Source organism: Heteronotia binoei, chromosome 1, assembly GCF_032191835.1.
Source record: "Heteronotia binoei isolate CCM8104 ecotype False Entrance Well chromosome 1, APGP_CSIRO_Hbin_v1, whole genome shotgun sequence".
Lineage (NCBI taxonomy): Eukaryota > Metazoa > Chordata > Lepidosauria > Squamata > Gekkonidae > Heteronotia > Heteronotia binoei.
Window position 1 is genome coordinate 107,521,288 of NC_083223.1, and position 144,179 is coordinate 107,665,466.

General features: G+C 42.4%; 1 protein-coding gene across 1 annotated transcript; it reads right to left on the reverse strand.

The window, feature by feature from the left end:
• Positions 1-4,005: 4,005 nt before the first annotated feature.
• On the reverse strand, positions 4,006-93,992 carry MAN1A1 (mannosidase alpha class 1A member 1). The gene is made up of 12 exons (XM_060238690.1): positions 92,963-93,992; positions 79,159-79,255; positions 68,258-68,373; positions 45,064-45,144; positions 39,271-39,365; positions 24,170-24,293; positions 21,519-21,612; positions 19,095-19,210; positions 18,592-18,811; positions 15,297-15,469; positions 13,315-13,430; positions 4,006-4,699 (listed from the first exon to the last, which is right to left on the reverse strand). Exons 1-12 carry the CDS (start codon positions 93,578-93,580, stop codon positions 4,579-4,581), a joined length of 1,971 nt encoding a protein of 656 aa, XP_060094673.1. The 5' UTR covers positions 93,581-93,992; the 3' UTR covers positions 4,006-4,578.
• Positions 93,993-144,179: the final 50,187 nt, after the last annotated feature.

The window sequence follows — 144,179 nt, forward strand, 5'->3', positions numbered from 1 at the left end:
ATGTTTTGATTTTGGATTTTATGTGAAATCAGGAACACTTAGTCCTTTACACTGAATATAGCAAGAGACAGATTCTGCATATGTACCCAGTATAGCGAGGATATACAGAATCCCTCCCTCAAAAGAAAAAAAATGAATAAAAATAGCTCCAATTTTTATTCAGGATACCACGTATCACTTAGAATACTTAATGCTTATCCGTGTAGATGATGGGCTGAATCAGGGAAAAGAATCGCTGCTGCATGGAGCCATCAGGAAATACTGGCAGGAAGGTTACCATGCTTTTGTGGTAGAAACAGTCTGGAAGAGAGATAAATCATGAAATCATTATACCCATAGGGTATAATGGAGAATCAATCCATGGGTATCTGGGGCTGGGGGTTGTTTTTTGAGGTAGAGGCCCCAAATTTTCCACATAGCAACTAGTGCCTCTCCTCAAAACACCTCCCCCCTCAAATTTCAAAAAGATTGGATGGCAGGTCCAATTCTATGAGCCCTAAAGAAGGTGTTCCCATCCTCCATTATTTCCAAATGGAGGGAAGGCATTTAAAAAGTGTGTGGTCCCTTTAAATGTGATGGCCAGTACTCCTTATGTTGTCAAGCTTGTCACAACCTTGCTAAGGCTCCACCCCCAAAATCTCCTGGCTCCACCTCCAAAGTCCTCAGATATTTCTTGAATTGGACCTGGTAACCCTAACAGAATGTAAGAGTAGTGCTTCATGAAAAAGCTTAGGAAATGGACATGAACAATGTCTGCTTATTGTATTAAACCTGTTACATAGATTGTCAATACTCTAAAATTAAGATGCTGTGGTACTTGCAACTTCTCAACCAACAGCAATGCACAATGATTAACCCCAATGTAATTTCTTATATGTACTTTTGCAACATGAATGAGTGCATTTTTGGAATTATCAGTTAGGAAACAATTCTTCTTAGTGGACGGGAATACCTGGGCAGCGGTATACATTTACAATGCTATCCATCCTGCAACTCTATTGCAAATCTGTCTGCAGAAACTACCTGGATTTACTTTAAAATTTGAGGCCAGAGCAGAAAAGGCCCTGGCCAAGGACAGCTGGATGTCTCTCAGGCCAGGGACCACCACCAGATGTTGGTTGCCAGAATGTAAGGCTCTCTTGGGGGTATACTGGGAGAGCAGGTCCCAAAGGTACATGGGCCCCTGGCCATTAAGGGCCTTGAAGGTTAGCACCAAGAACTTGGAACATGATCCAGAATACTCCACCAGAAGTCAATGCAGCTCCTACAGCATGAGAGAGATGTGAGCTGAGAGAAAGTAATGGTTAAATAGGATTTAGGAGGGTTGCCATGTTGGACTGAAGCCACAGAGCAAAATCTGAGTCCAGTGGCACCTTTAAAACCAACAAGTTTTTTTCAAGGTATATGCTTTTGTGTGCATGCACACTTCTTCAGATACACTGAAATCAACGTTACTAGTCCATACATATAGGTAGAGGATGAGCAGCAGTTAACATACAACATAATGAAAATGTTTAATCTGCTTCATTAGGTCCACCCTCCCCCACAGAATTAAATCCAAACAAATGGTGACCATATAAACTTAAGCTTGTTATTCCTGTTGGTCCTTCTAGCTGTTAAACATCTTCAAAATGGCTGCACACACATGAAAGCTTTTACATTGAATAAAACTTCGTTGGTCTTAAAAGATGCCACTGAACTTGAATTTTGTTCTGTTAATTAGGAGCCATTCATGGGAATAAATGAAGTTAATCTGAAATATGATTTTCCACCCACATCTAGAAATTTGGAAAACTGGAAACCAAGTTTTCCCTGATGTCCCCCAAAGGAGAAATTAAGTATTTTGCTGAAGTATTAAGAATTATTTTTCACCTCAGAAGGAACAGTAAAAAAGTGCTTAGACCAACATTTACCATGTTATTGGGGGGTTTTCTGCCCATCATGTTTTCAAACTGCTTTGTAATAAAAAGTTTCTAGGAAAGGACATAAGTGTAAAACATGAAGCAAATGCACACCAAAACCTAACATCTGAAGGATTTGCATTTCCCCCCTCCAGTTTGACTAATTCTAATCAGTAAAGAATATTAACAGCAATTCAGAATCTGATGTTGTGAGTCAGACTTAGTTACAGAAAAATGTTTGAATTTTCAAAACTCCATTAGTAACTTCATTATATTGATTTTTGTGATAAATACATATGACTCCCAGTGTACCTACACCATACTCAGTTTGAATATTCCTTTAATACACATACCTCTGCTGTGCTAGCCAAGTAATACGTACTAATCATGGTCCAGAGATACATGCATGACAGCTTCCCATATACTAAATATGCTTCTTGTGTTGCTCTCTCCTGTTCTGCTTTTTAGATTTCATATTTGGGGTAGATGTACACTATGTGATTTGGTAAGGAGAGATACAAAAAAGAAAGTGGATGAAATTATGGAGGAAGGGAAGTTATTGCCTATGTGCACTCATTCAGATTGCAAAATCATGTTTCCAGCCAATAAACTCAATCCTGTTTTAAGAGCACCAGCATAATACCATGGCCATCAGTCTTCACAAGTGGATCCAAGAGGTTGTCACAGCACTGCAGAATGAAGAATGTGATATGCAAAAGCTACCATATTCTGATGTAACACAGCAAAGATATTCATCTGCACAATAAATAGATGCAGGTTATGTATGATCAGTTTTATGTATTGTTCCAAGAATATTTCAACCTAGATACTACCTATATTGACTCAAACCTCATAGTGTAAATAAGATTGCAACAAGTAGTATTGATAGGTAGACCTGTTCTTTTTTTCTTTCCAGGAGACTAGCAACACAATAGATGGTGCTGTGTGTACTGATGAAGGAGATAACATGTCATCTTTTAGGACTTGCTGACCAGAGTTTCGTTTCAGATGCAACTAAACAACATGCTACTTTAATACATCTCCCTCCAAAACCACATGGTTTCTTTGATATATCCAATAGTTCTGGAAAATTTACTTTTTTAGCAACAGTCTGTTTCCATTCCGCCTTGTATCAGGGAAGTTAGCTGTTAAGCAGTAAATCACTGTATGTCTAATACTGTTCATTCAAGTCATTTTGCTCCCAGAAGGCATCCTAGTGGTGAAGAGGAAAAAGGACCTCTGCCTTCCAGACTCAACATCAGGAAGAACTTTCTGACCGTTAGAATGATTCCTCAGTGGAACAGGCTTCCTCAGGAGTTGGTGAGCTCTCCTTCCTTGGAGGTTTTTAAACAGTAGCTAGATGGCCATCTGACAGAAAGATCCTGTGAATTTACGGGGGAGGTGTTTGTGAGTTTCCTACATTGTGCAGGGGGTTGGACTAGATGATCCTAGAGGTCCCTTCCAACTCTATGATTCTATGATTCCCTCACTTTAACCTTGAGCAGTCTGGTAAACAGATTTACTATCAAAATAAAGCTTTATCATTGCTGTTATTCTGATTAGTAAGGACACACAAAATAGATTTTTTAAAATACAAAGCAAAGCATTTAAAACAGTAACTTCGTGTTCAGTAAATAAAATGAACACAAATATCTGAAGCATGGTATCTTTGACATGTTAAGCTCTTCCCATTTTCACAGCATTATTTCTGGTATCTTTCAAGTGTCTCAGTGCTAAATGGAATGTTTTAAATGGCAACAGTCTTAAGGAACTAGCCTCTTCCAATCTCTAAACAGGATAAAGGCACAAATGCACAGAGGATTTAATGCACAAACCCATATCACAATATGGAATCAAAGATTTAACAGTGAAGTGATTTGTGCCTTCTGATGCATACTCAGTAGAACTCCATTTGCACTGAGGAAGCTGCAGGTTCACTGCATTTATAGATAAGGGCATGTCCAGAAGTCAATTTCCATGGTTTTGTTTTGGTGGGTTACAGGAACTTAAAAAGTGAGTATCAAGTTTGTCTTTTGGTAGTGTGCAGTTATGATCTACATGGAAGTTGAAAGTGGGCTCCAAAACACAGGCTTTGCAAAGTCCATTTCAATACAAGCTGCAGTTTAATACAATAGTGACTGCAGATGAGTTGAAAATATTTCTTCTGAAGTTTTCCTGAACAGTACACCTTCTTAAGTATTCGAATTACCAATTAACAATAGACCCGCATAAGAAGAAGCTGTCACAGTTAGGAGATTTGTCTCTAGTGATCAGACAAACCACATTAAAAAAAAAGAATAAAAGAAAAAAGCTCTTCATACTTCATTTCTTTATGGCTTTTTGCAACACAGCAAAGTATTACAGCTTAAAGCAGACATCTCCTCACAGAGGAGGAAAGAATTTTGCAGTCAAAAATAAATCTGGAAAGAAGTAACATGCTAACCTCTCTATTCTATTTGGCCTGATGCACACTGCAGCCTAACAAAATACAGAGATGACAAATCACTTAACCCTTCCAACAGAACATAAATAAGATTAATTATAACTAATGGGTATTTAGGTCCCCTGATAAAAAGTATATGGGTAAACATCAGACTGCAAAAAACTGATTCAGAACTTAAAAAGTTACCCAGATTTTAATAAATCTATAACATGGCCCCAGTCATGATTATTTTATTTATTTTTTTCCTTTTTCTTCTTCTTCCCTGGAGATAACTGGCAAAGGGTGTGCTTCAGTGTTAAAGACCCAGTGTTCAAATGGAAGGAGATCATCTTCAGAGAATAACAAGTATAAGTACCTAGGAAAGCAAAAAATAAAAACAAACAAAAAACTTAGTATACTAAAAATAATCTTAGAGCTGGAAAGTTCATAGTTATAGTAGGAGACAGATCAAAATGGGTAGCCATGTTAGTTTGTCTATAACAGTAGACAACATTTGTGGCAGGGTATGAACTTTCATGAGTTCAAAGAAGTCAACAGTGACTCACAAAAACTCATACCCTGCCATGGATTTTGCTAGTCTTTAAAGTGTTACTGGACTCCTTTTCTATTATTATAGGAGAGTCATTTGTACATACTATAATCAAAACTACATAATTAATCTACATCAATAATTTATATGTACTTTAAAAAGACAAAGAAAACATCTTTGTTATGTTCCCATCTATACTTGAAAAGAAACAAAACTAAAAAACCTAAAAATAGTGAAGGAAATGAGCACACAGCATCAAAATAACAGATTAAGAAGATGGAAAACCAAAAGGGACTTTGTTTAATGAAGAAAGGAATATATCTGAAAAGCTTTGATTCTCAAAGTCCAAACATTTCTATTGCTAAACAATCCTCTTCCTTCTACATCTGGGGTCCTTGAAAGGGTTGCCCAAGTTCCTTCTTTTCTCTGCTACAGAAGGCTGGTGGGTGATGTGGAGCCAGTCATACACACTCTCCCCATTTACTTTTATCTCCCATGAAAACCACTTATTTTCCCTCTCCATTTCCCAGTCAATAAGAGGTCACATTTTATTATTGCACAATTGCTAAGCTTTGTAAAGGGCATTTGATAAAGGGAACTCCAGTCTCATCAAGCATGCAGATATTGATGAGTGCTTGTCATGATCCAGATGGGGATGCCACCCAATGCTGCCATCACCCTGGAATTAGGGTTCCTTGGGAAGAAGAAGACTGCATATTTATACCCCACCCTTCTCTCTGAATCAGAGACTGAGCAGCTTACAATCTCCTTTATCTTCTCCCTCCACAACAGACATGCTGTGAGGTGGGTGGGGCTGAGAGGGCTCTCACAGCAGCTGCCCTTTCAAGGACAACCTCTGCCAGAGCTATGGCTGACCCAAAGCCATTCCAGCAGCTGCAAGTGCAGGAGTGGGGAAACAAACCCAGTTCTCCCAGATAAGAGTCCATGCCCTTAACCACTACATTAAACTGGCTCTCTGGAAGGCCCAGAGTACCCTCCCAATCCCTTCACATCCCTTGCTTTGGCCAAGAAAATAGGCGTATAGACCAGGCAGAGTAACAAACAACAACAAAAAGGACAGGTTTCTTACCTGTAACTGGTGATCTTCGAGTGGTCATCTGTGCAATCACACATATGGGTAATCCGCAGGATTGGCCCCGACCTCGGAGAGTTCAAAGCAATCTTGATCGTAGATCTGGCGCGCCTCCCGCTTGTCCTGGGAGGAGTCAGCTACTGCGCATGCCTGGAGAAGGGGGAGGTGCTTAGCCACTCAGTTTCTTCCCGCCGCCGGGTAGGTGGAAATAACTGTGCTAACTAACTTCCAGCAGCGGGGAAGGCTGGGTGGGTCTGTGTGATTGCACAGATGACCACTCGAAGATCACCAGTTACAGGTAAGAAACCTGTCCATCTTCTTCGTGGTCTCTGTGCATTCACACATATGGGTGATTAGCGAGCCATTTCTTCGGAGGTGGGTGCTGGATCTGTAAGAAAATGTAGGATTAGAGTGTAACATAATGATAGTGTTACTCACGGTGGTTAGTCGAAGATCGATCGTAGCACCGCTTGTCCGAAGGAGGCGTCTCGCCGGGCACGAACGTCGAGGGCGTAGTGCGAGGCGAAGGTAGATGTAGAGGACCAGACGGCTGCGGCGCAGATGTCCTCTATAGGTATGCCTTTCATGAAGGCGGACGAGGTGGCCACGGCTCTGGTTGAGTGGGCTCGTATATGTTGAGGGATTGGTTGTTTTGCCAGCTGGTAGCAGAGTTCGATGGCAGCAACAATCCATTTGGAGAGTCTCTGGGTAGATATTCTGCTGCCCTGATTATGGGTAGCGTAAGTGATAAAGAGTCTGGGGTCTTTACGGATTTGGCGGGTTCTATCTATGTAGAAGGCTAGGGCTCTCCGTGCATCCAAGTTGTGGAGTGCCCTTTGTCCCGCGTCCGCGGGGTGCTGGAAGAAGGCTGGTATAATGGACTGTCTTCCCAGATGGAAGGGAGAGACGACCTTGGGAAGAAAGGTCGGGTCAGGTCGGAGGACCACCGTACTGTTATGAAATGTCGTATACGGTGGGTCTGCTCTGAATGCGCAGATGTCACTGGCCCTCTTACCTGTGGTGAGGGCCGTAAGTAATGCCGTCTTCCATGACAGCAGGTGCAGTGGAATGGAAGCCATGGGTTCGAAGGGCGGTTTCATGAGTTGGCTCAGGACTAGAGATAGGCTCCAGGTGGGTAGAACTTGTTTGATTGGTGGGTGAAGGCGAATGATGCCCTTGAGGAAGGCTCTAGTCGCATGGTGAGAAAAAACCGTTGTGCCATCGATGCGGGGGTGGAAAGCAGAGATGGCTGCCAGATGTACCTTCAGGGAGGAATACGACAGACCCGCTTTAGAGAGCGTTAAGGTGTAAGTTAGTACCTGAGGTATGGTGGCATAGTTGGGGTCGAAGTTGTGTTGTGAGGCATAGTGTGAGAAGCGTTTCCACTTAAGTAGATAGGATTTCCTAGTAGATGGTTTTCTGGAATTCACTAGGACGTGACGGACCTCTGGGGGGAAATCTAGAAATTGATTCTCCAGGCTGTTAGCTTGAGTGACGCCGGGTTGTGGTGAAGGACCCTGCCGTCCTGTTGGGAGAGGAGATCCCGTGTTTGAGGGAGCTGGACGAAGGTATTGTTGGACAGGAGCAGCACGGTCGTAAACCAGGGTTGGCGCGGCCACCATGGAGTTATGAGGATGCAGTTTGTGTGGTCTACCTGAATCTTCTGTAGAACTCTGGTGATAAGTGGGATGGGGGGAAAGAGGTAGTGCAGTGTTCCGTTCCAAGTTTGTAGGAAGGCATCCCCCCTGGAGAGGTGGGATGGGGGACCTCTCATGTAGAAGCGGGTGCATTGGGCATTTGATGGTGAAGCAAATACATCTATCTTCGGTTGTCCGAAGACGTTGAAGATCTGTCGGATGTATCGACTGTTGATGGACCACTCGTGGTTGTTGGTCGAGTGGCGACTCAGGGCGTCTGCCTGGGTGTTGTCGGTCCCTGGTAGGTGCACGGCCGTGAGGAAGATGCCCTGGCTTATGCTCCAATGCCACAGTGCGAGGGCTCTCCTGCAGAGTCTGACGGAGGCGGTGCCGCCCTGCCTGTTGATGTAAAAGACTGTGGCGATGTTGTCGGAGGTGACCTGGACGTGCTGGTTCTTTAGCGACGGGAGGAAAGACCGCAGGGCCTTGTGCACTGCGATGAGCTCCAGGCAATTTATGTGGAGAGAGCGTTCGTAGTCTGTCCATTGGCCCTGCACCGTGAGGTCCTCTAAGTGGGCTCCCCATCCCCACTTGGATGCATCTGTGGTTACGATCACCGAGGGCGGTGTCTGTTTGAATGGCATGCCCTTGAAGAGGTGATGTTGCTTGGTCCACCATTTGAGGGATGGCACAATGTGCGGTGGGAGGGTGAGTAGTGTGGATTGATGTTGTGTGTGGGGGCGAAAAGTCCTTACGAACCACATTTGAAGGGGGCGCATGTGCAGCTTCGCAAACCGCAGAACTGCTGTGGTTGCTGCCATGAGGCCTAGCATTCTTTGGAAGGTGAGCGCTGTTTGGGAGCGCTGGGCGATGATAGTGTTGGCCATTGACAGTATGGCGAGTGCTCTGTCCTGAGGTAGAGAAGCCGTTTGCGAGAGCGTGGAGATGTCCGCCCCTATGAACTGAATCCTCTGGGTAGGGATTAGTTTGGATTTTGAGAGGTTGACTCGGAGGCCTAGGGTGGCCAGGGTGGAGAGGGTGGTCGAGACGTCCAGTTGTAGTTGCTCCCTGGAATGGGCGACGATCAGCCAGTCGTCTATGTACGGGAAGATTGATATCTGTTGCTGGCGTAATGTGGCTGCTACTACTGCCATGCACTTGGTGAAGACCCTTGGTGCTGTGGAGAGGCCGAAGGGGAGGGAGCAGAACTGGAAGTGCTGCCTCCCTACGGCGAACCTTAGGAATCTTCTGTGATGATGATTGATTGTTATGTGGAAGTAGGCATCCTGGAGGTCTATGGACGCCATCCATGCTCGTTCTGGGATGAGCGGAAGGATTGCCTGAAGCGTGACCATACGGAATTTCTTGTAGATTATGTGTAGGTTGAGTTTGCGGAGGTCGAGGATGGGTCGGAGTCCTCCGTCCCTTTTTGGTACCAGGAAGTACCGGGAGTAGAAGCCGGTGCGATGGTATTGGGGTGGGACTGGTTCTATCGCGCCCTTGTCCAGCAGAGACGCAATTTCTGTCTGCAGGGGTGCGGACGGGGGTGTGGTGAGGAATCGGTGGTGCCTTGGAGTGGATGTAAACTCTATCAGGTAGCCTCTTTGAATGATGGTGAGGACCCAGGCGTCTGATGTTATGGTCCTCCAGGCAGTGTAGAACGGTTGTAGTCGTGTTGATGGGTTTGGCTGATGAAGGGGGACTGGACGGCTCGGGGCAGGGAGGTCAGAGAGATGGTTTGGATGTGGTTGGAGGTTTCTTGGTTGTTTGGCGTCTGTGCTGAAAGGAAGGCTTGGACTGTGGTGGTTTGCGCTTCCATGAATCCTGTTGTCGTGGGGATCTGGCCCCTTTGTATTGGCTGGACCTCCAGTTCCTTTGTCGGTTGGATTGTGTCAGAGGTTGGGAAACTCCCAGACGTTTCGCCCTCTTCCTGCCATCGTCTACTGACGTGAGGATGTCATCTGTAGATGAGCTGAACAGGCCGAGGCCATCAAAGGGCAGATCTTCCACCTTGTATTTGATGTCTGGTTGGAGGGAGGAGGATCTGAGCCACGCGTGTCTACGGAGTGCTATGGCTGAGGCCAAGGTTTTGGAAGAACACTGTGCAGCGTGCCGTGCAGTGTTGATTTGCTGTTTGCTCACTCTGGCGATCTCTTGCAGGGTAGTGGCGGCTGACTTCTGGGACGCCTCGGGTAGGGATGGTACCAGTGCGCCGAGGGAAGTGGTCAGGTTGTGGGTGTATGCGGAAAAGCATGCCATGTAGTTGAGGATTTTGGTTGTGGCTGTAGTGAGGGCGTAGATCTTTCTCCCGATCGTGTCGAGTTTCTTGCCCTCTCGTTCTGGTGGTACCGGGTGCCTAGTCTGCTTCGATTTCGAAGACGAATGCACGATGATCGAGTTCGGAGCCGGGTGAGTGAATAGGAACTTGGATTCAGGTGCATGTATCTTGTAGAGGGCTTCGACCTTCTTGGATGTCGGCGGTACTGATGCCGGTTTGTCCCATGCTTCTCTGAGTGTTTCTAGGAGGACGGGGAGCATGGGAAGAGATGAGCTGGATGGAAGATCCGCATGCACCAGATCGAATACGACGTCCGAGACTCTGGGGGCGTCCGTATTGAGCTTCAGGTTCAGCGAACTTGCCATGTTTGCCACGAGGTCGAGGTAGGATTTCGGGCCCTCGGACGGCGATAGGTCTGCTGGCTTGGCTATGTCGGATTCTGGGGATTGTAGGTCCGAACCCGAAGAGTGGTCGGAGTCGGAGAGTTCCTCCTCGGATCCGTCGTCGGTTCCCTGGTGCAGGTCGGGCTGGGGCGTTGTCTTGGGAGCCGTGTGTAAGGACTCGAGTGGCGGCGGGAGTTTCGGTTCGGCGCCGAGATTCGTAAGGTCGTCATGGTGAAGCGGTTCGACCGATGCGGAATGGAGTCTGTGTGAGCGATCTCGGTCGCGAGGAGACTCTTGGTAGCTGTGGTAATGTCGATCGTAGGATGGTGATCGTCGGTGCCGTCTTCGGTTCCGTGGGGATGGAGACCTGGATCTCGATGGAGAGTAGTAGTAGTGTCTCCCCCTGCGGTGGCTGCGGGAGCGACGGCGGCTGCGGGACCTGGTGCGGCGGCGACTGCGGGACCTGGTGCGGCGGCGGCTGCGAGACCTGGTGTGACGGCGACTGCGCGACCTGGTGTGCCGGCGACTGCGGGATCTGGTGCGTCTGCGACTGCGAGACCGCGGTCTGGTCGGGAGGACTCTCGGGGTCGAGGGTTCTCTGGTGAGCGCATGGGCGTCTACAGGGTGCGAGAGATCTATGAATTTAGATGGGTCGAGGATCCCAACGGATGCGGTAGAGTGCGTATCCAGCAGTTGGTCTGGTGGGGAATTCGGAATGGACGGTGACTTGGATGAAATGCGGATGATTTCCAATGGAGTGATTGATGGTGTTGCTGTCGACTTCGATGTCGGAGTCTTCGGCAGCGATCCGGAGGCAGTGGCGCTCGGGTTCGGGGTCTTCGGCTTGGTGGTCGGGTTCGAGACCGAGTCGAGAGGTCGGGTCTTGTGCTTCTTGGAGCTCACGCTACCCGTCGGGTCCGAGTGGGCGGAATCGGAACGGCGGCGCTTCTTGGGGTCGTCCGACTTCTTGGAGTGCTTGCCGGTCTTAGGCTTACTGGGACTCTGTGCCACGGAAGCTGCCGACTGCGTCTCTCCCACGAGGTGTGGGGAAGATGGCGCGGGTTGTTTTTGTCCGCCATGCGGCATGGCCGGTCGGAGTGTGGTTTCCATGAGGTGGCTCCTGAGTCTCGCGGCGCGGTTCTTGCGGGCCTGTTTGCCAAATTGGCTGCAGTGCACGCAGGAGTCTGGACGGTGGGCCTCTCCAAGGCAGAACAAGCACAGAGAGTGACCGTCGGATGAGGGGATTTTGGATGAGCAGCTGGTGCAGCGTTTAAAGATTATCTTGTCCCTTCCTTCCATCCGCCCGGGGAGGGGGGGGGGGGGAGGGGAAAAGTCCCGAAGAGATAGTAAGAAAAGGCCTTTTTTTTTTTTTTTTTTATACGATACCAGGTAGAAGTAGAAGATGAAGAGTTGAGGTTGAAGAGAAGGTAGTTGTAGAGATTGCAATGAAGAAGTTGGAGATCAACGAGGAAGGTGCGATCCGGTCGGCGGTAAGGAAGAAACTGAGTGGCTAAGCACCTCCCCCTTCTCCAGGCATGCGCAGTAGCTGACTCCTCCCAGGACAAGCGGGAGGCGCGCCAGATCTACGATCAAGATTGCTTTGAACTCTCCGAGGTCGGGGCCAATCCTGCGGATTACCCATATGTGTGAATGCACAGAGACCACGAAGAAGATGGTTTACTTTAGACAGGGATATCAATTAAGGGCAAGTGAACAGATAAGATGCTTAAAACTATATAGTAATGTGGGTGAAGGAAACTAAACATACACTCCCTAACGTGACTAAACTTAACTATTCCAGTCTGTTAGGCCGCAGGCCTCGGCTTGCTCACTTTCTCCCTCAGAGTGAGGGTCTTCTTCCTAAACAGCAGCCGTCCTGCCTGCTTGACCTCTCAGGAGGAAAGAACAGCATCTGTCTCCTGAGAGAGCTTTTAAACAATTCTCCTCAGAGCCTACTTGGAAGCCGATTGGCTGAAACCAGTGCCAAGCATTCTGGGGATTGTAGGCTGTCTCTTCCTACTGAGACACAGCCCTCACAGGCTCTCCAGGCCCACTAGGCCTCTGTCACACAGCACAGATCATGACACTGCTGTTCAGTGTTTAATGGTTAAAAAAATAGCTTTTCATCATGCTGCCCACAGCTGGCACATGGGAGTAGGCCAAGTAGGTGGTTGCCTAGGGCACCACCTGGGCTATGGGACATTAGGCACCCCCTCTCCCTATGCAGTATGTGTGTGCTCCTTGGAGCCTGCCTTCCCCAATGGAAAGCAGGTTCGATGGAGCCCACATGCCGCCCAGCTGCTTTCGCTAGGTATAAGCTTTTGTGTGCCTGAACACTTCTTCAGCGAGGAAGGGGAGGGAAAGAAAGAGAGAGAGACTTGTAGCCCTTTTAAGAAGACCACCACCACCACTGCTTTATTCCAGGTGTAAGCTTTTGTGTGCCTGCACACTTCTTTGGGGGGGGGAGGAGGAAGGGAAAGAAAGCCAGAGAGTGCATGCTGTAGAAGCAGAGAGAAGTCCCATGACATTTGGAGAGATCCCATCCAAATAGTAATAAGAGCCAGCCCTGTTTAGCTTTCAAGATCAGACAAGACTGTGCTAGCTTGAACACTCCAGGTCAGGGAGTTATGCAATAATTACAAAAGTTGATGCAATTTACCCTTAACTAAACATTATAATCCACTGGAAAAGTGCAGAACACTAAAAAATAGATATAGGAAAGGTGAAAATGGTATAACAAGCGATTACTAAATTTATGCTGTAGCTACACTTGCTTTATTTATTTATGCTATTTGTAGTCCACATTTCTTGATGGCACCCAAGGCAGATTATACAGAAGAAGTCAATACAATCAACAGGATGAGACATCTAATAGACAATGTCATAAGATTAAAGTTATTATTTAAATTTAGGCAAAAAGAATTTGAACTTCCCGAACTGAAGTAAAGCCTAAAAGGTCCAAAAGTATACAAGTTCATACATCCTTAATAATAATCCTTAATAATTAGGACAATGTTATATAGACTGCGGCTCTTAAAAATTCAACTTACTTGAGTGTTTCTGAAAGGAAGAAACTCTGCTGCACATCATCATGGCTTTGATGGGTGCTGTAAACATCTCTGACACCACTATAGCCACCATCTACTCTGCAATATTTTTCCAATGCCTAAGTCACAAGGGAAAGAAAAAGATAAAATATGCATTTCTTGTTGGTAAAACACTTACTACATATCTTTAGTATTTTACAATCTATTGTTCTACTTTAAAATATGCACAAATCTGGCCTCCCAATAATATATATCATCTTATGTTTCTGTATAAACTTTCCAACCCTTCTTGGATTTAAAACAAAGGTCAAAAGTCCCTTTTGTATCTTGGACATCAAACAGGAGGGGGTATGATCAAACTTCACCAGGTAAAAGTGGAGGCCATTGTCAAATGGTCAGTTCCAGGAGTAAAGAAACAGGTTTTAAGTTTTTTAGGAGCGTGTGGGTTCCATTGTAGGTTCATACTGGGATTTAGTGAGTTAGCTGCCCCACTCACAGTGAATCTTATTTAAAACCTATTATGGCTGCCAGTCTAAAGAATTACATCCCACTGCAATCAATGGGACAAAGGGAATAATAACTATCTTAAATCTATTAATTTCAGTCTCTATGACAAGTGAAGATATTTTTATACTATTCATAAAATATAAAAAGTCCTAAAAAGGCACAAGAGGATTTAAAATGATAGCAGCATGTGGGATTTGATCATTTTTTTCAAAAATGGAGCTAATTTGCAGAAGCCTTGGCTACAACCTATATTCTTAAATTTGTCTATTATAAGACAAAAGCATTTTAACTTCATTCATATGTCATCTAAGTTAAATAAATGATGCCATATCTTATATTTCAACCTCCTTGACTACAAAAATTAAGTTAAACCTTCCAAAATATCTTGGGGGTTTATCCCTCCTTACCAGGCATGTATGATGTATTAATAAAAATGATATTTCAAAGCTTTCACTGAAATAATTTCAATGAAGAGTAAATGATAAGCCAATGGATGGTAGTTGCAGGCAGATTTCTTTGTAGAAATGCACCTAACACAAAAGTGATTTGGGTTTTTATTTACTTTTATGTTCTGGGTTTTTAATGAAGAAGCGTTGGTTTTATACCCCACCTTTCACTACCCAAAGAAGTCTCAGAGTGGCTTACAACTGCTTTCCTTTCCTTTCTCTACAACAGACACCAGGTGAGGTAGGTGGGGCTGAGAGAGCTCTGAGAAAACTGTGACTGACCAAAGGTTTTATGTGGAAGAGTGGGGAATCAAGCCTGGTTCTCCACATAAAATGCTGCTATACCCCAACAAGCTCTCATGTTTTGTTACTTACACTAATTACTATATTTTTAGGATTTATTCTTGTTTTATATTGTGAGCTGCCTCAAGCAGGTCTCTAAAAATTTCTAAATAAACTCCAAACTTTCCAATGGAAGAAGCAATTCCAGATCAGCTGGCAAGGGGAATCAGAAAAGTAAGCAGAGCTTCCTCTCCTCTGCTAAGTAATCATTGAACAATCCAGCAATCAAGTTTTGAATTTATATTTGCACTGATGGAAACTGTTTTTGGCTGTAATTTCCATCTCATCTGGATGAAACAGTCAAAGGGATCTTTCCTGCTATATTAGAGGAGGAAGAATGGGTCCCAGTTTCATAGATTATTAAAAGGCAACATACATATTAGAAATAGAAAAAAAATCACCCAAACTGAATAGAAAATACAGACAAAAATGTGTTATTTTCCTTTTCAATAAACAAGGACATTCTATAACCAGAAGCTGACTGTTACATGATCAGCTTAATGTGTTAAGACTGAAGGAGATGCATGCTTATACTTAGCAGCTATCATCTTAAGTAGTGTGCTATTTTTTTTTTTTTTTGCTATTGGCTCTGGAACCTGCCAAACAAGCTGCCTAAAGGCAATTTTGAAATATAACTTTGTCAAGACTAAGACTTAAAGACACCCACCCTCTGCAAAAAATCCACTTTACCTCTACAGCTTCCCAACCCCATTGCCGATATTTTGGGTCATGGGTGAATCTCCACATATACATGTAGGTTTCTATAACTTCAGGTCGCAAGATGTAGTATTTCTCATTCTGCCTCGTAGCAATTGCCTCAACTCCGCCATCAAATCTAAAAGCTTCTGGTCCAAGCTTCATGCCTAGACACAATAATCAATATCAAACAGGATCAATACCAGTGTGAAAGATTTCTAAGTCTTCAGCATGCAGAACATGCTGAAATCTTTGTGTTAGTTTATTATTAAACTTCAGGAATATTTTTTGCAATTTCTCAACTCTTAATATATATCTGCTGCGAATGTACAAAGTTCTAGGCCTCAATGGAGAAAGTATCAGTATTTTGAAAAACATAGCAAGATGTATCCATAATTTACTGACATTCCTGAGAGGAAATAATTCAGAATGAAAACAAAGTGTTCCCATAGTAAACATTAATATGGCAAATTGTGGCCAATACACATGGCAAATTGTTGTATTAGTGATATACTGCATTTGCTGGTTCAGTATTTCTCCTGAAGCATCAACTATCTGTCTTTAACAGGCCTTGTCTTTAACATAAAAAATATATATTTGAAAAAATGTTCACTGAAAAGAAGAAGAGTTGGTTTTATACTCCACACTTCACTACCCAAAGTAGTCTCAGAGCAGCTTACAATAATCTTCCCTTCCTCTCTCCACAATGGACACCCTATGAGGAAGGTGGGACTGGAAGAGCTCAGAGAACTGTGACTGATGCAAGGTTATCCAGTTGGCTTTATGTGGAGGAGTGGGGAATCAAACCTGGTTTCCATATTAGTGGCTGCCATTCTTATCCACTACACCAAACTGGGGACATCTGAAACCATTATTTTGCTGAATACATAAAATTAATTGGTTGAACAGAAGTATCAGTCCTAAAATTTGCTGACTGGTTCTGCATATAGCAAGCCTATGAGCCAATGTTTATTTACATTATTTCTTAACTGCTTCTGCACATATGTCCCTTTAGTTTTTGTTTTTTTTTAAGTTGAGAAGATTTATATGGTGACTCTCCAGAGACATCTTCCAGATGCCTCAGGACTAAAATACAACTAAACCAATCCATTATAACAAGGCAGGCCATAGAGGCAAACACTGATCATCCTAAAGTGATATCCATAGAACAGTCCTCAGGCTAGAAGCAGACTGTAGACTAGCAAGAGAGAGAAAAATCTAACCCCCTCAGTTAAAAGGCAGGGTAAAAGAAATATTTTGGACTTTGAGCCTAAAGGAAAATAAGGTAGGTGCCAGGTGAACCGCAAGGGGAAGGGCATTTCAAAGGCAAGGTCATCACTGAAGCAGCTTCATCTGAGGTCACCTCCCTTCCTTTGGAAAGCAGGGGCAGAGACAGTAGAACTTGAGAAGAGAATCTTAGATGACAGGCTGTAAGTACATATCTCTTTCAATGGTGAGTGATCCTACAACTCTCTCCACAAAGTTAACATCCCAGCACTTCAGCTGTCTGGAAAGAACTTCTGTGTCATCAATTCTGATCTCCCAATCTATGCACAATGTCTGTTTGAAATACTAGGCAACTTACTATTAAATTGTAGTAATTTTGGCCTGTATTACCTTTCCCTTCTGACTGACAGATGTTGCATATCCCTACAATTAACAGGCAGAAGACAGTTTATTAAAGTGTTGCTTATTGCATATTTAAAGCGGCCCCATGGCGCAGAGTGGTAAAGCAGCAGTACTGCAGTACTGTGGTCTGAACTCTCTGCTCATGACCTGAGTTCGATTCCAGTGGAAGCTGGATTCAGGTAGCCAGCCCAAGGTTGACTCAGCCTTCCATCCTTCCGAGGTCGGTAAAATGAGTACCCAGCTTGCTGCGGGGAAGTGTAAAAGACTGGGGAAGGCAATGGCAAACCACCCCGTAAAAAGTCTGCTGTGAAAACATTGTGAAAGCAATGTCACCCCAGAGTCGGAAACGACTGGTGGCACAGGGGACCTTTACTTTTCCTTTTGCATATTTATTCTGCCCCTCCTCCAAGCATCTCAGGGCAGCATATATGGTCCTCTCCATTGTATCTTTATAATGTCCTGAGGGTACACTCAGGGGAGAAAGGGTGACTGGCCTAAGATCATGAAGTTAAATTTATAGCACGGGGTGGGGTGGGGGGATGAACCTAGATCTCTAATACTAACCATTACAATGCCTCTAGAATCTGAAGGTATTATTCCAACCCTACTCAGGCACCAGTAATAGTCATTAGTCAATGCATTTAAAATCTGCAAACAGGAATAAAGAGATACTGTTAAAGGGGTATGCTGCACCTTTAAAATCTCCCTACTGTGAAAATAAACACTTCTAAAGAAATATATCTGACAGTTTAAATTAGTTTCAGAATGCTGCCTACACTCTCCATGGGTCTTGTTTTAACAGGGGTATCAACAGGAGTGCATGCAAGTACATGTAGGCTTTCAAATAATTTTGGTGTGGGAGTTCTCTCTAGCTTTTCACACATGTCTGTCAAAGCATTACAAGTACAACATTTCTGTTGGAGCTGCTACAAATCTTGCCATTAAAATGTTGAATTGCTAGTTATGACAACAGATTTCAGACTGTTATATAGCAGTTCTACTAGAGTTACAGTAATATATGTTTCTTAGGGTATTTTGTTAAAATCATGTAAGCCTTTTTGCTCACCTGTTTGTATTCTCAGTTGTTTGTTTCTTGTATGGATTTTCCATACTGTTTATGTTATATACCCAATTGATGGAATAAATAATATTAAATCGGGAAAGGGGGGCACAAGGAAACAAAAAATAGATTGAAAAATGAAGACTTGTATGTTTGAATAGCACAAGGAAAGAGCATACAAAAGATGGGATTTTTTAATTCAAAACAGTAGGGCTGTGAGATTTGATAGCATTGCCAAACTCTATTATAGCAGCTTCAGGCTGCTTCAGCAGGGTGGCTTACTCTGCAAAGGCATGAAAACAGTGCCAGCTAGTGAGAAGGCTAAACATATTTTTCTATTTTCACAACACTCCTACAATTTCCCCCCAAGAACACAAAGCATGCTCCTTCAGAGTCCTTTTTCCTTTTGAAGGAGTTCTGAACTCTCTCCACTCCAAAACATTGAAGTTAGGAATTACATGATCTGCTTTGAATTCATCACAAGTTCATTGTATCAGGTGAACATCCCCCCCGCAAAAGCAAGGCACTATTCATTAGAGAAGTAGGCTAGTTTGAAAGGATATTCTGGAATATAACTACTCAAAAGTTTATAATGCTTACTTGTGCGATCATAAGACTCATGACATGTGCGGGCAATTTCAGCACCAAGTTCAATGTGGCGTTCAATTTTATCAGCAGGAGCACCGTCGGCACCCAGAACAAACATCCCTCCTGCGAAACAAGTCAGGTGGCCCATTTTGTGTTCAAGTAGGCCACCTTTCCACTCAGCAATGTACATCAAACCAGTGCTGGATTTCCGGATCAAATGGGTCTCTATGGACTGGAAAAGTTAAAACATAATTGTAACACTTGCATATGAACCTGTTTTAAAAACATTTATAGGAGAATATAAAATATATTCTATGGTTGAGAGACTATTCTCTAATTCTTAAACCTTCTCAAACAGCCTCAATCATAATTTTTCTAGCTGTAGTTTATAACTTTTCAAATAAATTAGCTTCTTAAAATAATTTCCTGTTATGGAAACAAAAGAATAGACACCTTTTAAAACTGGTTTGTTGGATTCATTAGGTAATGATCATAAACAGATTTATCTCATTTACCTTAACAGCATCATAATACATTTGCTTGCCTTCTTCATCAGTCTTATCTGACATCAGCCATGCCTTAAGCAAATATTCATAGAAACTGTCTCCAAGCCCTCCAACTGAGACATGATCTGAAATGTAACAGAAAAGGATCAATTGTAATTCCACTTTCAGTTTAAACACAGACAACTTCTTGTGATGCAAGTAGATTGTTATATAATTTCTTATAACAATTCTGTGAAAGAGACTGAAGCTTCAGAAGAATTTGGTTAACTTGGTGCTATCATAAACCACCCACTCATCTCCTCTGGCCTCTCAGACCAAGAGGAACCAGTCTAGGTTTTCCTGGAGATCCAAACTGCAATATATGGAAAAAACCCCCTCTAGTCCCAGTAGCTGCTTTTGGACAATGAGTTCCATTCTTGGAGCCACATTGAGCTTCCCATTTTTAACCCTTTCTTGCAATCAGGGGTGGCTGCTTGAGACCAATATGAGTACTGATGCTGAGGGACTGGCAGAATCCTTCCTGCTAAAATTAGTTTTGTCCAAACCCTCAAAGTCTTGAATCAATTACTTTTAGGACCAGGAATTGGAAACCATCCATCCTAGCCCTGTGACAGCATGCCCAGATGGCTGGAGCCAGTTCTGGAGCTTGTCTTGGCTTTCACCCCTTTTTCAAACTAAAGCTTTTGCTTTCCCCTACTCGGAGTAATTCAGACTTTTTAATGCCCTCTTCAGAAAATACAGCAGTGGTTTATTCAGGGTATTTTTCATACACAAGACACTTCAAAGTACAGTGCTTTGTGGGTATGAAGGAACTCCCAACTGAAGTATTTTCTACCCCAATTTTATTGAAACAATTTAATTTGAATCAACATTCTATGAGATGCATTTCATGGGCCAAACCATAATGTCAGATGGACAGTACAGTTAACTGGTGAGAGTCAACCAAGCCTGATCCCACGCACTCTGGTAGCTTTGCAAGTTTACTGGGCCTTTAGGCAAAAAGGATACTACTCGTGTACAAATTATCAGCAACACAGACTGGATCTATGAGACAGATTTAACTGTCTGTACTCTGTACTATTACAGTTGAAAACTCTGAAATGACACAGATATCAAATTTTTAACATTGAATAATATTCAGATTAACTACTATATCAGTTCACAAAAAGGTATTCTATTAACCCAACAGACAAGAAATCTAGGAATGTATGATATGGTAACAAGTCTTTGTGAACACATTCGACTCCCAGTGCCATTAGAGGTACTGTTTATAGATGGACCTGTTATACAGTTACCTCTTAAAAGAGGGAAAAACCTCTTGGATTACAAATAAGCACTTTGATTTCCTCTTTTTTTAAAAACTTGCTTTTCCAGGTTGAAACCAAGTGAGCACAAAATCTCCTTTCCTTTAAAGGTCTCACCCTTCCAATATGCTTTTTTCAGCAACCTGTGACCTGGTATTTAGTTCTCTTAAATGTTAACTTTGCTGTCCCTTTTCAAAGAAACACACTGATGGCAAGATAGGATTATGAAGGACTAATAAAATGGAACACTTAAAAAATAAAAGAAATACCTCATTAATTACATGAGTGTTTGCAATACATAAAGGAAAGAGGCTTTCTAGAAAGAATGCGAGTACTCCGTGATGGAAGGCTGATCTCTGAATAGTAGCATTTAAATGACCTTTACAGTTTCCTAAATGAATTACCTCAGAAACTCTTGACATTTGCAGACTAAATAGCACAAGCAGAGTCTCATCAATAATAACTCCTGCTATTATATCCATTATTGCTAGAGACAAATCTAATTGACCCACGTCGTTGCAAATCACTTTCAATTTACTGCCAACGTAACAAAGACTAAAGAAATGTACAGAACAATAACAGTCCAGCAGTGACCTTCAGGAAATATAGTGCTGCTTATTTAAAGCTAAAATCCTATGCATATTTCCTTGGATACAAATGCCACCGAAGCCACAAGGATGTCCTTTGGAGTAAAAATGCTTAAGATTGCACTCAAGCAGTAATAAAATACATTTGCCCAATTACAGTTTATATTTGTGCATCACTTTTCCTTTTAACATATAATATATTAATTACAGGAAAAAGTCAACATATGGCCAATACTGCAATCAAAGGCCTTCCTGGAAAAAAATCTGTCTTGCATCTTTTACAAAATTGTAAAATAAAAGAAGATACAGCTACCATTTCAATGATACAGTCTGTTCCAAAAAGATCAAACAGCTGTAGAAAAAAGTCTTTATTGAGCTACAGCTGGGTCAATCTCTTTTCAATAAGCGAATCAAAATCACGCCCAGGGAAGCAAGATGGTACAGGCTGACATAGGAAGAGACAGTTCTTTAATAAGCGTACTCTTCTTTGAAATAATCAAGCATTTATTAATAAGAAAGATCAACTGAACTAAAGTACTTACGTTGTCCCCACTGGCCACTACTAGGATTTAAGTAGTTTGGATAAAGGCCTTCTGGCTTATCCAGCTGACTTAAAACTTTCCGAATGTTCATCACCTATACCAAACAGATTCAATCTCTGTTGAAAATATTTAATTACAAAAGCAAGGTTTTTCAAGTTTAAAGAAAAACAAATAATTTCAAGATACTTATAAATGGAATATAATTGCAGATACTTCTTGAAGGGAAGGGCGTTCTTTTGATGTTTTAGTCTGATGCTTTTAAAATGTACTTTAAAAAAATTAGGAAACATAAGCCACCCTGAGCCATAAAGAAAGCCAGAGTACAAATAAAATACATTTTCACACTGACTTTTAAAAAACCACCACTCTATACAAGGACGGATATTACCCAAAACACTCTTGTGGTACCTTCCTATAAAGTTTGTTTTACATAAGACAGAGTTTGGGATAGGGATGGGCATGAAACTAATAATGAACCAAATCTGTCATGAACTGGGCCTAATTCATGGTTTGCAAATGACAGTTTGGGCCATCTCACTCCCATGAACCTCACACAAAACTCCCAGGTGGCTTTGGGAAGTTTGTGTGGTTTATGTCAGCAGACACACTGGTACTGTGGCCTGGAGAAGGTATTTAAAGAGACCACAATCTCTTTAGAAGCCTTCTCCAAGCTGCACTGCAACTCAGTGAGTAAACTGGCAGTTAAATGCTTAGGAATCCCTTTAAATGGCTTTTGCAAGCTAAGCTGTCACAGCAGTGGCACAACTCGTAAGTGAACTCAGAAGTCACCTTTTGAGTTCACTTGTGAGTCATGTTGCAGTGGCTTGCAAAAACCATTTAAAGAGAATGCAGCTTTTGCAAGTCACACCACATCACAAACTATGTACTGGTTCATTAAACAGAAAGGTAAGTGGAGGTTCATTGTTTGTGGTTTGTGAAACTCCACAAACCTCAATTTTTGTGATTCATGCCTATCCCTAGTTTGGATTCTATCTATCATAACCATAGGTGGTAAGAAAAATATATGGCTATATATATTTATGCCTCAGATCCTATGTTTTCCAGTATATACAATATATTATGGAATGGAAACGAATCTGCTAGACACTTGTACAAATCTGTACTAACAGAAGACATTTTAAAAAATGAAACAATATTTAATTACATAAGATTACAATTGATCAATAAAAACAAGTACATTTATCAAAGTATAAACAGAAGACACCATTGAATTGTAGCAGCTACAGTGGTAGCATGGTATGTGTGGGACAGGGCCAATAACTGAAACCATTACCAAATGGATACAAAAGTTAATATAGATGAGATCTACAATTAAATTTTGTCACTAGGTTGCACTTGTACTACACACAACCAAAATTCATTTACTCTTGTAGCAGATGTGTGGTGCTTGGACTAGAGGGGAAAGAGCCACTATTTCTAGGCAAGGTAGTTGTCTTTCACCAAAGCCCTGCTCACTGTTCTCCCTGTGGATGACAACTAGGGACATGGAATTTTTAGTGGTGACACCTTGCCCTTGGAATGTCCCCTCCCACAGAAGGTCATCGGGAACATATCATGTTGCTGCTGAGGTGTTAGGCCAAAATATTTTTTTTACTCAGATTTTAATTTTTTAAAGCTGCTTTATTGTCTGAGGTCAGGTTTTTTTGAATATTTTTAGGATGTTTAATGTTCCTTTTATGTCAATGGCCTGTTTTGTTCTTCCCTCTTGGGAAGAAAAGGGGGATAAAAATATGCTAAATACATAAAATGGATGCACAGATCAGCTGTTTAGCTCAACTGGAAGCCATGCAGCTTATAACCTGAATTTAAACTGTGAAATTCACTCAGCAAAAGAAAAACAGTGGCATTCAGCCAAAATTAAACAAATACTGGGTATATAATTTACAAAGTAGCCCAGCAAAGAACAGCAAAAGAAAATTCCCTAGGATAACTAAAGCAGAACTTGTCCGAAGCTCACTGGGAAACCTGTAACTCTATTACTTGTGTCCAGTTGGTAGGAGACATGCTCCTTGTATGGAGGCACAAGCTGTTTTGGCAGCATCCCACTGCTGTTGAGCAAATACAGGACATGTATCCAGCTCCCCACACAAGAAGCTTCACATGTTTTAAAATCTTTGCCCCTTAAGTGAAATCAGGGTGCATTTTGAATGTTGGATGGGCAGGGAGCAAATCATGAAGTTTGAACTTTACTTAGGAGTCTAAGGGCAGAAACAGAAGGATTATTTAAAAAAAACCTTCATTAAGCACAGGTCTACTAAAGTTTGTGGCTTACACACTAGAAAGGCTGCTCTGACTGTCTAAGAATATGAAGGAAATGGGTGCAGGGGAACAGGAAAGTCAAGAAAAAAGCCCAGCAATTATCATAATGAATCCATGGCATCCGCACACATGGTTCATGGCAAAGTAAATGAAGTCTCTATCATATGGTATCCTTTATACAAATAAACATATGTACAATTAAGAACAGTGCTAGGAAATCACTTCCACTTTGCAGGTTATATATTTTGAGAGGATCAAAACAAGTTAAAATTAACAGAAACTGGCAATATTTCAAGCACTCTGCAATCACTTGTCACATTTCTAAAAGTGTCTTGTTAATGTTTCATGAAAAAGCAAGTTTTAAATCTAACCTTTTCAGCAAATACTGGATTTCCAGATAAGTGGCTTAGATGCATGAACTCCAAATGCAGAGTTCCAAATTCTGCCAAAATGCTGCTTCCTCCTGAAGCCCAGGGCCAGTTTCGACCAATGCCACTGAAAATGAAGAAAAGTAAAATCTATGAGGCATAAAACTATTCCGATATCATGAACTGTGGAACAGCTTGACAAGAAAATAGTAAACCTCCCAAAACTAATCAACCTACACTAGGGGGTATAATCAACTATTATTATAGATCAGTCTAGTAGTCATTATTTAAGAGCATTGTTACAAATGGAAGCCAGACAAAATGGCATTAGCTTAAAAGTAGGCCAAAATCCTCACAGTTGCATCACAACACTATTTTCCCATGATCAGTGATATCTCTCTCTCTCTCTCGGCTTGGCTTCGCGAACGAAGATTTAAGAAGGGTGCAATAGTCCACGTTTGCTGCAGGCTCGCTGGTGGCTGACAAGACCAATGTGGGACAGGCAGGTCCGGCCACAGCGGCTGCAGGGAAAAGTCTGATTTAGGGTTGGTCCTGTAGCAGTGCGATTCTTCCTCAATCTCCTTTTGTCCTCAAGACCAGCTATGCGTGTGTTCTCAAAGGAAGAGACAGCCTGGTGGATGGTGTGCCTCCATGCTTTGCGATCAGAGGCTAGGTCAGACCACTGGTGATGGTTGATGTGACAGGTGCTAAGGGATTTCTTCAAGGAGTCCTTGTACCTCTTCTTTGGTGCCCCTCTATTTCGATGGCCGGTGGAGAGTTCGCCATACAGGGCAATCTTGGGAAGGCGGTGGTTTTCCATCCTAGAAATATGCCCTGCCCAGCGCAGCTGCGTCTTCAACAGCAGTGCCTCGATGCTGGTAACCTCTGCCCGCTTGAGGACTTCAGTGTTGGTCACAAAGTCACTCCAGTGGATGTTGAGGATGGTGCGAAGGCAGCGCTGATGAAAGCGCTCAAGGAGTCGCAGGTGATGACGGTATAAAACCCACGATTCGGAGCCATAGATGAGGGTTGTCATCACAACCGCTTTGTAAACATTGATCTTTGTGCCTTTTTTCAGATGCTTGTTGCTCCACACTCTTTTGTGCAGTCGGCCAAATGCACGGTTTGCCTTTGCCAGCCTGTTGTCAATCTCCTTGTCGATCTTGGCATCTGAGGAGATGATGCACCCCAGGTAGCTGAACTGCTGGACTGTCTTCAGAACTGATTCACCCACAGTGATGCAGGGAGGGTGATAATCTTCCTGGGGTGCAGGCTGGTGGAGAACTTCTGTCTTCTTCAGACTAACTTCTAGGCCGAATAGCTTGGCAGCCTCTGCAAAGCAGGACGTCATATGCTGCAGAGCTGATACCGAGTGGGAGACGAGTGCAGCATCGTCAGCAAACAGTAGCTCTCGGATGAGTTTTTCCATTGTCTTGGAGTGTGCCTTTAGTCGCCTCAGGTTGAACAGGCTGCCATCGGTGCGATAGCGGATGTAGACACCATCGTCCTCATCTAGATCTACTGCGGCTCTTTGAAGCATCATGCTAAAGAAGATCGTAAACAGAGTTGGCGCGAGAACGCAGCCTTGCTTTACACCTGTGCCTATTGGGAAGGGCTCCGAGAGGTCGTTGCAGTGTCTGACTTGGCCTCGCTGGTCTTCGTGTAGCTGGATGATCATGCTGAGGAACCTTGGGGGACATCCTAAACGTTCCAAGATTTGCCACAGGCCTTTCCTGCTAACGGTATCGAAAGCTTTGGTAAGGTCGACAAAAGTCACATACAGACCCTTGTTCTGTTCCCTGCATTTCGCTTGGAGCTGCCTGAGAACAAATACCATGTCGGTGGTGCTCCTGTTAGCTCTGAAGCCGCACTGGCTCTCTGGGAGGAGTTCTTCTGCAATGGGGGGCACCAGTCTGTTCAGGAGTATTCTGGCAAGGATTTTGCCTGCGATGGAGAGCAGGGTTATCCCCCGGTAGTTGGAGCAGTCTGACTTTTCCCCTTTGTTCTTGTATAGGGTGATGATGATTGCATCGCGAAAGTCCTGTGGTAATTTGCCTTGTTCCCAGCAGGTGACAAGTACTTTGTGAAGTGAGCTATGTAGTACTGTGCCCCCATGCTTCCAGATCTCTGGTGGAATTCCATCAACTCCTGCTGCCTTGCCACTTTTCAGTTGCTTGATGGCTTTAACAGTCTCTTCTAGGGTGGGGATCTCATCCAACTCTGTTTTCACCGGTTGAAGTGGGGTGAGGTGGATTGCTGAATCTTGAACTACGCGGTTGGCACTGAAGAGAACCTGAAAATACTCCGACCACCGGTTCAGTATGGATGCCTTGTCTGTGAGGAGCACTTGGCCGTCTGCACTATGCAAGGGACTCTGAGCCTGATATGATGGACCATATACTGCCTTCAGGGCTTCGTAGAACCCTCTTAAATCACCAGTGTCTGCACACAGCTGGGTTCTCTCTGCAAGCTTGGTCCACCACTCGTTCTGAATGTCTCGAAGCTTGTGCTGGAGGTTGCTACATGCAGCGCGAAAGGTTGCTTTTTTCCCAGGACAGGAGGGCTGAGCAAGATGTGCTTGGTAGGCAGATCTCTTTTTTGCCAGTAATTCTTGGATCTCTTGATTGTTCTCATCAAACCAGTCCTTGTTCTTCCTTGTGGAGAACCCGAGGACTTCTTCAGAGATCTGCAGGACGGTAGTTTTTAGGTGTTCCCAGAGTGCTTCTGGAGAAGGGTCTGTGGGGCAACTGAGGTCCTCAATTCTTGACTGGAGTTTTGCCTGGAAGGCAGCTTTAACTTCGGCTGACTGGAGGCTGCCAACCTGAAACTTCCTCCGAGGGATACCTCCTCTCCTGGGTGTGGGTTTAAAGTGAAGACGGAGATTGCAGCGTACAAGACGATGATCCGTATGACATTCTGCGCTGGGCATTACTCGGGTGTGTAAGACATCTCGAAGGTCTCTCTGGCGCACCAGAATGTAGTCGATAAGGTGCCAATGCTTGGACCGTGGGTGCATCCAGGTTGTCTTCAGACTGTTCTTCTGCTGGAAGATAGTGTTGGTGATGGTGAGCTGGTGCTCCATGCAGAATTCTAGCAGGAGGCGCCCGTTGTCATTGCAGTTGCCAATGCCGTGTTTGCCAAGTACTCCTTTCCAGGCTTCCGAGTCTTTACCTACTCTGGCATTGAAGTCGCCAAGGATGATCACCTTGTCCTCTGTAGGGGTCTTCCGTACGAGGTTGCGTAGATCAGCATAGAACTTGTTCTTTTCTGCAGGATCTGCTTGAAGGGTTGGGGCATACACACTGAAGAGTGTTGCATGCTGCTTGTTTTGAAGTGGGAGGCGCATGGACATGATGCGATCTGAGTGACCTGTTGGAAGGTTTTCGAGTTTGGAGGCAATGGAGTTCCTGACCATGAAGCCAACGCCAGAAAGGCGGCTCTCAGCCTTTGACTTACCCGACCAGTAGAGGGTATAGCCAGCACCGTGTTCTTGAAGACTACCTTCCTCAGGAAAACGGACCTCACTGAGAGCTGCTATGTCGATATTCAACCTGAGAAGTTCGTGGGCAACTAGAGCAGAGCGTCGTTCAGGGCGACCACTGCCTACTGTGTCAAGCATGGTTCTGATGTTCCAACACGCAAGCTTTAGTCTTTGCACACTTTGTGAGGCAGGTGCATGCCTTTTCTTTGTTGTTACTTTTCGACCGCAAGTAAGGATGCCCGTTGACCGCGGCTAGCCAACTGGGGTGGGGGAGACGAGCTTTGTTTAGGCCACCTTTTCTAGGCCCCTCTCCGTGTGGAGCAAGCAGTGCTGTCCCTAGATAAGGCTGCTTGGTCGTTCAGGGTGCTGCCGAAAGATGCTTTCGTCTCCGGGTTAGCATCAGGCGACCAATATCCTGAACCGCCTACATGCAGGATCGGGACTGCGGCTTCCAGTGGCACCTTCCACCTGCCGTTTCGCCCCTTGCCTATCGCTGCAGGACTTGATGCGTTGTGGGTTGTGTGTGTGGATATGCCCTTCAGGCCTGCGCAGAGGAATTTTTTAGGTGAAGCGCAGTGTGCGCGGTACTGGCTCCACCCTTTCACCTGGGGGTCATCTGCCATGGCCCAGTAAGCCGGGACGCCGGCAGTGAGTCCTCCAGGTGGTAGGTGTTACATTAACGAGCTCTATCTGCCCGGGTTTGATGTTAGAGTTTTCCTTCTCTTAGGCTGGCGAGGTTGGTGGGCCCAGCCTGCCCATCCGGTTATACCGCCGGACAATTCGGTCGCACCATGACGTAGCAAACTCTGTGAAAACGGGGGGGACCAGCGAGAAGGTGTTGCTACGGATGCAGTAATGCAGGAGAGGCCATTGCAGTGACCATCTGCCAGGCATAGCCAGACAGTGACCACGCGGCGTTCACTACACCGGGAGAGGAGAGGCTATGTATTGCGCATGCACTTTCCCTGGGGGGGTAGGATTCCCAGAGGGAGCCCACCCCCCACCACCCCCGATCAGTGATATAGCCTTTAGTGAAATACCGTCATTTAAATAGAAGGGTTAAATTGTCATTGAAACAAAGAAAGACAACAGTTAGAATGCTATAAATTCCAATTATTAAATTCCATATGAAGATACCTGATTGCATTTTTTATTCTGCTGATCTAGTTTATGACCCTTGTAAGAATCTAAAGATTTTTTTTACAGTATTCTGATCAAGTTTACAGGTGTGTTTTCTGACAGCATAAACCATATCTTAATCAGAAATGGTAAGAAACTGCATGGATTCAGCATTCATTCTGTGGTGTGGGGCTTATAGTAACATGTCCATACGCTGTAACATCTGTCCATAGGTTGATAGAAGTGAACATGTTTGTTGCTTAAAGAATAATTTTTCCTTCACAGCCCCCCATTAACTACTGAAGTCTACTAACCAAACTGTCTTCTATGAACTGTTGCTTTTTTTGTAATATCACCTGGACTGCCTTCTAATTGTGGAAGTTAACCCTGGTTCTTCAATCACAGAAACACCACACCTCCTACTTCAAATTATACACATAACTTTTTATAAAAATATTTTCTTGTTTGTGTTTATTGTTAAATACTCATCATTCATCAATTTTCACATGCTTCTTTAAGTTGTTTTGCATCTTACTCAGGGGAAAAAACCCAAAACAGCAGTGTGCTGCTTTTAGGCATTTCATTAATTGAACAGCATTGACTTTGGAAGAATATAGCTGATCTGTGTGGGGAAAAATAGCTGATTCAAAAAGCACAGAAAGAAGCTGCTATTTGATTGGAAATTATGAGGAATATGTTTCAAACATACTGTGTGCAAAAATACAGTTCTATTTAAAATACCAGTATTTCTAACCTCTTGTTTGTAAATCTAACACATTCAGCAGGGAGAAGAGGCAAACAATTAGGAAATTTCCCCCTATAGTTCAACAGCACTAGCTCCAAGGCTAGATGAGCAGCCCACCTATTCATTTATTTTTATTTATTTATTAAAACATTTATATCTCACCTTCCCTTAGAGAAGGGAACAATAATAGTTAAACACTTTCAGTTTAAAACAAAAAAATTAAATTAAAAACTCAAGTCTCCCCCTCCCCATTAAAAGAGGTCTGCCAATACAGACTCCCTCAAAATCCCTGGCAACCAGGTGGGCCTTACACCACTTCCTGAAGACCTCCAAGAAGAGGGTTCTCCTTCACCCCTTCAGGGGGCCATGACAGAAAAGGCCTGAGCCATGATGGAAAAAGCCTGAGCCCTGATCAATGCCAGACAGGCCACCCTAAGTGATGGGGTAGCTGACAGACAGCTGCCTGATGACTGTAGTGGGGACATATGGAAAGAGATGGTCCTTCAAATACGGACCTAATTCAGTGGTCAAGTGCTACAGCACTATTACTGAATTCACTGAGTTCCAATCCAGTTCCAATACTCCACCCAGTACTAAGCCTTCTAACTTTAAAAAACTTATATAATCCCAAATGAAAATATATGTTTATGTGTAAATGTGTGCACAGGTACTAGGGGTCAAGGCATAGAATCATAGAGTTGGAAGAGAGCTCCGGGGTCACAAATATCCCTACTCCAAAATTCACAGGATCCGCATTGCTGTCAGATGACCATCCAGCCTCTGTTTAAAAACCTCCAAAGGAGAGCCCTCCACCTCCTGAGGAAGCCTGTTCCACTGAGGAACCACTCTGTCAGGAAGTTCTTCCTAATGTTGAGTTGGAAACTCTTTTGATTTAATTTCAGCCTGTTGGTTCTAGTCCTACCTTCTGGGGCCACAGAAAACAATTCTGCACCATCCTCTATATGACAGCCCTTCAAATACTTGAAGATGGTGATCATATCACCTCTCAGCTGCTAGGCAAATTGCCCTAAAAATAGGGTTTTGGGGAATTTAGAGTGGTGGGCAATCAGCCTTTCAGCGAGATCAAAAACCTGTTTATACAGAAGGCATCTTCTTTGGAAGTTACCCAATAATGAGACACTATGATCTAATAATTGAGGGGTTTTATTATAAAATAGAGGCAAACATACAAGGGTATAAGATCACGCAACAAACATACAGTCCTAATCAAGATAGGGTTGAAATAGGCAGGAGTAAACACAAGGGTGAACAAGCAGGGTAATAATTACCTATTGTAGTCTTCGAGGAAGGCTCCAATGGCAACAAAAAAGGAGATAGGGGATGGACCCTCAACTGATCAGGAATCAGGGGCATATCTAATAAGCAGGGTATGGAGTACTGTCAGATGCACACGTGTGGGATGTAGGGTTAGAGCTTATAAGGTCTTCCTTAAATCCTTAGAGGGTAGGAGGGCAGAGGATTATGACACAGGGTCAGATGGGGCATGATGCGGGGTCACATGGTATATTATCTCAGGAAAAGGGGAGGCTCCAGAATGACAGTTAGGGCAAGGCGTGGGTGGAGGTGATTAATCAAACTATCCAAACTTATCTAAAGGTGACAATAGAGGGTCAAATTGGTACCTAAGGTGACACCCGATTTATACAAAGGACTCCGGCTCTGGGTGAAGCTGGTCTACCTCTTCTTATTCTTCTGGCTAGCACTGTCCATTGTCTACAGTTCCGTTTGACAAAGACTTGGGTGTTCTGGCAGGATCCACACCTAAACTAAGCTTGATTGCCTTATGTAAATGTAACAGCCGTTGAGTATGTGAGCCTCTCGCTTCTCTGTCATGGAGTCTGGCACTGCAGGAAGATGGTCACTGATGTTAGCCTACCAACATGGCTTTTCTGGACAAGGCTGGAAACCGCTTGCCCGGACAGTTCCTGGCAGCGTGACTTCTTCCATTGCAACGGCCGAGATGGTGCACGCACGGAGCAGCTGGAAAGTCATCTATACTTCTGGCTAGCACTCTTCTAGAGATATAGAGTGCTGGTGTAATGATGAGGCTGTTAGTATTCACATAAGTCTTTTATAAAATGGTAGATAAAAAAACCACGTTTCACAGCAGATGTGTGTGAGTTGGATCTCCAGGCACCCTGGCAACCAAACGGGTGATTATGATGTCCGTATATAACTGAAATTAGGGGTCTCTTGCTCACACAGCCTCCTCCTCTCCAGGCTAAACATGCCCAGCTCCTTCAACCTTTCTTCATAGGACTTGGCCTCCAGACCCCTCACCATCTTTGTTGACCTTCTCTGAACCTGTTCCAGCTTGTCTATATCCTTCTTAAAATGCAGTGCCCAAAACTGAACATAATACTCCAGGTAAGGTCTTACCAGAGTAGAGTAAAGCGATACCATCACTTCACGTAATCTGGACACTATACATACACATCTCTTTATCTTAGTCTCCTCCTCCAGAAAGACTATATGCAATTCCCTTATGAGCATGTTTACTTCTACTTTTAGAATGGGATGCACAGCTCAAATATCACATGAATGAGATGCATAGCTGATTATGTTTCATGGCTTGTTTGCTAACAGTCAGGAAACTTTTTTGTTGTCAAGTCACAGCTGACATGGCAAGCACATGGCTTTTCAAAGTAAGAGGCATTCACAGATGGTTTGCCATTGCCTACCTTTGCATCAAAACCCTGGATGTACTTGGTGGTCTCCCATCCAAATACTAACAAGGCTCAACCCTACTTAGTTTGCAAGATTTGATGAGACTGGGCTAGCCTGTGCTATTGAGGTCAGGGCACTGAAAATGTTACATGGTTGTAATTAAAACACAAAATTTCCTTCCTTCAAGGCATTTGCCAATCATTTTCAGAATGAAGAGTTACATAAAAATGAAACTTCTCTTAAAAACTCTAACCCACAATATAAGGAGTATTACTTAGCAGAGAGGGACTTTTTTTTTTTTTGGAACATAGGACGAACTGTTAGACAAACCCTTTGCCACCAGTGAAATATAAGTTTATTCTAGTGAGTGAGAAACAGTAATCTGAAGTTTCCAAGTACTTCAAGTGTGGACCATATGTTGCAGTGTATTTTTCCACAACTTTGAAGAACAAATATGCAGTTCGTCTTCTACATATGGCTATACATACAGAGGATTGAAAGTGCCACTTGGGACCTAGATAGCTAACCTGGGCCAAGGGAAATATCTTGTTCAAATATTAAGAAATGGAGAATCTGAAGACTTTTTTTCTGTATACACAGACAAAAAACAAGGATGTGCAGGAAGTAAATTCTCCCCAACTCCCCTCACACTTTCTGTGAATGCAACGTAAATTACAACAGGCTCTAATCCATTGACTAGTTAACCTCTTATAATACCAGATCTGTTGCTGCTTGAATGGATTCATTCTTGGGAAAGTCTGAGGGAGCCTAATTAGATATAGCAGAGATCCAATAGTGGCTCCTTGAGTTAATGTCCTCCACCCCCACTTTTTGCCCAATATCAAGCATATTGATTCTGCATTTCAATGTTAGTACAAAAACTGGATAAAGAAAGATAATTTAATACAGCTACCAGTGCCTTTTAGAATACCATATAAGACCAGCCCATTGCTTAGCAACCAATTTAAGCACTAAATGCAACTTTCTGCTAGCCTCATAAATATACATCACCAGCTTTTAACAACGACTTATGGGGCATTAGCAAGTAAAAGCAAACAATTCACATTTCCAGTTGCTTTTTGCACTAGGGGTTTAATTAGTCACTGTTCCTTGAGTTTAAACACAGGAGGAAGGAATATGATACAAGGAAAGTGAAAGAGAGGATACGTGCTATTGCAATGAAAATAAGGTACCTTATGAAAAAACAAAGAGTACTAATCCGAAACCTGTGAATATGAGCCTACTATTCTATAGTCCATATGAGATTAAATGAAGGAAAAAAATATTTGATCAAAATCCCCTACTGTAGCAACTTGCATACTTTAATATAAATACATTCAATATCAGCACCAAAATCACATACACATCAAATTCAGGGAGGAGGGATGTTCTCTAAATGGTAATGTATTAACCAGAATTACATTCACTAAATATACTACAAGACAATTATCTCTAAACTATCAGATAAGTTACTTGGCATCTTCCCTTTTTAAACATCACCACTGAAGTGTTGCAATATGAAACACAGATTTGTTTCCTGAACATATTCCAGTATCTAGACTTTGATCCAGACAGAAATGCTTTTAGTTACCACTTCCTCCTCCCTATGCCATTCCACCCAGTCATTCCATAGGGTCAAGGAACCCTTGCAGTTGTCATGGTATGTACCATGGAGCAGAAACTGATGTCTTTCACAAGTGGAAAAGTCCTATTTGTGCAGGAGACAGGATGGAAATCAACCCCCTGTGTTCAAGGAACAGAAGAATGGCCAAAAGGCAAGTTAAACCACAAGTCTCTGCTTGCTCATACAACAAGCAATACTAATGCTCAATTTTGATTATCAGTTTTATTGTATCAAGCAACATTACTATGTATCCAGAGAACAACCAGCATCATTTGGGCACATTTGTTTCTATAGCATATGTATGACACATCTGCACATAAAACCCAGAAATCTGCCGTATAATATTTACTGTAGTAATTGAAACAATTCCAAGGTCAGCTAACCCCAATACAAGTACAAAAGGACACCTCAATACTTATACTCAAAAACACACACACTATTAATTTCAAACTGGATAAGAATAATCTCAGAAATACTTGGATCTGAGGCAACACTGCCTACCTCAAACAGATTACGCAGGCTCGGCTTTCAGACCTCAGTTTTATAATTTTACCAACATATTGCTGCTACACCACAAAACCTAATCCTAACTTCTTATAGTTTCTCATGTTTTATTAACGTTATGATATTAATATTATGACATTAGCAAATGGAGGTATTTCTGGTTGATGCCACCCCAGCAAAATAAACTTCTAACCCAGATACAGCACACCCATTTTTGAAAGAAATGCATAACTAATTTAAAAAAGCAGGACCTGGGGTTACTTTATATAAGAGGCAATGAAGCCTCTCTCAAGATATGAACAAGAGCTTCTAGGAGCAGTGGTAGCTGAACCACTAAAGGTTTTAATTTTTTTTTAACAAAACCTTTGTCTCTTAGCACAGCTGCTACTGCACCCAACAGCGCTTCTTAATGCCTACTCCTTTCTCTTCAGTCATAAATCAGAGCGATGATAACTTCAGAATGCTGTGTCCTAAGTCTCATTTTTAGGGGAAGGGACAGAGCTTTCCAATGCTAGACCTCTGAATACAGGTGGGAAGAATGGATGTGGTATGAACAAGGGCTATTTTTATTTTATTTTAGTAAATTTCTATTCCTCCCATTCCCCGTAGGGCTCAGGGTGGAGTACAACATAAAATAAAACAATAAAATACAATAAAAACATTTTATAAACAGACAACTCAACAGCACTCAGATTACCATGACATCACACAATGCCCAACCTAGCCATCTCACATCATGATATTTCATAGGGATGGCAGTTTTTATTCCAATTCCTAGCACAGATGACAGTGCTGGCCGGGGAGGCCAACCAGATCAAGAATAGATGCCCACAGCCTCAGCTAAAAGCCTGGCAGAAGAGCTCCGTTTTACAGGCCCTATGGAAGGCTAATAAGCCAGGTAGGGCCAGGATCTCAACAGGAAGCTGATTTCACCAGGTTGGGGCCAGGACTGAAAAAGCCCTGGCCCTAGTTGAGGCAAGGCGGGCGTCTCTTGGGCCGGGGATGGTCAACAGGTGTTGGGAGGCTGAATGTAACGACCTCCTGGGAATATATGGAAAGAGACACAGGTATGTTGGTTCCAGGCCGCGTAAGGCTTTAAATGTTAGCACTAAAACCTTGAAGTGGATCCGGTACTCAATAGGCAGTCAGTGCAGACTGCAGTGCACCGGCCGAATGCCCACCCGTAAAGGTGGTGCAGTCAGCAGGCAAGCCGCTGCATTCTGCACCCGCTGCAGATTCCGGATCAGTCTCAAGGGTAAGCCAGTGTAGAGTTACAGTAGTCTAGTCTGGAAGTGACCATTGCATGGATCACTGTAGCCAGGTCCTGGGGGGATAGATATGGTGCTAGCTGCCTGATCTGCTGAAGGTAACAAAAGGCAGACCTGGCAACCATCGTGATCTGGGCCTCCATGGAAAGGGAGGCATCCAAGGTCACTCCCATACTTCTCACCTGTTGGGCTAGCACCAATGTGGTATCGTCCAAAGCTGGGAGCTCGATACCCATACCCACCCCACCCCCACTCAGGTACAGGAGCTCCATCTTAGCTGGATTCAGCTTCAACTGGCTGTGTTGTAACCACCCAGCCACAGATCCCAATGCCTCGGACAACTGGTCAGGGGCAGCGACTGGCCGGGCACTCATCAACAGATTGAGCTGAGTGTCATCAGCGTACTGGTGGCAACCCAGCCCAAAACCTCAGGCAATCTGGGCAAGGGGGCACATATATATGTTAAATAATATTGGCGAGAGAATGGCTCCCTGCGGCACTCCATATATAAGCGGATGCCGCAAGAAAGTCTGCTCACCAAGCACCACCCTTTGTCCCCGTCCCTGGAGAAAGGAGGAAAACCATTGTAAGGCCACCCCCCGAACTTTGGCGACGCGGTGGGTCATAAGGTCGTAATCGACCATGTCAAATGCTGCTGACAGATCAAGAAGCATCAGCAGCACTGACCCGCATTGATCCAGATGCCGTCTTAAGTCATCTGTGAGAGCGACTAGGACAGTCTCCGTCCCATGGCCCGGGCGAAAACTGGACTGGAATGATGTCTCATCCAGGAAAACCTGTAACTGCTCCACCACCACTTTCTCAACTACCTTACCCAGAAACGGTAAATTCAAAACTGGGCGGTAGTTGGCCAAGACCCCAGGGTCTAATGATGGTTTTTTCAAAAGCGGACGAACCACTGCCTCCTTCAATTTCTCTGGGAAGGTCCCTGTTGAAAGGGACAAGTTGACAATATCACCCAGAGAATCCCTGATACCATCCCACCTGGCTTTCACTAGTCAGGATTGACAGGGATCCAGGGGGCAAGTGGTAGGCTTCACTGCAGCTATGGGGAACAGCATTAGCCAAGCTAACAGACCACAAGAGATGGAAGTGTTTACATTTGTTGAAAGTACTAAAAGTTGTGGCAGCCCAATGGCCAGAATTTGTTGGAGTTTGGGATTAAAACACATTATTTAATAACACTGTACAATTTTATATTTAAATGTTCTCCAAGCACCCTAAAATTCCCCAATCCTGTATTTTCCACTTTGCAACATTTTAAGATATACTAGTGATACTTTCATATCTGGTTATTAGCAACCTGTGAAGGTTAATTTTTTAAATAATATCAATACAATCTGATCCACCTGTGTTACAAAATCTTTCCATAGCACCAAATGTTTAGTTTTAAATTGTTTATATATATTTTTATAGTTTAAAATTGTAATTTGTTTTTACTATAACTGTTAGCCACCCAGAGTCCGCTTGCGGAGTGGGCGACATATAAATCCAAAGTAAATAAATAAAAAAAATTATTTTAATTACTCTGAGCTTCTTTTCATGACCTAAATATGGATTTTGAAAAATGTTCCTGATGATATACACACCTTAGGGTTTTTGGCTGACATCCAGCAATTTTCCTTCATGCATAAGCTACAAGAACATTATATAAAAGTGTTTAGCCTTTCTCTATACTTGCATTTATGATTATTACTTGTAACTGACATCTCATTCTTCTATTATGTATAATGACCATCATTAAACCTGGCACGACAGTGTATTTATCATCATTAAACAAGCAGCAAGTCTGCAGAATACAACTTCTTGACCTATTTTGTTACAAAATGCCTTTGATAGAAGTATGTTAATTTATTCTAACAGATTTCTGGTTAGGTAGTGATTAAAGCATAGACTATATTCAACCACACCATTTGCCTTCTGCATTTTCAGAACCCACAGTCATCCTAAGAAAATAACTGTTTATAGTCTTCATACTCATTTAAAGGCTCTCTGAATATTAGAAAAAGAATGCAAATGTTAATAGGGTTGCCAGCCCCCTGGGAACACCCTGGTTTTAGGGGCTTCTCCCTGCTGTGAACCAGCTGGCAGGTGGGGGAAGCCCCTAAACTGGGATGTCACTGCATAATGTCCCTGATGCAATTACACCCCCCCAAAGATGTCATACAGTCAGGGTTGTTGTAGGGGGACTCTCTGGTATTTGGGTAAACTCTATGGTTTTAAACTAATTTTACCATTATTAAAAAACAAACAAACACAGAGCATCTCCCATGCAACATCTCCCACCCACCCCTGGAAGACCCCCGCCCCCCCAATCCCTCCACATTATTGACAAGGGGACCTGGCAACTCTTTATTAAAAAGCACTGAAGATGAATCCAAAGTGTAAGGAAGGGTATCAGCACTGGCAATGTTTGCTGAATAGCAAGAAGGACTTAATGTAACTGAACTTTGTATGGGAATTCCAGGGTCAATAGCATACTACATTAAAACAGTTGTCCTGTCAAGAGCAGGAGAGCGTACACATCTTGAAAACCTGACTAAGGATCCACATCTAGCTGAGTTTTGAGGAGAAGTCAGCAGGAAAACCCCCCCAAATATTTAAATTACACTTAGTATAGCTAACATCTTCTTCCATTTCTAAAACAGACTTTTATAAAGTCTTCCTCTGTATTAGCAGAAGAGTAATAAATCTGGTTTGGTCCATTTCATATGAATAATAAGTTATAAGCACTTGTGCAGCTGTGTTGCAATGCCGTCCTAAGCAGTATGCAGTATTACACCATTCTAAGTCTACTGATGTCAATGGGTATTGTCAAGTCTACTGCAATGAATACACATAAGTCTTGGAGTACCTTAAAAAGTAATGATTTTATTCAATTTTGTTAGTCTTTACTCTGCAGCAAGATTCTTCTCTTAAATGCTATTATCTTTTGATTTTAATCTTTACTTTATCTGCACGAATTTGTGGATTCATTTGTGTGTGTGCATATTCTTAAACCGTCACTATGTTTACTATTTGCCAGAGAGGAATGAAACCAGAACAGAAACTCAAGAAAATCAGAATTAGGAAATCAGATTTTCAAAAATACTGACCTAATCTAGAGTATTGTTATGGTGAATTTTACTATCTTCAAGTAAATTCTGAAAACAACAGATCTGAAATTAGTGAACTTTCATTATGAATTTTTTAAAAAACCTCATTTGGCAGAAGTGTCTACAGTTGTAATAAAAAATACAAGAAAAGGGGAAAATTAAGAATTCATTGCCTACTCCATAGCAAGAGTTTATCCCAAGAAACCTACAACAGACCTGGTAAGACAATAGCATAACTACACAGATCAATATATAAAGCATAACGTTGTTTCACAGTTATTACAAAATTTTATTTAGCATATTTCTATGCCACTTTTCTCCTCGAGCACATGATTCATTACAGGTATAGAATGTTTTAAAAATGAGAGAATATAAGGAAAATGCTGATTTGCAGTTTCTAGATTTTTAACTTTATACTTTTATTGTGTGTGTGTGTGTGTATATATATATATATATGTGTGTTCTTGGTATTTTTAGTACTGTTTTGTAGGTATGTCTATATATACCAGAAATAATTTTTTTAAAATTAGAGAATATTTTAAAAAGTGTTCATTTTTACCTCTTGATATTTAACAATGCCCAAGGAATTCCTGTAGGAGTATTAAAGGCTGGAAGCAACTTCTTTCCTAGTTCCACTGCTTTCTTTCGAAATACCTGTAAAATTAAAACAAAAAACATGTAAGATACAATATGCCACAATGAACTATGGTATGGCAAACCATGAGAGGGCATGAGATGGGATAATGAAAAAGAGTGCATAATCTTGCAGCATGTTTATTCTTCAAACTATGTTTCAGATGACTACTAATATGATATGTGAATTGAGCCACAGTCCTCAACTTATTGTTTTTAAAATATCAGAGAACAGGGTGGATTGTTAATATCAAAAATTAGAAGCTGAAGAAAAATACCAGAACATAAAAGGAAAGATGTCTGGCTAGACAAAGTATGACACTGGCTTTAAGAACCCTCCTTCAAGGGCCTTTCTTGAGCTGCACTCGGGACTGACTGCATCCCCTGCCCTGTCTTTGGTACACCACTGATTATCAGTCATTTCATTTCTTCACTATTTTCTGCCAGTAATGTGGTGTTACCTGCATCTCAACTTGCCAGTATTCCTCCCACCAATTTTCACTCCACCTTGATCTAAATCCAATCCATCTTTCCTTATGACGTGATCTGCGTATATATTAGATTTTTAAAAATCTTTGTCTGACCTCTTTGCCAATTGGAAACCATTTAATTTCTTCATATTCTGACCTAACAGTGACCTCTTCTCCAAAGTAGATGTTGTGCATGACTTCAGATGCTGTGGCATTTCTTTTAAAACCAACTTATGTTCTTCACATAGTCTTTGAACTCTTCAAGAATGTTGTTTAGATAGTATTTTGGCACTATGAATATTGGCACTATGAATATGCTGGTATTTTTCTTCAGCTTCTAATTTTCGATATTAACAGTTCATGGTCCGTACCACAATCAATTCCTGGTCTTGTTTTAGCAGATAGACTACAGCAGGGGTGGCCAAACTGCGGCTCAGGAGCTATATGATTCTTTCACGCATATTGTGCAGCTCCTGGAAGTTGAGGAGGAACTTAATGCAGGCTTATTTTCAAGTAAGCATGCTTAGCATTGGAACCTCAGCCAGCCTCTGAGCACTGTCCCATAGGTAAATAACTATGTCTGCCATGTGTGAAGCAAGGAAAGAAGGGAAAATAGGCAGGCTTGTAAGCTCTTCTTCTCTACCACAGAGGTCACCTGAAGACCTAGAGTGGGCAAAGAGAGAGCAAGAGCTGAGAGTGTCACTGGAAGGAGGGACTTAATTAAAGTGGGTGGTGCAGGGTTCCCCTTTATTTTCACAGCTCTTGTAGGAGCTGTATACTAACCTTGGTGTCAAGGCAAAGAGAGATAATGATGGACAGTGATTTATGTGGTATATGTCTGTTTCCTCCTTCCACCAGTGCCAAAAACTAATTCCCCAACCCTTCCCTATTCTTGTCTTATGGAAACTGTTATTTCCAGTTTTTTTTTTTTTTTAATAAAGTTCAAATTTCATTTAAATCAAGTTATTCTACAAGCAAAATTGTCATTTAATTTTTTAAAAAATCCGAGTAAGATTTTTAAAACCCATAGGGAATTGGGAAAATGGCTTTTTTGGGGGTGGGGGTGGGGGATTTAATATCTCTACATTTCAATTCCCTTGCAACTGTTTTTAAATATTTAAAATGGGAGATATACATTCACAAATTTCCCCAAGTTAATCTGCCCTAACTGCAGGAAAGAACAGCTGCAGTGATTTGGGGGCACTGATACAAACACAAACGCTCCCAAGTAAACATGTACCATCTCAAAAAGTAAAGCAATTCCATTAATTGCCCGTGCACATAAAAGGTGGGGGGGGGGGGCGGCGAAATCCATCCTTTTAAGCCTTTTATGATTTATATACATAACAAAATATATGTATATATATATATTGAGCCACAACAAAATGCTTTCTTTACTCCTGGACTACTTCTTTAAGCCCACCTCCATAAGTCAAATTTTCCTATAGGGTTGAGTCAAGAAACAGCACCTTGAATCTTTGAGCACAGAAACAGTCTATCAGAGGATACAAATCTCTGGCTGCTGGCACAAGCCAAGCTATTAAGATATCTTTCAGATTTTGCTATAGTATAGGTATGGGATAGGGAGATGAAAGTAAAGAACAGGTTGCTGTATGTTATCAAGGCACTGCCACTTGCTGATAAATGCTTGTATGGGCAGAGTGTGGATGTTATTAGAAGCAACACTATGGGTAATAATGGAATTATTGTCAGGAGCTCTGTAAGCATGACAGTCATTGCTGTACAAGACTTCCGGGTTATGTCTTCTTGAACTCAGTGGGGGTCCACAGAGCTTGTCTCTAGTGGCCCCCCTGAATCAGGCGGTTGGAGAGGTGCCACAGATGTGGCATCTCCAAGGAGACCCTGAAGGGGTTTCCTTTTGGCATGGGGCTTTACAAGAAGCCAGGGGCATAGCGGCGGTTGTTCCTGTCCTTCTTGTATGCTCCGAAGCTCCACCGCCATGATTGCCATTATGGCAGTAAGAGGTGAACACCTGACTGCTTGCTCTCTTTTCTCTTAACAAACTTCTGATGCATTGCTTTCCTATCTCAAGCACGGCAATTCTACTTGGCAAGTAAGTTTGTTTTCAGTACCACAGGCTAATGGGTCGTTTTACATAACAAATGGGACAGTTCAAAGGAAGGGAAAGGCGCAGATTCCCCCCCCCCCCACTTTCCCGTGAATGAGGCTTCGAAAAGACAAAGAACAACTTTGAGCAGTGGCAACAATTTGAATTAGACTAAATATAGATACTCAAATTGACCCGGATTATAACTGAATATGTGTTAATGAGACTATTATCTGGTTATAATATGGCCTGAACAAAAACAAAATATATTTTAGAGAGATTTGTCTTTGCTGCCTGAGTGCAACTGAAATGGCAACAATCAAAACACATGGCTGGAGGAGATTTGGAGAGACAGACTAACTGGGTCTCTGAGTTACTTTTCAACATGGATTAATAGACTGAGTTATTTGGTAGAGAAAAATGGCATTACCAAGCAAAATGTTTTATAAAAAAGATATAATGGTCACCATAACTTCTCTAAAGCAAGATCTTGGTTCATTAACAGAGTTGATAAAAAAGCAAATGGGAGCTTTTATGTTGAAAGCGAGCGAAATCTCAAATCTACATGAGCAGAGTGTTAAAGAGATCTCGGTGATGCCTGTGGAACTGGAAATGGAGAGTAATCTGTTGGGAAACGAACAGAAGAAAACCAAAATGGAACCTTATTGCGCAGTTAAAAAGAAGGACCGGAAATCGAGACTGAAGTTTTTTTTGAGAGGAACAAGTGGCATGGGATCCTTACTGTTTTTACAGCGAGGGATGACTGCACTAAGGAGAGAGAAGGTACATCTCTGCAAAAAAATCAAGACGTGGAAAACTTTCAGGAAGAAGGGTCTTTGAACTGTTTCTCTCTCTGTGGCTAATTGGATATGGAATTCTCAACAAGAAATGACATGCGATTTTAAAAGGCCAAGTGAGATTTTTGGGTCATATTTAGTTGTTCCTCCTAGAGCAATATGGATATAAGAGTTAAAGGATTGAAAAGTTTTGAAAAGAATTTTATATAAATAGTTAACTTGGATTAAGTTTTAAGAAGGCAGACAACACAATTATTCTGTAACCTGGTAGATCTGCTCTTAATATAGTTGTTTGGAGAAATTGTTTATTCTGAGACAGATAAATTACTATGTTTTTTTCTGCTTATTACTTTTCTCTCTCTCTACATTTTATGATATTTTAAATCTGATTTCTTTTTCTTTCCCTTTGAAATAAGCAAGTTAGAAAGATTAAGATATTTGTTTCTTATGCTCATTTTAATGACAACATTGTTAAAATAACAAGTTAGTCTGTATTTTTGATATGGTTAAGCTTAGCCAGTTAGTTCTGACTTCTCTGACTTTTTTATACTTTTATGTGCTGAAGAATAGTTTAGACTTGTATTTTAAGAAATAGTTTAGTAAAAAGTGTATAATGAAAGGTAAAAATGGTAAAATATAAGGGGAAAATTTAATACTTGCAGGTAGAAAGAATTGGGTATTTCATTTGGAGGTAGAAATGTAACTGATATATTTGCATTTTTCTTTGTTTCTCGTCTCCCACTCTGTATCCACCCCTCCCCCTCTTTAATGCTTCTGTATCTACGCTTATGCTTTTTCTTTTTATAGTTAAAATCAATAAAAAATTATAAAAACTGACAGTCAATGCTGTACAAGTTCTTTACCATCCTATTTGTTCTTTTTATTACTGCTAGGGGAGCATAGGATCTAGACACTGCACCAGTGTAAATTCAGATTGACTATTTTAGGGATGACCACTGAACTACTCTGCACATTGTAAGAATTGCTTCTTAACTATATGACACAGTAACATTTTTAGACATAATGGCCTGTATCCAACTGCTTAGCCCCAAAGATTCAATTACTCTTGTCTTTAGAAGAGTGGGCAGCAATTCCTCTCAATTTTGCTGCAAATAGCCTGGCCTGTTCTGAGGGCTTGCTGATCTCCAGGAACAAAATCTCAGAGAACTGTAGTGAGAAGGGGAAGTAGGAGAGTTCCACTCTGTAAAGACTACAAATAGTTGGATATATCACACAGGCTTTCGGTAGTTCCAATCCTGCCAGCAGGATGCAGGAAGGGAACACGGTTCACATATGCAATCTCTCCCCTCTCATGTGCAAATTTCTTCCTCCCTTTCCCACAGTTTGCTGTTTAACCATGTGTATTATTATATAATATTCATATATGCATAGGGAGGGAGGGAGGACTGAACACAAATGGAAGAGGTCTAGGTGAGGAGTGCTCCCAGATCTGTGTTAATAACAAATGATGTTAAGATATAATGGCAAAAACAAACGGAAGTGGGAGACTTTTCAAGGAGGTAGGAAGGAAGTATGTAAAGTGTGTATCCCCACAAGCTGCTCTTTTAACCCTATCAGGTTACACATGTCTGCTGCAGCAGAATACAACACCCACACTACCCTCCTCACGGCAATCCAGTGATGACTGTGTTGAAGGAAAGTGTTGTAAAATCACAGCAGACTTATGACTTGGAGACTCTGTAGGGTTTCCAAGCCAGAGATATTGCCTGCCTCTGCATAGCAACTTGGCCTTCATTGATGGTCTCCCATGCATGTACTAAGGAGGGCTAACCCTGCTTACCTTTCAAGATCAGATAAGATCAGGCTAGCCTGGGTCATCCAGGTCAGGGTAATCCTATGTTAGCCAAATCAAAGGTTCAATAGTATTCCCTCACTCCAGAGAACTACACCATTTCAGGATGCAGGTGGCAAGATGTCGGAATGTTGGGCGAGGTCAAAAAATTCACATACAAGGAAAACTGGCATGTCATAGAGATGTTTTTAGTTGAACTTTAGTTGTTTTTAGTTGAGTTGGGAAAACTATACCATATGTTTTCTTAATGTATTCCAGTGGGAAAATTAATCTGTAGTTGTGTTGACTTTTGAATCCTGTTGGCTTAAGTGTTAGGTTTCAGATTTCTATTTTTTCAAACAGATGTCCCAGTCAGTATTATACATAAATTATAGTCATCTTTCTTTCAGTCCACCTTTATAGAAAGAGACATATACGCAATTGTAACTAATGCCAGGGGACCAGATATTCCTCAAACCAATGTCAAGATGATGTTACTGAACTACATCTGTTCACTTGAGCAGAACTTTGTACTTAAACTACTAATTGGAAGGACAATCCCATAACTGGATAATTGGAATGATAATCCTACCTCTTCTCCTGAAAGACAGTATGCTGAGAGCAGCCCACCAACAAAACGGATGTTTACTTCAAAAACAGAGACTTCTGCATTCTAGGAATAAAAATAAAATATTTTAAATCACAAATTCAGTTAGTATGAAAACATAAAATGATTTAAACAGTATCTGATTGCTTCTACAACCTTTAGCTTTATTTTTGGTCCAATGTACTAATATTAAAGACGGTACTAAAGTTCTCTCTCATGACTTAGCAACTTGGTTCAGTATCATAGTAAACAAGCTAGTCATCATTAAACTTTACTTCAAGGTGCAAGATCATACAATTTTGGTAAAATCCAAGAAACTTGGGGGAATTCCTGGAACAGTCTCCAAAAGGGCAGTCTTTTAAAGACTCCTTTTTTGAAAAAATGCAGATCTATGGATCACGCTGACAGATTAGAACTTGCTATTTACCATATTTAAATACTTCCTTTGATAGCTGCTTAAATTTATCCTATTCCCCTTGAATGTACATCGCATAAAACCACTTCATTCTACATTTTGTTTCTAAGATTTCTGAAATGAACCTGCATCTTCCCTTTCTTCAGTCACCTCAATGTGTCTATTAGAATAAATCTTTCCTACATCATGTGTTATGAAGCTACAACATAATGGTTCCTTTTCAACACATCAAAGAGATTCTGATACATCAAGGAACTAGGAAGCTGGTTATGATGATCTCACCCTCTTCCCTCCCTCACACACAGGATTTTCCTTTTTATCCCTTTTTCTTGCTGAGCAACAGCTATATCTGCTTTATTCTTATTTGTTCTTATATGACTGTCCCACCCAGTCAATTGAAAATATGTACATATTGATGCCGGCCCAGCTCAGGGTACTGAAGGAAGAGACAAAATCACCTTTTTATATTCAACTTCTGAGATGGCACACAAAAGGAGAAAGGGTCAGGTTGAATCAGGGGAAGTATGTATGAGGTGAACTGATAATAAAACTGAGGTAACTTTGTAATCATACTAACACCAGAAAATTTGTTGCCAACAAGTAAGTGTTTGTTATTCAAAAAGGTCTTTTAAAACTTTGAAGAGAGAGGCTTTCTTTTTATTTTCTGCTTAAACACTCAAGTATTGGTTTCTGAGTTTCACTGACTAGAAGGCAGGAACATACAACGAACTTCACTTCTTCTGTATACACAGAGCAGAGATCACTTCTCTTTTAAGAGCGATCTCCATTTTCACTAAGCAAGGATTACTTCTCTCCATTACAAGCAATTTCCTTTTTTGGCTTGAATGAGGAACCTTTCTGATTCTCTCATTCCTTTTGCCTCGTTTGCATTCCACACTCAGTGGGTAACTGTCTCTTCTTCAACTGTCAGTTCCCAACTGTCATGCCTTAACTCTCTCAACAGAATTCTGTTTGAACAGCCTGTCACTCAGAGGTTCTCACACGCTGTTAGGCATTAACCCTTGATGACTCATCACACCTGTGAAGGGAGGGTGATTAGGGAACTCCTTCCCCGCACAGCAGTGGCTCATTACCAGAGCCAAATGAGCATCTTTTTGCCTTCCTTCCCAACAGTGGTGTAGGGAGGGGGGCGGGTCGCCCCAGGTCTGGGGGGCCCCTGCATTGCCAAGGGGGGTCCCAAACAATGGCAAAGGCTGCTTCCTCCGCCTGCTGCTGCTGCTCTCTCTCTCTCAGCCCAAGCTCCCTGTCATCACCCGGCTCGGCTTGTCTCCGGGCGTGTGTGTGTATATGTGCGATTTCTCTGAAACCAGCAGACAGGGGGGAAGGCAGTGCCTTAGCAGCTGGGACTGGCGCGTGTGCCGGTCACATGTGTGTGCACGGTGAGGGGCGTGGGTCGTTTTCCAGGCGCCGCGGGTTAGCGCGGGTGCCCAACTCGGAGGAGCTGCTGCTGGCGGCTCGGGAGCTGCGAGGCCCAGCCGCCCAGCTGAAGCGAGGGGGGCCCGCAGGCTCGGGGCGGCAGCGGCTCGTCCGGCCCTACCTCAGCTGCTCGAGCTCCGCCACGGCCCCAAAGCCAGCCCGGCCGAAATTCACCCCCGGCGTTGGAAAGGCAGGCAAGCTCCTCGCCGCCGCCTGTCCTTTTCCCTCCCCAGAGATGCGGCTGCAGTAGCGTCGGCGGCAAAGGCTGCTTCCTCCGTCTGCTGCTGCTGCTCTCTCTCTCAGCCCAAGCTCCCTGTCATCGCCCGGCTCGGCTTGTCTCTGGGCGGGTGTGTATGTGCGATTTCCTGCACCGGTGGTGGAAGAATAATCACACACTGATACTGCTGCTGGGGACTGAAGACGGAAACCATTTCGGGGGCGGGGGGGGTAAGAGTAGGAAAGGCACGCGCGCTCACACACAAACACACACACCACCCCTCTCCCTCCTTCTCTCCCTTCCAGCCCTCCCATCAGCAATCGCTAGGAATTTGAATGAAGAGTAGTCCTCCTCCTCCTCTGCTGCTGCTGCCGCCGCCTCCTCTTCCTCCTCCTCCTTAGCTACTAGATCTCTGCCGGGATGCAAAACTCGAACTTGGAGGATCGCTTCTAAAGAAGCAGGTAGGTGCCTCCTTGCGGAACAGCCTTCAAGGATTCTTAGGATTACTGGCATGGCTCATCTTTCTCTTTGTGCTGCTTTTTTTTTTTTGTACAGCAGCCAGGTTTTTTGGAGGGGGGGCGGAGAGGAGAGCAGCTTCTCTTTCTTTACTGCCGATCACCCCCTGACACCACTTCCTGTTTCCCCCCCCACAAGTGGTGGCCATTTTGGGGAAGTTACATCACTTCCTGTTTCCAGCAGGGCTCCCTCGCAAGTGGTGGCCATCTTGCGGAAGTGACATCACCGGAAGTAACATCATATCCTGTTTCTGGCGGCGTGCACACACATAGGGGGGCCCACATAAATCTTGGGCCCCAGGCCCCCAAAGCCCTAGCTATGCCCCTGCTTCCCAACACTGAATATAAGATAAATGTGCCCCCTAACACAGTATAAAGAGTCTTTGAGGCTGGCTATATTAGGATTGTGAAAACTGTGTGTCATCCGTTCCCAATCTATCACCCTAGTTTAGAACTGTTTAGGAGGACTATCATTTCTTAAAGTTTATAACATCCTGGATTTGGAGAAAAGGAGGAAATACTGCAGAATCTCCAAACTCCAATAAAATAAACTATCAAAGACCCAATCAGGCCTGTTTCACTACCTGAGTTTATCATCCTCCTCTAGTGTGTGCACACATGAAAGCTTATTTATTTATAGTTAGGCTTATATACCGCCCTTCCCACCAAGTGGCTCAGGGCGGCTTACAACATTTTAATTCACATAATTCAGCTTAAAAACATTTACATAACAAAGTTAAAACCATAATTAATAAGACATAAAAATAAGAATAAAAAGCAGCGGTCCATAAATGCATTTTTAGTTTCATCCAGAAGATATTCTCATTGTCAGTTAGTTGTTATAGGCCTGCCGGAAGAGGACTGTCTTACAGGCCCTGCGGAACTGCCCTAGGTCCCGCAGGGCCCGCACCTCTTCCGGCAGCTGGTTACCGAGAAGGCCCGATCCCTGGTGGATTTCAGGCGGGCCTCCTTTGGCCCGGGGATTACTAACAGGTTTTGTGAACCCGATCGTAGTACTCTCTGGGGAACGTGTGGGGAGAGACGGTCCCTAAGGTAGGCAGGTCCTAGGCCATATAGGGCTTTAAAGGTAATGACCAACACCTTGTACTGGACTCGGAATGTTATTGGCAGCCAGTGCAGACCCCGAAGCCCCGACCGAATGTGCTCCCATCTTGGGAGCCCTAATAGCAGCCGAGCAGCGGCATTCTGCACCAACTGCAATTTCCGGGTCCGACACAAGGGTAGCCCCATGTAGAGGGCATTACAGTAGTCCAACCTCGAGGTGACCGTAGCATGAATCACTGTTGCTAGGTCGTCGCGTTCCAGGAAGGGGGCCAACTGCTTCGCCCGCCTAAGATGAAAGAATGCGGACTTGGCAGTGGCTGCTATCTGAGCCTCCATTGTCAGTGAAGGCTCCAATAGTACCCCCAAACTTTTGACCCTGCTCGCCGCTATCAACGGCGCGCCATCAAAAACTGGCAGGGGGATTTCCCTTCCCGGGCCACAACGACCCAAGCAAAGGACCTCTGTCTTCGCCGGATTCAGCTTCAGCCCGCTCAGCCTAAGCCGCCTAGCCACTGCCTGTAACGCCCGGTCCAGATTTTCTGGGGCGCAGGCAGGCCGTCCGTCCATGAGCAGATAGAGCTGGGTGTCATCAGCATACTGATGACAACCCAGCCCATACCTTCGGGCAATCTGGGCAAGGGGGCGCATATAGATGTTAAATAACATCGGGGAAAGTACCGCCCCTTGAGGCACTCCGCAATCAAGCGTGTGTCTCTGGGACAGCTCTTCCCCAATCGCCACCCTTTGTCCCCGACCGTCAAGGAAAGAGGAAAGCCATTGCAAGGCCAGCCCCTGAATCCCCGCGTCGGCAAGGCGGCACGCCAGAAGCCGATGGTCGACCGTATCGAACGCTGCCGATAGGTCTAACAACATCAGCACCGCTGAGCCACCTTGATCCAGATGCCGCTGAAGGTCATCCACCAGGGCGACCAGCACCGTCTCCGTCCCATGGCCCAGGCGGAAGCCAGACTGGCAGGGGTCAAGGACAGAAGCATCCTCCAGGAAACTCTGTAGCTGCAACGCCACTGCCCTCTCAATAAGTTTACCCAAAAAGGGCAAATTCGAGACCGGCCGATAGTGTGCCAATTCGGCCAGATCTAACGTTGTTTTTTTCAAGAGGGGGCGGACCTCAAGGCTTATGCGCCTTGAATAAATCTGGTCAATGCCTGACAGATAGCAACTTAATGGTCACAGGTCTGTTAAGCGGTATATCCAGCCCAGTTGCACTTAGCTACCTAACACTAGGAAGTCACATTGATGTGACTTCAGTTTTCAGTGTTTTTTTAAAAAGTAACCACAATTTGCAGTGGGACAACAAATGGGGGAAGACATCAAGCTCATCCACATCAAGTTAATGAAACACTTCCATGTTTCCCATAACCACCTATGGCATCTGAACCACAATTACGGTTGTACACTTCCCTACAAATGTACAGAAAAATACAAACCATGTTTTATTACAAATGTGGAAGTTCTTTGTTAAGGGGAGAAAGTTCAAGAAAGTCAAGTTAATTCCCAAAGTAACTAAAACATGGTTTGCTACTGATTATTTATAACTAGAAATCCATCAGTTTCCTCCTGATATAGTTCAGCTGTGTTCAAAAGGAGAAGAAACAGTTAAACAGTTCAATACGGTCCTGGGGAAAAATGGTAGAGCTAGTTTTCTGTTTTATTTGTATCTTCAAACTTTAAGATAATATTCCGCATCTGATGCTCTCAGGATACAAACAAAGGATGGGGATCAAAGAACTGAACCATTCTCAAGCAGCAATACTACTAAAGTGCATTTGCGTAACACTCAATTATTCTCCCCCCCTCCCAACGGCACAAAACATCAATCCTTTTTCTCTAACATGTACTTCATATTTCAGCTACAGATCCCTTGCATGAGTCTTACTTCATGGATTTCAGTAACCAACCTGCAGATTACTTTCTTTCTTTCTTTTTTAAAATAAATTTTTCTTTATTACTGTATTCTATAATCCACATATTACAAACAATCCACCCAATAGACACACCCACCACCACCACATTTAAAGGAACACAAAGATAACTTGCTAACAATTATTTCTTATTCTATCTACTCAAATCTTAAGTTTTCCACCCAATCATACACCGGTTTCCATGTATCTCTGCATTCCTTCATATTTCCATCTTTCAACCTCGTGGTAAGAAAATCCATTTCCACGGTCTCCAATAGTTTAACTATAAATTCATTTCGGTTTGGTACGTTGTAGGTCTTCCAATATCTGGCATATAGTATTCTGGCAATAGTTAACACATGGAGTAGTATTTTTTCCTCCGATTTTGACACATCAATTTTTCAAACATTTAATAAAAACAATTCGGGTAGATGGGGAATTTGCTTTCTTAATATCTTTTGTATCCATATGGACACTTGAGTCCAGTATTTTTTGGCCCTATCGCAGAGCCACCACATGTGGAACAAGGAACCTTTTGTTTTATTACACTTCCAGCATTTGTTGGAAGCCAGAGGGTAAGCTCTAGCGAGTTTATCTGGGGTATAATACCAATGATAAATCAACTTATATAGGTTTTCTTTAAATAAAGCCGATTTCGTCAATTTCAAATTTTCTCTCCAAATTTTCTCCCACTCAGTAATTTCTATGCTATAACCAAAATCTTCCATCCAACACACCCAGGCTTCTTTTACCACTTCATCCTGCAATTTATATTCTAATAACCAGTTATATATTCTAGAAACCAATTTCTGGTCTGATTCTAAAATAATTGCGTCAAATTCATTTAGCTTATTTGAAAAGCCTTTTTCCTTATTCAACTTAAACCTGGAACTTATTTGCACCTTTAACCACCAATCTAGCTTTGAGTATTCCTTGGTTTTAATTCACCTTTCAAATCTAGTAAGCAATTATACGTATAGTTACCCTCCCAAGAGTAAAGATTCGGGTGTACTGCCGCTTCAACCGGTGATAGCCACTTGGGTGTGTACTTATATATCAGCGTTTTTATCTCCCACCAGATTTTAAAAAGTGGTCTCCTTATCTCATGTCTGAGAAATTTACTATCCTTAGCTGGAGGGCTATACCAAGCATAAGAATGCCACCCTCTTGATAAGTCTGCGCCTTCCAAAGTCAACACTTTTTTATTTTTTAATAGTATCCACACTCTCACCCAAGTCAAGGCACATGCCTTATGATACAACTGCCAGTTTGGAAGCGCAAATCCACCTCTTAGTTTAGCATCTTGCAGAACTTTTAATTTGATTCTTGGTTTTTTATTCTGCCAAATGAATTTTGTCACTAATTTATTTAATTGTTGGAAGAAAGTCTGGGGAACTGAGATTGGGATCATTTGGAACAAAAATAAAACCCTAGGTAGGATATTCATTTTAACCGAGGCAATTCTTCCTAATAGTGAAATTTGCATGTCACACCACCTTGTTAAATCATCTTTTATCTCTTTTAATATTTTTTCGTAATTATCTCTTAATAGATAGATAGATAAATTTATTGTCATTGTTCTCAAAAAAGGAAAATGAGAGCAACGAAATGAGGTGCTCTTGCACAAACATACCAACACATCAACACTAAAGAAAAGACATATACATAAACCATTTAAATACATCTAAAACAAATAACCATTCATAACCCTACATTTAGCCTACATCTAAAACAAATAACCATTCATAGCCCTGCATTTAGCCTAACCACAGCACTTGGATAGAAGCTGCCCTTAAATCTATTTGTCTTTTATCTATAACGTTTTCAGATCTGCAGTTAAGAAAATACCAAGATATCTAACCTTCTTTTCATAGAGGAATCCTGATTTCATTACCAATTCATCAATCTGGTCTTTCGTCATATTTTTGGTGATAAATTTAGTTTTCTGATAGTTTACTTTGAATCCCGCCACTTCTCTGTATTGTTTTAATCTTCTTTTAAGATTTACAATCAAATTATTGGGGTCCTCTAATGTGATCAATACATCGTCTGCAAAGGCTTGTATTTTATAAGTTTCTTTTTTCACTTTAACTCCCTTAATCTTGTGATCTTCCCTTATCACGTTTAAGAAAGGTTCTAGTGATAAAACGAAGAGTAAGGGAGAAAGCGGGCAGCCTTGCCTCGTACCTTGCTCAATTCTTATCTGACTCGATATCGATCCATTAATATTAATTTTGGCTTTTTGATTAGTATATATGGTCTCTATTGCTCTCACAAATCCATCTCCACATCCAATTGCCTTTAAAATCTTGAAGATAAATTTCCAGTTCACATTGTCAAATGCTTTTTCAGCAGCCAAAGTAAACGCAGCAAATTGTTTATCTGGGTGTTCCTTATAATATTCTAATACATTCAAAATCATTCTTAAATTTTGTCTCATTGTTCTCAATTTTCTTCCGGGAATAAAACCTGTTTGGTCTTCTTCTATGATATGTGGTATGATTTTTTTCAATCTATTGGACAGAATGTTAGCATAAATTTTATAGTCCATATTTAATAAGGAAATTGGTCTATAATTTCTTATGAATCTGAACCTTCCTTATGGATTAACGATATTAATGCTTCTTCCCATGACGCAGGGATCCTGGATTTTTCTGCTATTTCATCCACCACTCTTTTATATGGTTCCATCAGTAATTCGTCAAAACAATTATAAAATTCGATAGGCAGTCCGTCTAGGCCCGGAGCTTTATTCTTTTTCTGCTTCTTCATTGCCTCAGCTATCTCAAACATGGAAATTGGTTCTTCTAGTGATTTCTTCTGCTCTTCTGACATCTGTTTCATTTTACTTTGTTCTAGATATTCTCTTTGCAGATGTTCCGATAGTTCTTCTCCTTTATAAAGCCTTTGAAAGAAATTCTTAACTATTCCTTCCATTTTTCCCTTCTGTGACACCACCATCTGATTTTCATCTTTCAGAGATCCAATTATTTTCTTCTCTCTCTGTTTTCTCAATTTGTATGCTAACCATCTGCTCATCTTGTTTGCATTTTCATAGTAATTTTGCTTAGACCACTTTAATTTCTTTTCCAATTCTTCTGATAATAGCAAGTTAATTTGATGTTGTATCTTCCGAATCTTCATTTTAATTTCTTCTGAGTTTCTTTCCTTCTGGATTTTTTCTTGTTTATCTAATTTCTCCACTAATTCATTATACTTATGCAATCTTTCCTTTTTCCTTCTGGCAGAGTAACTATAATAATAATAATAATAATAATAATAACTTTTAATTTCTATCCCGCCCTCCCCGCCAAAGCAGGCTCAGGGCGGCTTACAACATAAAATACATTATACATCAGATTACATAAATTGCAAATAAAATCCAAGTTAAGACAAATTACAAGTTAAAATTTACAAATTACAATGGTGCTAAAACATTCGATCTTCAATAATTCCATAAAATTCAGTAACCAAGAGCACTTTTTTAGAGGCATTTCCTAGTTTATCATTGGTTGAAGGCTAGTTTATAGAGGTGGGTCTTACAGGCCCTGCGGAACTGTTCCAAACTCCGCAGGGCCCGCACCTCTACCGGGAGTTGATTCCACAGCAGTGGAGCAGCAATAGAGAAGGCCCTATCTCGGGTGGCCTTCAATCTGGCCTCCCTTGGCCCAGGGACGGTCAGCTGGTTTTTTCCAGCCGACCGCAATGCTCTTGCGGTTTTTTCCAGCCGACCGCAACTAATAGCGATTCCTCTAAAAAATGCTTTAAAAGCGTCCCATATTACTTGTACTGATGAATCTTCTTTCCGATTGAGATAAAAAAACATCTTTATCTTCTCTTTCGCCTCTTTTAAAAACTCTTGCTCTTTCAAAATTTGAGTATTCAATGTCCAACGTAGCCTGGTTGCCGCTTTATGTAGAATAATTTGTACTGGACTATGATCAGAATAAGTTCTTGGTAGAATATCAGCTTGTTTTAATAATGTGGCTAAAGACGTTGACAACCAACACATGTCTAGCCTGGACCAGGAATTATATACATGTGAAAAATAGGTAAAGTCTGTCGTTGTAGGATTTTTTGTTCTCCATGCGTCCACCAGACTTAACTCTTCTATCATCCTAAAAAAGGATTTCGGTAAGACACCTCTTTTTTTTTTACCTTCTTATTCACCGATTTCCTGTCTTCGTGTGCATCATAAACTGCATTGAAGTCCCCCAAAATACAGTAGTTCGCCGTTTCAAATTCCAGCAATTTCTTATGCAACATGTCAAAAAAAATTTCTTGAGCGTTGTTTGGAGCATATACATTTCCTATTACTGTTTTTCTACCGTCAATCTCTATTTCTACCAAGACAAGCCTGCCACGTTCCTCACTATAGAGTAATTTTGATTTAATGTGCTCTTTAATGTAGATAGCGACTCTTCTCTTTTTCTTCACGTCTGAGGAAAAATATAGTTGCTCCAAATTTTTATTTTGCAAATATTTCGAATCAGTGTTCTTAATATGAGTTTCTTGAATGCAAATGATGTCAGATTGTGTTTTCTTGAGTTGGAGAAAGGTTCTTCTTCTTTTTGGTTCATTAAGTCCATTAATGTTTATCGAGGTAATTTTTAAACCTGAGCTACTCATTTTCCTTCACTCTATAACTATCTGGTATTTTTTTTTCCCCCTTGGAAACTTGAGATCTAGTCCTTACTCTATCTTCCTTTTCTCTTGTCGCTTCATCTTCTCCTATTCTAATCAAGTCTTCTTCTTCATTGTTGTCTTCTGGTCCAGATTTCTGACTCTCTTGTTGTACGTGCCTACTCCAAAAGTCTTGCACTTTATCAAGTGATGTTAAGTTATATCTTTTGCTTTGATAAGTAAAAAAAATCCCCTCCAGGACTAGCCACTTGAATAAAATGGATTGCTCCATTAGCCAGGTCGTTAGCTTCTTGTATCCAGTTCTCCTGCGCTTAACACTCCAAGGAATCTCCTTCAGCACTTTTATTTTATGTCCTTTCCATATCAGTTCCTCCTCTCTCGTAATCTTCAGAATTCTCTCACACTTTGATACTCTCATGAATTTAATATGTACTTCCCGAGGCAAATTGAATTTTTTCGTATAGGTAGATGTCACTCTTTTGACCCAATCTATTTCAACTTCCATTTCTTTCGCTGTGTGTTCCTCATTTAAAGTTAATATTTCTATAACTTTTTTATGAATATCTTCCCCTTTTTCTTCCGGTATATTTTGGAATCTTAGAATGTATACTGCTTTGTCCCATTCTATCCTAGTTATTCTATCTTCTAATTGTGAGGTTTGCATTTTAGATTCTTTCATATTGGAGGCAGCCACTTTCCCTTGTTCTTCCACTACTTCCACTTTTGCAGCTAGTTTATATATTTGTTGCGTATTGGCCAACAGTTGTTGAAAATTTTCCACTTTGTCATTTGTTTTTCTTATTTCTTCTTTCAACTCCATCTTTAATTCATCTAGTGCTTCTTGGTTTTGTTTAAAGCCAGCAACCATAATATTTTGTAGCTTGTCTATTGCATCTTGGTTTATAGTTGCAGTAACAGATTTCCCTAAACCTGGGGATGTGCCCTGGGCTATCTTTTTAGCTTTGGCGTCCATCCTCTAGGGAGGTTAAAGAAGCTTACTTCTAACCTTATACTCTATATTAAAACTCAGTTTTGTTTCCTCTGTACTTTAGACTTCTCACCACAATGCTTACACAATATTTCTGTTATTACAGTTCAGGTTATGCCTCTAAATACCTCCTAAATCCCTCCTACTAGAATATTTCAACAATCAAAAGCAGATCAATAGAAAGTAGATGCTTATATCACTAACAGTCAGCTTTACACCTCTAATCATTAATTGGAACAGCAATGCATTAGCAGTTATCACAGATAGTAATTCGCCCCTTTAAGACTCACAGTCCTTACTTTGCCAGGCCCCTCCTTCTTCTTCCCATCATGCTCACAAACATGTTATACAATTATAGCCACCTCCATGTTTTCTTAAGAAATAGCCAGTCTAAATTTAAATGTCTCATATCATATATTCAATAGACCAAACCTTTTTACACAAAGTTTTTTCCTAAAGTGATGTTTCCAAGCCCTTCTTCAAGGAGGAGACAGCCGCAGCAAAGTCAAAAAAGAAAAGAAAAAGAAAGCCCTGCCGCTAAAAACTATCTCCTCCTCCTCTTTGACTTCACTCCGTTCGCTCTTCTGACACTGCCGTCTTGCACTTTCCTCTCCTCCACCTCTTTTCTTCACACTCCTCCTTTCTCCTATCTTACTTCCCCATTTATACTCAGTTCAGTTCAGTTCTTATTCTTTCAGACTTAGTCAGTAATAGCTCCCCCCCTCCTTCCAATTCTTCTTCTTCTCACCCCCGCCTCCAAACCTCCAAGCACTTCCTTGCGTTCCTTCAGCCACTTTCCAGCCTCTCCTTTCTTAATGTCTCTCCGTCTCGCGCCGTCTTCCACCTTCTCAGCCGTCTCTTTAGCGCCAACAAGCAAACCTTCTGTTTTAATCTCCCGTCACTCCAACTCGCCCAGTAAATTCCGCACCGCCATGCATCTTGACTCCTTCCTCCCCTTCCTCTTCGCCATTCCTTCCGTTCTCTCCGCCAGTCTCACCGCTATTCTTTCCGTTCGCCCCGACCATCTCACCAGCACTCCTCTGCACCGACGTCTCCACCGATCAGCTGTAAGTTTCCTTTTAGTTCTTATCAAAATATGGTTATTCTATGGTTGATAGTAGTCGCTTGTATCTTCTGTGTCCCTTTTTCCAGCAGCCCAGTTAGTGCTATAAGCACTTGCAGCCTCGGCTCAGAGATTCAGCAGAGCCTGGGGAAAGAAGCCTCCGCCGCTCCCCCGTGCCTCTGCTCGCTCTCCCAGCTTTGGGGTGTCTTCCGGCACCCCTCTAAAGGGTACCCGCAAACGTGGGCCCCCTCTAGGATCTGCAAACTCGAAGTGCCTCCTTCAGCTATAGGAGTCCGCTCCCTTCACTGCGCCATCTTTCCGGAAACTGCAGATTACTTTCTATAGGCAGCTGTTTAACTAGTTTCTATCCTTTATTTGTAGCATACAGGATCTCAGAGTTCCCTTGGCAAGCAGTGTGCCAATCAACACTATTCAATTCAGCTTATATTTGTTTTTACTTACCATGCAATGTAAGTACTAACTGCTTTACTAACTACTACTAACTTTGCATTTTGTATGTAATATATTTAAGCCTCCCACTGAGAATGCTGAATGAAAATCTCTGAAGAGTAGTCTGTGGATCAAATCAGCTAAAAATTGCAGACCCTACTACCACTGCTCTACGGTGGCATGTCTCTAATTCTAGACCAGTATAGGGGCATGTGCTTCAATCACTAACATTCTGAAAAATCCATTCAGCCATCACTTTGCAGGAAAGAGCCCTTTGGATTTATCATGCTGTCTCTAAAATACAGCAGGCAACATGAGTTGTTAGCCTTTAGTAAGTTATGATTAATCACATTTCTGTTAAATTAATGGTTGTTCAGTGGAGCCTAGCTTTAGGTACAGTAGAAAAACCTTTACATACAACTAGTTGTTTTGCTAGATGGAATGTCTCACTGTATTTAAAAAGAGATTAAAAATATTATCTTTCTCAAGAGCTGCAAAAGGTGCAGCTAGTAGTAATATATATTGTAATGAGTTAATCTATGAAATTTAGGGTTGCCAAGTCCAATTGAAGAAATATCTGGGGATGGGGACTTTGAGGGTGGAGCCAGGGGCAAGGATGTGACAAGCATGACTGAACTCCAAAGGGAGTTCTAGCCATCACATTAAAAGGGATTACACACCTTTTAAATGCATTCCCTCCACTGGAAATAATGAAGGATAGGGGCACCTTTTTGGGGGGGCTCATAGAATTGGACTCTTTGGTCCACTTTTTTTGAAACTTAGGGGGTGTTTTGAAGAGAGGCACTGGATGCTATGCAGAAAATTTGCTGCCTCTACCTAAAAAAAATAGCCCCTCCCCAGAGCCCCAGATAGCTGCAGATCAATTCTCCATAGGGAATAATGGAGTTCCCAGCAGATATTTCCCTCCCTCCCCACCCCCCACTTTCTGATGAACAGACACTTAAATATTCTCTTTTCAACTTTGTTAGTCTGAGCAAACTATTAGCACCAAGCATGCACAGTTTGATTTAATACAGTTGATGAACAGTTTAATACTCACTGCCATCCGAGAAACAAAACAATTTATTGTATATACAAAATGAAGACATCCACCCCCCACATCTATTGATTGGAATTAGCGAGGGAGTTAAATTGATTGCTACTGGAATTAATTGATATCAAATATATATAAGGAATTGGGGGGGGGGGTTCTTGGGTTGATTAGAATTAGGGTCTAGTTAGACGGAGTGAGGAGAGAGCGATTAGATACCAGCCTTGATAGTGGCTTATAGCAGCTGCTGCCAGCGAGGAATGGCCGGCTCAGGGATTCCAGTGCTCCTGGGGAGGGGGAGGTATGGCGGTGGGAGCAGATATTATAAGGGAGGAGGACAGAGACAAGTTGGTGCTCAGCCCCCCTCCAATCTGCGGCCCATCCCAAGGGTGACAGGTAGTAGGGCCAGGTGTAACCCGCCTCCGTCATTGGTGTTATGCAACGCCAGGTCCATTAATAAAGAAGAAGATGAAGATATTGGATTTATATCCCACCCTCCACTCCGAAGAGTCTCAGAGCGGCTCACAATCTCCTTTACCTTCCTCCCCCACAACAGACACCCTGTGAGGTGGGTGGGGCTGGAGAGGGCTCTCACAGCAGCTGCCCTTTCAAGGACAACCTCTGCCAGAGCTATGGCTGACTCAAGGCCATTCTAGCAGGTGCAAGTGGAGGAGTGGGGAATCAAACCCGGTTCTCCCAGATAAGAGTCCGCACACTTAACCACTACACCAAACTGACCTCAATTCTCCGAGAGTTTATGCTCGAGCAGAATATGGACCTGGCTTGCGTGACTGAGACCTGGATCCGGGAGGCAGATACAGTAGCCCTCTCGCAAACAGCTCCCCCAGGTTACTCAGTCTTCCACCAATCGCGGACTAGCGGGCGGGGGGGAGGAGTGGCATTATTTGCACGGGAGGCTTACTCCTTCAGGGCGCTCCCGGCCCCAAAGATTGAGGGCATTGAATGTGCCGGTCTGGCGTGGGGGGATGGAGAGGGGTTGGCGATTTGGCTGGTGTACCGTACGCCTAACGCACCAGCCAACGCCTTACCGTCCCTGCTCGAGGCGGTGACAGGCTGGGCGTTGGAGCACCCAAGGCTGATAATCCTGGGTGACTTCAACGTCCATGCTGATGACCCGTCCTCCAGTCAGGCGGCGGACCTAGTGTCTTCCATGGCGACACTGGGACTCTCTCAATTTGTTGCAACCCCCACCCACCAGGCCGGACACATGTTAGACCTGATCTTTGCGGCTGGGATTGTAGTGAGCGACATAACTGCAGAGGCAGTGCCATGGTCGGATCACTTCGCCCTCAAGGCCCGTGTAGATATGCCTCCCCAAACCTGTTTAGGCGAAGAGCCGATTATGGCTCGCCCGCGGAGCCAAATGGACCCGGAACGGTTCCAGATGGCTCTGTGGGACCCCTGGCCCTCTGGCGACTCCCTCGATGGCCTGATTAGAGACCTGGAATAGCCGGCTCTCTAGGGCCATCGAGAAGATCGCACCTCGGCGCCCTCTGCGGCCTCGGACTAAGCTGGTTCCGTGGTATACCCCGGAATTACGCCAGCTGAAACAAGGCCTTAGACGGCTAGAGAGGCAATGGCGGCGTACTCGTGACGAGGCGACTAGAACATCTTACAGGAAGTTTATGAAGTCCTATGAGATGGCAATCAAGGCCGCAAAGAAAACATACTTTGCGGCTAAGATTGCATCTGCAAATTCGCGCCCAGCCCAATTATTTAGAATAATTCGGAACCTGACTACATTGCCTCAAGGCAACTTAAAAGCTAAGGAATTGGAGATTGGCTGTGAGGCTTTTGCGAAATTTTTTGCGGATAAGGTCCAATCGCTCCGCCATGACTGCCCTGCCAATTTGGAGGCAGTAAGTGAACTCGAAGCCCAATGCGTGTCTTCTGATTTAACTCTGGATTGCTTCGACCCGCTCAGCTTGGAGGAGGTCGACAGAATTCTTGGTACTGCACGATCCACGACTTGTGACCTGGACCCATGCCCCTCCTGGCTAATTAAGGCCTGCCAGGAGGAATTAAGATATCCTATACGGGATATTATAAATTGATCCTTTTCAGAGGGTGTTTTTCCAACACCCCTGAAAGAGGCATTGGTCCGCCCTCTCTTGAAAAAACCGTCATCAGACCCGGCCGAATTGGCGCACTACCGGCCGGTCTCAAATTTGCCCTTTTTGGGCAAAATTATCGAGAGGGCTGTGGCGGTGCAGTTACAGGAATTTCTGGAGGACGCTTCCATCTTAGACCCATGCCAGTCCGGCTTCCGCCCGGGCCATGGGACGGAAACAGTCCTGGTCGCCCTCATGGATGACCTCCGATGACAACTGGATCGAGGCGGCTTGGCGGTATTGCTGTTGCTAGACCTATCGGCTGCGTTCGATATGGTCGACCATCGGCTGCTGACCCGCCGCCTCGCCGACGCAGGAATTCGGGGGCTAGCCTTACAGTGGCTCTCCTCCTTTCTTGATGGTCGGGGACAAAGGGTGGCAATTGGGGGGGAGCTGTCTCAGAGGCACCCACTTCATTGTGGTGTGCCCCAGGGAGCAGTTCTCTCCCCGATGTTGTTTAACATCTTTATGCGCCCCCTTGCCCAGATATGCAGATGATACCCAGCTCTATCTATTGATGGACGGCCGGGCTGGTGATGTCCCTATAAATTTGGACCGGGCATTACAAGCCGTGGCTGACTGGCTCAGGCTGAGCGGGCTGAAGTTGAATCCGGCGAAGACTGAGGTCCTTTGCGTGGGCCGCGGCGGACCGGGAGGGGAGATTACCCTACCGGCTTTTGATGGTGCGCCACTGGTACCAGTGCGCAAAGTCAAAAGCCTGGGAGTGCTACTGGAATCCTCTCTATCAATGGAGGCCCAGATAGCCGCCACTGCTAGATCCGCCTTCTTCCATCTCAAGAGGGCGAGGCAGCTGGCTCCCTTCTTGGAGCGCAGCGACTAGCAACTGTGATCCACGCAACGGTCACTTCGAGACTAGACTACTGCAATGCCCTCTACATGGGGCTGCCCTTATACCGAACACGGAGACTTCAGGTAGTCCAGAACGCGGCGGCCAGGCTGCTGGAGGGACTACCACGGTGGGAACCTGTGCGGCCTGGGCTGCGGGATCTGCATTGGCTGCCGGTTGTGTACCGTGTTTGCTATAAAGTGCTGGTTATTACCTTTAAAGCCCTATATGGCCGAGGACCTGCCTACCTAAGGGACCGCCTCTCCCCATATGTGCCCCAGAGAGCACTGAGATCTAGCTCTCAGAACTTACTAACAATCCCTGGGCCAAGAGATGCTAGGTTGAAGGCTACTAGGGAGCAGGCCTTCTCAGTGATGGCCCCTTGTTGGTGGAACCACCTTCCAGAGATGGTGCGAGCCCTGCGGGACCTGAACCAATTCCGCAGGGCTTGCAAAACATTTCTTTTCCAGCTTGCTTTCGAGATAGAACCTGATTAATCTGACATGTGGACATCTAGCCATCTTGTGGATATTATGATTACAGAATTTAGCACCCATTTTATACATTTTATCTATTTTAAAATAATTTATTATGCAATTGATATATTTAAAATTGTTTACATTGTTTTATATGAATCATGGGATCTCCATGTCTGTTAGCCGCCCTGAGCCCGCTTCGGCGGGGGAGGGCGGGATATAAAAATAAAGTTATTATTATTATTATTATTATTATTATATAAATACAGGTCTATATCAGCATTGTGAACACATTTTCTGTCAGTAACTTGCAATAGATGGGGATGGTTCTCCTTGTAGCTCTCAATGAATGCCTTACATTCATAGCTGCATATAAGGTGGCAACAGAGCTTCCACTCCAAAGGTTTTCCCTCAGTCTTCCCAGACCTTCCCCAAGCATTAAAAAAATAGGGAAAGCATTATACTGTAACTTTATATTGCAACTATGTATTAGTTCCTGGCTTCCAAGACAGAAGGCAAAAGAAGAAGGGGACGGCAAAATATGAGATGGCTGGACAGAGTTACTGATGTAACTAACATGAATTTAAGGGACTTCGGAGAATGGTGGAAAACGGGGGGATCTGGCGTGACTTGGTCCATGGGGTCGCAAAGCGTTCGACTCAACTGTGCAACTGAGCAACAAAGCTCTTCTGATTATGAAGCTTTGAAGAGAAAACTGTGCAGCCAGCATCTTTTGACTGTATAACTCTACCATGAAAAGGTCTGGAAATTAAAAAAAAAGAAAGGCAGGAAATAGTATACTATTGTAACAGGATGTTACAGTGCTATACTGTATCTACTCAAATACAAGACAAAGGTTTTTCCCAGATGTGCCAACAATGAAATTTCCATACTAGTTAACAGTTATGTCATATGATTTTATGTATCTTACATTTTTAGAGTGAGTTGACTTACATTCAGGGTCACCTTCAAATACAGTTATCATTACTGATTAAAAACAAAACAAAACCCAAGTCCTCTGGTGACACAGAAAATGGCTGCCACTGGGACTGAGGTAAAGAAATGGCACTGATGTGAGAGGGGTCTAAAGACATGCACTTTCTCATCCACAGTGTGCAAATGTACTTCAACAGATCTTTCAAAAAGACTGCATCAAACCAGATTTTGGAAAGATCATGAAACAGAAGAACACAAGCAGGATCATTGGCTGGGACTGCTCTTGAAAACTGTGTTATTATTCAAAATTGTTTTTAGTTTTATTCTGTAATGCAAAAGAGTACAAGTGGTTTCTGCTGAAATATAAAAAGAGAACAGCCCTTAGCCAAGAACATCTAATGTACACAGAGATTAGTTTTGCAGGGGTTTCTACTCTATGTTCCAGAACATTGCAATAATTTTTTTGTACCACAACATCAAATTTTGAATTTTTCAGCACATGAATGGTTAGGTTTGAAGGATTTTGTATCTGATCACACAACCACCACCTTATTCACTTGGAGTTTGTTCAGAGGCGGGTGCCTGAGCTGTAAAACTGTTTTATCCCCTGAGAAAGTAGTATTTCTTGACTTGTTTTGATCTGTGCCCAAACATAGTACTGATATTAGGAAGTCTGGTACAATAACTAGGGATGGGCACGAACTGGGAAAATGGAGGTATGTCTTGGTTTGTGGGGCCACACAAACCATGAGTCTTCACAAGCCTCCTTGGTTACCAAAATTGTTCATTTTGTGAGGTTTGTGATATGGTGTGGGGGGAAGCCTCCTTCCTTTCTGCTGGGGCAGATTCCTCCTTCCTTTACGCTGGCACTGGCTCCCCAAGGCCAGTAGAATGGAAGGGGAGGAAGAATTTGCAAAAAATTTTTTTAAAGGAACATTACCTTTAAATGGCTTTTGCAAGCTCTTTCCCCTTTCCATTCTGCTGGCCTTTGAAACATTCGATTTAAATGGCTTTTGCAAGTTGCACAGCACACAAGTGAAGTCCAAGTAGCGAGTTCTGGGTAAACTCATCATCTGGATTTCACTTGCACACTGTGCAGCTTGCAAAACCCATTTAAAGGGACGTTTCCTTTCTCCTGGGGGTGGCTCCCTGAGTCCAGCAGAATGGAAGGGGTGGAAGGTCTGAAATCTCCCCCCCCCTTCTTTCTGCTGGTGGCAGTTCCCCAAGTGCAGTAGAATGGAAGAGGGGGGAGGTCTTGTAAAAGCCATTTAAAGGGAATATTCCCTTTGAAAACCTACCTATGCACAAGTGAAGTCCAAGCAGTGAGTTCACCAGGAAGTAGATGAACTCATTTTTGGACATTGCTTGTGCACAAACTGCCCACACAAACCTCAGTGAAAAACATGGAGATTCATTGGCAGGTCATTGCAGGCAGGATTCTGCCCACATCTGGTCCTGAATACAAGCCTCACTCCCATACTTTGCTGTTGGTTTAGTTCCCATGCCTTTGCTCATCCTTGCTTAATTACTGATCTCCCTTCTACTCCTAGGGTGTTTTCGCACTCACCTTCAGCCGGCGCCGCGACCCTCTTGACGACGGAGGATCTGTGCTGATTTCCCACACGAAGCGCTGGAGCAACCAGAAGAGCCGCCAATTTCCGGCGCGAAGCCCGCTCAAGCGTTTTCCTGCTTCTTGGCGATTTACGTTTGAGCGGGCTTCGCGCCGGAAATTGGCGGCTCTTCTGGTTGCTCCAGCGCTTCGTGTGGGAAATCAGCACAGATCCTCCGTCGTCAAGAGGGTCGCGGCGCCGGCTGAAGGTGAGTGCGAAAACACCCCTAGACTTTTGTTCTCAGCATGGATCCCTAGCTTCATAGTTGGTTGTGGTTCTGTACAATTTCTTCTGTTTCACAAATTTCCACTCCAGATTGGCTTTCTTTTTTTCCTGCCCCAGATCTCATCACATCAGACTCTTCTCTTCAGGACAGAAACGTTTCCCTTTTATTTCTTCTTAGGGAAACCCCTCCTCCATTTGTATGATTAGGCAACAACCAAGGGCACCACTGATAAAATTATGCTACTTTATTGCAGTGTTTTATATGTTTGTTTTCTCTTGCATTTCATAATCTACCTTTGTATCTCAGAATAAAATTAAGATTTGCTTGTATGATATTCTTTCTGCCTGGTCTTGTTAAGTGTACTGTGCTAAAAAGGAATCTGTGTATACAACAGACTGTGATGTCTCAAAAAATCTGCCCTGGGACATGTGTTATTTTACACAGGCAGACGATGCTGTGCATGTGAAGCAGAGGTCCTTCGGTGGCTATTAGCCACAAGGTATAGATGGAACTCTCTATCTGGGGCAGTGATACTCTGTATTCTTGGTGCTTGGGGGGCAACAATGGGAGGGCTACTAGTGTCCTGGTCCCACTAGTGGACCTCCTGATAGCACCTGGTTTTTTGGTCATTGTGTGACAAAGTATTGGACTAGATTTTGTTGGCCTGATCCAACATGGCTTCTCTTATGTTCAGTTTTACTTCTAATAAGACAACCAACTGCAATGGTTCAAGTGGAAGAGGGAAATCCCATACCTTCCCACCTAAGTCACACCCTTCCTATTGTTCTAGCTCTGTTTGCCTGTTCTCCCTCTGCTCCCCACCTGCCTATCAAAGCCAGAACTTCAGTAATTTAGCCTACTTATAACCTTACATTTTTCTGTTCACGAAGGCTGTAACTATTTTTTGTGTTCTTGATGTACTATTTCTAGCTCAATTATAAGATTTTTGAGAAGTACAGACAAGGGCTTGGATACAGTGACACACAAGTGAAAACAAATAGACTTAGCATAGTTCTGCTTATGCGAGATCTTATCCAACTCTCAGCACATTAATCTCGATCTATTATAGTGTCCAGAAACTGAATGCACATGTGGAAATCCAAACAGGGATGCAAGCGGTTACTACAGTCTTTTACTTGTGCTGGCTCCAACCCAAGAACAGCACACAGTACTATCAATGCAGCGGCAGTCTCTCAAATTGCAATACTAGAGATATGAAGGCTGGGGGAGGGGAAAATGTCCTCCTCTCCAAGGATTTTTTCCAACTGGGAGCAGTGAAAATCCTGTGAAATCTTCTCTTTTGAGTGAAAACTTTCCTTTTCTTACATAACATTTCACTAATTCCAAATGTACAGCATAAAACAGCCTGAGAATTTTCTCAGTTCTTCCAATGGAGAAACTGAAGTTTTAGGGAACACTGAATAAAATGACAGATAAATTTTTTCATGATTTTTTATTTAAGTATAAATAATTTGGCAATAATTATTATCTTTAAGAATAATAGTAGCATGGATAAGAGTCCAGTGTTTTCACTGTTATAAAGTTTTAACTTAATGTCCAAACAGGCTGGCTGTCCTATGACTTTATGAGAGAGTCTCCATCCAAATACACTTCACATAATTTTCTACCGTCAACTTTTATTTTTCCTACCTCTTCAATGGCAACTCACTCAGGTATTGTGCATACTTGCAATTTTTCTTATAGAAAATGGAAACATTTATACTGTTAAATTCCATAATATATCAAATAATAAATTTTATATATTGTTATAAACAGTGCATTTTATGTTGTTCAATCACTAAACGTAATACAGTTTTGATAGGAAAGTATGTATTACATATTTCAATTTCCCCCTCAAATGGTGGAGCAAGTGCCCCCCTCCACGGCTTCAAACACTCTGGAATTTCTCTCTCTCTGTGCAATACTGCATTTTTTCTTTTCTGTTGATGGAGTATACCCCACTGACAATACTTTGAAATCATAATGGAATATCTCTTCTGAAAGTTTTGAATGAGCTCTTTCATTATGAAAAACTTTTACTATTATTTCTAGATGGTTATGTTTTGCTGACTCAGTGATAAGCAACATACTCAAGACTGTTCATTAAATGCTAGTCCCAATATATATCCAGGGACACATGGTCTTCTTACCATCCACTTATAGCTCCTTGCTATTTATTAAGCAATTACTGAGGCTTCTCTTTCAATTTACTATTAGCTTAATATCGGACATTGATTTGGACTTAGTTCTTACCCCTTTTACTTTAAACTAAATGCTGACAATGCAATCCTAAACAACCTTATGTCCAAGTCAGTAATACTTAAGCAATTTATTCCAAGCATTGTATTGCAGCTGTATTCTTCTTAGGTATCATAAAATCAAGAAGTTTTGCCAAACAGGCTTCTGGATGTTTATTATAGCTCTAATTCAAGAGTTATAATTAACACAAACAATATCTTGACATAAAAACTGTTACACAAGCCGTCAGTGCAGGAAGCAGATAAACAAAGGGTGAAGCAAAATATAATTCTGCGTCAGAAAGGGATTTCCTGCAGCCTGAATTGCTACAAGCTGGAAATAATGTAGTAAAACTTCCTTTAAATTTTAGAAGAATAGAAGAAACTGAGTAACTGCTGCTGTGGTCTAGCACTCTCCCCCCCCACCCAACAATGGACATCAGCTTAAAAATTCACAAACATTCTGCAGAGGAATCCCATAAAAAAGCAGTACAACTGAAGCATGGTATTTTTGGAATATAGCTTCAAGATCAAAGATAATTCTGAGGACATTTCTATGACTTGTAGTATGTCTACCTAGAAGGTTCCTAAGCAAGGACACAGTTTTCCTCTGACCAATGGAAATTATTTTTAAAGAAAGGGTCTAAGATGGATTTTCAAGCAATCACTTGTTTTTCCTTCAAATGCAATGAAAACTACCTGTTTTATCATGCCAGTAGTTAAGAAAAAGTGGCACCTCAAAACCTAATTAAGGATGTAATGTTTAAAGAAGTCTGACATACAAAAAATACAGAAAAAAAACATGAAGGCTAACTGTTTGCTTAGAAGAAATTCTCATTTATGTCTACTCCCCTCATAAAACTTCTGATAAATCAAGATTTAAAAAACATTCCTTAGGTTACTCATGACGACATCTATATATATTTCTTAGAACAAACTAATACTCACAACATTGAAATCTAGATTTTTCTCCACCCATTCTTTGGCTTCTTTAAATTCATCTTTCATCTCCATGATATATAGTGTATCCAAAGCATCTACAATTGTTGCTCCTTGAATATTACCTGAAAAGAGAGACAGCAATTTAATTAGTGATGATTTCTAGATCAACAACTAATTACCAAATTATACAAGGCATCTCACTAAAGACTCCTGAGTAAACTTAGCAGTCATAGGATAAGAGAACAGGTTCTCTTATGGATTAAAAATTGGTTCAATGACAGGAAGCAAAGAGCAGGAATGCATGCACAATTCTCACAATGGAGGAAAGGAAGCAGTAAGGTTCTCCAGGAATTGGGTGAGTGGGCAACAATGTGGCAAATGTAAATTCAATGTCTGCAAGTGTAAGGTTGTGCACACTGGGACAAAAAAAATTTCCACTACAAGTGTAGGCTAATAGGGTCTGAACGTACTGAGACTGAGGAAGGGAGGAGATCTTGGAGTGGTAGTGGATAGCTCAGTGGAGGTGTCAACTTAAGTGTTCTGCATCAGTGAAAAAGGCAAACTCTGTGTTAGGGATTATTAGGAAAGGGACTGAACATAAAATGGCTGATATGATAATCCTCCTATACAGATCTATGGTCTAGCCTCATTTGGAATATTGCATACAGTTCTAGTAACCCTATCTCAAAAAGGGCATCACAGAGCTGGAGAAAATACAAAAGAGGGCAACCAAGATCAGGGTTTGGAGCACCTTCCCTATGAAGGCAGGCTGAAGACTCTGGGTCTGGGACCTTTCTGTTTAGAGAAGAGACAATTAAGGGGGAGCATGATAGAGATTAATAAAATTATGCATGGGATAGAAAGAGTTGACAAAAATATTTTTTTATCCCTCTCTCAAAATACTAGAACTCAGAGACATCAACTGAAGCTGATGGGCAGTAGATTCAAAATGGGTGTGAAAAAAGGTAATGCTTATTTACAAAAATAGTGATTAAAATGTGGAATTCACTCCAGAGGATGTAGCAGTGACCACAGGGATAGATAGCTTTAAAAGGGAATTAGATTCATGGAGTATAGATCTATGTAATCTTTGTATTTTATATTTTGTTGTGAGCCACCCTGAGCCTGCTTCGGCGGGGAGGGCAGGGTATAAATTAAATATTATTATTATTATCAGTGGCCACCAGCCATAGTGACTGAAGGGACCTTCACATTCAGAGGCAGTTAACCTCTGAATCTCAGTGCCAGGCCTAGGGATTGGCACAAGCTGGAAAAACATGTCATTCTGTGACTAAACTGGTTCATAGGACTGCAGTCTCTTTAAATAAAGTTTGCAAAAGGCCTCAAAACAGCTGAGTAATGGAGAGCAACCTGCTCCCTGCCACTCAGCTGTTTTTGTGGGGAACAGAAAGCAGGAGTTTAATGGGACTCTGGGTCCCTTTAAACCCATGCTTTCTGCTGTATCCATGAACCACCGTGAACAGCTTTAACAGTTCATGGAAATTCATGACAACTTCAGCTTGGGAACCACAAATAAGGGAAAACTCATGATGAATTTTGCTTCATGGTTTGGTTTTTGCCTATCTCCAGCCAGGTGACACCAGGGGAAGGTCTCAGCCTCTATGCCCTGTTATTGGACCTCTAGAGGAACTAGTGGGTCACTGTGTGAGATAGGATGCTGGACTAGATGGACCACTGGTGTGATCCAACAGGGCTCATTTTATGATCTTTCACAACCAAGAATGCTAGTTACTTTTATGCTTCTCAAGAGAATTTACTTTTAAGTTATTGTAATTTTGAAGGTGAATTTACATTCACTATTACATTAGATTTTGGGATTTTTAAAATATTTTCCAATTTGCTAAAAATATGCCTGTCAAGCAGTACTGGAAATCCAATACAATCTTTTGTTATGCCATAATTACACTGATTTGTTACAATGACTTTCACTTCTTTAAGCATGAAAATCTAAAGCCAAGGAAATATTTAATGAAAAAATGCTGATAATTTCTATATTAACATGTTATGCTTATGCAAAGATTTTGCAATCCACCATAGTGATAAAACTACAAGTATTTTTTTTAAATGTTCAGTAATTAGGGTTACTAACCAGCAGGTGGGACCTGGAGTTCTCCTGGAATTACAACTGATCTCCATACAGAGATCAGTTCCCTGGAGAAAATGGCAGTTTTTGAGGGTGGCTTCTATTGTACCACATTTCTACTAAGCTCCCTCCCTGAACTCCACACCCAAATGTCCAGGCATTTCCCAACCCAGAATTGGCAACTGATCCCAGCTCTTTAAAATTCTCCCATAAGTGATCATAAGTTAATGGTTAAGGTGTGCCTGGCGTTGGTTCACAATTGAGTTCTCCTAGTCATAAACAATCCCAAATACTAACTTTAACCAACACATGAACCTTAGAAACACATTCACAGACTCCCCCCCCCCCAAAAAAAAAAATTTTGCAGAAAATTTCTAATCTGGTATCACTTAAATTATTCTTGTGCGTTGAAGTTAAGTCACATTAATCAATATAATTGACCTTTCTTTTCCATTTTTGAAGTTCTACCACAAATAATGGATTTGTGTGACATGCCATAGCCAAAAATACCATTACCTGTGAACTATCTGAATAAGTGACGCAGCTTGCTTTATGAGAGATTTCAGCACACTGAATTTAGATAAGTAAAAAACTGGAAGGACCTGAAGTGCTCAGTTTTCAGCTGGGAAGCAAATAAAGTATCAGCTGATAGCTCTAAATCATTGGCAACTCTTAAATTGTTAAAATAAAGAAAGAAATATTAAGACTAGCTCAGTGCACATTGAGCACATGTTCTTTTGAAGGAGTGCTATCTTGCTAGGAGAAACTGGTACAGTATGTTGGGCTAGAGATGCCAGGCTCCTAAAATTAATGTATTGCTTTCCAGTCCAAATCACAGCATTTTTCTGGCTGCCAACAAAGGATACAAACCATTAAAGACCATACGCTACCAACATTTTTACAGTCTTCAAAAATTAATGAACTTTGATAAAATGACTAGAACAGTCTCCACTCGGATGGACCAAGTGTTAGACTACTGGCATTGTCTTGGGTTCCAGAAATGAACACTATTGCTGCTAATCAGAAATTTACATGGGGTATATAAAGGTAGAAAACAGGAAAATTCATAGAATCATAGAGTTTGAAGGGACCTTAAGGGTCATCTAGTCCAACCTCGTGTACAATGCAGAAGATTCACAAATACCCCTACCCCACCCTGGTGACCCCTATTCCATGCCCAGCAAACAGCAAAAAATCCCCCCCCCTTCAGAATCCTTGGCCAAACTGGCCTGGAGAAAAAATTGCTGACCCCAAAATGGTGATCAGCATTTCCCTGGGCATGTAAGAGCGAGTCATGAGAACTAAGCACTGATGCAACCCATCCTGCCCTCCCCCTCAGGATCTGCCCAAGTTAACAGAATCAGCATTGCTTTCAGATCGCCATCTAGCCTCTGTTCAAAATCTACCAAAGAAGGAGAGCACAACACCTCCTGAGGAAGTCTGTTCCACTGAGGAACTGCTCTGTCAGGAAGTTCTTCCTAATGTTTAGCCGGAAACCTTTTTGATTTACTTTCAACCCACTGGTTCTGGTCCAACTTTCTGGGGCATCAGAAAACAACTCCACACCACACCATCCTCTATATGACACTTCTTCAAATACTTAAGGATGGTGATCATATCATATCTCAGTCATTTACTCTTCAGGCTAAACGTACCCAGCTCCTTCAACTTTTCCTCATAGTACTTGGTGTTCAAACCTCTGACCATCTTCGTTGCCCTCCTCTGGACATGTTCCAGCTTGTCTATACCCTTCTTAAACTGTGGTGCCCAAAACTGAACATGCCCAAGACCTACCCCTCCAAGAAGAGAACTGCCCTCCAACTTTGGTGAGGATTAGCTTGGGGGGAGATGGAGTAGCAGCCCCCCCCCGCCACAAAGTGCTATCTGGGGAAATCATAGTCACAGGTCCAGGAGTGTATAGAACAGAACCTCTGCAAGCCAGAGACATCAAATTTCCAGCAGACCTCCCCAATATGCCCCTGTACATGCCCCCATACAGCAGAATGGGAGCTCTCTTACTGACAGCCAGTGCTTCTAAGTGTTTCTAAGGTTGCAGAAGTCCACCCCCCCCCCCCATGTAGTGATAATCATAATTGTTCTGTGCCAGTATATCTGCTGAGGATGCTGCCAATATGCATCACAACAAACTGAGCCTCCTAAAACCACATGGAAGGTCACGGAGGTTCAACTCACAAACCGGGTGCCTATCCCTAACTCAGAGACACAACTTCCAGCCAGAGAAGTTATAGGACCTGTTCCAGCAGGTTCAGAGGACAGCTTTAAGATTTCAACCACTGTGAACTTGCACCAAGGGAAAGCCTGAACATGTTGCTTTCTGGCTGGAGTTTCACAGGTCATCTTCACAAATCCCCTGGAAATCATCAAAATTCGTTTTCAAGTAGCAGGAGAAATCACAGGGCCCAGGGTTAGTGTTCTCAGTATTCTAAAGGACTTGGATCTTTGGTATGTACAAGGGGGCTTCTGAGCTATTCCCTCTTCTGCAATCAATTTCCCTGCTTATTTTCATTTAAAACTGCTGCTTGCAGATGAAAATAGCCACATGGGAGGGCTCAGTCTCGTTACAGCTTGTGCTACTGAAGGTGTGCCTATGGCTTCCTTGGTGACCCCTATTGATGTCATCAAGACAAGATTGCAAATGGCAGCTTGTGTGGATCAGACCACATACAGCAGCATGATGGACTGTTTTGGGAAGATTCTTAGAGAAGAAGGCCCCACAGCTTTTTTGAAGGGAGCAGGAGCATGAGAGTTCTGATCTTCCCCCCAGTTTGACATTACTATGCTAACACTGGAAGTTCTGCAATGATGGTGCTACCTTAATTTGGAAGAATCAAACCTCCCAGTTCAGAACCTGCACCCATTTCAAACCGTCCTCCTGTTAATCCTAACCATACAGGCAGCTATCAACTTGCTATGACTATTTTTGCTAGTACAGAGAACAAATTTAGCCTCTCTCTTCCAAAGTTTCAATTGGCAGGTGTTACTTCAAAACAACCCAAAGCAGCAGTTGAATCCTGAGCTGACCTTTTGAGCCGAACCCAAATGGTGCAGTGAACATATACAGGTAGTACTTTTTTTCTCCTCTGGTCAGTTGCATGATATAGCTGGACAGTAAGTCTGATATCAAATCACTCCTTTCTATAGGAAATATGACTATTTTGCACACAAGAAGATAGATTCAAGCTTTTAAGTTCTAGTAACAACTGTGAGCTCTTCTAATGAATTATCCAGGAGGATTGAAATCTTTCAGATAATACTGGCTATCAAACATCCGCTTTTAAAGAAAGAGTTAAGACAGCCAAACAGAAAGAACAATGCAGCACAAAGGCAGTTCCAATCAGGCACATGCAAATAACAATTTGATTGCTATTGACTATTCACACTAAGGAAACAAAGAGCAGTTCTCCAAGAGTTCTCTCATCTCCACTTATATCACAGGGTATCTGTTGTGAAGAGAGGAAGGGAAGGAGATTGTAAGCCACTCTAAGGCCGCGGTCAGACGTACATTTCTATCCGACACAGCAGCGCATGCTCATCGGATTAAAAGTGCACGTCCATACGACAACATCTGGGAGTAGTCGGTGAGTTGTGGGTATCTCGTCATGCTGCGACTTACTGTCGGACTTTTTTGATAGCGGATAAAATCCAGTTCTAAATGCTTGACGACGGGTCAAAAACGGATTTCCCCTGTCTGATCATGCCAGCGTTAGCGAGTCGTCTCAACTTGCATCCCAGATCAGCGCCATTTTTTTTAAATCTTAGCGATACAAAGGATCAGCAAAAGGCGGAAGGGCTCCTGGGTGCTTTAAGCACCACAAAAGATGAATTCCGAGCAACTGCAAATGTTTCTTTTTAATTTTGTGGGGTTGAATTTTGTGACACGATCATTGTTTAGTCCGTAGGCTGAGCCAATCAGTGGCGTTTATGCACATGCGCAAAGGCCGGGCCATCTGATCAGCCAACGACGGGACAGGCACTCGGCAAGGTGGAGGACGGGACAGGCACTCGGCAAAACCAGGAACGCCTTGCTGACGGATTTGATGGTGCGTCTGACCGCGGCCTGAGTCTCTGCTCTGAGACCATCTTCTCCTCCAGCAAACCTTAATACTTCTATAGTAACATCTGAATAAAGAGCACCAGCCAATCAAGCTAAAAAAATCTTATATTTGTTGAACAACTGCAACCAGAGAATGAAGTAATAAAGTGTAGTGTAGTGATTCAGTGTTTTGGGCAAATATCTGGAAGACCCAGGTTTGAATCCTGAATTGTGCCATGGAAGCTTGCTGGGTGATCTTGGGCCAGTCGCATTATCTCAGCCTAACCTACCTCACAGGGCTGTTGTGGGGATAAAGTGGAAGCGGCTCTACAAAAACAGATATTAAAAAAACAGAACTAATTTACCCAAAAGAAAGGCAACCCTACATGTAAGATAATCCCCCTAGAAAGCTTTGTTTCTTGAAATAACTAACTTATGCCATCAAAAAAAAAAAGGAGTTGTCTTTTGGACACATCTGAAAATACTCTGGTCTCATTTTTAATAAATTATTTTAACCTGTACATCTCTTGAATCATTTTATATCACATTGTTTTCCAAAACAAACTTGAAGTCCTCCAAGAGAAACATGTAAGTTGGCATCACCGGAGGACCAAACAGGGTAATCTGATTTAAAATGAACATAGCACTAATTGGATAAAGTTATTTCATTTACCAATAAATCTTGGAACTTGTTAGGTTGCCAGGAGAAACTGTTATTGGATTTAAAGGAGTTTATCATATTACATCAGCAGAAACCATAAATACAAAAACTACAGTTTATAGTTCTGCAAAGACAACTTAGCTACTAAAGATGCCTACTTCATCATATCTCTGTGGTGGACATGAGGCTGTCCAACTCCCTGAAAGGAAAAATATCCACTTTGCTGCTTCATCCCTGAACCCACTGGAGTGCTTTCAGAAAGGAGACAGAATTTTGGAGGAAAGCACAGCAAGAGGTAGCTCAGGTCTGTCTCAGGGAAAGTTGGATCTATGCAGTGATATACGGTAGTTCTGGGTTTGTCTTAGCAAAAGAGCAGACAATTTGAAGGGTAGCCCTGCCTGGTAGCATGGCAGAGTGGTTTAACTCTACTTCTGGTAGTGAACAGAGAATCCAGTTGTTAGGCCTGTGTCAGATAATGAGCAGACCTTGTACTATTTAGTCTATCTGGAAAGGGCAGGCTGGTGTGGGTGGAATCTTGTGTGTGAGATGATCCAATAGAGTGGCTAGTCAATAAAAACCTATTTGTACCTATAAAGAGCAAAAGAGAATTTAAATTGCACTCTGAAGCCATAACTAGCTTAAATTTACGCAGCTCAGCCAGGCTTCTCCTTTAACTATCTGGAAACCTGCATTGTTGATCTGATCTGTAAATTAACAAATCTTTGTTATATAGCATGCATTTTTGTCTCATTGATCTCCATGTTCTTCTTGCTCACCACAAAACTTGCCATCCTAAGAACATCTTGTAACTGAGGGAAAGGTTTATATCTCAAACGAACCTGGTTCCCCAAAATCATAAGAGGCTCTGTGGGCCCTCTCAGTTTAAAGAAAGGGCCTGTCACAATCTCCAAGAAGGTCACACAGAACGGTGATGTTTAGCTTCTTCAGGACACCCTGAGGTTCCAAAGTGTACGTACATTTTGCTCTCCAGAGCCTGTAAACCTGTGCACTGAACTCATTCTGGCAAACATGTATTGTGGGGTTAGTCATTCAGCCTCCATACCTGCTACTACTTACTTGGGAACTCTCTCCAGCTTTCTAGAAGGGGAAAAAATACTGGCAGCAAGCCTCATGCATTTGTCTGACTATGCAGGAAGTAAGTAGAGGAAAGGGAATGACAAGCAACCAAGATGCTTATTGTACAGTTTAGGGGATACTGGCAGGAATGAAGCAAGCAGGCAGTCGGTAAGAGCTGTGGCACTGCGACCTAGAGTTGAGCTAAGTGCAACAAATCCTTAACAGGACCCTCTCATCCTACCTCAGAGCAGTTACTAATTTTCTATGATTTTGCCCAAAATTGCAATTACATGCAGATTCTTTTCGTCAAATGAAAATTTATGCTATTCTGTAGCACACCACAACATTCATAGGAACAGGCATCATCATAGCTTAGCAAGTTAGACAGCCTAAACAGATCTGAATATTTTGCTGATATATCTATTGAGGTTTGTGGATGTGAGGATAAAACATTTAGTAGGGTGGTATGTCATACAGCATTTCCTGAGCCATTTGATGCTTGGCAAACGTTAAAACATTTGTGTTAGAATGAAAACCAAGTAGACCATGGTTCACCTGTGAGCTCCACAGAAAAATGTAAATTGTTGTTTAACACAGAGGTTACACTTAGGCCATAAAAGTGATTATGCTACTTATTTGCTATGATAATTATGAAAGCAAAACATTTACTCATCAGTTTGCACATGCTGCCAGAATAAGTGTATGGAAAGGAAAACAGCTCTGAAGCATTGTAATAGCTTAAGCTAATTCAGTTCATATTGTCGAAGGTTAATCATGTCCAACTGCTACTACACCCTACAGATGGTACAGTGTTCTGTGTTATCACATAGCAGATCTGTACTCACCAATAAAATAAGGCAGCAGAAAACAGATTCTTTCAATTACATAAAGAGTCAGTTGAAACATGGTTTGGCACCATGCTCCTCTCCAAGAGTTCCATGATGAAATCTGTGTTTAGTTTGCAATTTCTACTGCCAACATTGAGTACTTATTAACATAGGCCAAAGTCAAAGAGTGCAAGGCCCCAGAGAAAAGGTGAAATTTCTTTTCCAACCTTAACATTTCAGACTGTCGTTTTTTTAAAAAAGCCTGAGCTGCTAATGAGAAAGTCAACCATCTTGATTTCTCTTTGAGTAGTGGTATTTAACAGTTCAACTAAAAAACAAATCAAAGAGATTTCAGGTGACAAAGTTCTGCAAAGGTTCAGTTTCATGTTTTCTGTCATTATGCACATACAGAGAACACTACGTTTTGATCCTTCTCTGCAGGAGCCTGCAAGGCTTTCAACTGAAGTTTTTTTGAACAGAATTTGCAGAAGGTTTTATATCGTCTCACACAGGACATGGGTGGAGATTGAGAACAAGCACCTTAAGAGTACATCATCATTCAAATCACCACTAATGTGCTGAAGAAGTGCTGCATACAGCTCACCCTTGCCATGTTCAGATTTGTAATTTGCTATCCTATCCCCGTAGGGAGGAGGAAGAAGTATGAAATAGTGACATGGAAGAATGGTTTAGAATCCATGGTCTGATCACATGACACATCTAGTCTGTTTTTATTCCTACTGTATCTGTGACATCATCACCACATTTTGCAGGAAATTTGGCTGTTCTGCTTCTACAAGGCAGCAGAATCCTGCCTCCCAGTGTTTGTGGATTTTGCCTTTTATGATGACCCCAAGAACATATCCTCCTGAGAATGGCAAGGGTCTACTGCGTATAATTTTACATAGACCCACTAGGGTGCAGGAAGAAGTATGAAATAGTGACATGGAAGCATGGTTTAGAATTAGGATCAATAATCTACCTGTAAAACAGGGATAAAACAATGTTACAGAAAACAGATTTCTCCCTGATAATAGCCCCATATCACTCCTGTGCCCATAAAATTGGCATATGGTCCTATCACTACAGTGAAAATTTTCCTGCCCTCCACCCCCGCCCCAACAAGGAAGTTCAGCATGGTAGACTGCATATCTATAGACGCAATCTACAGAACAAGGCACAGAGCTTCTGTTCTTCTAATGAAGAATTCCAAACATGGAATTCAACATGCAACAACAAAAAACACACCTGGGTTTCTTTAATAAATTCAACATTCTGAGTGGCCAGAGAAAAGAAGATAGCAGAGCCTATGAAAAGTGTCAGAAGGAAAAGACAACTCACTATTTTTACAAATGTCCACTGTTCTCACTGGGACCCAAAGCAAATTACTTAAAGACAACCAGTAAGCAGTTACAAAATATGGTAACATTATTGAATACATCAAGTAAGACAAAAGAAAGCAGTTGGGGTTGAAACTGTAGAACAGGGGAAAGAAACAGGCAAAGAAACAGGATGCAAGCAAAACTTTTTTAAGGCGACAGGACAATAAGTGTAGGAAAACATTTACCCCTAATAGAAGTAACCTCACGAACTTAAGCATGTTACAATACAGATTTTTTTTTAAAATTATCCAGAATTGGCCTATCATTTATGGACCACCAGATACTAAGAATACCCCTATCAGAAGCCATCTTCCATTTGAAACAATATGGTGATCACTGAAAATAAGAGAACTGAAGAATTTCAGTCTTAAAGAGTTTGTCAAAGCTAGAGGGCACTCTGTACTTATCTTTGCTAAACAGATTTGCTGTACCAGTAGTACAATATGTTTTTAGAGTTTTACCAATTTTTCACTGAATTCTACACTCAAAATAATAAGTTATTTTAGGTGAAATAAATGTTTTACTTTATGCTACTCTGAGGACCCTACAGACCCAATTAGTGGGATAAAATCAATACAATATAATAACATATCACTGGTGTTAAAGGCATGGTAGCCAATATAACTGGGGAGCAGAACTGCAATAAGGCAATGGTGCTGCTTTCTTTACATTCAACAATCAACAATTTAAAGAAAGCACATGTCAAAGCAGCTGGTAAGAGCACACATGCTTCAACATAATCTCCAATTTCAAATCAGTGGATCAGCTCATGTCATTAAGTACAAAAACACATACTACTCACCAAATAAATTGCTTGAATGTCCTTGTTTTGATATGGGTTTCAGTTCATTTAATCCCCATGCGTAACGTTTATAATTATCCCAGGCATGTTTCATCATCTGGTGGGAAATGAAAGTAGGATTATAATGTTGATTTAACAAGAAGCTGCTGCAGTAAATAGTACCAAAAATTGAACTGTACAACACTAAAGATCAATATGTTTAATTCAATGGGTAACTCATATCACATTATTGTCATAATACTTTAACATTAAACATTATAACATCAACATATCGCTGCAATGATCCTTCAGTTATAGAGCTGAAACTATTTTTTTCAATTTCATTACTTGTTGTTAATTAGGAACTTGTAACCCACACCCATCAATTCTCATTAAGAAGTTTAGCATATGGAATATTATTCCAATTAAGAACTTTCTACTAAGACAACATGAAACTGAAGCTAAAATACTGTGGTCAATCAACATATTTATTACGATCATAGATCAGAATAAAACAGAAAGGTATCAATTGAGGGAAATAATATAAACTAGATAAAAATTCAATTTTACAAGTGCTGACCAGCTTAAACTCTAGATTTAGTCCACACATTCAAGCAAATTGTAGTGTGCCATGCTTAAGGCTCTATGATCATATCTTTTAGCTAGAACAACCAGGAACTATTACCCTGCGTTGCCCCCCTTCCTCTGAAGTCCCCCCCCCACTACATTCAGGGCAAATGTTCCAACAGAAGAGGTAGAAAGAATTTAAAACAATAACAACGCTTATTCATTGGATAGATGTGATCTATAGTACCTTGACCAAGGCTTAAATCCATCAGAAATTTCCAAAGACATAAGGAGTTGTCAACTACAGAACATGACTTTCTTGTCTGCTCACTCCTGCTGCAGCCCAAAATGCCTCCAAAATTAATGCACTTTTTATGCCCCTTTTTAAATGCCTCCAAAACAGCATTACATGGGGACAGGTGATTTCCCCCCCCCCCCACCAGCATTGAGGGATTCAGATGCCTGCAATGATAGATGAACTGGCAACGTGCCTTCCACTGCATCCAACCCCAAGTAAATATTTGACAGCAATACCTATACAAAATTGTAATGCTAGCATCTGCTATATACTTTCCTAATTACAAACTAGATCAGGAGTATCAAACTCATTTTGTTTTGAGGGCCAAATCTGACATAAATAAGACCTTGTTGGGATAGGCCATATTGGGCTAGGCGTGTTCCTATTTAAGATTAGGTAGCAGAGATATAAACTTTATAATGTAAGAAAAAGCCCCCTACTTTTCATATCACCAGTATGGTTGCCAGGGTGCCTGGAGTTTTGACTCGCACACATCTGCTCTAAGAAGTGGACTTTGCCCATGGTTTCTAAGGCTTATGTGGATATTATAAGCCTCAGCTTTGCAGCAGCATTCTACATCTCTGGATGGGTGTTAGCCAGAACTACAGACGAGCTTCCGGCTGCACCTTGCGTGCCCAGTCTTGGCTGCTGCAGTGGAAGAAGCCATGCCACCATGAACTGTACAGGCAAACAGTTTCCAGCCTGTTTCCATGAACCAAAGGCTAACACCACCAGAATCCATCTTGTTTTCCTGACTCCATTACAGCAAAGCAAGAGACTCACATATCCAACATCTGCTTCAACTTCAGCATAAGGCAATCAAGCTTATCTTAGGCATGGATCCTGCCAGACCGCCTAAGCCTTTGTCTAACGAACTCAAGACAAAGACTGGTGCCAAGAGAAGACTGCAGAAGAGGAAGACCATCTTCAGCCAGAGCCAAGTTCCTTTGTGTAAACCGGGTGTTACCTTACGTAGCAATTTGGCCATCTATTGTCACCTTTTTAGATAAGTTTAATAGTCTTAAGCACACCTCCACCCAGTAATTTCCCCCATTCTTTTCCCCAACAGTCATCCTGGGGCCTCCCCCTTGGCCCATTGCTACCTGGACAGCCAATCAGGTAACTAAGGCCAAGTCCACTCATTGGCTAGCTATGAGCGTCCAATCAGGGGTTGCCAATTAACTGGCTATTGGCTAATGCACTAGTCCAGCCCTTATGGTCACTGCAGAGCCTCCCCTTTTCTGAGGTCATGTACCAGCTGACCACCTGTCATCCACCCCTGTACCTCCCATCCCCTGAGGGTCCAAGGTAGTCTATTTAACCTCTGACCCAGCTCCACTCATGTGTGCATCTGGCAGTACCCTAGTTCCGCTGTCTAGATCCATCCCTGACTCCTGAACAGTTTTGGGTCCATTTCCCCCGTCCTCTTACGTTGCCATTGGAGCCTTCCCGGAAGACTACGATCGGTAATTATCACCCTGTTTGTCTACCCATGTGTTGTCTCTATATAAGAACATAAGAGAAATCATGCTAAATCAGGCCAATGGCCCATCCAGTCCAACACTGTGTCACAAAGTGGCAAAAAAAATTTATATATACACACTCTCTCTATTTTTCCTAGGACTGTATGTATGTTTCATGAGCCCATTGCCTTGTATGTATGTCTATATTTTTCTGGAATAAATTTTAATTGTTTTACTTAATTAGAGCCCTTGATAAATTTAAGCATTAATTTCTGGACGTGGAATCCTGTATACATAGATAAAAGATCCTATTAAGCCAGGTGCCCACCTGACAATTCTCCAACCTTAGTTTTGAGGGCATTTTGGCTTACAATAAAGAACAAAGACAAACACAATTACATTTAAAAAAAAAAACTTAAAACATGCTTAAAACATTAGCACTTGTTGGTCTTAAAGGTGCATTTTTTGTATCTCTCCCATGCGATCTGGGAACTGGGCAAAGAAAGCTCTGGCTCTTTCATTCCTTCCCCAGAGGACAAGGAGGGGGAGGAGCCTTAGCCAATAGAAGGAAGAGAGGCTTGGCTCAATAGCTCTGCTGTGCAACTGACAGTCTGGCAAAGCAAGCTCTCCCTCCCTCCCTTCCTCCCCAAGGAAGGAGCCTCATCCAATGGAGAAAATAGAGGTTTTGCTCTGTAGCTCCTGTGCAATTGAGCAAAGCTTGCAAAGCAAGCTGTGATGCAGAAGAAAGCAAGAGAGAGGGAGAAGGAACCAGATAACAGCCAGTGGCTTGGGGGTCTGATAGGAGCTCTCTGGGGGCCGGATATGGCCTCCAGGCCACATGTTTGACACCCCTGGACTAGATATTATGCTATTATCTTAGCATGACAACCATGTTTAGTTTTAAAAAAATTATGAAGTGAAGTAAGGAAGGTCTATGTTCATTGTCTTGCTTCAAAATGCTTCTAAAACCTTCATGTTCTTTGACAGCTTTTGACTCCTCCTTTATGTGGCCATCTCAGGGCCAAGCTGCATATTCAGCCTGCCTACCAAATTGAGGCTGTAACCAACTAATCACATCTGTAGTCTTCTTCTTCCCAAACCAATTAATTCCCTGATGCCTCTTCTAACTCAGCTGTCAGCATACCATCTGAAATAAGCTGTTTCATGATACATGCATCATAGAAAACAGATTAAAAGCTATCTCCCCAAATTAATGCTACATACTTAACTATACTTTGAACACTGCATCATTTTTAAGTTTCAGGTAAAGTATGACAACAAAACATACAAAAATTATTTTAAGCCAGGATGGTAAGCACTATGTATGTTTTATCCTTTGTTATATGTTCATCCAGCTCTGGGGAAGAAACCTGGACAGATCCATTGGGACTCTCTCTGTTGGACAGAAATACTGGCTTCTTGAATCTTTAGCACTCTTGCTATTTTAGAATTTAACAAAATGTATGTGTGAAAAATCTGACTGAAGAACTACTTACAAGGCAAGTTCTGATTTGCAAACACCAGTCTTCTATTACAATTCCCTGAAACATACCAAAAACTGGACCACATATGGGTTGGACATCCCCAAGTTAATAGAATTCCTGATCCGTTTAGAATGCCAGCTGTTAGCAGTTATATGCCAAGTTCACACCTGTCAAACAGGAAACTGACTGAGACCAGCTCTTCACATATGCTAATAGACAAGTACCTGAAGGATCTAAATTAAAAATTTTTGAGGGGGTGACTGATTATGGCTGCAGTCTACAGATCGATCAAAAATACTTTGCAATTGAGAAAATACAGAAGAGATGTTCAAGGTGAATAAATGTATATTCAACTAATCTTGCTTAACTGGTCTGAGGGATGAAACAGGTGCTCCAGCTGAGATACCCCTCTTTTCATTTTATTATGAACAAAGCCAGAAGCAAAACCAAGTAACCAGAACTTTTACTATGCCTGTACTGAGGACTGATGGTGTATCGGTTAGGGTTGTCAAACTCGTATCTTGGAAGACTCACCCCATTTGGTAATGGAAACTTGCTGGTTGACCTTGGACCAATTGTATACTCAGCCCAACCTACCTCACAGGGCTGTTGTAAGGATAAAATGGAGGAGAGAACAACGTAAGCTGCTATGAATCCTCACTGGGGAGAAAGGTGGGGTATAAATGAAAGTCCTTTTGACTGCCACAGGGACTGCCATCAGACATGCACACAGGGTGGTCATATATGGCTCTTTCAGTCATATTGTGTGGCTCTCAAAGCCTCCCACCACTCCATTGTCAGGCTTGGAGAATGCATTTAAAGCTGCTTTCTTTCCACCTCTCCCTCCCCATCTATTTGCCTCCCTCCCCCCTCCCTGGCCTGCAGCTCTCAAACATCTGACATTCATGTCCTTCAGCTCTCAAACATCTGGTTGTTTATTTTATGTGGCTCTTACATTAAGCAAATTTGGCCACCCCTGCACTAGGAATACCATGATTCCTTGGTACACGAGGGCCTAATTTGATGGAGACCAATTCAAAGGTGGGTGGAGTGGCAAAGGCCACCTCTCATGCAGCACAGTCCAGATCCTAACTAGGCCCATGAACACCTGGGGAGCATGTAAATCCTACAGCATACCTCTTTCAAGTCCTTTGATACATCTAAGGATATCCTCACTGTTTGACCAATTTCTTTAAACTGCTATAAAACACCTTGGGAACTAGTTAACTGAAAAACCTGGATTTGGAGGGGGGGGGGGGAGACACCAGTATAAACTAATATACATATGAAAAGCAATACAACCTATCTCCCCCACCTCACCAAACACAGAGACATTCACTGAGATCTTACAGGCTATAAAATTGGTTTGAATACTTTGATTTCCCTACTGAAAAAAAATGCCAGTTTACAGGCCATCGCAGTAATATAAAATGCACCTGTTTCATGCAGAGATCAGAGTCCACTGCTTTCTCAACAGCTAAAATGCAAAGGTAATTTTAGCCCCCAGATACCACCATGACAACAAGAAGGGCTGATCTATAATCATAAAGATACAGTACAACAGCAACTTCTTTAAAATTTCCTAATATTTGGGAAAGTATTCCAATTTATCTGACACCATATCAAAATGACTACTAAAGATACAGATTAAGCAACTGGCTTCCATCATGATTGAAACATATTTTACATAACACATATTTTAGAAAGAAGCAATTGTAATTGAAATCATTTCATGAAGATATATAGGCTGTTTTACACCAAAGAATGAACAATAATGTATGTATTCACTGGAGTCCACTAACACAGCAAAAGGCCCCCAAGTCCTGTTTGTGAGATAAAAGTATCAGAACTAAGAGGCTCCAAATATTGCCTTATAATTAAGGCTATGTCACTTGCTTACAGCCTTTACCTCTTGAGATCTCTTAGAATAATACAACTCTGGCCACTAGGGAAAAAAAGAACCAACACTCCTTTTCTGGGAATTCTTTGCCAACCTTCCTTGAGAACACTTCAGAGGATACCAGATTGTTAGTGCCAAAGTGTTATGGCCCAGTATTATTTTACTAACAAAGACAGGTCTGGAGACGCATTATGCTACTGCTGGAAACTAATCTGACTGACTGCCTTTGAACTGTGCATTAGACACCCTATGCTTTAAAAAAGACAGGGGATTATTAGTGGAATAATAGCATATACCATATATATAATGATCACTATGGCATATTATGATTACTACCAATTCATAGCTTGCATACTATTACACTTTACCCTTGATAGTCCCCAAAACTGATATCTCTCTGTAAGCATTGGGGGTAGGAAGGAATACCTAGTTTGACAGTATTGTGGAATTCAGCCTACTTGGCCAATTCAAACTTCTAATGCCAATGCCATTAAACAGTAAGAACATCCGTTGACAGACAGCAACAGCCTACAAAAATCAACACCTCTAAAAACAGCTTATGCAATTAGCCATTTGGAAAAAGGGTTTTCCAGTCAACTGGATAGACTGCCTTTCCATATAAAGACAAAGGTTGGTTTTAACATCCCACTTTTCCTCTACCCTAAAATGTCTCAAAGCAGCTTACAAATATCTTCCAATTTTGTGTAGTGGTTATGAGTTGCAGACTCTAATCTTGAGAACTGGGTTTGATTCCCCACTCCTCCACATAAAGGCAGATGGGTGACCTTGGCTCAGTCACAGTTCTGTCAGAACTTTCTCAGCCCCACCTACCTCACAGGGTGTCTGTTGTAGGGAGAGGAAGGGAAGGAGATTGTAAGCCACTCTGAGACTCCTAGAGGAGCACTGTAAATCCAGCTCCTCCTCTTCTTCCACTTTTCCCACATCAGGTCCCTTTGTGAAGGAAGTGGGGTAAGAGAGTTCTGACAGAATTGTGATTGGTCCGAAACTTCATGTAGAAAAGTGGGAAATCAAACTGTTCTCCAGAGTCTGCAGCACTTAACTACACCATGCTGTCTGTCTATGGATCTAATGAGTTTCAGTACTACCTATAGCAATATCCTCTGCATTCTTTATAAATGTTAGGAGCCTGTAAAAAGAGCCTTTCTATCATACTAACGTAAAAAAAAAGGTAAAGGAAATCCCCTGTGAAAGCACCAGTTGTTTCCAACTCTGGGGTGACATTGCTTTCACAATGTTTTCACGGCAGACTTTTTATGGGGATGTATGCCATTGTCTTCCCCAGGCATCTACACTTTCCCCCCAGCAAGCTGGGTACTCATTTTACTGACCTCAGAAGGATGGAAGGCTGAGTCAATCTTGAGCTGGCTACCTGAACCCAGCTTCCGCCAGGATCGAACTAAAGTCGTGAGCAGAGCTTAGGACTGCAGTATTGCTGCTTTACTACTCTGCGCCATGGGGCACTTATCATACTAACTTACTAGTCAGTAAACATTGTGTAATCAGTCAAGAAATGAAATATTTCAGCATTATCTGTATTCTGAAGACCTGTATTTTCTACTGTCTATAACAAGGGTGTCAAACAGCTGTCTCACAGTCCAGAACCAGCCCGCCAAGCTCTTTTCTCCCCACTCCCGTCTTCACCCTCTGAAACTCCGAAGCTGCCAAAGTTCCCAGCTCCTTCTTCCTTATCCTTTGCAGGCTGAAGCAGGAAGCAATTCTAGGCTTGCAAAGCTGCAAAGAAAATGCGGAATTTTCCGTTAAGGTGTCTCTGCTCAGATAGTTTATCTGGAAAATTCCACATTTTCTTTGCAGCTTTGTCTGTGCTGCAACGTATTTTAATGGTGTGGAGCTCAGTTTCATATTTCAGCATTTATATGGCCAGTTAGAAGCTGTTCCTTACTGGAGTTGTATGACCTTGCAAATAAAGGATTGAAGCTTTGAGCCAGCATGCGTCTGCTGAATGGACCTTAGAACTGATGCCTAGTGAGTACTCTAACCTGGGAACCCACAGCCAAAGTAAGATATTACACTGAAGAACCACTGTCAATCGGCGTACACCTGGAGGCAGAGGAAGAAGCTTGCAATGCCCAGCCATTTCATGTTTTCCTAAGACCTGAGCATTTTATATTTTTGGTTTCTATTTTTAGTTTCTGCTGTGATCCTTACGCTTTTTCTTAATGTTTTATTTTTAAAATTGCATTGCCAAATACCACTATTCCCCCACCTTTCTATTTTAAACAAAATACTGCAAGAGTTTTAAGCGTGTTTGTATTTCATGTAAAAAATAACTGCGTTTCTATGTCAGATCCAGAAATGAGTTTGACACCCCTGGTCTATAAAGTGGAGTGGAGGCTGGTCAATACAAGAAATTAATACACAAGGAGGATTATAGTTCATGCACTTCCAATAAAAATAGCCATAAGAAAACTTTCTGAACAGTCAAATTCATTTGATAGGGATCCAAGGTTAACAGTTCTACATTTTTATATATCACATAAGAAGGTGCACTTAAGCATCAGACCTACTTGTTCAGATGAATCATATAAAGCACATAGAAGTTATACATCTGCTACTGCAACCGTGTACTTATTTTAATAAAAAGGACTGTGCACAGTTGTGCTACAAAATATGATCAGACCCCTTTCAGGTAATGCTTACCTGCAAGTCTATATTGCAACGTCACTAAATTCAGCAAAGCTTGTCGTTGAGTCAGAACTGCATATGAATAGTTATTGCATAGGCTTGAGAATGATACAGGTTTCACATTGCAATCCATTAACTATAAATTCTGAATTTAACATTATTCATGTTATTAATACTGAAATTACTTGGTTTTTAATCTTGAAGGGAGTGCATTTCTCAGAGCTGCAGATGGGTGGTGAACAAGAACCACATAAGCAAGCCTAAAGCTTTCTTTCATGCAAGAGAAATAACAAAACAATATTTTAATAATTATTCAGCAGTTATCCCTGCTGAGGCAGCTGTGTCAGAGTGTTTTAAAGAACATGTCCGTATATGAATTTTAGTCGGCAAAAACACTAATTCATTAACTACTGTTAATTTCTTAATGCAATATTTGATTCTGAAATCATTTAGTCAGAAGGCTGCCAGGTTCAATACAGGATAGAAATCTTTAATAATTCTGGATTCTGAAATCACTGGATACTGAAGCCAGACTGAGAACAAAGTGAATTAAATACTGCAGCCTTAGTCTGAAAAGAAAAAAAAACCCTGAAGAGCCTCTCATGTTAGGTGTTACAGCCCGTTTACTAAACAGTTATATTCCTGGACTGTCACGCAGCTAAAAGCAAAGTGTCAGAATTATAATATTGTTCCTAAATTATTTTAAACTTGAAAACCATCTTTGTTGGAGCAGCCTAGTAAAGTGGTAATTCAGTCACCTTCCCCTGCTTTATAACAAGTAACTATAGGATCTATTCTGCTCTGCATACATGCACCTAGGAAAAATACCCCCTGAACAATTCAAGTCTACAAAGTACTCCTGTTCCCACTATGAAACTTTTTGTTTCTATTATATTTACTCCTATAACCTGAAGTTTAGTGTTTTAATTCCCAGTAGAAAAAGAGAACAGTTTGTTGAGAAATGATGCATCAAAAATAGTAAGTTTTAGCATGCAAGTTTAAAAGATGTATTATATATGGTAAGTAATTTGAATCAAATTATACTGCAAAATTAGGCAACATTACTTGGGGCAGAAAGACACAGTGAATACTTGATCCAGTTGTAGTAAGATATCCAAACTTTAAAGATGGAGTAAATCTACTGAGGCAGTTATGCCACTAGGAAACCAAGTATTGAGAAAGCATCATTGTTGAACTGTGGCCCCTGCTCAGAGTTTGACAAATGTAGATCGGGTTTTCTTTGGAACACAATTTCTTTTTCCCCCTCAGCTTTCTTCAAAGCTTACATGACAGCCCACCTATTACTAGAGGACAGAGTTCTCTAAAACAATCACAGGTTCACATACTTATGTAAATCTCACAAAATTCCAAGACTGATTTCCAAGTAAACACAGAAGAGTCACACTCTTTAGTCAGCTATATAAAAATGATTTATAATCATTATGCTATATGTTGATAAGTTGTAGTTTCAGGCGCTTAAATTGTACATTTAAAAGAAAACACACAAAAAAGCATTCTGTAGCAATGTTGTTCAAGAGAAAACAGAAAGGCACTTCACAAGTTATCTGTATTGCAAGAAACTTTATATTTTATGACTAAGCTGAAATTCAAAGCAAGCAATGCTTTACAAATTAGAAGTTGTTATAAAAGGTACAGGCCTATAATTTAGTATCCTTGTAAAGGTAAAGAGATGCAGGAAACATTAAATGTAAGATACATACAAGAGCAAGGAATAAGAGTCCAAGAGAAGTACCATCACTGTAGACATATAGGGAAAAAGGAGAGAAAAGCCTATTAACAATGGTATTCTAAAAATAAAAGATAGTTTGAAATTTGCCTCTGTTAGTATTTTTTGACTAATAATGAGATTTTATTATCAACACAAACAGCTTACAAAGAATAGTAAAACTTTAAAAGTGGTACATCGTAAAATACATATAATCAACACACATGCATTAGTAGATGAAAATAACAACATCACACAAATTAAGTCAGAGATGAGAGCAGAAAATGAATGGACAACATGTGAAGATGAACCTTCTATCTGGAAACAGGAAACCTGAGACAATATCTTAAAATTCTAAGAGAGCTATAATCCATACTAAAGCAACCATGTCACTTCTGATTGATCATACATAGCACTGGGCTGTAGTCTGCAATTATAGCACAAGGTTCCACGGAAAGGATTTAGATACATGCAAGATTTTACTTACATACTTTAAATCTCAGTAAACTCACCAGGCCTTATCTCATATGAAGCTGCATTTACTGAATCAGACTCTTAGTTCGTCAAGCCCAGTACTGTCTACTCTGATACAATAGCTTTCCAAGGTCTTTTGTTTAGTTCCAACCTTAGTAATAGGCTGTAAGGTAGTTGTTGTACTGTATATCTTTCATCATCATACCATACCATCATACCATCTGAAAGAGCAGTTTTTACTGACTTCAAAGCCACCATTTTAAAGATGCTTAAGGTTTAGTAAGCCTGTCCTTTACAAAGTGCAAATAACTTGGTAAACAAAAACAGATGGCCTCCAGTAAAATAATACCACTTGAACACATGCACTGGACTGAGGGTTGAATTTATGCTGGCCTGTTAATCAGAAATACACTCAACTGCAAATTAAAGTTTTCTTCCTAATTCCATAGCCTGCGGAAACCTCTAGGGTAGAAAGAATAACCTGGAAGACACTGGAAATTCAAGAAGTGCAAGGTAATGGATTCCTCAACATGGGACTCACTATATCACCTATAAGTCGTAGAAAACTGCACATTCACAAACATGCACAAAAGATGACCAAAAGAGCTAGAGATGACATGACCAGAAAGAAGCTGACATAAATAGGTGAGCTGCTGTCAGTGAGCAAACGCCTGGGAGAACCTCCTATCAGTCATTTGATAGACTTAACTCAAGAATGTGTTACTTCTGTTACAATTCATAGTCAACACGCTATGGATACTGTATAATTTTATGACTATTGCTTTATCCATCACCCCCCTTTTCTTCAACATCAATGATACAAACACAGTCAACATCAAGGCTTGCAGAGTATCTAATTGTATAAATAATACTGTTTTTCTGAAAGCGATGATTAGGTATAAAAAACAAATTATTACAGCAGCCTCTCAATACACAGGACATAAACTCAGAACACTGGGTAGCACATTCCTGAGTGCTTAGGCTTCCAGTCATCTGCATACAAAATTGTATGTTGATCAAAGGATGAAATACTAAATATTAGAAAAAGTACAACAGGTATGATGGTTTGTACCATTGTCATCAGGGAGATAGGCTCAATCCTTTAGCTTTCAGTCCATTTCACTAACAATTTGTAATAAGGCAAAAGAACCGTTTTGTCCTCATCACACAAGAATGAAGAACAGATAAAACACTACACATTTGTGAAATCATACTCTGGTAATTACAAGCCTGAAGTGTCACCTAAATAGCCACTGATAACAGTAGCAGCTTTGCTCTTAAACGTAATTAGAAGAGTTTCTGAGAGAATCATACCTGTAATATTGGTAACCTAGTGTGGAGATCCAAACAGCTTGTTCTAACCATATTCTAACAAAACAGAACTTTAAAATCTGATCAGGAATACATATTACTAGGGTGCTTTCCATGCTTTCAAGAGGGAAGCTCTTTTGGTCTGCAACAGAAGAGCACCATTCAAGTCCAAAAACACCTTAAAGAAAAACAAGATTTCCAGGATATAAAGCTTATGTACATCAAAGCTCCAGTCTTCAGATATCTGACAACGGGAGCTTTGACTCTTGAAAGCTTATACCCCGGAAATCTTGTTGGTCTTTAATGTGTTGCTGGACTCAAACCCTGACAGGGGTGGGCAGAACAGGTCACTATACTGTATGTAGCTATCAGAATATTCTAATCAGAACTAATGCTACTACTATGAAATCTGGAAATCTCTTCTTTAGAATCAGAGCAAAGCACTCTGCAATGAATGTCCCTGAGTCACACAAACTTTATACAGATCACACTGAACACCAACATTTCACCAGCAATCAGTTCTATATAAAGCAGACAGATGTCTATATTGTAGATTTTCATCCTAGTCATGTGTCCTACTAACTCATTTTTTAAAAAGTTCTTGTAAGAAAAATGTACTGCTTAACAGCACAAAGGGAGTATTTTGATATGTCAGTTCACTAGTTGCAACAAACAGCACATAGCAAACAAAGCAAAAATCTTTCTCATTCAGGTGAATGTTGTGGACCACTTCACTTGCTATATGAAGAAATTTATGCAGCAATCAAGTTGCAACAATTCTACAGAGAAGACTCCCCCCATTACTGTATGTGTTACGCTCTACATGCTCATTTTAAGTTTCTACACAGATGGGCTTCACATAAAGGAATTATGCACCAAAAAGTTCCTTCTCTATACTTAAAAGTTTTTAAAAGTTTATTAAGACGCCACAAAAACAAGTCCATTCTCTTCTCAACAAAGCATAACATTTAAACAAATGGTATAAGGTCATCCCACCATCAAAATTCAGTTACAGCCATCAAGTCGCTTCCTGTTTTCTTCACCATGGAGAAATAGTGTTAATGTTTTTTTTTTTAAAAACTTTCAAGAATTCTGGGAAAGAATTATCAGAATAATGGGATACACTTAACAGGGGACCACCGCCCTAATGAAAGCTAAGAGGTTCAGCAATTATGAAACTATTTTATGACTACTGTTTCAAAACAAAGAAATACAATTGCTAACTTTACAAGTCCAGTCGTTCAACTTGAAAAGTTAGTAGTAGTGCTGTTTCACTTAGTTAAACAACAGGTTTCAATATGGTTTGGTGCCAGTATGCTTTCAGCATCAGACTCCATAGAAGAATTTCCTGGGAGGTGGGGATAAAAAGTGTACAAATATCTTCTGGCATATGACGAAGAAAGATTTTGCTGGCAAAAAATTTAAAAGTCTATTTTCCCAACCTTGCAGTGACTGCTTCTGTGAGTATTTCACGAGAGCAGGAAACCCTCCTTCCCCTTATCTTTCCCTGAATCGTGACTCTCAAAAACAAACAAACAAAAAACCGTAGGGAGGCAGAACTTCCGTCATTTATCTTCACACTTCAGTTTTGCAGAAAGCTCTAGGGCAGAGGTGGATCGTTCCGCTTTTCTAAAAAAACAGCCCAGTGCTACAGAGACCTTGGCTGTCAGAAGTGCAAAGCCATGTGCATAGTGACACGTGTCGTTATCTCTTCCTTTTTAAGTTTCCGCTCCTTGCCAACCACGACCCTAACTATATAGAGCCACTCCCAAGAAAAGCAGCGGCGAAAGAACTGCAGAAAAGAATACGGGTTCGTGAAGGTCACTGCTAAGCAAAGCAGGAGGAGTTGGGCAGGTGATACAAGTGAAGAAACAAAACGGGGAGGGAAGAAAAGACATTAAAGTGACCGGGCGGCCTAAGAAAGTGAAAATCACCAACCTCTTTGATCTTCGCTCGTTGCTGCCGTACTAGCGGGTCTGCTGGTTCCTTTCCCGCGGCTCCGACGGGCTTGCGGAAAGGCAGGTCAGGCAACTCAGCAGCCCCCGCCTCCCTCCTGCCCGGTCTGTTCTGGAGAAAGTTGCTTTTGTCCTGGTTTATGTCCCTGCGGATCTCGTCGGGCAGCTTCTGGAGGGTCTCCTTGGCCTCCCGCAGAGCCCGCTCGTGGTCCTCGCGGATCCTGGCCAAGTTCTCCGCCGCCTCCCCTTCAGCAGCACCTCCATAGCTGCTGCTGCTGCTGCCCGCTATGGGCGGCTGCGGCGCCCGCACTTCCCCCCCGGCAGGCGGCGGAGGCTGTTGCTGGAGGCTGTTGGAGTGGAATAAAACACCGGTGAGCAGCTTGGAGGAATCCGGCAGGAAGAAGATGGCCCCGAAACAGAGCGTGATAAAGGCGCTAAAGACCAGCAGCAGCACGAACTTCTCCGTCAGCCGGAAGGCTCCGCTGGGGCCGGACACCTTCCGCACCCCCGCACCGACCAGGGTGCCCCCGCTTAAAGAGGCGCCTGAAACGCCAGGCCCGGCGGGGCTGTTGAAGAGCGGCAACAGGCTGCCTGCCGGCATGGCTCAGCGCCCCCTGCGGGGCCTCGCCGGCCACGGGGCAGCAGCGGGGCGGCCCAGCCACACCTTTGCCTAGCAGCCGCCACAGCCACACTCCGGGCCGGCGGCGGTGCCAGCCCGCGTTTCCCGTGCCCGGCCAGCGGCGGTCCAAACTTTTTTCTTCGGCAGCGGCAGCAGCCAAGTTTCGCGACCGGCCAGCCTCGGGAGCGCTGGAGGGAGGCGGCTGCCAGCCGTGAGCGCAGAATAGGGGCACCAGCTCCGTCAGCTGCTGCCCATGTTGACGTCTCAGCAGAGAGGAAGAGCGGGAGACGCCGCTACCGCCGCCGATGCATAGGAAAGCCCGTAGGTGCGCTGGGTCTCGCTTCAACCAAGCCGCCGCTCTTCTCTCGCGCGCACGACGCCTCCCTGGAGCACGCAGCGCGGAACTAGAGCAGCTCGGAGGCTCTGGAGAGTAGAAAAACGAAGGGGAGGCCCCGCTTGACGGAGAAGTAGCGGACTGGACCAATCACGCAGTAGGCGGGGCTGGGAGGAGAAGGGGCGGGGCGGGGCATGCTAAGAAGAGCCGGGGGAGGGACGGCAGGGTTTTCACCGTTGGCAAGAACGGAAAGGCGAGGGAGGAGTTGTTGGGTGTGTGGTCGGGTAGAGGAAGCGCTCTCGGGACTGCTGTGCTCTTAGGAGCCAAGTTTTAAGGGTTTTAGGGTTTGTTCGTTCGAAATCACATCTGTTGTACGATGCTCAGTTACTGCAGTCCAAGCTAGCTGAAAACGCTGGCTGTTTACACTGTAATTTCTGTATTGGCTTGCACCGTTAAGTGTGTTTAAACCTATGTATGGGGATATATTTTAGTAATTTCCTCCCATCCTTGGGACTTTTTGCTGTTTATACTTAGTAAAATTATTGGTGTGGATTGAATACTTATAAAACTCATATTTCAGCCTTCATCTTCAATGCTGGTTGAAAGGTTTTTTATGCCCTAGGAAACTGTCTTGGCCACACACCTATATTCCTTTAATAGTTTAAAAAGTATAGAATAACCTCTCCCCAATTTGAAATGAGCAACATAAAAATAACAATAGGCACCTTATCAAGTTTTTTCAAACTTTTTTTGAGATTGCACTAGGATATTAATCTGCATAAATGTGCTGAATGTTGTTTTATGTGGTTTTGGCTTGTAGAGTGGGCAATAAGTTGAGAGAAAGCTGTTTTGTGTTCTGTAGAGATGGTGGCCAGTCCAACCAATCTCTCTTGCATAATGATACAAAAAATTGTGTAAGCTTTTGATTTCTCCAGAACATTAGAAGCCCAAACAGAGGCAGCTGTGTTGAAACACTCTTTCCCTTTCCTGTCCCTTCTTACTGTTTGCCAGTACCAGGGAAGGAAGTCTTAGTCCCATGCCTGTGTCTTTCTCTTGCTTCTACCTCATAAAAGAAAAATCGGATAGAAGGATTAACTTGATAAAGAAGCGTTAGGTCTAACTGTTTATACAGGTTGCCAACAGCTGGGGGTGGGTGGGATGCTGTGCCTTTTTAATAGTAAAGAGTCCAGTAGCACCTTTAAGACTAACAAATTTTATTGCAGCATGAACGTTTGGAAAAACACAGCTTTCTTCATCATATGCATGGAGGGTACATAGAAACTGACCATAAATATATAAGTGATTAGGGGAGGGGGATGCAGGAAATAAGTGCCATGTAAATGCAGAGCAGTTGCAAAAGTCATGCATAACAAAAGGGAGAGTGCACAATCCAGGCTGGGTGCACACTTCCTTCTATTGATGGCAGGGGCGGATTAACTATTAAGCAGACTAAGCATGTGCTTAGGGCACCAGGGCCAAAGGGGGAACCACAAAGTTGGGGAAAGGGTGAAAAGAAAAAAAAAATGAAGATTTGTAAAAAAAAAAAAAGCCAAAACTAGTGCAAATTGATCATGGTGCACCCTAGGGTTATCTTCTATTTTTTGTTAGCAAGGTGCAGTGTCATAGGCTGTATTTAAAAATAAAATGCATGCGTTTAAAAGTAAAATGATGGAGCCAAATTCAGTTGTCATGACAGTCATTTCAATGACCCTCTCTGCCCCTTTTTAATTTCAGCCCCATGTAAACGTCAAAGATGAAGTGTGTTCAGTTGAATGGTGCACAAACGCGAAAACATGCAAAAGAGAATGAGCAAAAGAATCTGTCTGTTGTAGCCAAGACTGGAAAGCTGACATTTCTTCTTACACACTGCAGAGAAGGATGATCCAGATCAAAACCAGTGTCACTCTTCAGAGACAGGAAGTGAATCAAATCTATCTCCTTCATCAGAAACAGGCAGTGTTGGTGCAAGCCCAGATTTTCATGATGTCATTGCACATGATGAAGTGCCACAACTTGGACCTACTTCTACAACAAGATGTGAAATGCTTTTGAACTGTCCAAGGAGTTTAAAGAACTGTCCAAGGATGGAATGAACAAAGCTAAGGACCCAGGGTTGTGGGATGAATTTTATGGTGATGATGTTACTTATTGGGTTGCTTGTGGACCCAGTGAATGTCAGCACCACAATGTGCCATTTGACAAATCGTGTTGCAATTTCATCAGTGGGTAGCCAAAGAGATACTGTTCACAGAAGATATTTTTTGGAGTAGCTATTGTATCCTTCAAAAGGATCAGTTTACTGTTTTGTTTGTAAACTATTTGTAAATATTTTGCTAGAAATGAGGGATTCAGTGACTGGCGAAACACTGCTGTAATTGACAACCATGAAAAAAGTACAACTCACCGAGATGCTATGTTGGCATTTTTAATTCGGAAACAAGGGTTAGACTTGACACAGCCACTGGAAAAACAAATTGAAGAGGAGTTCAATTACTGGGAGAATGTGCTTTGGCGTGTTGTAGCAGTCATTTGCACACTGGCTGAACAAGGATTGGCACTTGAGGAAACGTGGAAAAATTTGGGTCTCTCAAAAATGGGAGTTATTTGGAGCTACTCAAATTGATAATCTGTCTGTTGTAGCCAAGACAGGAAAGCTGACATTTCTTCTTACAAACTGGGTTTGACCCATTCTTGGCTGCTCACGTAGCACCGTATGGCAATGCTGGAAAAGGCAACCCTTCGTACCTGTCCAAAATGATATGCAAGAAACTTATTGAGTTAATGGCAAAGAAAGTGTACTCCATCATCACTGACAAAATTAATGTTTCTGGGTACTTCAATCTGTCTGTGGAACCAACACCTGATCTTTCACATTTTGACCAACTGAGCATGGTGCTCAGATACTTGCAAGATGGACAGCCAGTTGAACGATTTATCACATTTTTGGAATTACAAAACCACACTGGTGAAGCTATGGCACCGCAGGTGTTGAAGTACTTATGTGATGATTGTAAATTGGATTTTGCTAAATGCAGAGGGCAGTCATACGACGATGCTGTCAACATGTCTGGATGTTACAATGGTACGCAGCAAAAACTTTTGGATGCAAATCAGTTTGCCATTTATGTACCCTCTGCAGCTCATTCACTAAATTTAGTTGGACGAAGTGCTGTGGATTGCTGTCAAGTTGTAGTAGATTTCTTTTCCGCTGTACAGCTGCTCTACACATTCTTTTCAGCCTCAACTGCTCAGTGGAGAATTCGCAAAGATTGCATTGGAAATGAAAAAGTGTTGAAATCACTTTCAGACAGAAGATGGGAAGCACATGCTGTGGCAACTGCAGCAATTATCAACTCTTTCTTCAAGATTCTGGAAGCTTTGGAAGATTTATCAGATGACCAGTTGCAAAAAGGTGACACTAGAAGTGAGGCAAAGAATATTGCAAACAAGATGCAAGAACTGGAATTTGTGTTCATGCTGAATTTTTGTAATGAAACTTTAGAAAAGTTTCATAGCCATGTTCTTCAAAGTGAAAATGTGATCTTCCAAACAAGTGCAGATTTGTATTCATCATTGGCAGACCAGTTGCACACATCAAGAGATGAGTTTGAAAAATTCAAATCACTTGCAAAGGACATGCTCCCTGATGTAGAATGCAAAGCAACTCAAACGCGTAAGTGTATAAGAAAGATAATGCCCAGCGATGGAAATGCACTAGTGCCAGAGACAAATTCCGTATCTCCACTTTTTATGTTATCGTTGAAAAGTTAGAAAAAAAAAGCCTTTGATAATTTGAGTTGGGACTTTATGTTTGTAGTAATGGAAAAAATAAATTTAGGGGAACATTTTATAAAGATGACGAAAGCAATATATACGGAACAATATGCAAAACTGTGTATAAATGCAGATCTTACAAAAGAGTTGAAGGTAAGCAAAGGTACAAGACAAGGATGTCCGTTATCACCATTGTTGTTTATAATGACTCTTGAAATTTTATTACAACAAATACAAAATGACCAAATAGATCACCATTGTTGTTTATAATGACTCTTGAAATTTTATTACAACAAATACAAAATGACAATGAAATAGAAGGATTAAAAATCAGAGGATTCTCTTATAAATATAAAGCTTTTGCAGATGATATTGTGTTCATAATAGAGAATCCGATTCAAGTGTCATCGTTGCTGTTAGCTAAGATAAAAGAATATGGAGAGCTAGCAGGACTATATATAAATAAAGAGAAATTGAAATTTTTATGTAAAAATATGCAACCAAATAGACTTAAGGAATTGCAAACGGTGACGGGTTGTGAGGTCACGACCAAAGTCAAGTATCTTGGAGTGGAAATAACTATGAAGAATATTGACCTGTTCAAAAATAATTATGAAAAATTATGGTGTAAGATGGACAAAGATTTGATGAAATGGAATAAACTTAACTTGTCCTTATTGGGCAGGATAGCTGCAATTAAGATGAATATTTTGCCAAGAATAATGTATTTGTTCCAAACTATCCCGATTGTGAAGGAAATCAAACAATTTAACAAATGGCAAAGGAAAATTTCTGATTTTGTATGGGCTGGGAAAAAAACCAAGGATTAAGATGAAGATTTTAATAGATGCTAAAGAGAGAGGTGGTTTTCAGCTACCGTACTTAAGACTGTATCATGATGCGGATTGTTTGACATGGATCAAAGATTGGATAATGCTGTTAGATAAAAAAACCTTTATGGTTAGAAGCTCATGGGAATAAATTCGGCTGGCACACATATCTGTGTTATGGGAAGAATAAGATGGACGGTTTTTTCTCTCACCACTATATCAGAAATAGTTTATTAAACACTTGGATAAAATATAAGAAATATGGCGACGAGAGAAAACCGCTTTGGATAGTGCCAGCGGAAGTAATAAAAATAACAGCTGAATCTGATGAAGAAAGAGCGCTGTCATATAATCAACTGCTCAAGATTCAAGGAGACAAAATTGAATTAAAATTTGCAGAAGAGTTAAATAATAAATATGACTGGTTTCAAATGCAACAAATTAAAAGCTTGATGGAAAATGATATTAAAATGGATGGAATTAGACGCGAGCAAACAGAACTGGAAAGGGTCCTGCTTGGAGATAATGAAAAATTAATATCGAAAGTATACAAATTATTACGGAAATGGTCTACAGAAGAAGTAGTAGTAAAGTCTCAAATGGTCAAATGGGCAATCAATGTGAATAGAGAAATACAAATGGATACGTGGGAGCACCTTTGGAAGAACTCGATGAAGATCTCAACTTGTCAGAGTATCAAAGAGAACTGTTTTAAGATGATGTACAGGTGGTATATGACTCCGAAAAAGCTGGCTAGGATGAGTAAGAAAATGCCGGATAGATGTTGGAAATATAGAAAACACGAAGGTTCTTTCTTTCACATGTGGTGGACTTGTGAAAAAGCGAAGGAGTATTGGAAGATGATACAACAAGAAATCTCCAAAATTTTGGGTTATGACTTCAAGAAAACTGCAGAGACTTTTTTACTTGGATTACAACTAGAAAATTTTCCAAAGGAAGATAGGACTTTAATTTGGTATTTGCTCTCAGCTGCTAGGACATTGTATGCGCAGCTTTGGAAACAAGGAACAATACCAGAGAAATGGGATTGGATTGTGAAAGTTTTATCGCGGTGTGAGATGGACAAACTAACTAAAACTTTAAGAGACTATGACTTAGACTTATTCAAAAAGGAGTGGAAGAAATTCAAAGGATATATGGAGAAAGAGTGGAACGTAAAAAGACATTGGACAATTTTTTAGTATTAATCAAAAGTATTATATTTTGATAGATTAGTGGTACCTTTAGAATTAAATGCAAATTTATAACTTCGGGGAAGTCAATATTGGAGGGAGGGGGGGTGAAATATCATATGGTTTAGTATAAGAAAAAAAAGATAATTAAATATTGTAACCATGTGTTATTAATAAAGTGTTAAAACACAAGAAAGATAATGCCCAGTGATGGAAATGCACTAGAGGTCATTCTCAGTGCCAGAGACAAATTCCGTATCTCCACTTTTTATGTAATTGTTGAAAAGTTAGAAATGGAAATAAGGAGGAGACAAAAGGTGTACACTGAAATAGCAGACAGATTCTCTTGACTGACAGATGTTCCTAATGCTACCCAACAAGGTGCTAATTCCCAATTATCAGAAAGTGCAAGGTACTCAAAGACTTGTCAGACACTCATTGATGCTTATTCAGATGACATGGACAACACTTTGTCTACAGAGCTTCAGCAGTTCCATTCATATATTCTTCATAAGTTTAAAACAACCAAGAAAACATCTTTCACTCACATGGAACTTTGCGACACAATTACAGAAGACAAACTAGAGAGTGCCTTTCCAAATGTTGAAATTGCCTTAAGAATATTTTTAACATTAATGGTCACCAACTGCACAACAGAGAGGTCTTTCTCACAACTGAAATGTGTAAAAAAACCCAAATAGATCAGATATGCTTCAACAAAGACTCGACTCACTGTGTATATTAACAATTGAAGCAGACATTCTGAGAAGTATTAATTTTGAGGATGTTATCAGTGATTTTGCGAAAATGAAATGTAGAAAAATGCCTTTCAGGTCATGAATATTGGAACTTTGATACATTTAACTTGTGAAATATTAAAATAGATGTATTGCATTTTTGTAGAACTTTATGTAGCCCAAGTTTGGCTTAGTTTGTACAGTATATTGTGTTATCATATGAATAAATTTTTGTATTGCTGCAACCTGCATTGTATATCTGGTCAGACATGTCAACAACTAAAATGGACTGGGTCAGTGTGGAAAGGAGGGGGCCACCAAAATTGGTCAGTGCTTAGGGCACCAGTGAGCCTTCATCTGCCCCTGATTGATAGAATACCTGAAAGGGAAAGGCAGTTATTTCTGGTAATGAGATATTTCTGGTAATGCTCCCTGATGTAGAATACAAAGCAACTAAAACGCGTAAGTGTATAAGAAAGATAATGCCCAACGATGGAAATGCACCAGAGGTCATTCTCAGTGCCAGAGACAAATTCCATTCCTATTCAGATCCAAGTCTGACTGAGTCAGATTTTCTTATTTTGAATAGTAGATTGGAATAGTGATTGCAATGCAATGAATAGTAGAATGTAATATAATTTGGAATGGTAGATTGGAATGTACAACACTTCACCCACCTTAAAAAAAAAAGGATGCTATTAGTTACCTCCATGCTTGAGAGGAGATGAATGGAGTATGACAACAGGTCTCAGTTAAATACTCTCAGCATTCCACAATTAAGAAAGGCACACATTTCCACATCGATCTCCAATTTTTATATATTTATTTGTTTCACTATGTTTTTCCCCAGAACTAAATTCAAACAAATGGTGAGCATATAAACTAAGATTGTTGCTCCTGTTTGGTCTTTGCATCTTCATTATGTTTTATGCTAGTTTGCTGCACACCGTCTGACTTAGGGACGTCAACCAAAAAAAAAAAAATTCGGTAATATCTGGATTTGGAAATATTTTGAAATAAAATTTTCGTTATTCTGGATATTACTGATTAGGCTATTCGGATATATCTGAATATATTCGGATATATATGGTATTCGGCTCCCATTATACCCTATGGGCCATTGAAGTCAATAGCAAAATAGGGTATATTGGAAGCTGCCTGGAGGGGAGGAGGTTTGAGCGAGAGCCCCCAAATTTGCAGGGGACCTTCAGGGGATTCTCCCCTACAAAATCCCCAAGCCCCAAAAAGATTGGGCTAGGGGGTACCATTCCAGGGGCACCCAAAGAGGGTGCCCCATCCCACCATTATACCCTATGGGCCATTGAACTCAATGGCAACATAGGGTATAATCAAAGGTTGCTGGGGGGCAGGCGGGTTGGGGGAGAGCCCCCAAAACTACAGGGAACCTGCAGGGGACTCTCACTTACAAAACCCCCAAGTTTCAAAAAGATTGGGCCAGGGGGTTCCGGTCTGTGGGCTCCCCCAAAGGCCCATTTTGCCGGGGAAAGCCCTATTAGCCACTTCCTCCACTATAATTGTTGTGGGGAAAGTGGCTCTGTCCAGAAGAGGGTTTGAGGGAGAGCCCCCAAAACTGCAGGGAACCTGCAGGGAACTCTCCCACAAGCAACCCCCATGGCCCAAAAAGTCTACACATATCTGGGGGCACCCCCAAAGGTACACTGCTCCCAATGATGAGAAAAAAACAATTAGCCACTTCTCCCACTGTAATTATCGTGGGAAAAGTGGCTTTGGGAGCAGGGGGTTTTGGGGAGAGCCCCCAAAACTGCTGTGCAGCTTCAGGGCACTGTCCCACACAAAACCCACAAGGCCAAAAAAAATTTGGACCAGGGGGTCCAATTCCTGGGGCACCCTAAGCCAAACCTAACTTCAAATCAGAGAGTCTCTATAGGACCCCAGTGCACTACATTCATCTATCTACTCTGTATGCACCCTGGCACCAACATAAACCCAGCTGTCAACATCAGTGCCACACAAAACACAATCTAGTCAAGGTCTGCTCTGCAGACTAGGCTGCAGCAAACCCAGATGCCAGCTCTCCAGCCCTGCCCCAAACATCGCAGGGAGAGCTGGCCAAGCACAACAAGCATGCTGGTTCCGGGTCTCTCATCCAGATGACAGCGTCCCTGCCACAGAACACACAATCTGCAGATGCCAGCTTTCCAGCCCTGCCCCAAACAACACAACTCTCAAACAACAGGAGCAGTGTACCACACCTAGGTCCACATCTGTATTTGACACAAAGCAAGATGAAACATTCAGACTTACCTTGAGCAATGAACGGTTGGCTGGTCTAGGCTCTTTGGCGTTACCCAGGGTGCATCATGAGGAGGCGAGCCAGAGTTGCACACCAAATGAGGGAGATGTATGGCAGGGCCTCAGAGAGGGAGGGAACCATTCCCTATCTCTCAGCAGCAACACACACCAGCCATCACTTTCCCACTAGGGGAACTTTAGCCAAGGTGTGGCTGTCCTCCTCATCACAGCCCCACCCCGTCTTTCACCTCCAATGAAGAAGAAACAGAAGGAAAAGAAGAAATAGAGGACAAGAAACAAGACATTGGATTTCCCTCCTGCCCTTCACTCTGAGTCTCAGAGCGGCTTACACAACAAGTCGCACAGTCTTCCTTATGTCTTCTCCCCCCCCCACCCCACAGCAAATGCCCTGGGTTGTCCTGAGAGAGCTCTCACAGAAGGCACCCTTAAAAAAAAAAAAAACCTCAGAGAGCCATGGCTGATACAAGGCTACTCCAGCAGCTGTTCTGCCAGCAGAGGAGTGGGGAATCACACCAGTTCAAAAAAAGATAACAATCCATACACTTAACCATTATGGCACTCTGACTGGAGCTGCTGGTTTTTCTTAGCCCTTTCAAAAATTTTATTGGCTATGATGACTTGGGGATTGGGAAAATTTTCTTTTACAGCTCTGCGCTGACTTCATGCAGCATTCTTTTTGAATCAGGCAGGCAGCATGATGGGAGAAATGTTGGGGCTGGGCCATTTTCCTGCCAATCAATTGACCAATTACTGGGCTCTGGGCTGGGACTCCTTCTGGGCTCTCTCTACTTTTATTTTAGAGAGGAGCGTTTCCCTGACTTCTCAGACCAGACTGAGAGTGGATTCAGGCACAACCAGGTGCTCACTTCGTACACCCTCAGAGTCCACGTCTGGGCAGCTGAACAATGGCATATTGACTTTTAAGAAGACCAGCATTGCCACTGTGTCGGGACTGAGGCTTGCACAATGCGGACTGACAATGTCGCCCACATGGGAAAAAATGCGCTCGCTCTCAACGCTTGTCGGTGGGCACAAGAGGTTGAGCTGGCTTTCCTCTGAAATGACCCTGCTCTCATTGATCAGGGCATTTAGGTCTGCTCTCAGCTCCACCAAGTGCTCCAGCATGGCACAGATGGAGTTCCAGTGAGTGCTTACATCCCCCATCAAGTGGTGATCTGGCAAGCTGATCAGCGCTCGTTTCTCCTCCAGCAAACGAGCATCTGTATTGCTGTGGGAGAAGTGATTTACCATGTGTCAGCATTTCTGGAGCAGAAGCCAACACTCGTGAGTTGCCGTGATGTAATCATCCCTTTCGGATGACTGACCCAAGGCATCCATCACCATGTTGTGGATCAGGTGGGAATGTGTGTAATGCCCACATGCTCGGTCATCATGATCATGTTCATGCCATCATCTGTCACCATGAAGCCTGCAGTGACCCCACTGCCTACCCATTCCTCTATCAACCTAGTGATGATGGCACTGATGTTGTCCCCCATGTGCGGCCTGTCGATTGGTTCGGCATGCAGCAAGGCCTTGCGATAGCCGGCCTGGGGGCCCTGACCCTGCCTGTCGCTTCCACCACCCCCACCCACCTCCTTGGCTTGCCACCAGTGTGCAGTCAGGGACAGATACCCTCCATGCGAATTGTGTGGAGTCTACAAATCTGAGGTGAACAGTTGCCCTGGCAGCATGGGACAAATGCTCCCTCACCACAGACTTCATTGCCCTGAAAAATTTTGGCACAATGCTCCCGCTCATCGTGGTGCAGCAGGGAACCTTGTACCAGGGGGCAAATTTATGGAGCATCCCCCGCAAGCCATTACTATCCACTAAAAAGAAGGGATGTCCCTCGGCGATCATCTTGGCAATATGCCAAGTGATCTCTGCACTAAGGCGCTTCCTCACCGCCCTTGTTGGCATGCTAAAGCCACCCCCACCAAGCATCTCGGTCACAGTTGCCTGGCACTCCCTCCTTACCACGGAACTCCCTGGGAGAGCTCTGGAGGTGAATGCAGCAGGAGGATCCAACTCCATGCTGGGTGGCGTGACCAGCTTGGGCACCCCACCGGCAGCCTGTCTCTCCCCTCGAAGAAGCTCTGCCGCATGGTGCTTCTTCAAGTGGTTCCGCATCCCCGCAGTCAAGAGATGGGCAAGATCCCTCCCATGACTGATGCGGTCCCTACAAAGCTGGCACTGCGTAAACTGGGGATTCTCCGTGATCTGGAAGCGCTTCCAGACATCGGAGGAGAATGGGTGCCCATGCTTACGGGAAGGTGGGGTCACTGGAGCTGCCTCCTGTGAGGGGCTCGGGGAAGACACACTGTGCCTTGGGGTGGCAGGAGGAGATGGCCATTGGGGAGGAGAGTGTGGAGATGGTGGCACCTGGGTGTGCCTCTCCATCTCTTCCTCCTCCACCTCCTTTGGTGGCATCTCCTCTTGTCCATCCCCAGAAGGCCTGCTGGAGTCCAGAGGAACCGGAGAAGTGGGTTGGTCGGAGGCCACGGTCTCCTCCAGCTCCGCCATAACCTTCCACGTCCTTGGAGTGATGCTGCGAGACAGAAAACTGTCACTCAGCCCCAGCCCCAAAGGCGACCGCTCTTGCTCCCCCTCCTCCTGCTGCTGAGGCTGAGCAACAACAGCTGGAGGAGCCAGTGGCTGAGCAGCAGACCTCTGCCCAGTCCCAGCACCTACAGGCACCTCTGCTGGGGCAACCTCTGAGACCGCCACGGGGAAGAGGCGAGGCCTCTTCTTCGTACCACTGAACCCCGAGGATGGAGTGGTGAAAGGGCCCTCTGGAGCAGTCCCATGCACAGGTGTGGAGGTCCTCCCTCTTCCCTGCACCCCTGTAGTTTTCTCCTTCGCTTTGCCCCCAGGGCCCCTCTTAGTTCCCTTCCTGCCACTCATCTCTCCCCTTGGCCAAGCTCTGTCTAGACTGATAGTGTTTGGGGTGTTTAGATCACCTATCTAGGATGGAAAACCACCGCCTTCCCAAGATTGCTCTGTATGGCGAACTCTCCACCGGCCATCGAAATAGAGGGGCACCAAAGAAGAGGTACAAGGACTCCTTGAAGAAATCCCTTGGCACCTGTCGCATCAACCATCACCAGTGGTCTGACCTAGCCTCAGATCGCAAAGCATGGAGGCACACCATCCACCAGGCTGTCTCTTCCTTTGAGAACGCACGCATAGCTGGTCTTGAGGACAAAAGGAGATTGAGGAAGAATCGCACTGCTGCAGCACCAACCCCAGATCAGACTTTTCCCTGCAGCCGCTGTGGCCGGACCTGCCTGTCCCGCATTGGTCTTGTCAGCCACCAGCGAGCCTGCAGCAAACGTGGACTATTGCACCCTTCTTGAATCTTCGTTCGCGAAGCCGGGCCGAGAGAGAGAGAGAGAGAGAGATCACCTAAACTGCTACACTATGCAACCTTACCAATTAGAACTTGACTCCTTTTTAATTACCCTCCTCCCACCAAATTTTCTTTTTTTAAAAAGGTCTCTAACCTATCCTGCTAAAAATTTACTTTTTTGTGTTTGATGATAGTGGTGGTTTAAACTAGGGAAACCTGACAGTACCTGGCTGAATGTTTTAAAAGGCTTCCTCGAGATGGACAAGTAAACCTTTTTAGTGGGACTTTAAAGCTTCCCCTAACTGAATCTACTGGGACAAACCTGATTTCCGTTTAAACAAGAAATGCAGGTGTCCCCTAAATAAAGATAAACCTGGTGTAACCCTGACTAAATCAAATAGGCTGGAACTGATCTTCAGTCACTGAAGGCAAAGTGCACAGTTTTTCTATGTGTTTTTTTTTTTTAGTACAACCCCCCCTTGCCTAGGTTAGCTGCCTTTATGGTAAAACCTTTGCTCTTTTTAGATTCCTGACACTTCCTATTAAATCACCAAACTGCAGCCCTACACTAAGTTAGGTGAAAGGAAAAAAACGTATCAGACAGTCCCTTCTAACACTAGCTTAACAGATATGGATCCTATTTAAATGCCCTGCCAAAAAAATCAAACACTCCAAGAGCACCAGACCAGAAAACCAAAAAAACAGCAGGCAAACCAAGCACCCCCCCCCCAAAAAAAAAACCCCTCAGGCCACAGACAAGTAGACTTTGCCGAAGGATCATCAGACCAGGCTACTGGCTAGCAAGCAGCAGAGCACAGCAGAGACCAGGAAGGGTCACCAGCCCTCCCCCCCCAACCCACCCACAAGCCCAAACTAGCATGCCAACCAGACCAGGTAGGCCAAGTTGGCTCTGAGGCCACAGGAGAAATAGACTGAGAATAAGCCAAGGGGCTGACCAGACCAGGCTACTGGCTAGCAAGCAACAGAGCGCAGCAGGGACCAGAAAGGGTCACCAGCCCTCCCTGCCAACCCACCCACAAGCCCAAACTAGCATGCCAACCAGACTAGGTAGGCCAAGTTGGCACTGAGGCCATAGGAGAAATGAAGACTGAGAATAAGCCAAGGGACCACCAGACCAGGCTACTGGCTAGCAAGCAACAGAGCGCAGGACAGAGAGACCAGGAAGGGTCACCAGCCCACCAAAAAACAGGCTACTAAAGGCCCACCACAAGCACAACAACCAGAGTCCAGGTAGACACTCAGGCCACAGAAACATGGCCTGTTCCAAAACAAACAAACAGAGGCCCAAAACAGCAGCAGAGCAAAGTAGAAATGATTTCAACAAACTTGGCAAAAGTGACTAAAACAAACAACCCCAGCCAGGCCAGGCCAGAGCCACCCCCTTACCCCACCCCCCACAACACAAAACCACCCAGACACCTACACAAGGAAAACGGAAGGTTTTCTAAAAGATAGAAACAAAAACCTACTTATAAAAATTCCCCAATCCCCTTCCCCACAATAAAGAAAAAAAGGAAGGATCTCACCAAGTCAGATGCTGAAGTCCAGGTCCAGGATTCAGGATAAGGATCACCACACCAGGCCACAGAGAGCAGAGCAGCAGAGTACTTTGGCAAAGCAGCAGAGGCTCAACACCAGCTTACAGTCTCTCTATGGCAACAGGAACAACAATGGAGTCCAGGGGGCAAGAGATGGTAAATAAATACCCTCTTTCTGCCCATGGACAGAACAGAACAGTTTGAAAATAAATTGTTCTGTTCTCTGATTGGCTTGAGGGGGAAAAACATACAATTCCATTGGAGAATTGTAGTTTCTCCCTTCCCCCTGCAGAAACAGCCCTGCAGGGTCCTGCAAAGCTACAAAGTTGCACTTTGCAGAAATGCATGCCTCTGATTGGTCAGAGGCCTCCTTCCTCCCTCTCCCCCCTCCCCCCAGCCAGAGGCGGGAAAAGGCAGGAAAGGCAATCACAGGTTGCCTTTTGCCTTTCTCTTTAGAAAACAATGGCAGGAATGGCTTTACCGAATATTTCCAAATAGTACCGTAAATATTCAGAAATCAGGTATTCAGAATTCAAAAATAGGCTCAGATGCCTATCCGGAATACCTATTTCCGAATATTTACCGAAATGGCTCTATTCGGTAAAAATTCGGTAAACCTTTATCCGAAGACAGCCTTACTCTGACTATATGGTATGGACTGGAAACTTCCATTTCATTGTATCAGAAGAAGTGTGCATGTACACAAAAGCTTATTCCTTGGATATAACTTTGTTGGTCTTAAAGGTGCCACTGAACTCACATTTTGTTTCATATTTGAGACAGTATTCTGATTTATAAAGCATTGCTTGGCAGTGTTATGTGATGGCCAGTGGCTGAATGATAATATCACATGTTTGCTTTTCCATCCAGATGATTTCATATATAGTGTCGTGGTACTAAGAGGCACATGTTTTGTTTTTTATTTTCATGCTCTTTTCACATTTGAATTACATGCAATAAACATCATTAGCATTACAATCTTATCCAGTTGTCTGCAGATCTTGTGTTCACTTTGCAGCTATATTTGCAGACTTTTTCAGCTCTGTTCCTTTCCTCCCTTTGCCCCTTGCCACATGTTCAGAGTGTTGATTCTAGCTGTGTGGCAGAGGATGAGAAATGGTGAAACTAAAGTTTAGATAACGTTAAAAGGGGATTAGACAGATTTGTGGAGGAAAGATCTACTAGCCATGGTGGCTTATGACAGCCTTCACATCCAGAGACAGTAAACCTCTGAGTACCAGTACCAGAAGGCAGCATCAGGGGAAGGCTTCAATCTCTGTGCCCTGTTGTCTCTCCAGGGGAATTGGTTAGCTGCTGTGTGAAACAAGATGATGGACTAAATCAGGGGTGTCAAAATTATTGTATCAAAAACTGGAAACAATGTCTGTGCTACAGGGGTGTCCAAGGGCCAGATCAGACTCCCAAACAGCTCCTATCAGGCTCACAAGCAACTCACTGTCATCTGCTTCCTTTTCTCAGTCTTGCTTCCTTCTGCACCATGGGTTGCTTTGCCAGGCTTGCTCAATTGCACAGGAGCTACAGAGCCTCTATTTTCTCAATTGGCTGACCAGCACATGAAGCAACTTTTGTACAAAAGCTCACAATGCTCAGCCATTTCATGTTTTCCCCTGGGTCTTAGGCTCAAAGCATTGACTATGATATTTCAATACATTGAAAATAGGCTTGCAACTTACAGATACATGCCTGAACAACACCTGAACAACCTACTTAAGATTGTTGCAGCACAGATTATGATACAATAATTGAGAGGTGTCAGTTATCAGAAACTGTTAAATAAACCAAATATTGCAAGAGTACTAATTTTTAAAACATATTTTAAGGTTTTGGAAAAAGCTTTAATTGTGTTTGTTTGTGTCCTTTATAAAGTTTATATCTCCACTACCTGGCATTACATTTTATGACACATATGGCCTGAAAGGTCTCATTTATGTGAGATCTGACCCGCATAGCAAATAAGTTCAACACCCCAGAACAAAATGGACTGAGCTAGCAGGTGTTTTATGTTCTAACACTCCTCTTTCAAGAATGTTTATCAATTTTTTCAAGTTTTGGCATTACTACAGTTCTAAGGTCATAGATTTCTGAAGTACGTTTTTTCATGGAAATGCTGGAGCATGCTGATGCACTTCTGTCTTTACTCATTATGGAATATAGTAAAGTATATATTGCCCATGGATGGCAGCCAACCAAAACAATGGTGCTTAAAACAGGTATCTATAAATGACAAAACATCCCTGCTGAGCCTCGTCTCTTTGAAATAAGCAGTGTTTTTCATGTCAAGTAAATGTTGGTATGTTGCATATGCTCTGCAGGATAACCAGCTGTAAAGAGGGACAGGACTTTGGTATCTTGAATAAAAGCTATACATTCAGCAGAGAGAGATTTTTTTGACTTCACTTATCACCCTGCTGACAAACCAAAGCCACCAAATTTTTGTCTCACAGGGACAAACTTAGGTCCATCTAGTTCCCTCGATGGAGCCCCAGAAACACAGCAACCCCACCCCCCACAGACACATGGGCCAGAGAAAGAATAGCCCTTACCCTGTGCAAGGTGGACACTTTGCCACTGCTACCACTGGAAGCTCAATTCTCAGATGGGGCAGGTGCAAGCAGTGGCAAAGGCCTGCTCTTCTTTCCCCCCTACTTTGAGGGGTAGGTCAATGTGTGCTTTGTGGTTCCTGAGCGTGGAGCCCATGGCAGCAGCTTCTGTTGCCCATTGGCTAAGATGACTCCAGCTCTCATGTACAGGAAACCTGGTCCTTTTTATTAATTCTTTCCACTTGGGACAAATATTGATATCTCTTTTCCAGTATCTCTGGCTGTGCAAAACAAATCTGAATTGATGTACACACTGGAACTTATGAAGAGAAGTTTCCATCTTACATAAGGGACAACTACCTAGAATCCTTTGCTCACAGTCTGATTTGATGTGCTGATTTGGTAATGTTTATAGGTTCATCTTCAAAGTTGCAGTGAAACATATGGATGGTGGGTGTGCTGGGTCCTCCTGAACTTTATAGAACATCATTTGCACATTGAATTGAGCTTGACAGGTGCTAGTATAATGGGTTCTACCTCTTCAAGATGGTAGGCTGTAGTCTGCTATCTCTAGAATTTCATCAAGGAGAATCCTACATTAAATAAATTTATTTGCTTCATTACATTCTGCCTTTCTCACCCTTGGAGACCCAAGTGACTTATACTGTTCTCCTGTTCTCCATTTTATTCTCACAATCACAACAACCCTGAGAGGTAGGTTAGGCTGAGAGGGTGTGACTGGCCCAAGGTCACAGTGAGCTTCTGTGTGTGGCAGAGTGGAGATTTGAACTTGGGTCTCCCATTTCCTTCTCCAGCACTCTAAGCACTGAACTGCATTGGTTCTATATGAAACTGTAGTCAAGGCTGGCCCTAGACTGTTACACCTCAACTAACTTTTTATTGGGGAATATTAATATTTCTTAGTTCAAAATGGTGAGTCTACGAGAGGTGAGGTGAGCCAGGAGCTCTGTCTATGTTTATGGAGATAGACCACTGAAAATCCTTTGGTTAGTAATGGATTTTATTATAGGCATAGGTTTTCAAATAGTTACATCTCAATTAAACAATTTCAAGCATACAAGAGGAATATAGTGGTTAGCTGAATAAGTATGGATGCGGGGGAGGTTATACAATACCTAGATCTTGCAGGGTAGGCTCAGTCAGAGGAAATGCAAGGCCTCTGGAGGGAGATTTCTCTTGAGAAGAAGGGGGGTGAGGGTAGGAAGGGATGGAGGGAGGAGAGGATGGAGGAATTCCCTTTTCTTTCTGACTCTTTTCTCTTTTCCCTAATCCTGACAGGTAGGATTGCCTGTGTTCTAGGGTAAATTACGTCACATCAAGCAATTCAACTAACCAATGAGGAAGCAGAGTGTCACACCAATGGAAAATCGGGGTGTCATATGTGGAATATCCAATCAGAGATCATTGTGTCATAGATCCATACCCCAATGGAGGAATTGTAATTACACTGGCCAAATGACTTTTTATGGCCCTGTTTTTCCAAACTGATTCCTTTGAAGCTCTCCAAAAGTGATAGATTTCTCTCTTAGTGTCAAACATGGATAGGCATCCATCAAGTGTTCAGGAGATTGGTTGACTTTGATAGCCTTAGCAATAATTAAATAAAAATAGAAACTTTGTTCCCTGGCAGAAATGTGAGAGCAGTTTACAGGTATACCACACATTCACAACAAGATGACCACTTAACCTTTAGCCTTTGTGTTTCTGCTGTCTTGCCCTGAAGAATAACAGAACATACACAGACACACAGACACACAAGCCATTTATTTGTGTTGCAGGGTTCTTGGTAACCCTTCTTTCTTTATGTTTTGATAACAGGACTTAAAAGTTTGCCAAAAGAGTGAAGGAACTTTTACAGCTCTGCCCACCATATGTCCCTCTCTGGGCCTGGAATTCTTCATTTCCAGGAGCAGAAAGATGGATGCTTCTTAAGCTTTCAGCACTGGCCACTATGTCTGTCCAGCCTGTGAATCAGACTTGACATCATTCCAGCCTGCCTGAGGCCTAGAAGGAATTGGATTTTTCTCCCTTATGTGCAAGAAAGACCATTCCAATTCAAATGGGCATTGCTGTGTCATATTAATAGGCTTCCCAACCCTCCCGCCCTGGTGGGGGACCCCAGGATTTCCAGCCTCTTCCCCCGCTCCCCCCAAAAAATGGAAGCGGGGGGAGGGGGGAAATGGCGCCAAGGAGTGTGGCGAGCTGCCCCATCTCGGAGCTGGCGACGCCGCTGTGCAGCTGCCGCCTCTTCTCTGTAGCTGCTCAGGCTGGGCTCAGGCTGGACGATGGCAAGACGTGAGGAGGGAGCTTCTTCTCTCTTTTGAGGATGCCGATTCCCGGGCGGGGCCACTCTCACCTTCCCTCGTCCGCTGCCCTAAGGCGAAATCTTCTGAAATCCCGCTGCCTGGGTTTTTTGGGGGGGGAGGTGGGCTTGCAGGCGGCTTTTCTGCCTCCCCACCCCAGTGTCTCCTGGCTCCACCCCCAAAGTCCCCAGATATTTCTGGAATTGGACTTGGCAACCCTACATATTAATATTCTAGGGTTACATTGCAATATCACATTCCAGGAGTGCATGGCTTGGGAATCAATACAGGGGTGTCTTTCTGGATATCAAGACTGTCTGGCACCCTAGGCAAGGCTATCTTCTGGCAAGCCCCCTCCCTCCCACCTTCCTAACAGTCAAAGGCAGGAGGCCTCCTGATTAGAACGTGAACATAAGAGAAGCTATGTTGGATCAGGCCAATGGCTCATCCAGTCCAACACTCTGTGACACACAGTGGCAAAAAAACAACACCACAAAATAGGTGCCATCAGGAGGTCCATCACTGGGGCCAGGACACTAGAAGCCATCTCACTGACCCTCCCCATAAGCACCAAGAACACAGAGCATCTCTGCCTCAGAGTGTTCCATCTATACCCTGTGGCTAATAGCCACTGTTGAACCTCTGCTCCGTATGTTTATCCAACCCGCTCTTGAAGCTGTCTATGCTTGTAGCTGCCATCACCTCCTGGAGGCACTGGGTGGAATTCCTCAACCTTACCAAGGCTTCCTCTCAAGTGTTTTTGCCTACGGGCACCGCCTGTAGTTCCTCAGTGGCAGAGAGACCTGCCCTGAAAATGGGGTGAGGTGTGGGGAGAAGTGGTGCACCCCCTGCACTGAAAACGTCACCAAGTCACATGGGGGGGCATCCAATTCGGTGCCCCCAGAGGGTTGGCGCCCTAGACAATTGCCTAGTTTGCCTAGTGGCAGGGCCGGCCCTGACTGTAGTCAGCCTAATTTTGTGATGCAGTGGTTCTTTGGCACAGCTTTTGTGTTGCTTACTATACTTAATTATCTGATAAAGCGGGCTCTAGTCCATGAACATTTATGCAAAAGAAAATCTGTCTTTTTAAGACCCCCTTGGTTTATGCTGAACCAGTGCAATAGAAGTCCTTTTAGAGAAGATCTCAAGAGCCTGGAAATATTAGGATTTGTGTTTAGCAAGAGGTTGTAGTTTGGGATCAGTCTGTGAATGGAAGAGTATCTCCAGATTCCCAAGAAAATAAATAGGGCTGCCCAGAGTCCAAACAGTCACAAGCATTTGAAATAAATGGCAGTAATTCTCTGTTAGGTAAGGTTATATTAAAAAAAGGGGGGGTGAATGAAAACATTATTTAAATTAAAAATTTGCCCTAAGCAATAAGTCAACATTTCACACAAGTTACAGTTATAAGTTTTTCTTTGAAAAGTTATGTAAATCTATGTCTTTATTGCAGATGGCTCTTTGCCCAAAGCCTATTGCAAGGCAGTAAATTATACGGTGGTGGTATAATGAACATAGAAATGAAAAGGAACAGCTATAAAATGGTTTAACAATAGCCTGCAAAGTCTTTGACATTAATACCACATTTATGGTGCTGTTCCTTTAGAGCAGTCCCAGCAACTTCATGGGGCTACTTTCAACCAGAACATTAAAGAAGCATATGGTAAGGAAGAAGAACTAGGCAGAATCGTTTAGTGCCATTTTTAAAAAATAAATAAAAGGGGAGGAGTATTTTATTATTTATTTATTTATTACTTTAGTCTTATATCCTGCCCTCTCCGCAAGTGGACTCAGGACAGCTGACAGTAGGGTTGCCAAGTCCAATTAAAAAAATATCTGGGGACTTTGGGGGTGGAGCCAGGATACATTAGGGGTGGAGCCAAGATCAAGGCTGTGACAAGCATAATTGAACTCCAAAGGGAGTTTTGGCCATCACATTGAAAAGGACGGCACACCTCTTCAATGCCTTCCTTCCATAGGAAATCATGAAGGATAGGGGCACCTTCTTTTGGGGCTCATAGAATTGGACCCCCTGGTCCAATCTTTTTGAAACTTGGGGGGTATTTTGGGGAGAGGCACTAGATGCTATACTGAAAATTTGGTGCCTCTGCCCCAAAAAACAGCCCCCCAGAGCCCCAGATACCCACAGGTCAATTCTCCATGATTTTCTATGGGAATAAATCACCAAAGGGAATAATAGAGTTCCCAGCAGATATTTCCCTCCCCTTCCCCCGCTTTCTGATGACCCTGAAGCGGGGGGAGGGTCTCCAAACCGGGGGATCCCTTGCCCCTCACCTGGGAATTGGCAACCCTAAAGGGAGAGGACGTTTTATTCTAGGCCGCTTGGAACCCTGCTGCTTCCTAGGCGTCAGCAGCATTGCTTAGAGTTCCCAAATCCACACCACACACACAAGGAGCTTGGCCTTCTATTTGGGAGCACCCCAAAAGGGGAATGCCCCCCATGGCTGCTGAGTTCAGAGCTGCCAACAAGTAGGGTTGCCAAGTCCGATTAAAGAAAAATCTGGGGACTTTGGGGGCGGAGCCAGGAGACATTGGGGTGGAGCCAGGAACAAGGATGTGACAAGCATAATTGAACTCCAAGGGAGTTCTGGCCATCACATTTAAAGGGACAGCACGCCTTTTTAAATGCCTTTCTTCCATAGGAAATAATTAAGGATAGGGGCACCGTATTTTGGGGCTCATAGAATTGGACCCCCTGGTCCCATCATTTTGAAACTTGGGGGGGTATTTTGGGGAGAGGCACTAGATGCTATATTAAAAATCTGGTGCCTCTACCTCAAAAAATAGCCCCCCCCCCCGAGCTCCCAATACCCATGGATCAATTCCCTATTATTTCCTATGGGAATCATTCTCCATAGAGAATAACAGAGTGCCTAGTAGAAATTTCCCTCCCCCACCACGCTTTCTAAAGGGGGGGAGGGCCTCCATACCAGGGAATCCCCCCTCCCTGCTTCCCCTCTCTCTCACACACAAATACTTACTTGGTCTTCTTCCAGCAGAACTTTGCTTACTGTGAAAACGAAAGCAAGGCTGCACAGGAAAAGAAAGGGAGGGGCCGTTCTCCATGGAAACTGTTACTGACCCTTTCCCATGAAGCCCTTCCTGTTTCCTGTGCAGCCTTAAAGGGGCACACATTTTAAAAACGGATCAGAAGCTCTGCAACAACATGATGCCTACAGGAATGTTCTCTCTCTCCCCCCGCCCCCTCCCGCTTCCAGATTTTTTGAGAGCGGGGGAGGAGGCTGCAAATTTGGGGGTCCCCCGCCAGGGCGGGGGGGTTGGGAAGCCTAGCTGACAGTCAATTTAGGAAAAAAACCATTTACAATTGTAATTTAAAACGATAAAATAACAATTTAACATACATTTTAAGGTAGTATTCAACCTCAGTATAGGTGGGATCTTCTCTCTTCTGGCAATGATCCTATAATGATTGCAGTTCCTCAGTAGTGTAGGGTGGCAGTCCTCTCCCGGTTAGGTGTTAAAGGCCTGCTGAAATAATTCAGTTTTGCAGGCCCTGAGGAATTGAGAAAGATTCTGCAGGGCTCTTATGGCCTCTGGGAGGGCATTCCACATTTCTGGTGCTGCCTCTGAGGAGGCCCTAGCCCATGTGGAACACAGTTTGTCATCCCTTGGTCGGGGATAGATAGTAAGTTTTGCATCCCTGAATGCATCGCTCACTGGGGAACATTGGGGAAAGGCAGTCCTGTAGATAGGCAGGCCCTTGACCATATGGGGTTTTAAAGGTTTATTTTTTTTTTTATAATATTTTATATTTTTAAGGAAGCTTTTTCTGGGCCTTAGTTGAAGCTGGGAGTATTGCTATGTATCAACAGAATAGTAGCAGCAACTCTGAATAGAATTATCTATGTGAATACTTTCTCTTAGATTTATTGTACCCAGAACTGAACTTCATTTGGCTTGTAGCTACCACTGGACTCAAACCTTGTTTCCACATCTGTTTGTTAACTCTGGTATTTGTATGCTAATTTACTACCATTCACAAACCTTTCTTACATCCAATCTCAGCTATCATCACCCATCACCCAGTACTTACGAATCTTAATTCTAAATGAGTCTTCCTAACAACCACCCCACCCCTATAAATATTGAGGGAATTCTGTTTCATCTGTAGCTGATGAAGTCTGCTTGCGCACAAAAACTTATACCATGAATAAAACTTTGTTGGTCTTAAAGATGCCACTGGAAGAAAACCTTGTTCTACTACTCTGCTGCATTATTTTTGATGGACCTGATTCTTCTCCTGTTATGGCTGCATTCAGTTGGTTGCTTGAAAGGCTTTTGAATTAAAACTTCTTTGAGATAAGAATCTTTAAATTAAATTAAAGCATTAAATTAAATTAAAGCATTGGTTGAGTAATATATTTTATTTGAAACATTTTATTTCAACTTTCTACCTTTGAGAGTGGCTTTCATCTCATTTGAAAAAATAAAGCACAACTAGCAGCATTAGTTCATTTTTTTTTTTAATATTCCAGTATGGTTCACCCATGAAACATGATTGAAATAAATCAAGATCTCCAGTGATCTTCAAGCCAAGTTCAAAAGCCTTTCCAGATTATCACTTCTGTTGTTGATTGCAATATCTAGTTGCTGGAAAAATTCAGTTCTCACACCTGATAGTGCTATAATTTAACATGCAACTGCTGTGCAAAATGCAGCTGTGTAAATGTCATGGAGCGCTCATTTAACTTCTTTTTTGAAAAGGAGGTCTGAGGCAGCTCATCTGCCAGTCCCCACCATGGGAACGCCATCACTCTTGGAGCTAACATGGTTGCCTGAACTGAACTGCAGTAGTTTTCCTCTGTTTGGCTGTTTCCCCTTGGCATTACTGAGCATAGCTCTACATCAAAAAATGGAGTAAAAAATGACAGCAAGTCTGTCTTCCTGCTGCTTACCCCATATCCTGTTTGTGCAATATAGGAAGTTGGTATGATTGATTATGAAGAACTGCATCCTCTCTTCCAGAGAAAAATAAAATACATAGTAAAACATGCACATTGCTGCAGCAAAGCGTGTAAGAGTACCCAGCCTAATAGTGACTTGACCTTCTCTCTCCTACCTCAGAATTGGCATTGCAGTTGTTGGAAGTATAGCTATATGTAATTCTATAAGGCTGAAATGTGGGTTTCTCTCCATAATACCAGAAAGGCAAACATTCATATCACATGACCATAAGGCAGAGAGCAAGCAGGTGGTATTTTCATTTGCACACATCAAAACCCCCTGAGGCTTCAGTCAGATTTAGAGTGGTTAAACTTGTATATAAATTTGCCCGTTAAGTGTTTGCACAGACTGCCACTCTCCACAGCAAGTTTCTGTTCCTTAAAGCTCTCCTTACTGACTGTTTCTCATTATGTACCAGTCCATCTCATCTGCTGATTTTGCCTCCTGCCCAGCTGCTTCCTATGCCTGGGAAAACAGCCCCTCTCTTATCTTGAAGCTGCTTCCCTCTCCTCACATTCTCTATGCATGGCCCATTTTTTCAGTAAAATATTTCCCAGACAGTATTGCTTACACCCCCATCTCTACTCCTTCCTAATGCTCATCAACCTGTGGCTTCTCTCCATGCCCTCTTTCTGCCACTATGTTTATGTTAACTACCTAACCAATTATGGGCAATAAATGTTTAATGCCAGGTGTACCAGATGCAGCAAGATGTTCTGAACCAATTTTTGAAGAGTGGAATGGACAAGCATGAGGATGAAATTCAGACAGGATGATGATGAAGGCGGGCAGTTTGGTTGACCAGTTGGCTGAGGAAATAATACATGCAGTTTGAAAGTTGTCCTTGAAAAGCCAGGTTGGGAGTTTGAGGGTGCTCCAACTTTGCTGCTGCTCTGTGGTGATAAGTGCCTTTTACCAAATTTGCTGATTTGCTAATAGGGTTCCCAGCCTCCAGGAGGGGGTGGGGAGGGGTGGGGGTTTACAACTGATCTTCAGCTGGCAGAGATCAGCTCCCCTGGAGAAAATGGCTGCTTTGAAGGGTGGACTTTATGGCATTGTACCATGCTGAGACCCCTCCCCTCCTCAAACCTCGCCCTCTCCTGGATCCACTTCCAAAGTCTCCAGGTATTTTCCAACACAGACCTAGCAACTCTATTTGCTAAGTATGTTTACTACTTGGACAAAGAACCCTGGCTGCTGCAATTATGGTTGCCAAGTCCAATTCAAGAAATATCTGGGGACTTTGGGGGTGGAGCCAGGAGACATTAGGGGTGGAGCCATGATCAAGGCTGTGACAAGCATAATTGAACTCCAAAGGAAGTTCTGGCCATCACATTTAACGGGACGGCACACCTTTTCATTTCCTTCCTTCCATAGGAAATAATGAAGGATAGGGGCACCTTCTTTTGGGGCTCATAGAATTGGACCCCCTCGTCCAATCCTTTTGAAACTTGGGGGGTATTTTGGGGAGAGGGACTAGATGCTATACTGAATTTTGGTGCCTCTACCCAAAAGAACAGCTCCCCCCAGAGCCCCAGATACCCATGGATCAATTCTCCATGATTTTCTATGGGAATAAATCTCCATAGGGAATAATAGAGTTCCCAGCAGACATTTCCCTCTCCTCCCTCCGCTTTCTGATGACCCTGAAGAGGGGGGGAGGGCCTCCAAACCGAGGGATCCCCTGCCCCCACCTGGGGATTGGCAACCCTAGCTGCAATCCATATGTTGTTTTTTTTCCAGATTAGACTATTGTAATGCATTCTTTATAAAGCTGTTCTGGAAGGCAGTTTGAAAACCAAAATTGGTTTGAAATGGTGCTGCTTATCTTTTAATGGGAGTGAGAAAAAAGGAGCACGTAATATCGAGCAACTCCACTGGCTTCCTATTTGTTTCCAGGATTTATTGAAAAATGCTGATTTTAACTTTTTAACGTCTTAAACAGCTTGGGTCCAGAAAACCAGAGGATTCTCTTCTCCCATACATCCTTTCTTACTCCTCAAGATCCTCCAGTGAGACCTTGCTCAGTGCTATCACAGATGGATGCCATATTGAAGAAGAAAAGTTGATTTTTATACCCCACTGTTCTTTACTCTTTACTCTAGGGAGTCACAAAGTGGTTTAAAATTACCTTTTTCTTCCACAACATGCACATTGTGTGGCAGGTGGGGCTGAGAGAATTCTGAGAGAACTGTGAAAAGGTCCAAGGTAACACAGCAGGCTTCATGTGGAAGAGTGCGGAACTGAATCCAGTTCTCCAGATTAAAGTCTGCTGCTTTTAACCACTACACTGTACTGGCTTTCAGTGTGTCTACTAGGGGCAAGGTCTGTGGCATCCTCTAGAGGCAAGGCCTTTTCTGTGGATACCCTTATGTTGTGGAACTGGCTTCTCCTGGCATGTCATAAAACTGTTTCCTTTAAGAGATGTGCAAATATGTTTCATTTAATGTAGGTTCTTAATGTTACTTTTTAATTCTGGTATCTAGTGATGGTTCTTTCTCTGTTCATCTGATGGCTTTTTAATTCGGGTGAAGCCTAAAACAATTTTAAATTATTTATAGTGATTGATTAATTTTTAAATTTTTGTTTCTTTTAAACTATGTTGTAAATCAACTCTATATTTAGATCCAGGTGGGCAGCTGTGTTGGTTTGAAGCAACAGAACAAAGTTGGAGCCCAGTAGCACCTTTAAGACCAACTAAGTCTGGCAGAGCCAGTTTGGTGTAGTGGTTAAGTGTGCGGACTCTTATCTGGGAGAACCGGGTTTGATTCCCCACTCCTGCAATTGCACCTGCTAGCATGGCCTTGGGTCAGCCATAGCTCTTGTAGGAGTTGTCCTTGAAAGGGCAGCTGCTGTGAGAGTCCTCTTAGCCCCACCCACCTCACAGGGTGTCTGTTGTGGGGGAGGAAGATAAAGGAGATTGTGAGCCGCTCTGAGACTCTGAGATTTGGAGTGGAGGGCGGGGATGTAAATCCAATATCATTATCTTCATCTTCTTCTTTAGAATGTAAGCTCTCGTTAGCATGCACACTTCTTCAGACGAGGAATAAGGTACAGCGAGCAGAGCTACATATAGCTGGTGGGCAGTGGTTTAGAATGCAAAGTGGTACAAAGTTAAAATCCAGTGGCGGAATAGTAAAATTAACAAATTGAGAAAACTTTTGATCTGGGTAGCATTAGTGTGGGAAACCAATAAAACAGTAGCATTTTCAGAATGTGAGAATGTCTCCAGCCTACAAATAGCAGCTCTCCAGCAGCCCTGGCCCCACTCAATGCACAGCAGCCAAGAAGGTCTGAGCGCCTGCTCCGGCTGCAATGCCACTGAGGATGTTCTCCGCAGCTGAGAACGAAACATCTGGAAGGAAAACTTTCTCCAGTAGAACACGGCACTTGATCCCGAAAGATTCTACAAACCCTAATGATGTTACCAGCCGTGAAAACCTGAAATCTTTGATGTCTGCTAATTATTCTATTGCTAGTAAGCCTGGGCCACAATGAGGGCATTTCTTTCTCAGAAGTTTTCCCCATCCAACTAATTTACCTTTTTAACATGTAACATCATTCTAGTTTGCCATAGAAAAAATACATTAAAATATAGTGGAAGATGGGTTTAGTATATGTAATGAGATAAACAGCCAATATCTCTTATTTGAGTATGTCAATACAAAAAAAATATTCTGATACACTATTCTAAAAGATAGATACATTGCAATACTGTGGCTATATAGTTATACTTGATGAAAGTGGGTTTAGCATATGTAATGAGATAAAAAAACCCAATATCCCTGTTCAGTCCTGGGAAGGTGTTTGTTCCAAGTTTCATAATAATGTGTAATTCAGCAATTTCCCCCTCCATTCTGTTCTTGAAGTTCCTTTGCATTAAAACAGCAACTTTGAGGTCGCACATTGAATGTTCTGGAAGGTTAAAGTGTTCTCCCACAGGTTTCTCAGTTTTGTAATTCCTGATGTCAGATTTGTGTCCATTTATCCTTTGGTGTAGGGTTTGCTCTATGTAGAGAACTGAAGGGCATTTTTTGCATTTAATGGCATATTTAATGTTGGAAGATGAACAAGTGAATGAGCCTGAGATGGTGTCGTTAATGCTGTTAGGCCCAGTGATTGTGTTGTCTGGGTGTATATGGCAGCAAAGTTGGCACTTGGGTTTATTGCAAGCTCTGGTACTGGTGTCCATGCTCAGATGAGATATTGTATTGTGGATGAGGAGTTGTTTGAGATTAGGAGGCTGCCTGTGTGCAAGGAAAGGTTTACCCCCCAGTACTTTTAAAAGAGAGCTGTCACTGTCCAATAGAGGTTGTAAGTTGTTGATGATACGTTGAACTGTTTTCAGTTGAGAGTTGTGTGTGAGCACTAGTGGTGTTCCATTATTGTCTTTTTTGGGTCTGTCTTGTAACAGGTTTTCTCTGGGTATAATTCTGGCTTTGTTTCCTGACTTCATTAGGTGGGTACTTTAGTTCCAAAAAGTTTTGTTGTAGATCCCTCAGGTGAGAATCTCTGTCAGTGGGATTGGAGCAGATGTGGCTGTAGCATATTTGTATTTGTAATGAAAAAAAGAAATTCAACAAATTAAAATTAAAAAATAACATTTTAAGACTTGATTTTTAGTTGAAGTCTTTCTTTCTTTCTTTCTTTCTTTCTTTCTTTCTTTCTTTCTTTCTTTCTTTCTTTCTTTCTTTCTTTCTTTCTTTCTTTCTTTCTTTCTTTCTTTCTTTCTTTCCATTTCATAAAAAATTCTGCAGTGCTGATAAACAATACCAAGTTGAACTCTGGACTTTAGCTTGGTGATACAAAATCTTCACACTTATTATGACTAACACCCAGACTTCAGATTCAGTGGGAGCTCACAGGAGTGTAGCACCTGAACCTTTCTGAGAGTTCTGCCTCCTCCTTCTGAGAGTTCTACCTCCTTGTCCATTGGATAGTATGAGCAGCTGCATAACAACCCCTGGATGAGCTCCATCACCTATTTTTCTACAAAACAACCCCTGCTAATACCTAAGATATTTATGTACAGTTAGTTCTTTTTCATTGATATGTCCTTTAATTCCATTTATACCCAATGCAGTGTTTCAGGATGAATTCTACTTTATAGGTGACTTTGTACATAAAGGAGCAATAAAAGGATTAATAAGAGGGATCAGTAGTAAACGGGGCTTGTGGGTATGTAATACCTCTTTCAATTTCATACAGAAATCAGATGTCTGGATGTATTCCCAGACCTCAATTCAATGCTAATACCTTTAAATTAGATATTTAAGTATTAGATTTACAGTGCAGTCCAATGCAGTTTCTCTAGGCTAAACCAACTGATTTCAACAGGCTTAATGCTAGATAACTCTGCATAGGATTGCACTGTTAAGAATATTCATTTTTTCTGGATTCTTTAAAAATAGTGTTCTGATCAACTGAACTTTGCTGGCTTGATTAAACACCCTGGGGTTATACTGGGTCCAGTATTACTGCTGGAGAAGAAAGTTAATACAGCTACAGAAATGCATTCCTCCAACTTCATTTAGCCTACAAGATGGCCACCACCTTGACTCAGTTGATAAAGCCATATGGATCCATGCCACAGTAACACTGAGACCAAACTATTGTAACACACTCTACATGGATATAATATAGTGCAGGGGTGTCAAACATAAGGCCCATGGGCTGGATCAGAACCACAGAGGGCTTCAATCAGGCCCTCCAGCAACTGGCTGTCGTATGCTTCATTTTCCCTTGCCTGCTTTTTCAGTCACCATTTTGTGTTTCTCCCTGGACAGGCCAGAGCAGCAAAGCAGCCTTTCCCTTTCCCCCCTCCCTTTTCCCAAAGGGAGGTGAAGGGAGGAGCAACCTCAGCCAATGAGGGAGCGTGGCTCTATAGCTCTGCTGGGTGATTAAGTTTGCCAGGCTCAATTAATCACCCTGCAGAGGTACTGAGACAAGCCTCTCTTCCTTCTAATGAATGGCTGAGGCTCCTCCCCCTCCTCGTGCCCCAGGGAAGGAAAGAACCAGAGCTTCTTTTGCCAGTCCCCACCATCAGGAGAGCTACAAAGAGTGCTTTTAAGGCCAGCAATGTTTTAGTGAAGGTATGAGCTTTTTGCCTTGCTACGGAGAGAGAGTTTTGTTGGGCTTGTTATGGGTGTAACTAGGTTCCCCTCCTTTTTTGTACTCATGCCCTCTAGTCTTTCTCAATAGGAAAGCAAGTGAACTATTTAGAAGAGAAATATCAAAATTAGGCTGAGTGTGTTCCACCCCAGGTTTACCCAGCAAATTTTCCTTAATTTTCCTTTCACATTTTCCTTTGATTGGGGGTCTTGAATTTAGACTTCCCAGATAGTAGGCTGACACTGACCACTGTACATGGCTGTCTCTCTGTTCTTGAAGTAGTTTTTTGGGGGGAAAGTTGTATTTTTTTTTTGGTAGTCATTTTTCTGGGGAAAATTATAGTTTCGTAGACAAGCACATAGCCCTCAGTCTGTGCCATGGTGCCTTCATATGTTCTTGACTAGTGTGTGAAGCAACTTCTGTAAAAAAGCTCACAATGTCCACTGCTTGATGTTCCTCTGGGTCTTAGGCTCAAAGCATTGACCATGAGATGTCTGTAATGAATGTCAATGAATCAAAAGTGGGTTTGCAACTTGCAGATGTGTACACCTGACCAGCACATATTCAAGACTGGTACAGCACAGACATTGTCTGCAGTTTTTGATGCCATAATTCATAGCAAGAGGTGTCATTTATCAGAGACTGTAAAACAAAATATTGCAAGCATGCTAATATTTTAAGCATGTTTTATTTTAAGTTAAAAAAATCTTTGTGTGTGTGCCCTTTATAAAGTTTATATGTTCGCTACCTGGCATTACATTTAATGATACACATGGCCCGGCTTGACAAGGTCGCATTTATGTCAAATCCAGCCTCATAACAAATGAGTTTGACACCCCTGATATAGTGGGTTCAATGCAAGGAGGAAACACTGTTGTAGTGATCATAGCTCTTTTATTAAGTACTGCATGGTGGTGGCTGAACTCTAATACTGAATAACTGGGCCAACGGGGACCAACTATATACACTTCAAGGTTCCCACGCAAGGATGCCATTGGATCATTCAAGCCAGCAGGGGGGCCGTGATGGGAGCAGAGCAGCAGGAATTCGGATCCTACTTCCCATTATTCCTGAGTCCCCAAGCTCAGTCCTAAAGGCTCTGGTGAGCCAGGCAGGAACACCATTGATTATATACAACCTTAATCCATATACACAACAATGGGGCTGCCCTTCAGGGCAGCTCAGAGACTCCAGTTGGTAGAGAAATCTTCAGCATGTTTATTATAGGTCGAGCATGCAACTTACACCCATTCAGCCATATCTCCATTGACTTCTCCTCATTTACTGGATCCTTTCAAGGTACTTTGTATCACAAACCAAGCTTTTCATGGCCTTGGACCATCATTTCTACAGGAATACCTATCTTCCCCCCTGACAACTTTGCTCATCTGAGCAGGGTCTTCTGTAGGTGCCACCTTGCAAGTGGGTAAGAGCAAGAACCACCCATACAATATGCATTCATTCTCTGTTGTGGCCCCGACCTTGTGAAATGGCCTATATGAGAAGCTAAGGAAATATCCCATGCTTCTGCCATTCTTTAATCTATGTAAGTTAGAATTGTTCAGGATGACATTTTTATAGTAGTAGGCTTGCCAGCTCCTAGTAGGCTTCCCAGCCTCCCATCAGGGTGGGTTTTCCCCAAGTTTGGGGGCCCCAACCTGCTGCCATGGAGGTGGCCACAGGGGGAGCCCCACCCCTGAAGAGCACTGGTGCACCGCATCATGCCTGGCATGATGATGTCAACCAGAAGTGATGCCATCATGCTGGGCACATTGCTGGGGAGATTCTCTATCACTTATGAAAAAAAAAAATCTATGATAATCATAGAGTTTTTCCCTAAGTGATAGACTGTCCCCCTGCTAACATGCCTGGCACAATAGTGTCACTTCTGAGTGTCGTCATCGCACTGTGTGTGCTTTCACACACAAGAAAAGTTCCCCTCCCAGAGCCAGGTAAGACTTAGGAACCCTAGCTCCTAGTGGGGCATTGGATTCCCTGTCCCCAGTGCTCATTTTCTTCCATGGCTCAGAGTAATAGCAGGATTTTTTTAAAAAATGGCCATTGGGCCAGTGGAGTCATTAACAGGGACACTCAGAAGTGATGCCAGTTCTTTCTAGAAATCTTTGAAAACTCATTTGTTTTACCATAATGACAGGGAACTGGCTCTGGTGCTATCACTACCTTGGCTGCACTGTACTTAGAGTACTGGGTGGAAGACTGCACCCTGTACCGTTACCTGGAGGGACATGCCTGCCTCCCCCCCAATGAATTAATGTTTTCACTAGGGACTAACAGTGCCATCCTTGGCATATATATTCAGAATCACTCAGTGTGATTGCTCTCAGGAAAGTGTTCTTACAATTATACTATCACTATTGCATTGCCAGTATTTGAATTTAAGTTTCAAACTGTGTTTTCTATGGCAAAGCCAAAAGCTCCTATGTACGTTATAGTAGGCCGCCTTGTTTGGATGGGAATCCTCTTTGGATACACAAATTTCTTTCTCAGCCCATTGGTAAAACCATCAAACCTGGCCTAGTACCCACCAATTCTTCCTCTGGATGTACTGGGCATTCAGTTGCTGTACAGTTTTTTCCTGATAAATTTTTAGTAAATATTTGTGTATTATTTGTAACATATAAAGCTTTGATAAAGCAGGCCAGGATCTACACATTTTGTAGGACGATAAAGCAGAAAAATGAAAACTTCTAATAATAACATGAATGCATGGGGGATCCACAGTAAATCACACTGATGACATGAGGTCATCTGAGATGGCTGTTGATGCTGCTTACATAGCTTTCTTCTACTGGAGGGTATCCAACAAGTCAGGCTTTTCTTGGCTAGACTGTGTAAAACAGAATTGTTCAGGAGGGATATTTATAAAGGGAACAGGGTTGTAGTTTCAGTGTCAGTGACAAAAAATTAGGCCTTTTTAAAGTATTGCAGTGTTTACTGGATTTATTATACAGTTTTTATTCCATTATTCTCTAGTATTGTGTGGAGAACAGTGGCATATCACCTCTGCTTATCTCTTGCCTTGAAAACCCTACAGGGTTGTCATGGCTTGGCAATGACTTGATGGCATTTTCCTTCCATCAACAATCAGAGTTACAGTTATATTTATTTATATTTACATTTACATATCTGTATAATATTTACATACCTGTATAATTCGAAGTTTTTATTCCTTTCAAATGAAACTTGGCATTTTTTAAAACCATGCCATGATGAATAGCTGATTGGGTCTCTACAGTGTTGTTCAAAGTGAGTTGTGGCCAAAGTGTGGACCACAAGTGTGCCAGTGGGTTACCCTTCATTTATGTGGAGTAGCGTTGTCTAGAATTCACTAATGAGGATCTGACCCAAGTAGTGCCTTCAGAGCAGGTGGAAGTTTTCAATATGGTAGTTGTTCTGGCACCTCACTGTCTGATTTAGTTTTTCTAGACCACGGGAAGCAGAAATGACAGGGGCAGCAGGTATTTGTGCCATAATTATGCCATCCAGTGGGGATAATCTTTAATTGTTCCACTTGCTGTTTTTGTGTCAGTTTTGCCAATTGTTGTACAATCTCAATGAATTAGGAAGGGCTGTCTGAATATCAGTGGGTTGTGTTATCTGGGACTTTATATGGTTTAGACAGAAAGTGGAAATACTTCATTTATATTCAATGTCAGGCCAAGCGAAGATGGAGTATGCACCTGAATTTCTTCCCCATTACTTTTACCTGTACATACTTGGAGGTAACAGGAGAAAATGGATTATTTGAGTTGGCAGATAGGCAGCATGACAGAGAAAGTGGGAATAGATGTAGACATTTTTGCTTCCCTTCCCCAGACTTGCCTCCTTTCAGGTGTTAATGTAGAACATGGTGCTTGAACACACAGTCATGGGAGAGGATCAGGAAACAATGCCAACACTATGCTAGGTAGGAATCACCAGGCAGCCAATATGCCCTGTAAGGGACATAAGGAAATACTTTTCTTGTGTTTATTTTATTATTTATTTAATTTATCTGGGGACCCAAAATGGCTTACATCATTGTCTATTCCTCTATTTATCCTCACAACAATCTCATGAGGTAGGTTAGGCTGAGTGTGACTGGCCTAGCAAGCTTCCATGGCATGAGTGGAGATTCAAGCCATGGTCTCCCAGATACTGATCTGACATTCCTAACCACAACACCACACTGGCTTTCAGTGTATATAAGCTGGTTGGCAGGCATAGCTGCAGAGACAGAGGGAACACGGGATTTTGTCTCTTAGTGATAAATTCACCTGTCCTGTAGAAACACTCTGAGTGGTGTTATTATATTTCTTACTTTCTTTAATGGACCTACAAACTTCACAGAGGCATGTTAAGGTTTTGCCACTTCATCAATAAACACCCCCCCACACACACATGTCAAACATGATGGGAGGCATGAGATCAGTAATGAAGAGTGATCAAGTCATTTCTCTATGTGAGAGAGAACTGCCAGGAACAGTGATCTCTTAATGGCTGTACTTTTCAGTAAACATTTACACCCTTTCCTCAATGTAAATTGCACCACTACCATCTACAGCCCTGTAGGGAGAAGAGGCAGGTAACCCTGATGGAGCGACAAAGTGTCTCAGCTGCAGTGACAAAGTGTCTGGAATGCGGGAATAAATGGGTGAGTTTAGCAAATGTGCAGGTTCAGCAGCAGGGTGAAGAAGTCAGGGCCCTAGTCTCTTAATGTCTCTAATAGGGTAAGCAGACTTTCCACTAACAAATCCACATAAAGAGGAAATTTATAAAAGGGGATTAAAACAAACAAACAATTATGAAAGTAGAATGCCAGCAGGGGGTTGGGGGCTATCCAGTGTATTGCACTGAGTGTAACATGTATGACTATCCACCCTAGGGGGCTTCTGGAAACTGGAATTTCTTCCACTAGCTTGGACAGTGTATTGGTTTATTGCTGCTGTTTTAGGCATTTTTAATTGTTGTTCTTAACTTTTATTACTTATTGTTTTGTCTTCTGTTGTAAGCTGCCCTGAGTCCAATCTGCAGGGAAGGGCAGCCTAATAAATCTATCATCATCATTGTCGTCGTCGTCACCATCGTCATCATTGTTGTTGACGTTGTTGTCATCATCCAGCTGGATAGAAGTCATGGGTGTGTGCTTGGTGCAAGGAGCTCCTGTTCTCAGGAAATGAGTTTGCACCCTTGAGGCCAAGGTGGCTGATTTGGAGAAGCAGAGATAGTCAGTGAGGCACATGGATAAGACTCTTGGAGACTTGTTAGATGTGTCCCACTCTAAGAATGTCAGAGAGCATGAGGGTCAAGGGGAAACATGGCACTGTGCTGATGAAATGGGGAATGTTCCCTCAAAAGGGACTCCTTTTATAGATGGTGAGCAGGTATCCTTTTGCACCAAGGAACTATCCCTGGGCAGGGAGGGAGGGGGACTCTTGGTGGCTGGTAGGTTGGTGGTAAACCTACATACTGACCACATGTGACTTGTCTGCCTGGTGCAAAGGTAGTGGATATTACACATGGTCTAGATAGTCTGGTAGGCAGTGCTGGGGAGAATTTAGTGGTCATGATATATATTTGCATGAATGTAGTCCTGGAGGAAAAATTTAGGCTGCTAGGCAGGTGACTCAAGTCCAGGACCTGTAAGGTAACCTTTTCAGAAGTGCTGTTCCATGTGCTGGGCCTGCTAGCCAAGGACAAATAGGAGTCTCAATGCATGGGTGAGACAATGGTGTAGGGTGGAAGGGTTTAAGTTTGTTAGGCACTGGGATGCTTTTTGGAACAAGCAGGACCTGTACAAGAGAGATGACCTCCACTTGTCCTGAGAAGGAACCGGGTTGCTGGTGCTTAAAATCAAAAAGGTGGCAGTTTTTAAACTAAATCTTGGGGGAAAGCCAACAGGAGATGAAATGTCTCTTGTTTGGAATAGCTCATCTTAAAGAGATTACGGGGGAGCTTTTACTGTTCTACAGGGAAATGCATTAGCGCTGACCACTGAGAGGGAGACAAACAACACTGACTGCTTGACAAAACCTAGAGGCTGCAGGAGGAGGGTTGCAGGCCTAGTATGTCTGGGAAATTACAGATGTTTATATACAAATGCGAGAAGCATCTGAGGTAAAATGAGAGCTGGAATGCTTAGTGTCAGAAGAGAACATAGATGTTATGGGCATTTCAGAAACTTGGTGGGATGAGGGAAATCAGTGGGACAGTGTTTCCTGGATATAAATTATATTGGAATAGGAAGGGAAGGGTGTGGAGTGGTTCTGTATGTCAAGGAGGGTATATAGTCTAGTAAAGCTGAGAATGTAAGAGAAATAGATTTGCTTACAGAAATGCTATGGGTGGAAACTGTGTGCCCAAAAAGTAGTTTAACTCTGGGAGTTTGTTATTGCCCACCAGTTCAAAGGCTAGAGGATGATTTAAAAATAGCAAAAGAATTAAGGAAAACAGCTAGACAATAACTGCAAAACCAGGTAATTTTAACTGCTCACACATTGATTGGGTCAATATGTGTTTAAATCAGGAGAAAGAGCTGGGTTTTTATATACTCTCAATGACCATGCCATGGAGCAGATGGTCACAGAAACTACCAGGGGAGAGGCAATCCTTGACTTGGTCCTAAGAAATGCCCTAGACTTGGTGAGAGATGTACATGTGATAGAACTGGTTAGGAACAGTAACTGTAGTGCTATTAATTTTAGCATTTATGTAAATAGGGAGTTGCCCCAAAAGGCCAACACAACCACTTTTAATTTTAGAAGGGATAATTTCTCTCAAATGAGGAGGCTTGTGAAGAAGAAACAGTAAGGAGGGTCAAATCCCTTCAGGAAGTTGGAGACTATTTAAAATGACAATCTTAGAAATTCAGATGAAATGTATACTGCTGGTTAGGAAAGGTACAAATAGGTATAAAAAGGCCTGCATGCTAACAAACCAAGTAATGGAAGCAGTAAAAGATATGGATTCCTTTATGTGACGGAAGGCTAGTACAAGTGAAGTAAATAAAGGGAGCACAGGCAGTGGCAAATAAAATGCAAGTCAGTGATCAGACAGGCAAAAAGATACTATGAGGAACATATTGCAAAAAATATTTTTTTTCAAACACATTAGTGGCAGAAAACCAGCCAGGAAAGCAGTGGGGACCTTGGATGTAGGGGTAAAAGAACTACTAAAGGATGAAAGGGAAATGGTAGAGAAGATGAGAAGTGCTTGCCCACTCCAGAACTGCCAATTGTTGAAAGGCTTGAGTCAGACTGAGGTGACAAAAGAAGAGGTCCTACAACTGGTAGACAAATTAAAAACTGACAAATCACAAGGCCCAGGTGGCATATATCCAAGAGTTCTAAAAGAACTCAAATATGAACTTGTGGATCTCCTGACAAAAATATACAATCTATCATTAAAATCTGCCTCCATAGAAGGTAGCTAATGTAACCCCCTTCTTTTAAGAAAGTTCCAGAGGATATCTGGGAAATTACAGGCTGGTCAATCTAATGTTGATATTGGGTAAACTGGTGGAATCTGTTATTGAAGATAGAATTAGTAGGCACGCTGATTAACAAAAGCTATTGAGAAAGAATCAGCATGGATTCTGTAAGGGAAGATCTTGTCTTACTAGCCTGTTAGTTCTTTGAGGGGGTAAACAAACATATGGACAAGGATGACCCAGTAGATGTTATTTACCTAGACTTCCAGAAAGCTTTTGATAAAGTTTCTCACCAAAGGCTCCTAATTGGAGTAAGGGGACAAGTCCTTTTGTAGATTAAAAACTGGTTAATAAGCAGTAAACAGAGAGTATAAACGGGTAGTTTTCACAGTAGAGGGTGGTAAGCAGTGGGGTACTGCAGGGCTCAGTACAGGGTCTGCTGCTTTTTAGCTAGGGAATAAGCCGTGAAGTGACTAAGTTTGCAGACGACACTAAGTTGTTCAGGGTGGTGAGAACCAGAGAGGATTGTGAGATGCTCCAGGGGAATCTGTTGAGACTGGGAGAGTGGGCATCAACATGGCAAGTGAAGGTAAGTGCAAAGTAATGCATATTAGAGCCAAAAAAATTCACTATAAATACATGTTTAGCTTGGAGAAACCATGATTCAGATAAAGGTGTCATGATAGAGGTTTACAAAATTATACATGGGATAGAGAAGGTAGAGAAAGAAGTACTTTTCTCCCTATCTCACAACACATTGGCACTCAATGAAATTAATGAGGGGTACAAGAAAGTACTTCTTCACCCAGAATAATTAACATGTGGAATTCACTGCCACAGGAATTGGTGGTGGCTTCAGGAATGGATTAGATAAACATATGGAACAGAGCTCCATCAGTGGCTGTAAGGTATAGATAGAATACTGTGTCTGGGCAGTGATGCTCTGTATTCTTGGAGCTTGGGTGGCAACAATGGGAGTGATTCTGGAGTCTGTCCCTGTTGCTGGACCTCCTGATGGCACCTGGCATTTGACCATTGTGTGACACATAGACCGGATGGGCCATTGGCCTGATCCAACATGGCTTCTCTTATGTTCTTAACCCATACAATTTACACGTAAAGGCAGTTATAGGTATATTTTGAAACAAAATTGAAACATATTGGGGAACTAAGCTCTCTCCATGTCTGAGAATATGGGAATTTAACTAGGCTGAGAGAAAAATGCTGAAAGACACTGAGTACAAAAAAGTACAGGAGGGGTGATGTTGGAATGCGGAAGTGGAAAATTTAGTCTGAATCATCTGCATTTTGTAAAAAATTAAAGACAAAGCAAAGCACCAGACCACCCAATATGCTGCTTAAGATCCTTGGGAAAGGAGGGAAACACTCACATAAATACTAGTTTGTGTCCATACTGCAAATCAGAAGTGATTTCCCATCTGCCTTAACTTTGGGAGGGAGAGCATTGATGAGTTGTACAGTCTTACAGAATTTTATCCCAATTGGGTGGTCATAGGGAATTATTTTGGGAAATATGTTTCCCATTGAAACCAATGGAAGCAATTATTGGATTGATTTCCTAGTATTCCTAGTTTTGAATTTGACAGTAAAGAATCTAACTCAAGTTTTTAAAATGTCATACAGCTCTACTCTGAGTACAATTGTTTTTGCACTCACCTAATCTTCAGTCAGGAATTGCAGTCATATCTTTAATCTCTTGCTAGAATTCCTTTTTTAAATAGACATCTCAATTATGTTACGTCTGTACTGGCACTACACTTCCATGGGCAAGAAAAGTTATGGTAAAAAAAATGGTTCTCTCATATGACTCAAAAACAAAGACCATATATTTGAAAAGAACATGTTACCAGTTATGGCATTTCTGCAGAAAGGATCCTATCCTACACCTTAAATCCTCTGATTGTCCAAAAACTGAAAACTTGCAGATATAACTGCCCTTGCAATCTGACTTACCTTTGATGATTTGTTATAATCGGCCATTGGTGTCCTGCAATCCTCAGTGTAGCAACATGAATTTCAGTCAGGACAATCACTCATGCAGTGGCAGCTGAAGTAGGGGGGGGAGACTGCTGCTGGATGATGAATGCCAGCTGGGATATCTGTGTTCAGGTCACACTATTATACATATTTGTCTCTTTTCCAGATGAAACCAAGGACTTTCACTCAGTGTTCCAGCCTTACTTTTCTACCCTAAGGGTGCTTTCCTGATTGATTTACTGTGTTGAGTTTCCTCTTGTATGGGGAAGAAAAATCTAGGCTTGTCTCTTCTCTGAGACCATCTGGTTTGGCCAAATCTATTTGAAGTCCTAGGTTAGAAACATTCCAGTGAGATACCATTGTTAGTCTGTTGCCACAAAACTAAATCTTGTAGTACTCTGAAATATTTCTTATAGCTTAAGATTCTGTGGGTCAGGGCCTACTTTGTCAGATGTATAGTTATCAGATGTAAAACAGAATTGTTCACGAGGGCATTTTTACAAAGGGCTGTGTTTGGGAAGATGTTTTAATAAAGGGAATGAGATTGTAACTTACACTGCTAGTGCAGAATGTGGTGGCTAGGCTGCTATTGGGGTTCCCCAAGTGGGAGCACATACAGCCGGGGCTGCAGGAACTGCACTTGCTGCCAATAGTATACTGGATTCACTATAAGGTGCAGGTTATCACCTTTAAAGCCCGGTATGGCTGAGGACCTGCTTACCTTAGGGACCATCTCTCCCCACACATTCCCTAGAGGGTACTTAGATCTGAGACACAAAATCTATTAGTGATCTCTGGGCCAAGGGAGGCAAGATTAAAGTCAACTAGAGAGAGAGCCTTCTCGATCACTGCTCCCTTCTGGTGGAATCAGTTGCTGGAAGAAGTTAGGGCCTTGTGGGACCTCGACCAGTTCCGCAAGGCCTGTAAAATGACATTATTCTGGCTGGTCTTTAATCCAGAATGACTGATATGGGAGTAGGGAATCACATCTTATATCCTGAACGCCATCTGAAGTGTAATATTGACAACTGATATTAGCACCTGATTGTTTTAACTGTTTCAATAATGTAATGTGAACTGTTCTGTTTTTACGTGTTGTGAGTCGCCCTGAGTCTGCCCTGGCGGGGAGGGTGGGATATAAATCCAATAAACTTAAACTTACTACTGTGCATAAGTATGAATTATAAGTTGCTGTATATACAGTATTATTCTATTCTCATTGCAATATATTTCTGCTCATGTCATACAATTTTCTGCATTGATATGTTTGATGTTTCACAGATCTGCAATCTTAGTCATATTACATTGCTTGTTAGATGTCTCCTACTGGTTGCAGTGACTTATTTTGTTGTTATTGTTATCACTAATAATAATTGCATTTGTGCAATCCATCTTCAGTTTCAGTTAGAAAGGAGGACTATAAATAACATCAATACAAATAAATAAATGGATTAAGTAGATTCAGGTAAGTAGCCATGATGGTCTGAAGTAGCAGAACAAAGTTTATGCCCAGGGGTACCTTTAACACCATTTTATTCAAGGTATAAGCTTTCGTGTGCATGCACACTCTCTCAGATACAGTGAAAGAGAATTTTCTCAACCATTATATATAAAAATAGAAGGGTGGGGGTTTTAGTTGCCTGGAAGGGCCAGCTAGAGTCAAGACAGAAACAAAATTGGAAATTACCAGTCCATATATATAGGTAGAGACTGAGTAGTAAGTTATCATACAGTATAATGAATATGTTTAACAGATTCAAGGATCAAACACAAATAATAAGTTTAGTTTATATGGTGGTAACCATTTGCTTGGGGCAAACGCAGAAAATAAATATGTCAAAATTGGAGATGAATTGTAGAATGCTGAGAGTAACTGAGACCCTGCCATCTGTCTCCTCTCAAGCACAGAGGCAACTTTACAGCATCTTTTTCTTTGAAGACTGGCCGTGCAGATTTATCTCCTCTGTCCCCAGACCAGATAAATACATTCCAATTTCTACTAATCATTATATAAGCCCTTATATCTGTATTCTCACCAGTCTCCCAGAAGGGCCATTTTATTTTATCTTTATTTGAAATAATAGATCAGAATAGTATATTGTAGGGATGGGCATAGACTCAAACAACAAGCCAAAGTCTGGCCCGGACTTTGCCCATTCAGGGCTCACAAGTCAAGGTCTGGGGAAGGTGCCTTCCTTAGACACTCACCCTGAACGTTTTGGGCAGGCTTGGGACTGTGTTCAGCATGATGTGTGCCTACGACATCTAGGTGGTGTTGGGCCCTGCCCCAGCATGCCCATGTTTTCTGAAAAGGGATGAAAGTGCATCATCACTTGCATCATTTCTGGGAAATGTGGACGTGTTGGAGGCAGAGCCTGATGTCACCTTCAAATGGTGAGCACACATTGCTTCTGGGTAATGTGGGCATGCTGTGGCCTGATATTGCCTGAACCAGTTCTGTTTGGGTGAAGTTTTGGGCATGGGAGCTCAGTCCAGAGTTTGGTCCAGGGCCGCCTGGCTCATGAGCCCTGGAATGAACCAGGATTTTCTGGTCTGTGCCCATCCCTAGTAAAATGTAATGAATAAGCTATATATAACCTAATACAGAGGTAAGGAAAGAAGAAAGACAATTTATCTAATTTTAACGAAGAAATAATATTTATCTAAAAGCCATTTAATGCATAAGATTACAGTAGATAATCTGTATTCATATAGTGAGTACAAAGGGTTTATCACTTGGTACAGCCCCACCCCCCTTTTGTCTATTTAGGTTGGATCGTCTACCCCTGGAACCTGCTGGTTTCTGGCTCCTTCCACATGGTGGTGATAGTTTCTGTAGCTTTCATTGTTGATTCTGATGTGGGTACAGGCATTCACAGTGGCAGCAGAGCATCCACATGACAGTTTTGCCTGCCCTTTGCTTACCTTATCCCGCTGCAGCCACTGTTCCCCATTGCAACTGACATATTGCTATAGCATTATAAACACATAACATATTTTTTTAAATAAAGAATGAAAGCTAAAAATTCAGAGCACTTAGTAGATAGATTGTTGTGATGTACAATGATATGTAGGAACTCATCCACTTTGACAGTGATCTTTCCAAAAAAGATTATACCAAACAAGGTATAGGAAACATTGCAGCAAGGTGGGGTAAATAGGCTTGCCAATCCCCAGGTCCCAGCGGGGGTTCTTCTGCTTTCCCAGGCTCTTTCCCACCCCCAGTCAGCTGGCCAGCGGGAGGGGAAGCCCCGCCCCCAGAGGACCATGTGCCTTTCCACCTCCGGAGGCTTCAGTCTCCGATTGAAAGGCTTCCTCTTGGGATGGTGTGTCTGTGTTACTCTGAAGAAGTTGGCAGCAACTCGTGAGTAGAGAGGCCAATCCCTTGCTTCAGAGTTGCCAGAAACGGGGTGGGAGGGGGAGGGAAACATCTGCTGAGCACTTCATTATTCCCTATGTGGAGATCGATTCTCATAGGGTATAATAGGGAATTGATCTGGAGGTTTCGGGGGCTCTGGGGGAGCTGTTTTTTGAGGTAGAGGCACCCAATTTTCAGTATAGTATCTAGTGCCTCTCCCCAAAGTGCCCCCCCAAGTTTCAAAACGATTGGACCAGAGGGTCCAATTCTATGAGCCCCAAAAGAAGGTGCCCTATCCTGCATTATTTCCTATGGAAGGAAGACATTTAAAAAGGTGAGCTAGCTGTCCCTTTAAATGTGATGGCCAGAACTCCCTTGGAGTTCAATTATGCTTGTCACACCCTTGTTCCTGGCTCCACCCCAATGTTTCCTGGCTCCACCCCCAAAGTCTCCTGGCTCCACCCCCAAAATCCTCAGATATTTCTTGAATTGGACTTGGCAACCCTAGGGGTAAAACATGGGAACTGGACAGTTACCGGATGACATGGATGTTTTAAAAATGAGCAAAATATCTATAAGGAAATAGCCTCTGCTTCCTTTTGTTCTGGGATGAACAATATTATCATCTCTGTGATGAATGTTGTCTGACAGATCTGGGTATTGTAGTTCCTCATCATGCAGTTCTACAATTTGGAAAGACTAAAATACTTTAACTTTTCTGCATTTAAAATATAACCAATTCACTCAGATATCTAGATTTTGATTCATTATATTTATTTATTTCAGTTTCTTACAAGTGAGAGAAAAGTATATTCTGCAATTGATTATATTATGTTTTGAAACCTCTGCCTTACATAGTGTCCTGGGCCTATTTTCAGAGGTCTTTTAATGTATACTTTTTCACAGAAATATGTCTAATTATGAAGGATTTATAGGGTACCTGTGGTCCTCTATAAAATACACTAAAACAATAGCAAATTCTATGAAAACTCATAATTTCCACAATAAGAACAGAGAAACATTCAAAATAGGCTGGACAGTTCTTGTCTGAATTTAAAACAGTTTTAAGCATATTACCAAAAATGCCATCAAAGTTTTATTCAGGTTATAGGAAGGCAAGATCTAACAGATTCCTATTCATATTCATCAGGCACAATGGATTTATTGTTCCAGTTCAAAAACAAGCAAGACAACAAATGCAGAGGTTTGCAATAATTCTTTGGGGCGGAGGGGGGGGGGAGAGAAACAAGAACAAACAGCAACCCAGGATAAAACCCAATCCAAATAAAACCCGTAGAAACCAATCTAAGTAGATGTATAATAAAATAATTTTAAAATCCATCAACAAAAACAACAGGAGCAAAATGTCATGAACCAGCAAAGCCCAGCAGAGCAAAGAGATGTTGAAACTCCTATGAGGAAGAGGCAGGCGATGGACCTGACCCCAATCCACACCAAATGGTAGAGGTGCTGCAGGAAGAGGCATCTCTGAGGGACCAGACATAGATCCTCAGCCAGGAACCAGCACACTGGTTCCTCAGCTCTCCAGCCCTGGGCAACACAGAGTCAGCTGCCAGTCAGTTCACCACTACAACCCATTACCAGAGCCTCGGGAATGCCATAAATGGAAGATGAGGAGAAACCTTCAAGACACAAGGTGCAGTGCCAGCCTGGCAGCACATCATTGGCCCAACACCAACAGTGAGGATGAGCACTTGCAGGAACAGGGCTGAGGCAGCCAGCAGGTGCATGGCTCAGTACAGGCTGCTGAGTAGCCATGGTACTTAAAAGCAGCAGAGAAGGGAGTAACTGGAAGCAAATTGCCAATAGTAACGAACTTGGTTGCTTCTGCTCTGGATTGTCCTCTTTGTCTCTGATTATTTTTGTTTTTTTTCTGTTAATTTTGTGGCCTAATAGGGATCCAAATTCTTCAGTATGTTCAATTGCATATTGCAATACTTTCTGGGGATTCAAGACTGTTAGAACCACAATATCTGCATAACTTTTCATTTTGTACTCTATTTCATCCACTTTGATTCTCTTAATTCTGTCATGTTGTCTAAAATCTCTATTGGTAGTATGAATAATAAAGGGGATGAAGGACATCCTTGATGTGTTCCTTTTCAGTAGAAATTAATTGAGAATTACCACAACAACAACAGTTTAATCACCCATCCTGGCTAAGGTCATGCTCTGTGTGATGGTCTGAGTATATTCCATGCATCCAGTTCCAGAATGTGGAACCACAGCCCATATTTTGTAAAACATTTGGTAAGAAAAGCCATGTTAAATTGTCAAATGCTTTCTCTGCATTTAGAAATTGAAATGCTGCTTTCTTTCTCTTCATATTCACAAATTTGATTGCATCTATTATGAATTGTATATTATTTTCCATGCATCTTTTTGGTACAAAACCTGTTTGAAAGGGGTTTATTAAATTTGGTATGCATTTTTCTTAATCTTTCTGCCATTATTGTGGCCAATTTTTTTAGTTTACATTCAACAAAGAAATAGGTCTATAAGACTGGAAGCAATACATCACTGCCGTCTTTATGTATTAGCATTATATTCGCCTCTTGCCACATCAGGGCATATCTGTATTTTCCTGCCATATCATGTTCATTCCTTTTTGTAGTGGTGCTATTAATACTTCTTCAAGATCTTTATAATACATTGCTGTCAGCCTATCTGGTCCTGGTGCTTTATTATTATTCGTATTTTTTATTGCTTGAGAGGTTTCTTGAATTCTTATTGTTTGATTCAATGTCTTTTAAATTTCACTGTACAATTTGATTTATACTTGAGGCTACCACCAGGACCTATATCTGTTTTTAATTTACTTTGTAATAAACACACGTATTTTTTGTATATTTTCCAATATTTAATGTTTTTACTTCACTTACAGAATTATTGGGTCTATACATAGTTAATCACCAGTTGGACATGGACTCAAAATGACAGTTTTAACTGGAGCAGAACCAGGGAATAAGCTGTTGTTCTCAATAAGGCCATCCGTTAAATCCTGGATTTACCTTGTCAGCTGTGTGTACTGAATTCTTTTCCGTGGAAGAAGTGCATTGTGAAGTTCTGGATGCAAAAGTGACTTGCATATGGCAAGTCTTGTTGAGTTTTCTTTTAACAATCTCTTTATTTGTGAACAGCCATATGGCATTTGTTGTCTTGCTTGTTTTTGAACTGGAACAATAAATCCATTGTGCCTGATGAATATGAATAGGAATCTGTTAGATCTTGCCTTCCTATAACCTGAATAAAACTTTGATGGCATTTTTGGTAATATGCTTAAAACTGTTTTAAATTCAGACAAGAACTGTCCAGCCTATTTTGAATGTTTCTCTGTTCTTATTGTGGAAATTATGAGTTTTCATAGAATTTGCTATTGTTTTAGTGTATTTTATAGAGGACCACAGGTACCCTATAAATCCTTCATAATTAGACATATTTCTGTGAAAAAGTATACATTAAAAGACCTCTGAAAATAGGCCCAGGACACTATGTAAGGCAGAGGTTTCAAAACAGAATATAATCAATTGCAGAATATACTTTTCTCTCACTTGTAAGAAACTGAAATAAATAAATATAATGAATCAAAATCTAGATATCAGTTTTAGGCCTGCAGGAAACTAGGTGCTAAAAAAGAAACAGCTGCCAAAATCCCTTTTAGCAGATCAAATAATGTTTGCAAGGTGAATGAAGCTTATTAGATGCCTTATTGACCCTGAGAAAAGCAGAAAGGTGAGTTATAAAATTTGTAATTAAATAAATAACTCAGAAGCCTTTTGAGTTAAACAAAAGTTCAACAGACCTCTTCTTCAGGTGTAGGTATTCAGAGAAAAAAGTAGCAAGCAAAAAAAAGGATTACCTTGCATCTAAAACACCTGATGTCAATGCTGTACAAAATGAATCAAAAAGAGGGAAGGTACAGAGAAACTGATAGATAAAATAAACAGAATACATTTTTTTGAAATCTAGGATTCTTTAAGACTAAATACTATCCAAAACTGAAAGGTAGGATATGAAACACAGGATATGAAAACTGTGCCTATGAATAGAAAATGTTAAACTGCATCCTTTAATGCCCTAGGGATCAGTGTACTCAGCGCTGGTGTTGCATACCCTCCATTTATTTCTCAGAAGCCTGATATAAAAGTAAATCTCACTATGGAAGATAGAAAATATGCAGCAGTGGTGCTTTATGGAGTGTGCTCTTTCCACCAGCTAGCAAGATTTGTTTTCATGGGATATATCAATAATTAATATAATTAACTTTGCAATCTGAGACAATGTCCACACTGGGGAATTCAAAGTATTCCCCTGTTATTAAACAGATAAAACATCTATCATAGGAAAATGTAATAGCAATGAAAAGGCTGTATAATTTTGCATAATAAAACCCTAGAATGTGCATATTATCTCATAAAATTTTGCTATTTCTTCTGTATGAACATGGGATTTAATTGCAAATAAATTGTTTTTTACTACACCATTTTTTTAGTGCATCATCTAAATGAAAGTCTCCTGAGACTGCAGCTGGTCAGTAGCTGACATTTTTCTCTTATAACATCTGTGCAACCTGGCAAAAGCAAAGAGCCCTGCTAGATATTTCTCCTAGAAGGAAAACAGCTACAACAAACCCTTTTCTATGAAGTATTTATCCAGCACGATCTGTTTAAAGAGAGGTTTTGGTTAAATTGACATTAAAAATAAAGAGTTCAAGACACAGGAAATCTTCCTGTTTGAACCTTTGTAAACTGCATCTGACATCCTATCCAGGGGTGGCCAACAGTAACTCCAGATGTTTTTTGCCTACAACTCCCATCAGCCCCAGCCATTGGCCATGCTGCATGGGGCGGATGGGAATTGTAGGCAAAAAACGTCTGGAGAGCTACCGTTGGCCACTCCTGTATGCCTGTTTGTTCCTTTTAAAACTTTTCTCTGAACTCTATTGCTGCAAGAAAAGGATGTTAGGATTCAGGGATGTTAGAATTTTACTTGTATAACACCAGAGTTCTTTTTGAGCAGGAATGCACAGGAACACAGTTCTGGCTGGCTTGGTGTCTGGAGGCATGGCCTAACATGCAAATGAGTTCCTGCTGGGATTTTTCTACCAAAAAAGTCCTGTATAACACTATGTAAAGCCCCTCTGTTGTACCAGATATGTAATGTAAAAACGGGATCAGCAAAGGTTATCTGGAGATGGGACGTTCCATTCTCCCCTCCCCTGCTGGTCCCTGGCACCCCTGCTGTGATAAGCTTAGGATATTAGTGGAGATGGTACACTTTGCACTCTACCCTTCTGACTCTGGTAGCCAGTTGGTCAGAATTCTGGGCTCTCAGCAGAATGCATGCCAGGCATGTTTTCCAATTCAAGGTTTCCCTCTGCTGACCAGCTGATTGGGGTGGGGGTGGGGGGTGGGGAGACACTTAGAGACAACAGTGGATCTTGCAAGCCCTGCCAACTTGATCAGCTAACTCAGGGTGGCCAATGGTAGCTCTCCAGAAGTTTTTTGCCTACAACTCCCATCAGCCCCAGCCATTGGCCCACCCCTGAGCTAACTGGTTGGGAAAAGAGAGGCTTGGTCTAGAAAGCATGTGTTGAAGAAAATGCACTCACCTGCATCCCACCCACCCCTGCCTCGCAGAGGAAATCACTGCTTGAGTGACAGCTTAGATGGGTAAAATGCCTCAGGAAAAAGGGGAATGCCCTCAGTCTTCATGCTACTTTCCATGTTTAATCCCCTCCCCAGTAACTGCATTTAAAAAAAAATACTTTTTTTTTTGGCATGCTGCATTTTTTTTTGGTAAACATCTATGCCTACTTGTTGAGGAAAAGGGAGCCCATAACTATGTTTGAATAAATAAAATGTATTAACTTGGCAGGCCCCACTCTGTAGTTAGGAGACCTGCTATACACATAACTAATTCCATTATATTAGCATAATGGTACTCACTCCAAGGTGAGGGTTGTGGAGAGCCACATCTGAAATTACTATCAACCAAAAGAACCACAGCCACACGACTGTATACTCTATACACTACACCAGGGGTGGCCAACGGTAGCTCTCCAGATGTTTTTGCCTACAACTCCCATAAGCCCCAGCCATTGGCCATGCTGGCTGGGGCTGATGGGAGTTGTAGGCAAAAACATCTGGAGAGTTACCGTTGGCCACCCCTGCACTACACCACTGAATATGCATATCTTATATAATAATAATTTTCCAGTCATGGTGGCAAATCTTACTATCCTGATTGGTTGGGGCTCAGTGGGACTGTGGGATATCAGCCTTTGGCCCATCAACTTATCAATCAAGAGTACTTGCATGTCATTAGTTGAGTCCGCTCCTCTCTCCTGCCCGAGTGGCTGTTGCTAGCCAGCAAAGCTAATTCTGTCAGTAAAATGCAACCAACCTTAGTTCTGGCAGTTACTGCTGGAACACACTGTTGGTTCATCACATGACAGTCATTGTCTCTGGCCTTCCATTGGCTGACTCTCCTGCCCTGCCTACTGCAGGCCCAGACACATCTCCTTCTGTGTCCTCTCTGTCAACTGGCCTCAGAAAGGGCTGCAGAGCTATTGTGGTCTCACAAAAGGCTTCTCAGAACATGCAGCATCCAAGGGTCACAGAAATAGCCAGGGAGGCCAGACCCCACTGGAAGTGTTTCCTTAGAGCCCATGGCTGCCCCTTGGGAAATGCTAGCCAGAGGCTGTTGCTAAGCAACCCAGGCTGCTTTTGTCAGTAAAGGAAGAGGCCTCAGAGGAATAGAATGCCATACAGCCCACCCTCCAAATCAGTTATTTTTTCCAGGATGGGGAGAGAAATCTGTGGTCTGGAGTCCAGATGGCAGAGATCACCTCCCCTTTAGGTGTGTGTGTGTGGGGGAGTGAATGCCATTTGAGTGGGTGGGAAGACAGCAAGGCTGGGGGGGCACTTACCCCGAGGCCTTTAGTGATACCTTTCCAGATTGGTGGGAAATCCCTGGAGATTCTGTGGTGGAGTTTGAGGAGGGCATAGGAGTTAGGGCTTCAGAGTGGGATCTGCCAGACCCATGTTCTTGCTGTGGAAGCTGACTGGGTGATTTCGGCCTAGTCACAGACTTCCAGCCTAACCTGCCTTGCAGGGTTGTTGTTCAGATCAAAGGGGGGGGGAGAGGAGAATGATGTAAGCTGCTTTGGCCTCCCCCCCACTGTGGAGAAAGACCATTCTTTTCATATGTAGAGGCTGCAGGGAGGGGGGGAAGGTGACGAAAAGCTGAAGTCAGAGGGACAGATAAGGGGAAGGAGATAAGGTTGCCAACCAATGTTCCCTCTAAGCTGTGGAGTCTTGTGAGCAAAAAAAGTGTGAGTTACTGGGATTAAATTTGTAAGGTACTGCATATATCAGTTTGCTCTGGGACCATTTTCCCTGAGCTAAGACAAAAATGTGTGAGCCACAGACTAAAAGACTAAACTGGCTCACACTCAGTTTAGAGGGAACAGTATTGCCAACTTCAGGTTAGGAAATTCCTGGAGATTTAAGGGGTGGGGCCTGGAGAGGGTGGGGTTTGGGGAGAGATGGGACCTCAGGTACAATGTCATTTCCTCCTGGGGAACCATTGTTGCCAATCTCCAGGTGAGGGCTGGAGATCACTTAGAATTACAACTGCTCTCCAGATAGTGGAGATCAGCTCCCCTTGAGGTGTGTGTGTGGGGGAGTGAATGCCTTCACTTGGATGGGGGGGGGG

Coding starts and splice junctions, on each gene's coding strand:
- MAN1A1 (XM_060238690.1), bottom strand. CDS start 93,580: ATGCCGGCAGGCAGCCTGTTGCCGCTCTTCAACAGCCCCGCCGGGCCT. Junction 45,145..68,257: donor AAAATCTAGATTTCAATGTT/GTGAGTATTAGT, acceptor TTTTATTCCTAG/AATGCAGAAGTCTCTGTTTT. Junction 13,431..15,296: donor GGGGTTGGGAAGCTGTAGAG/GTAAAGTGGATT, acceptor CTTGTGACTTAG/GCATTGGAAAAATATTGCAG.